Below are 127,785 nucleotides of genomic sequence, written 5' to 3'. Positions count from 1 at the left end.
TCAAAGGCAAACTTGATACTTTCCAGTCTTCCACCTACGAATGTAGAACAATATCACTATATCACAATACTAATGACAAGTTTAATTCATTATCGGATAGTAAGTAAATTGAGCACATCCCAGTGAATACAAGTATTGTCCCATAGTAGTAAGGTGCCAGCAAAACTAGGTTGTCTCTAATTGGTAGGTTCATGAGGCACTAAAGCTAGGAAGATAGAAACTAAACTTAATGGAGTGAGGATCCTCGCCGGATCCTTCAATTACATCCGTTCATCGTACCTTGTGCGGTTAGTTTTTGTCAAGTACTGTTTATATTCAATTTTAAATAATAAAAAAATTACAATAATTTTTAACCGCACGATGTGTGATCGATGGATGTGATTAAAGGATCCTCCTGGAACTTAATGGAACACCTCGTAGTCATGCAACTACATGCAAAAGATAAGCCACCTCCTGCCAATTCCTAATACGATCGGACCAGAAAATAGAATTGGTCTAAAGTGACAACATAAATTCCTAATATAAATTTCAAAATTAAAACAAGTAATTTATAAACTTATTTCTAAAAAGGCTTTTTAGCCAAAATGGTGCGTGAGATTGATATAATTATTCACTTTGGTCTCTAATGTTTGAAACCAATAAAAGTAGTACCTGAGTTTGTCTACCATTAATCATTTTGGTCATTTCGTAAAAAATTAGTTAAATAATGATCAAAATGACAAAAATAACCTCGATTTATTAAGTAATGAGCTAAAATGATTTGACAAAAATAGAGTATTATTTTCATTTATTTTATTTAATAATTTTTTTTTTATTACAGAAAATCCAAAATAATTGATGGTGGATAAACCTGAAACCATTTTGATCAAAAAAATCTTGTAAAAATACGCATTCTCACCAATTCCCTCTTCCTAAATAAAAGAATACAAATCGTCCATGACAACACAACTCACTAAGTCCACTACCATACGAACAAGGATCCAATTGGTCATACGTGACGAGCTTTATATGTACCTTATCGGTACGTTTCATGTCCTTTATTCAATGTACTAATCATATATGGCTAGTGGATCACTACACATAAACATAGTATTGCACACTTTTAGTGCACACCTAAAAGAAATTGCCACAAAGGATTGAAACCCGAGTCTATAATATACATTGTTTTTAAAGTGACTTTGATTCACCTGCTTAACTCTGTTATATTATTTAAGGACATTCTATCGTTAAATTTAACAATGTATGGCATATAAACACCTAATAAGTAACCAGTATTTCATAATAGTGTTCCTCGAGTTTCAATACCAAATATTGACTTGGCAGTAAATTAATCTTTATTTATTTTATTTTTATTTTTTCAATTGAAAGGGTAGATAATTTCATTCCTTAAAAGAACAAGTCAATATATGAAAGCAATGCAACAAAAGGCTGAAAACATCAGCCAAACAAACCAATACACTCTTCAAGAAGAAGATCACTAATGAGGTCTGGTGGTTCCTCAAACCATGAACAAAGTGAAACGCTGAAGAGGGTAGTACAAACTAAGCAGTGAACAATCTTATAGGATTGGCGACACATATGAGTAGGAAAAACTCCAGATCCTAGTCATTAACGCTTTGACGTCCTCCACAACAGGCCCAACATGAGACATATCGCATGAGGGGAAGGGTAAAGTAATATTTGGAGATAGGTATATTTGATATCAATCGGGTTCGAAAGAAGAGGGGATGATGGTCCAGTGATAAAATGATGCTTAAGAAAATGCCCTCAACTCCCCATTGCTTGAAAACGAGGGTTTGAAATGAGGTAGTGCAGGAATCGAACTGCTGACTTGTGGGCCAAGAAAAGGTGAAGAAAGGAGGGGAAAAGAGAGAGTTTGTGATTCCATTCTGTGAGCACAAAAATGATGATGCCTTTTCCTTGTGTTCCATATACAATTGCCCATCAAATCAAACAGGGAAATGCAGCTAAGGAAACATGCATACGTTTTCATTAGCGGATTTGGATCTTCTCCTGAGCAAAACATATGAGCTGTTGGATTTTGATCTAACAGCTACAATTATTATAACTTTTAAAGGACCCCTGTTTGTAACCGTTGGATCAAAATCCAACGCCCCGTGTGCTTTGCTTAGGAGGCTCAGCCTCCTAAGCTCAGAAGGGAGATTTACACTTGAGATGTCTTTTAACATCATGAGGAGGACTAACACTAGACTTATCACATTGAAATATAGAATAAATAACACCAGACCAGTTCTAAAAATAAAATTTGGGTTGTGATTTGAAATGGAAACCTTTTCATGGGACTTGCCCAAGAATAGAATTTACACCCTTAGAGCATTTGTGAAGGTGTTGTCAAATCTTAGGCAGAGATGCCACTATGCATGTTTCAAAAATCTTTCCAACCGAAATGTTATTTTCTGATTGGATTTGAAGTCTTTGTAATTAGAAATTAAATTTGACATCAATGCTAAATTTATTTTGTGTTAGTTTAACGGTGAATCCCTTATTTTACTAAAATTTCATCAAATAAAAATTTTGTTTCAACAATTATTTTTAATAAATACAACCATTTAAAACTCTTCGTTAATAAAAAAATAATATTTGAAAATATGGTTGGAGAAACACAAAATTTGACATAAGACCTTAGATTGCCACATCAATTATTAATTATAATATGACACTCCCCTGTACAATAGAGAACCTTACGAGAATACAATTATTACAGTATCTGATTAACCAATCATAAACTGCTATTCATATTAACTTAATCATATTACAATATGATTAGCTTATAATACTACAACAAGTATATCACGTTACATGAAAGTACATTGCCTAGCATCTCATACAACTAAAATGTAGTCCACAAATAAAATACAAAAATATAGCATTCTACAAGCTAGCCAGCCTCATCAACAGAGATTATCACATCACCTTGTCCACCTGAGGATACATTTCCAGCGTGTCTAGCACCACCGTCACCAACATTTTCGGCCGAATCCGAACTGCCCGCAGCCGGCGGCTCAAGCAACGAATGGCGGCAAGTCGGGCACGACGAATGTGACAAAAACCATGTGTCAATGCACCTGGCATGAAATCCATGGTTGCATTTCGGCAGCAGCCTCACTTTCTGCCCGTCCATAAATTCTCCAAGGCAAATTGGACAATCCGTGGCAGCTATATTTGGTCCAGTCCCATATATCACGATGGGAATCCGACGCAATATGCTTTTTTTAAGCCCGGTGACCGCCAACCGCGCCGCAGTCTCGTCTGGTGTCTCAGAAGAGAACCTTCTGCTGCATCTCAGCGCACACCGGACTATTGAGTTTAGTCCCAATGCAAATATCAGAGCGCACAGCAAGGCTGCCAGGATGATGACCATGTTGCTGTCAAACTTGGCTTCATTGGCGTACGTACCACGTGTCCCGTTCCCATTGGATTCATTGGGGTGATTATCACGTGTCCTGCCTCCATTGGCTGGTGATGGTGGTGTAGTTGATATTGGGTCTAGAAGTAGGCGGCGTGGACGGTGGTGATGAAGAGATGCCATTGATTGATGAACTTTTAAGGGTTGCATCAATTCATCAAAATTAACAGAGCGACTTGTACCTCAGTTGATTAACAAAATTTACTTCGTACTATTGAAGTTTCAAGCTCGATTTTCTCCTCTTCAATATCACTTATGTCAATTAAAACGTACAATTTAATTGATTGAGAGCATTAAACTCAGGCAACACAAAATTATGAGTTCAATTTTCGCTCCTCCCCTAATATCGCTTGTATCAGTTCACCGAAACTAAGAGAACCCAATTTCCTCTACTTGAAGATAAGGCAAAAGATGGTACCTTTTTGGTGAAACTAGGCAAATAAGCTTGGAGTTTGACGTCTCCATGGATTTTTGGCGCCAAATCGAACGACAAAGGAGACTGAGAGGAGGGAATTCATCTTCCCCGTGTACAGGGCAAAGCTTTCTCTTATTTTCTGCTCCACTCTACCTAGCTGAGAGAGAGAGAGAGGCCTTTAGGGTCACTAGTAATTTCTGTAAGGATTCCAATTAGATAAAAGGACTTTCAAGAAAGCATATATAGATGGTGTCTGTGAGACTGATGAGGGAAGAGGCGGTGAATATTAAAAAGGCTGAAACTTAAGGTAAATTATCTCTTTTACTAACAACCCGATAACCCTTTTTTTCCTCAGAATAACCACCCCAAAACTCTAAAAGGACATGGATGAAGATTAAGAAAACTCAGAAGCTCAAAAGTTGAAGCTTGTTCTCCTTTCCCTTTTCATTTCTAGAGAGAGAGAGAGAGTGCGTGTGTGGTGTTTTCTGCAGATTTGTATGAGTTGCAGAGACGTTTTTGTAGTATTTGGATTGTATGAGAGGGAGAGAGAGAGTCTGGTGTTTTCTACAGATTTGTAGGAGTTATAGAGACGTTTTTGTAGTATTTGGATTGTATGTGGCTGAGGGGATTACAGATAGGAGGATGCCAAATGAGATTCAGATGGTTGTCCTTTCAAATTCCAGTGTGTGCATTATTGTGGTTAGAGAAATGACATGCAGTGCTGAGGATTAAAGTGTTGAATAAGGAGGGGGAAAGGGTGGTGCTTTATTTAGCAAAAGTATTCAAAATATAAAGTTAAAATATTTATTACTTCAGAGTCCAAGGGTCAAACGGTTCGAATCATTTAAATTGAATCTGATGATCTTTATTAACTCATTTTGTTGGTTCTTTTCACATAAATCAAGGATTATGATTCTTCTATGACACAAACCACATGCCCAAAATTTCTGATTCTTAGACTACAGATACTAAGGTTCGGAGAAAATCCAAAATGTTCGATCCCACCGAATCTTAATTTAATTGTGGGTTTAAAAAGAAAGAAAAGCTCTTATTCCAAGCACCAAGTCCTTCTCCCACTCCTTCACTCCTCTGCCTTTTATTGAAAAGTCCAATCATTGTTTCTACTCTTAGCCGATGTTAACAAGCAATTGTTGAGATAATGTTAGTGCTAATGTCGACATTTGCTTGCAAGTTGCATATTGTCGGACGATTAATAATCAATTTGTTGTGTAATAATACTCAAAGAAGTTAACCCCCACTTCTAATTAATTAATGTTAAGTTGGTACAATATTATCTCTCTCATTGTTCGTGGATTAGAAACAGATAATTTTTTGGCAATTCTCATATGATTCATTATAGACTAAATTACGTATTCTCTATTAACAATTGTCGTCCATGAAAAATTTAAACTCATCCTCTTCTTCAATAAGTGAAAACCGAATGTCGTTAACTCTTATTTGCATTGAAAAAAATTTGGAACTCAAATTATAACCAGTGACATATGATCACTTCTCATTGTCATCAAATTTGACCAAGTAATTGGCTTCTTTAGCCATCTAGTAAATGTCATCACAGTAATTGGTTAGACAAATGCTAAGGAAACTCTTTCAAAGTGGAACTCTGTTACCTCATAATTTAACGTTAATTATCATGTCAATATTATAAAATATTATGTAAAAAACATGACATGACAGAAAATTCATAGACAATTTTACTTTTAAGATACTCTCCTCAATATTTTTCAATTGGTAAATCATAAAAAATTAAACATTAATCATTCTCTAGTCTCTTCAGTCAAGTCCAAATTTAGGGAAATCTTCTCAAAAAAAATGAAGGGTTGGATTCCCATTCTTCTTTCCATATTTTGACAATGACATGTTTATTTTGCCAAGATTTTTGTGACCAGGAGAAGTGCATGTGAGAGGCACGTGAAAATCATGTGGCTCATGATTCATACTGTCGTACAAAAGACTTGGGAGGATTGAGGATGGGTCCACACATGTCTAGTCCATGTGTCCAAATGGGCCCTCAAAATTCTAGGGCTGTACACCTGTATATATATGCCCGGATTGATTAAACCCATACGACTTCCATCAACTTCCATCATTCCATGCACGCATGTTAAACGACCACACAGACTTTCCCAACCCCCCACCCCCAACCCAATTCTTCACATCTTCATTGATTAGGTGAACATGTGGAGGAGCTTTAACCAAACAAACTATCTAACTTCTCATGCATGAGAAGAAGAATGCCTGACCACGTTATTCGAAGAATATTTTTCACATAAATACGATCTTTTGTATTTTAATTTCATGTAATGTAAGAACTGTCCTAAATAAGCTTTATCAAAGTTTATCTCCTCACACATCAACACTCGTCTGTATCTATTTTCAATTCTAGTGTCGTGTATGACGAGAAAAATAGAGAAACATATGAAAGTGATTGATAAAAAAACCCAAATTGTTGTTTGTTGTTGGGATTGAATCTCACGTTGATAGAATGAAGGACTTTGCATATGAAATGGACTGATAAAAAGAACCCAAATCATTATTTGGTTCTCTTTGCAGGTGTTGTTGTCGACGGTTTGGATAGATTTGGTTTGGTGTTTCAAGATATGGTTTGTGTGTGGTTTGGGATTTGGTGCAAGCATGGTGTGCAAAGCGGGTGCGGCGGGCTGCTATTAAGTGTTGGAAATGATGGTTTTCTTTTGTTGCTTTGTTTCTTTTACTGGCCTTAAGCTTGTCTGAGCCTTCCTAATTGTATTTGGTTGTTGCTTACCATTTGCTTTGGCCCTTTATTTTTGTACTTCCTTTTTTAACTTTTATACTGGTTCCTCTTTGTAATGAATTTTCTCTTTTTCCCAAAAAAAAAAAAAAAAAAAGAAGAAACATTTACATATTGGTTATGTAGGAGGAGGCAACTCATAAGGGCCTCACTGTGTAGTACAAGTAGTAGTAGTATCACTATCGCTTGTCTCGTGCTTTTTCTCAAGCATCTCACACCAAATTTCAAACAATTGAACCTTGTCGATAATCAAACCGTATGATTTTTATTAAAGATGATGCTCTAATTTTTTATATTCACGTTGATATTTATAACTTTACGCTATCTACTATCTTATGCTCATTAATAAAGCAATCATTTTTTTTAAATCAATGCGATTTAGACATGAATTCCATAATGGTATCTTTTCAGACTTAGTTTACGAGAAATATGCAGACATTTAAAAAAAAAAAAAACTACTGAAAAAAACTTGAAAACTTTGAGTTTTAATGATAAAGACAAAACAAAGAGTCCGACATAACAATAGCCGTTGGGTTTGGTGATATTTAAGAGTCCATTGGGCTACAATCATAAATGTCCTATCTTGATCTTCAGTCTTATCCACATGACTACGACGCCGTTTCATTCGTTTCTCAGTTTCGCTCCGAAATGTCCCACCAACTTGATCTCGAGTGAAGAACACTCACTGTCAACACATCTAGTACGGTCCCCAGGAGAGAGAGAGAGAGAGCTCTGAGCGCCGGACTCGACAAAATGCAAGATCCGGCCAATCCGAAACCGGATCCGAGCTCCAGCTCTCAGGACTGTCACCACCCACGCATGGCGCCGCCGTTTCCAGACACGACTCCGAGCGCCCCGTTCCGGGGCTCCTACCACCGTCGAACCCAATCCGAGGTTCATTTCCGAATCCCCGACGACCTGGATCTGCTCCAGGACCCGTTCGACGGCCCGTCCGGCAGCTTTGAGGAACTGGGCGGCTCCGAGGACGACATCTTCGGCACCTACATGGACATGGAGAAGCTCGGATCCAAACTCGATGACGGACCCTCCGACGTGAAACCCGAGAATGCCGGCAGTTCCATGCAGGCGGAGGGAGGCGGCGGGTTTGGTGGAGAGATGAGCGCGAGGCCGAGGCACCGCCATAGCAACTCTGTCGATGCGTCTTTGGATAGCATAGAGGCGAAGAAGGCCATGGCTCCCGATAAGCTCGCTGAGCTCTGGACCGTCGATCCCAAGCGAGCTAAGAGGTATTTCTTGAACCTGTTTCTATCGACATTTCGTTTCTCTTACGTTGTTTGTTCCTAATTTTTGTGTATCTCAAAATTGTTCACGTTTTTAGTTGGATATGATCAGCTTAGAAATAATGATTAGAAATAAAGAACAAATCTTTGGAGGGTTTTTGTTTTCTTAATCATGATTAAGCTCATAAGAAAGAAATAACTAATACAGATGCTGAAACTGCGTAATCTGCGATTTGCGGAAATAATTTCCCTAATTGTAAATGCTAAAGAAGCATTCTTTATCAAAAATGCCGAGGAAGCATTGTGAATTTATCATCTTTCTTAACCGAGACGTTCGACAACCATTTATGAGCTGGTTGTTCAATAGTAATACCGAAATGATCGAAAAAATGGTTCCTAAAGATAGTTGCTTTCATTATTCCCAAGTTTACAACAAATGTCCAAGATGCTTTTCAAACATTTTAGGATGTTTAGTAGGAACATTGTAGTTTTGATGTCTTCTGACTCCTCAAGAAAACCTAGATTTGAAGTACGAGGAGACAAGGGGCCAAGGTCTATCTCAAATACTTTTGGAAAAAGAGAAATCTCAAACAAATGATTAGTGTTATCCTAATAGTTGACAAGGCTTTGAGCATGTAAATCTTAAAATGTTGTGTGTATCCGGGTTGATATACTTCACACTTGGGTCTTCATTATACAACTTAGCATATGCCATATAGCATGTATCTTGTTCAAGTACTCGGCGAGATGGACACGTATCTGTAATATATTGGATAATTATAAAGTTAATTATTTGAGTGAAGTTCGTGGTGGTGTTTTCAAAGAAAGTTCACCATGTACATATTGTTTCAGGATTTTGGCAAATCGGCAGTCTGCTGCTCGGTCAAAAGAGAGGAAGGCCCGGTACATATCAGAACTTGAGAGAAAAGTTCAGACGCTACAAACGGAAGCTACTACTCTATCAGCACAGCTGACTCTGTTCCAGGTTCTTACTGAAATGCTGATATGGCTTGCCGTATCTGATTATACTAATGTAGTTCATACAAATACAGTTGAGTGGCACGCTCTAGCTTCATGCCAGCTCAAAGAGATTATTTTGACGTTTTACAGGACTTGTAGTTAGGAGATGTTTGACGTTTTACTCAGTACCTGCATGTTGCTTGTTCTCAATGACTGCTCTCTGAGAAGTTTTTATTTGTTTTCTTGTGTTATTTTCTAGAGGGATACATCAGGCTTATCTTCTGAGAACACAGAGCTTAAGCTTCGAGTGCAAGCTATGGAACAACAAGCTCAATTACGTGATGGTATGTGTCATCAACCCATTTTTTGCAATTGCTTTCAAATTTTCATTGTAGATCTCAGTTTCAGTCTTTTTTTTTTCTCGTTTTACTTCTTATGCATGTGGACAATGGATCATCATCTGATTGGTCCAGGCTGGTTCAACACTATTTCTGTGGTTAATACCAGTTAAAAGGCACTAAGTCGATTGCTATCAACATTTAGAAAATCTAGTATAACACCCTCCTCTTTGAGTCTCTGAGGTATTGAAAATTCAAAAGTAACTGCTGCCTTTGCGTCTGTTGTACGCTTAATGATGTGGTCTCTCAGAAACATGAGTCCAATCAATTCACTGATTTGCTTTTTAAGTTCTTGGTTATCTCCCTTTGCTTGAGTCTGGTAACTGTACTTTCAAGTGTGGTTTTCTTAACCATGTTCTTAAACTAAGTTTCCCAATTGTACTACCACAATTGCTTACCACCGATACTCTTGTGCTACTTTTCTCATAATACAGCTCTCAATGATGCACTGAAGAAAGAACTTGAGAGGCTCAAGGTTGCAACTGGAGAACAATTAACGCACACTGATTCATACAATCTGGGTATGCACCATTTTCCATATTCCCAGTCTCTGTTCTATCCCAATCAGTCACAGCCCGGGTCACGGGATTCCCAGAACATTCACATGCCACAGTTCCATCAATTCCAGCCTAATATGTCGGCTCCCCATCAGCATATGCTTGCATCATCCCAGTCGCATGCCTGCTCAGACATGTCGCAGCAGGATCCTATTGGCCGATTTCAGGGGCTTGACATCAATAACAGAGGTTCTCATCTAGTGAGGCCTGAAGGGCCCTCAATATCTTCCGGCGAAAGCAACAGGAGATTTTAAAACCTAACCTACCCCAGGTCCACCTTATTTGTTGGATTGTTCATAGACTGACCTCAGCCAAAGGTATGGTTTAAACTTGTTTTATCGGACTTTGATTCTTTGAATTGATTGCTCCCAAAATTTTTGGTAGCTGCTTTAGGTCGTGAGTTATTCATGAATGCTTATCGAGTTCTAAAGTCATTTGTTTGGGTTGCTCATGTGATTTGAAGAGATGCAGCTCTTCGTGCCGGGGGAACCCCCTTCTCCCCATGTGTTGTGTATTCGTTTGTAACCGTAGATAATTTGACGTGCTGTGGAATACATGTCCATCCCTTGTCACTCAAATTAAATTAACTTGCTTTGATGTAACATACAATTGATGCTTCTTGTTCTTCTTCCTTTCCTGGTGATAAATGCAATCTGATTTTTAACTTCCGATATATCGCAACGGTATGAAACATTACCTTGATTCGGAACAATTTTTAATTTTTAATTTTGGATTTTTAACTCCGATGTCGAAATTGTGAAGTGTAGTCCAAGTAATTATCAATGTCAATTGGAAGGATCCATTCCGACCCCTTTTTCGGATGTAAAAGACCAACGCCGGTCTATGCGATCAATGGTCCCACTCCTTTGTGTGGCGTCATATTTGCTGTCGGACGCAAGATTTTCTCTCTGACCTCCCCCTCTCCGGTCTAACAAATGATTTATAGGCCTTATTGGCCTACGATTAGTTATAAAAAACAGCGCAACCCGAAGAGGATAAGGACTTCCAATCTTTTCCCTATGGTGCAGCTATGCAAACGGAGATGAGAAATTTGAACTTGGAACCTTTTTCGGTATTGGAAAAAGAAGCATCATTAGACCAAGACCTAGTCACCTGTCATTGTCATTCTATCAGTTCATTAATCTATATAACAAAAAGAAACAGAGCTTATAATACCAGACACAGGTAACATGTCACCAGGTTTGCAATGGCCTACACTACAAGTTATCCACATAAATGCACATGCCTGGTGTGGAGGAGACTTTTAGTTTGAGCAATCTTAGCACTATATTGGAAGTTGGCAACACATGTGGGACTAGTTGTGGCTGCCATGACAGACCATGTTAGTAACTACCCTAAAAAATTGACCACTCAAATCCTTGTTGCCAATAAGCAAATGGGTCCTTTGTTTTCTTTTGGGATGCTTAGTTTTATGCAATTGGGATAGTTGGGACTAAATTATTAGACATCCCCAAGTGCACTTTTCATGGGTCCTCCACACTCAACATTTGGATAATATCCACATGCCTTTGTGTGAGATCTCAATTCAAGCGCCTTCTACCTTTGTCCAAAAGAGAAAACAAGGATAAAAGGTATATGAATTATTAAAAAACGGGGTTATTGACACTGCAAAAGAGTCATTATTTAGTAATTTGACTATTTGAGTATGAATTTGGATAAAATTATAAATAAGTTGGGCTATTTCCTTGTTGTCGTGGAACCTCAACTTTCTTCATGGTATCAGAGCCAGTTGTCCCATGTGTGAAACCTAACGGCCACATATGCTCCACGTTTGTGTTGTCTACGTTTTAGGCTTGAAAATTCGCTACACGTGAGGAGGCGTATTGAGAATGAATTCTACATTGATGGGAGGAGAGACATTGCATGAATTTGTAAGTAAGTTGGGTTAGTCCCTGTACTACCAATTGGTTTTATAATAGAACTTTCCTCCATATTTTTACAAAAACAAAATGTAAGATAACATTTATGAGTTGTTGGTTATGCAGAACATCGTGGACAATATTTAGTGTGCAGGATGACGTTTTTGAAGTTGCAGAATACAATATACAAATGATCTCTTTTCATTTTGATTGTTAATAAAGAGGAAGAAAGAAACACCTACCTCAATACTATTTAATAGATTGCTCAAATGTTATAGTGGCATGGCAAACACATACAATAAATGAAAGCTTGCAAAATATTCTCCCTTTTCAAAGTCCACAGCTACAAAAACTCCCTTCCTCAAAGTCCATGGCCACACCAAAAGGTCCAAAACCCAAGAACCAAAAACTTGTAAATATATTTAACATTGAGGCCATAAACTTTGACTTTGCACCGAATTCGGTGTAGCGTCACTCTCTTTGGACTATTGCCATTTATTCACTTATTTTTCAAGTATTCCAAAAGGAAAAAACAATGCTCATGAATTATACAATGTATATATTATTGACTTGCATGGTGTAGAGGTTTGATTTAGGTGGTGATCAAGCATCTTTTAACTATTAGAGTTTCGTGTGTCATGGTATTGGGCTGAGTATTCGAGCTTTTAGGGTTTATTCATGTATATACTATATTTTGTGCTTATCTTGGGTGTACCAGACGTGATTTCTCTTGTGTGACGAATTTTGTTGTGTTGTAATTCTATTCCTCATGTATTTGTGGGAGTGGTTTCCACTTGATCAAGTTTACTTTTCTTCATGTTACGATGTCCCGACGGCAACATATAGGTTCCAAATATATTTTAGAGTCGGAATATGATAAGTTTAGCGGTACAATAATATTTTATTTTAAACTACTTTAATTATGAGAAGAGAAACTTAAGTTGAGTTTAAAAAAGGCAGACATAATGGCAGAAAGCAGTTAAGTATTTGCCGATGACTAATCAAATATCTAATCTAATAAAATCTCATTTGCCAAAAAGAATACTTTAAGAAAAAAAAAAAAAAAAGGTAGACACAATACTTTAATGCACAAAAAATAGGAAATGTATATGTGAAAAAAATGTACGTGACATAACAAATCCTAGAGATTTTGATGCGACAAATCTATCCCCATAATATTCCTTTACACAAGAGACAAGTTTGATGATTTTGTTGAGGGGAAAATTCTTGTCGAGCATTAGTAGATGTTATCTCATGTGGCAGATGCACTATTGGTACCAAGTTGGCCCCAAAACTATTCGAAGTTTGGAAATAAGTATGTGAAGGTTTTTGGAAACGCTTTGAATATTTTGCATTATATATTTTTTTTGTGTCCATTAAGTGTTAGGTGTAATGCATGCTAGCATTTTTGGTAGTACTCGTCAGGTTGCGTTCAAAGCACTCGACAAATACTGTTGATAACACTTATCAAATTGTTTCAGCAAATATCGATATTTATTAACATATGCGCGACATGATTTGGTTGAAGACAAGCTTATCAAATGTTCGCGCTATGTTTTTATCTAAAAAAAACTTAGATATTTAACATTGAGATCTCCAACGTTCAAATTTGAATCCGCATGTCCCGTTATTTTATTTTTTTTATAAAGCTCAAAATTATTCTTTCTCTTTTATCTTCCACAAGCCGTAGTCAAATTTTTTTACTTTTAAATTCTCTTAACAGTTTCATCTATGTTTTATTTATTTATCATTATCTTAGAAAACCGAAACGGATCACCAAAATCATCTGAAAATGATGTATGAATTTAATGGACCGCCAAGCCCGGGAATTGCATGTGCTCGTAACATATGGTAGGGCTCATCATCCAAATATAATTCAAATTTTTAATTAAAAAAATTATAATTATTTTTTTTATAATTAGATTCTCAATTATAAAAGGAAGAATATTTGCTTCCACCGTCAACACAAAATAATCAATTGAGTGAGAAAAACATTTTCTTCGGAAAAAAAAGATTTATTAAGAGCCTTTTCATTTACATGCACATGCAGTAACGTTGAAATCACCTACACTTACGAAATAACACAACATTCTTCATAAATTGTTGCACCTGATTATAATTAGAATCTGAAACAAAGTACCAAAAATAGTAAACAAAGCACGCTGCATAGCGGTTTTAAATATGACATGTCGCCCTTGTATGCAAGAAGAAGGAAGTGAAGAAGGAGAACAAACGAAATAAGGCGTTTTTAGCTCTAGTTTTGGATGAGTTTCTCTCAATTATGTCTGGTAATAGAATAATGTATGCCGGCCATACTGAACTTCTCCCACCATTTTCACCATGACATACCAAAAGGCATTTACTTTAAAATGATTATCATCCAGGCACTCTAATCTTGAGATGATTAGATTATATTGTCAACAAGTAACATGCTAATCTTATTTTATTTTCTTAATTTCGTCGCATTGAATGCAACAACGTGTGTGGTTGATGATTTTCTATGTGATGAACCCTAAATCAAATTAGGGTGCGTTATTTGGGTTGACAATTACTCCACCCATACACAGCTGCCATTTTTTTCTTCTTAATTTTATAATATTTTCACTTTTCTTAACAATGCTTTTCTATTTCATAATCTCAACCGACAAATTGTTCAAGAAATCTATATCCTCTTTGGTTTTTCCGAATGATTCGATGAATCACCTCTAATGATTTAAAGTTTTAATGAAAGAAACTAGATTAGTAGATTTTGTTGTTTAATTAACTTGACTAATGTCTAACAAATCAAGCACATTAATACTTGGGCCTCATTTGAAAGTGCTTTTAAAATAACTGAAACCGCTTTTGGTGAGATTTTAAGTTCCAAAAGCCAAACCTCTCTAAAATAAAACCTAAAAAGTAAGAACTTGCAAGACAAGTTGCAAACGAAAAAGAAAATCCAAAAAGATTAGGTAAAAAAGTAAATCACACATCAAGAAGGAGAGACAAACTTGAATGCTGAGATGCCCGAGAAATCTGATTGCAAAAAAGGAAGAATCTTTATAGGAGTGGCATGCCAAACAAGTGAAGATGAGAGAAGCCCTTAACTAGATAATTTATATGCAACTGTATGAGGGCAACAGAATACCATGTGGTGCAATTGGGTCTGGAGCGACCAAGGAGGAGAAAAAGAACCAAAAGAAAAACAAGATATCATGTTAGAAAAGTCACTTTAAATTTGGATTCCAAAAGCACTTTAAATGATTTTTAGAAGAATCGCTAGATATGTGCTTCTTGCAAAAAAACATTTAAAGTGTTTTTCATAATCTACTTCTAAGAATTGTGTTCAAACACATTTTTATTAAAAACACTTTCAGCTGTTTTAAAAATACTTTCAAACTATTTAAGATTCCCAATCACTTCAAATCATCAACACACGTGGGAACTGATGTAGTTCGAGCTTCTCGCAAAGGTGGTAATGATTTTTATGTCGGATTTTCCAGTGGATCCTCTGCATTGGTTCATTGCATTCTCCAAATGATTCTTTTATTTTACCTTTTCGGATTTTTCAGAATGTTATTAAGCAAATCAAAGGAAAAAGGTAGCAATGAGTTGACTTCATTTCTTGAGTATTTTTAGCAGTTAATGGATCAAGGGCAAAACACGTTGAACTTTTCAAAGACTGCATACTGATATTCATATGTCCAACAAGAAAATCTGTTTTACAACTGGTTGTATATTTGATGTGTTTAAGCTGTTTGTTAACCACTTGTTGACGGTGAGTTCGTTCTACGAGCATGAGAGATTATGATGTGTTTAATTTGGCCTCAACAAGAGGTGATAATGAATCTCTTTATCACTCGACTTAACATTCACACAATAAATCACTTTAAGACTCCTATTTAGTTACAGGTCTAAGCTACAAGGCTCGATTGGAGATAAACACAAGAACTTAACTTAGGAAAACTAAGATTCTCCCCAAATTATAGCCACCAAATTGGACTTGTGATCGAACCTAAACATCCCAAATTGAAGGACTTAATTTCCGTAACTCAAGGCAAATTCAGAAGAAAATCAACAAATTACCAGTTTTCACATGGAAGGACTTAATTTCCGTAACTCAAGGCAAATTCAGAAGAAAATCAACAAATTACCAGTTTCCACAAGTAATCGTAGACTAGTAGAAAAAGTATTTCTAAAATAACGAAAACGGTTGAGAAATGCATGTGGAGGTAGGGTCATGGGGAATAGCAGTTGGTGAGTCTAACTGGAACATTTCCATGTGCACATGGATTCTTGTGATATGACCTGAAAATATGAATCTCTGTTTATATGTGGTTACCTCTCTCTCTCTCTCTCTCTCTCTCTCTCTCTCTCTCTCTCTCTAAAAGGTAATCAACATGGTGCCAAAGCCTAAACTTGTCTCTTTCTGTTCACACTGCCTTCAACTCTCCTATATAAGCAAACCCCCAATTCATCACAATGCAACCACTCACCTCTCACTTTGCACTCAGTACTTCCTCCTCCTCCTCCTCCTCCTCCTCTCTCTCTCTCTCTCTCTCTCTCTCTCTCTCTCTCTCTCTCTCTAAACACATAAACAATGGCTTTTACTCTTTCTCACTCCACCATTGCTCTTCTGTTCTTTGTCCTCAATATATGTCTTCAAGGTACTTTTGGTGACTATGGAGGTGGATGGGAAGGTGGCCATGCCACATTTTATGGTGGTGGTGATGCTTCTGGCACAATGGGTAAGTCTAACTCACTACTTTTTCACTTTAGGGTAACTTTATGTGGTAAAGTTGAAGTAACTTGAGTTTGAATGTGTAAAACCCAAACTCGTGGATGCAGTCACACCGGCCAGAGCAGATGCACATTGATCCAACTTTAAATTTGTCTTATTGCAGTTTAGATTAGTTCAAGGTAGAATATCACTTGTAGACAAAAAACCGAAAACCCAAGATGGAGAGAGTAAATATTTTTAACCATGAATATTGATCGGGTTGTGTATTTGGATATTGCAGGAGGTGCTTGTGGATATGGAAACTTGTATAGTCAAGGGTACGGAACCAACACTGCAGCACTGAGCACAGCTCTCTTCAACGATGGCTTGAGCTGCGGGTCTTGTTATGAGATGAAATGTGATGGTGACCCCAAATGGTGCCTCCCCGGCAGCATCACCGTCACCGCCACCAACTTCTGCCCTCCTAACTTTGCTCAGTCCAACGACAATGGTGGCTGGTGCAACCCTCCACTCCAGCACTTCGATTTGGCTGAGCCTGCTTTCGAGAAAATCGCTCAGTACCGAGCTGGAATTGTCCCCGTCTCCTTCAGAAGGTAAAAAACAAACATTTACTTAAACTGCCTCAGTAATTTTTACACGTGACCTGGAAACTTTCTTACAACAGAAATGTTACTATGAAAGTATATGAAGCCAATCACCACACTGTGTAATTGACTTATAGAGGTGTAGATCTCATTCTTTTTATCTCACTCATCTACTGACCAGGTCACGTAGCGAGTGAGACAAGAAAAAATGCGATATACACCCGTTACATAGTGACATTTTTCACTTGATTATATAAAGTGCGACATGAAAAAAAGTCTCACGTGACGGTCACATCCCAAAATTTATTTATTTTTGTCGTTGAAATTATATTTTTGTCGTTGAAAGTTTGTATAATTTGTGAGACAGTGAAATTAACATGCTTTTGTTCGGTAATTTGTAGGGTTTCATGTGTGAAGAAGGGAGGAGTAAGATTCACAATCAACGGCCACTCATACTTCAACTTGGTTTTGATCACAAACGTGGGAGGAGCAGGAGATGTGCACTCAGTGTCGATCAAGGGCTCCAACACAGGGTGGCAAGCCATGTCGAGGAACTGGGGCCAGAACTGGCAGAGCAACTCTTACCTCAACGGCCAGAGCCTCTCCTTCCAAGTCACTACCAGCGACGGCAGAACTCTCACCGCCAACAATGTTGCGCCGGGGAACTGGCAGTTCGGCCAGACATATGAGGGCAGTCAATTCTAAGACTCCTCCGGCAGTAAAACGGTCAAAGTCTGGTGAACGGTGAAGGGTACAACCTTGTATGCGGATGGGAAGAGAAGAGTGGAGGTCTTTTTTTTTTTTTTTTTTTAGGAGGCAACTGATTGCTGAGGTGGCTAATTGGCACCCGCTAGGCCTATCTATAATATAATATTTTATATATATATATATATATACAGTGAGGAGATTGTGTCCGTTTGATTTGATGATGATGCATTTTGTACCGTTGGATGTGGTATGCAGATTTTATTACTCATACCCCGAGTAGGTACAGAACCCAGATGGAGCAAATTTGTACTTTCACCTTCATTATCTATACTTTGGTTTGGTGGATTCTTCATGTGACTTGTAAAATGAATAGAGACAATTTTTAAATTTCTGTGTTCAGAACTAACGGGCCCGAAGATTCAGACTATTTATTTTAAATCATACTGTTCTCATTAGCTTATTTTATTGACCTATCTCACACAAATCAAATTTCAGATCTCCCTCTATTCAACAACCCGAATCTCAAGATTCTTCGCCTTTGAATACAAAAATCTAAGGAAAATCTCGACTCTTATAAAATGACTACTTTCGAGTATTAATGATATTTTTTCAAAGTATATATTTTTGGTCGACTAAAGTATTAGTAGGGAACCTTTCTCTGAGAAGATGAGTTTCTCATGTGACCAGCTACTATTTTCCAGGTAAATTAATGCTATTACAATATTCAAATACAAGAGCTTTGGCCTTGGAATAAATAAAGAGGCATTCAACGTGCTTGAAATCTAAGTGACCGACATGAGAAATAAGATGCCTCGCCCGTGACATCTCTCTACTGCAATCTACCTGTTGAATCCCACATTGGCCACAGGAAAAGAGAAATAATAGTTTAAATATTCACTTTAATTAATACCGAGGTTTTTTTTATGATAACATCTCACACTTGACGGATAGTGCATATGGTAATTACTAAGTTGGGGACAATATCGATGTTGTTGAAGTGAACATTTGACTCGTCTCTTTGATAATTTGACATTACCTATATTGTTGTATGGTAGAATGGCTCTCAAGACGTTTTGCAATAGACTAATATAATTCATTTGTGGCCGGAACTTGAATAGTGTTGGGTGAACGACATTAACACTTGTGTTTGGCTGTTTTGACATCCAATTTTGTAAGGACAGCCCCAAAGAATCAAGGCTCTTCAATTTGTGAGGGTCGGGAGGAACGTCTGTTGTATGCAGTTTTACTGTTGCTTTACAAAAAAACTATTTCTATGACTCAAACTCGTGACCTTCCGATCAAATAGGTGCAACCTTTTCGTTGATCCAATTTTAAACACATTAGGTTTGAATAAAAGTTTGTGTTTTCGTCATTCGATCAGAAAACCTAAAGAGGCATTCACGATTCAGTAAACCAAACAGAAAGTGTTCCCACTCCAGAGTTTGAAAAGTCTGAAAATTGATGTAAATTGGCAGCATTTTAACATTAACGGCACAATATTTTCTTACAAAAACATCTGCACCGGTGGCTGGTAACAGCCATGGGCTACAATTTACCCAAGTTAATCAACCCTTGAAATTAACAAAAAACAAATCTTAGTAGTAAATAATACATTCACTTGAGCCTCTCTCTTCGTAGCCTCTCAAGTTCCTTGACCATCTGCCAGTGTTCCAATGATAGGGAGGTTTCACCAAAACTCATCGACATCAATCGACCCATTGTCAGCAATCTGTAAGCACAAGCAAGAATATAATGAATGACTTAACGAATCTCGAAGAAGAAAGAACAATTCGCAAATCTTTCAGTCTCTAACCTGCTGAAATCTTGGGTTCCCAGTGTCCTATCTTCCTGCCTTGCTGCAACCAAGTCATTTTCTATCACCTGTAAGGTTTCAGACGACGACATCAGCCAGAGGCAGATTGATTAATTTATCAGACATGGAGAACAACACTTCTGAACTAAATTTGTAATCCTAAGTTCCCAACTCTATTGGAGTAGGCAATTTCAGGGTAACAAGCTATCCAAAGCAACTCTTACCTTCTGTAATTCTGAGTCAATAGAATGTGGCAATGATCTAAGAGTAGCCAAGTACCATCTCCACGCCTCTAGTGCTTCTGCGGTGAGTTCAGCGGAAACCACTGAAGAAGGGTGGAAAGGTAACACAACATCAGCTGGCAAAATGTTTGATTTGCCTTCTGAAAGAACAAGCATTTGGATGTCTGCTGGCATGTCCAGTTTATAGAACTTGAAATCATATTCCACCTGAAAAGGACAAATTAAAAGTTATCATGCCTTAGTGTGCATTTCGGTGCTATAAACTCTGACGTAATAATAATCTCATAAGGCACAAATCTACCAATATACACAGGTTGCCAATCTTAGTGCATTAAACAGTAATACATAAAGAAACACATAGAAGTATGTATAGTAGAATAGATAAATCACCTTTTGCAACTCTATTAAAGTTTTAAGCAATCTTGCATTTTCAACCCCGACAGAGTTAAGAATGCCAGCTTCCAGCCGGGTCTCATCAAATATCACGTGTGAACCCTCAGCCAGCTGCAGGGCTCCGGTTATCAGCCTGGAGCAATGTGAAAAGTTAAAAACTACTACAAAATTGACACTATGGTACAGAATCGAAAATCTCGTTACCTGCTTGTCTCATAATCCTTTCTTGGCGCAAGAGAAGCAGTGTTGAGATAATCCACTGTTAGGGATATGCATTGTGTGAAAGGTAAAAGATTCTTGAGAGCAAGGCCAAGCTGGGTGCCAAACACAGGCGCACTTTCTCTGCTTAAACAAGTAAGATTTAGTGAAAGCTTCCCCACAGCAACAGTTCCAACTCTTGAATACACCTGTCAAAAGCAGATCAAATCATATACCTCATATGTAAAGGAGATGAGGAGAGAGGTTTTAAGAGATTGAGATAAGACACGATGCACAAAAATAACGTAAAAGTATCATCATGTGTATCCAACACAGAATATTTAGATATGATAAGGACCGTTTACCATGGATAAGAGATGCAACAGCATGAAATTAGCAGCTATACCATCATTGCCAAGAACAGCTGTAAGATGCCTCAAGAGAGCTTCCCTGATCTCTTTCACCAAGTTCGGCTTTGGCTATAAGATAGACAGTAATAGCATTGTCAGCACAATATCAAAAGTAATTAAGGGAAGAACGTGAAAGGGGGAAATTTAGAGTTCCCAGGATAGCAGAAACACAGACTATACAAGTCCTTTGAGGAAATATGAGATAATAATGAGCACAAAATCACCTCGATTGTAGGGGAACGCGGAAGGAAGTCGTGAACTGCAAGTTTCCTGTGAATAAAACAGTGGAGACGTGGTACCTACAACAAGAGAAAATTGTGAAAAAAGTATAAAATTGAATGTACTTGACAGTCCAACACCGAGTACTAACAAGCGGTACAGAACAACACATGCAAGAATTAGTCTTTTCTTATATATGAAGACCTACAATTTCATATGGAAGACAGAACTAGTACCTTATTTGGGGGCAAGTGAACCAACACATCTTCACTAAAACCATTCGTGAAATCATCTGATTCATCTTTGTCCTCTTTAAACTCTGAATCGAAAGTGAAGACTCCAACAAACTCAAAAACCTCGTTTAGCTTTAAGTCAGATTCTAAACAATCATACATCTGATAGGATACAAGAGTTTCATCAGCTTTCGCTAAAAGGGAGAACAAATCTCGGTTCATAATTTTTCTATTGGTATAATAAATTGTCCAATGTACCTTAATAAGACAAGGAAGCGAATCACTGTTGACATCAAGCGCTGTAATCATACTAGAGCTGGTGCCCTCAGTAATTGACTGCTGAGAAGAATGTCCGTTTTCTTTCTGGAAAAGATGAAGAAAATTAGGAAGGATGAGTTTTTGTTTCATCAGAATCGGAAACTAATGTTTTTATTTAATTAATAAAATTGGTTCTACTTACGAGCTTTTTGGTAGAAGGAGAACCTTCAATCCCATTATCTGAGACCTGTCATTCAATGCACTATGTCAGGTACACAAACAAGATGCCAACTTTCCAATACAAAGCTGAAGGAAACTTCACTTGAGAGATGAGATGTTACAGATGTAAAGAACCAAAAATTGTCAACTCATGAAGTCACAAAATAAACCAAGCACGATAAAAAACCTATCAAGTAAATTATGACAATCCAATCATCCGAAACCTGACCCTTGCAAAGATCTACCTACTCAATTGCTAACAAAAACTTCCTAAATTTATACAACTAAGTTAAGCACAAAGATGGCAATAATAAGGCGGTTTTGCATTGTAATGCAGTTTGCCTTTTCTACTTAAAACACGATTAACCTTTCACTACACAGATTATGAGAATGGAAATTACATCCATGTTATCAGTAGCTTCAACATCCACTCTCGGGCGCTTTTCTCTTTGTTGGGTTGCTGATTCCATACTTGTAAACATCACCGCGTCAGAAGATTCAGCCCATGAATTCTGTCCCGGCACCTAAACACAAATACAAGATAACGACACAAGAAAACTCAGATCACCGAACGAGCCACAATGTTAATTCCACGCATCCAAACTGAAAATTCTAGCAAAATTCAAGGAATGTCATTACCGTAACAAAATAAAAATTCAAACACAGCCACCAACACTAAGCATATAAGTATGTGCTAAGAGTTTGATTATAGTCTCACTCACCGGGGTGCAGTAGAGCATTCGGCGTTCCCATAACCGCATATCCGGCGTGGAATCCACCGGAAATTGAGGAACATCCGTGAACTTGTTGGTCCTCCAAACAGAGCCATCCTTCAATACCAACAACGCATTTTTTCGTGGCAACTAAATAAATTAACAATCCTATGTTGCACAAACAGAAAAAAATGCTCAGAGGGCATAAGATAAAGACAGCTACCTTATAAGCACCGACATAGAATTCATTTCCCAACATGTCTTGTATCATTCCCCGAAATCGAACGAGTGTGTTGGGCTGAACCCATCTTACGCTTGCAGAATTCAAAATTGGTACCTAAATTTTGACAAGCAACAATTTTTCAAATTTTAATTGACATTTCACAGAGAAGCTAAAATCAAGGGATTAAAAGGGGAAAAATGATACACAATTAGGGTTGTCAAGGGCAATTAAATGAGCCCAAATAAAAAAGCATAAAAATTGAGGGTGTAGGGTTTGGGTTCGGACATGAGAGAGGCCGCCGTCATCGTAGAGGAAGTTGCGGAAGAGATCGACGGCTCCCCAGTCCCGGCCGTCGAAGGAGGCCGGATCGGATCCCGACGCAATCGCCTTCTCGAAAGTGGACCGGACCGCTCCGAGAGGGTTCGCCAGACAGTCGTACGCTACTCCCACCATATCTGATTCTCTCTCTCTCTCTCTCTCTCTCTGAGTTCTCTCTCAGTCACTCTCTCGATGTGGCGGTTGGGATCGGCTTCCCGCGCTTTTAAGTGAGGTCGTTGGGTTTTTCCCGCTAAGAAGTGCTTGTTCCCGCCATTTTGGTCCTAGGTTTACTGGCTCCATCTTCTTACAACTTACAAAGAGTATGGTGTAATGAGTTTTAGATCGTCGGATGTCGTAGAGGACTTTTGGATCGTTGGATGCGGGAAAGCTAATTTGTGTTTGGCTTTTGTTCGTCTTAGTTTGGAGATAAGGATCTTGCAGGATCTGGGATCCTTTAATCTTGTCCGTTCATCGTATATCGTGTGGTCAGTTTTTTTTCAAATACTGTTTGAATTCAAATTTAAATAATATATTTTAAAATAATTTATAATTGCATGAGGTACGATAAAAAAACAGAACTAAAGGATCCCCAAGATCCTTACAAAGAGGATCGATGATCTATCTCCTTAGTTCGGGTGAGCTTAGCATATTTTGGTTTTTTTCTTTTTATTTGAGATTTAATATAAGTATGATAAGAGGATTTGGAAGTAGATCAAAGTCTATATATTATTTGAACTTAACTTGGTTACATCAAGGTTAAATTTAATTTTATTGGCTAATTATCCCTTGACGATAAAATCTAGTTTTTATTGCCATTTTGTTGTTGAAATCTTCGAACTTAATTGATGTATAGAAAGAGCAATGTATGATTAATAATTTAATGCGGTACTTAGCAATTCTCAAAAGCCTTGATTAGTTCCAGAACAATAGTTGATTATTTAAGGATAAGTACGAACTCCTACTCAAAACTCTTAATATTTTAATCACAGAGCTTTGTATTTATGATCAAAACCGTTCATACTATGAATCACACTGTAAAAGATCATCTTTGCAAAAAAATAAATTAAAACTAAGGTCGTTTAGTCAATTTATTGTAGCAAATACATAGACGGGTCGTAATGCTTCTACAAATACCGTTCATTTGTTTTTAAACAGTTTGATGAACTAACGATCTTAATTTTAATTGATTTTTTGCAGAGGTGATCTTTATAGGGTGATTTATAATATGAACGGTTCTGATTATAAACATGAAGTTCTATAAATTGACAACAAAAAATTTTGAGTAGGAATTCCTACTCATATTTGAATAGCCAAATATTGTTCTTAGTTCCATCATCATCGGTTCATAAAATTGGATAAACACATAAATCAAACAAAGTGTGTATAAAAAAATTTAAAAAAAAATCTGAGAATGTTGCATTATTTGGAGACTAATCACATTCGAATTATGAAAAAATAAATTAAACAGAACACAATCTGACTGCAGTTTGAGCTGTGTACTTCCCGTTACCAGCTCCATCCTTTGTTCTTCAAATTAATAAGACTAGTATATGCCCACACACGAAGCGTGTGAAATTTTTTACTTTGTTGTTAAAATTGAAGGAAAGAGAAAGAGAGTAAGAGCATAAGAGAGAACGTGGGACGGTGGGAGAGAGGGAGAGAGCTATAAGCATGTCTCTTGTTCGGATAAAACAGACCCCATTGTCGCTCCACTGCTTCACCAGGTTTCATGTTCTCGTTAAACATGGCAAACAAGTAAGTCTCGATGGACTTTTCCGCCCGCCTTGGAGTGCCATGTGACGACAGCACGTGCCTCATTAGGTTAGAGTTGTATTTTTGCGCAATGCTTGGCGTTGTCACGTTCCCATTCCCGTCGGAGGGGCAGCCCCTCTCGGACACCACCACCACTCGAACTTGGGGTGCCCCTGCTTCCTGCAAGGATGTAAAACGATCCACCATGGCATCAAACAGGTTGTCATAACTCAGACCATCATCCGTAACAACAACGCTTTCTGAAGCGAACAATGCATAAGGCAGTGAAACGTCGCTAGGGTTTCTCAATGTAGGTAAAGTAAGGGTACACATTGGCTAGCAATGGTGCCCCAAAGCTGTTCAAGTATTGTGCAATCGGAACCATGTACTCCGCGGTGTCTTGAGAAAACTTTGTAGCCGAGGGAGGGTAAGACTCACCCAGTACTGACGATGCAACTGCCATCGAGACCTTTATTTGCTAAATAGAGTCAAGACCCCCGGAGCTCGATGCATTGTGCAAGTTTGGCATTGCTGGGAGGACGTATTTTGCAACCTCTTCCGGGACGACCTCGTTGCCTACGGCTATGTATCGAAAATTGATTTGCGGTGAATAAGGCCTAATGTACGTTTCTACCCAGTCCTCAGCAGCGGATTCAGTACTTGCAAGTTGTTGAAGTTCCTCATTACCAACTCCGACTAGGACTTCAACGTCAGAATTAAGAAGGGCCTGGAGCGCTTCCTGGTTAGGATCATACGTAGTCTCATTCTTTAGATTTTGTTGGATTTGTACACGGAAATTACTTCCCTTGGTGGTGGCAAGTCATTGCCTAGCATTCCGTAGCATACTCCAATTGGAGAACCGAATGCTGTCGAAAGCGCCACGAAGAAGACGAGACAAAGCAGTGGAAAGTTACCGGCCATTGCAAAGATTGAATGAAAATATGACATCAAACCTTACCAACAATTTGCAAGGACAACTCTAAACTACGCATTATATAATGTCAAACCTTACTAACAAAAACGGGAAAGTTTCGTACTGTAATATTGAGACCGAGTTGACAAAATATTGAGGACTACTAAAAACCGAAAACTTTTCCATTTTTGTTGAGACCGAATTTTTCATTACCCTTTTGGTGACGGTAGTATTGGTGTCGGTTACTCTATCTGACATTGTACGATTTAATGTCGGATTTTTACCAAATATCCGATAGTAACTAGTGTTTCTTGTCGGTTTTAAACCGCCAGTGATATCCCTTTTTGTAGTAGTGGGTAAAAGTTTTCCTTTTTGATTTTTAGTAGTTTAGGTTTTCCAACTCAAACCAGGAAAACCTAAACTACTAAAAGCCATAAACTTCCCTAAATCTTCAAATGTATTTTTGAGGCCCTAAATCATGCACCTCAGAAACCGCGGTTAAATCCAAGAAGGAACGAATGTAAAACGTAGGTAATATATACCTATTTGGGTTTTCTTTGTCGAACGTACATATATAGGTTTGGTTGGTCGTGCTACCCGTATCGTATACGTATCCATTTGGTTCTTAAACTGTTACATAGCTGCATAATTTCATTTATAAATGGCCATAAATCACAGTTAAACAAATTGAAACAGAAGTCCTCAAATCGTCTATGTATCCAGCACTGAAATAATATATTTTCGTATCTGAAAACGACACCACATCGCCAGTTTAGGCGTTCTCTGGCATATCTCTGAGATGTACACAGCAAAGTGCTGAGCCTAATTATCCCTTAACAAATCATCCGGAGAAAAGTCTCGTGAAAAAATTGCCGGATTTTGATTTCTCCAAACAGGCTACATGAACATATCTTCCAAGCTTGTCCACTTGCCTGGCCTCGCCACCCGTGTCTTTCTTGCAAACCTTGCAAGTCTTGTCCACCCAGCCATCCTCCACATATTGCCCATCCACTGGTACCAAGTCAAGAACAATTATCCAAATTAGGAAAATCATTTCAATAATTTTTTTAGATACACATTTTTTTTATTATTGAAAGAATGATAATGAATAGGCAAGTCGAACTACCTAAGGTTCGGTCGTCGGACTACAATAGTAGAAGTCTTACTCTCTAAACCCACACAAGGTGGAAAGAGAGGACCAAGGCCCTAGGATTAGTCATCAACTGCAAGTAGGCTACTTCATTCCCGCTCTAATCTCTACAAGTAGGCTACTTTTCTTTTCTGCTAAGAGCGATTAAAATTGGCTAACTCCCTAATATAATGACTCAGTCCCCTATCTCCAAAATTTATTAAATAAAGAAAAACAAAAATAAAAGAATACAAATGCGAGGACGAAGCCAAAACCCATGAAGAGAAAAACAAAAAAAACATCACCGAAAACAAAAAATATGATGAAACACATATGAACTGGCTACAACCTTTTAATAAAAGTAGAATTTAGACACGCTAAACATACAATAAGTTGTATATAGACTAAGGTTTATAGTAGTTTTATTATCTATTTATTGTCCATCTAGTTCTCGTCTAATCAAAAGCTTGTAATCTGTTTTATTTGTGCGTATATTTCTAAATTTCTTTGCAGAAAATATATGAATGTTTGAAATTGCTAATGCTACATACCCTCAACATAGTCTTTGAAGAAATCCTTGTATGTCCCTCCAATTTTCCTTCTCAAAGCCCCATACTGCATGAAAATAAGAAAAATCTATCAGCAATCTCACATAAGCATTCTGGTTTAATTAATAAATAAAAAATAAAAATCCATCCTAAACTTAATGTGTTATTCGAATTTGCCTGCTGATTTTTCAGTTTGGTAATGAGATTTTTATTTCGCTGAATGTGCCAATTTGCCGTTCAAATGATAGAAACTAATATTAAATGTGATAAATGTGACGGTAGGGGCAAATTGGCAAGTTACAAAAAATTAAAAAGCTCAAAACCAAATTGAAAGTTGAGATGGAAATCGAAGGAGGTCATGAATTCAAAGTGATTAATTTATACCTGTTGTCTGGACATTCTCTCTCCAGATTTAGTGGCATCCCTAGCTTCTTCAATAAGCATAGCATCCTCTGCAGACCTGGTCTGAGAAAAATCAAGTGCTTCTGTCACACTGCTGAAGAAAGACTGTTTGGTTTCCTTCTTTGGTTCTTCCTCCTTCTCCCCCTTCTCTGTTTTGGCCAGCACTCTAAACTGAGAGGAGGAGCTCCTGCTGATGAATCCACCGTTTGGCAATCTCTCTGCAGCTCCAAAATTAGAAGCAAAATTTCTATGCGGAGAGCTCAGAGGAAGTGTTCTTATTAGTACTCCCATGTCTGGATTAATTGGTTGTTCTCCGTTTGGTTGGTGGGTTTTTTGTGAATGATTGAAACATTTTGCCCATTTGGAGGATTAAATACTGGCTAGTTGTGGTGAGCGCATGGCATGAATGCCACTCAAAAGTCCTGGTGGTTTGTATAATACTACGTGGCTATTTGTCATAGCAGTCATTCTATCCAAACATGAAGTATCTTAAACTGATGGCCAATAAAAAACTAAGGTTTTGTTTATGTGCCCCTTGCTTTAAAGAAAGTCTCACTTTCCTTCCAGAACTTACAACGGTTACTGTGTGATTTTACTTTCGGTGCTTTCATTTCGTGTTCTATGTTATCTTATTTTATAAAGTAAAACAAGAAACTCATTAATTTTGCCCACTTAATTTTTCTGTGATAATTTCAATACTATGTACATTGCAGTCAACCCGATGTTTCATGTTCGTAGAAAGCATATTGAATTCGATTATCATTTTGTTCGTGAACGTGTTAAGTTTGGCACTCACAAGTCACAAAGTTCATTTCATTCTGTCCTTGGATCAACTTGCAGATCTCTTGGCAAAGGGTCTATCTAAACAACAGTATCTTCTTCTATAATCCAAACTTGTCGACTCTCAAAAGGCTTTCTTAGATCTCACAAATGAGTCTGTATCAAGTGACTTGGCAATCATGTTATCAGTCTCTTTCATTCGAAAAATGTGTGTTCGGGCCAAACTTCTTGCCTTCTGGAGCGGTTTCAAATATTCTTCACATCCATCTTCAATCTTGTATTACCTGAGCTAGTGATCGAGTCATTCTCGTCCAAGAAAACCTTCTATCCTAAGGTTTATGAATTAATATTGTAATCTAATTTTGATTGTATTCCTGATTTGTAAAGATCCTTACTTGTCCGCCAAGTATACATGATTGTATTTGTGTATATAGGCCTTTGTGCTAAGAATATAATTAAGTTTGTAATTTCTATACTCATGTAGAATGATGTGGAACAAGGGCATCGGTTTTGGGTCAGTTGTACATTCGTTTACAATTTTTTCCAATCAACTTGACGAGGAGGTTACGTAGGTCAAATAAACCACAAGAGCCATAGTCATACAGTTACAAGTTCGGGATAAAAGTAAAATTTCATAAAAAAGGGGCATACAAGCAAATAAGCTTAACGTGTTTCTAATAAAAACGCTTCAGACAAAACACTTTCATGTTGATAAAAATTAGAAATGGCACAAAATCATAACGGGTCAAGCCTCATATCCACTCAAGAAAAGAGTAACCTTTACAATTTTCTGGTAGCCAATTTCATCAATGAGACTATGACATGAGTGAAACAAAGACAAAGCTATTTCGGTAGGTAACATGTCCGTCTGGTCTACACAATATAAACCATGCCAACCTCGAGAAGAGACACCGGCGGGACCTTCAGCGCCACATCTGGCCCCCGGCAATTCCTCCTCAGGCAGTTATAACCGAAGTTAATGGCGAATCTCTTCATAAATGACGAGCCTTGCTTCGCTTTAACGTGTGAGTGCCCCAGTATAAATGCAGTCCCAGCCTCTTGAGCTGCGTAGAGATCCCCAAGCTCTTCGCGTATCAGCGTTGTATTCTCAGGCTGGGTGTCAGGCTGAGACTCCTCGTCGATGGCAAACCTCACTCTTCTTTCAACCAGTTCCATCTCAATAACGTCTGTTATGCTTTCTACAGTTGGGAAACCAACAGATACACTTGCTGGTAGAGTCTCCTCCATCTCATAAGCTGATGCACCAGAAAATGCTACTGTTCCAATGACAGCTAGTCTACACTCGCTTGTGTCAGTAGACCTTGATGCATTATCCTCAGTGCAGGAGCTAGTTCTCTGTGTTCGACACCAGTCATATCGGATGAAATCACCCAGCCTTTCAGCTAGTTCTGTCTCAAAGGAGTCAACATCTTGATGGACATCACGGTATCCATAACGAACAATGCACCTGTAGGACCGATGAGCTGCAGGACCAACGCGACCCACCAAGTATCGCTCAGCAGGTGGCACATAAGGGACAGGGACTGATTTTACACACACGAAAACTAAGACGCGGTGGAAAGCAGGGAGGTTGGTTACAAAGCGGGAGAAGTTAGCAGGAATGCCGGAGGTGAGATCTGTGAACACTAGGCCAATGCCAGGGACCCGAGCGATTCCCAGGCTTGGACCCAAAGCTAGAAGCCAGTCTAATGAAACCTTGTTGTGGAGGTCATATTCATACTTCTTGATGGTTGCATAGTGCCATACAAACATGATAGTCATGAGGAACAGCGCAAGAAGGATGGGAAGCCAGGCACCCTCTCGGAACTTGGTGAGCGAAGCTGAGAAGTAGAGCAATTCAATGGAGCCAAAGAAGATTAGGAAGCAAAGGGCTACAATAGGTGGCTTGTGCCAACAAATGACAATCACCAAGGAGGTGAGGCATGTGGTAACCAACATAACCGTCATCACTGCTAGCCCTGCAATAAAAAATAACAACCGCTTTGTACTTCAAGCAACAAAAGTGATTAATTATCTTCCTCTTGGATGCATTCGTGTCTTGAAATTTAGCAGGCTTTAAGATCAAATTTGTAGTCCTAGCTAGCAAAATATGTAAGGGTAACTTACCAGAAGCATTTCCTAGGTGTTTTGTGTCTCTAAATCCAATGGTCACTGCAATGCAGAGGATCATGAGCATCCAATTGATCTCGGGGATGTATATCTGGCCATGTACCTTGTCAGAAGTGTGGACGACCTTGACTCTCGGAAAACAACTTAATGATTGGCTCTGGTTTATGATAGAAAATGTTCCGCTGATGATTGCTTGGCTTCCCACAACAGAAGCAAGAATGGCTAGTACAAGCACGGGCCATCTCACAGTTTCTGTCCCAAAAAATGAAGAGCTGATACATCTTCCATAACAAATATATAAAGTAGACAATTACAGTATAATAACTATCCTAAAAGATTACGGCATGAATCCTAGAAACCACCGCTGTATGAATCCTAGAACTCCTCGTAGTACAGTGCAAACTAAATCATCCAATTCTCAAGTAGCAGCATATCTGATTCTATTTCTACAGATGCTGGATATATTCCTGCCTTTAGAACAATAATGACACGTACCTGGAACCGAGACATAAAAGCTGATCCGGTGACTGCTGTGGTGATGCTGCGATAAGTAAGCAGCCTGCCCCATATATGCCAATATAAGAGCTGGATAAACCAAAAAGGTAAAAGCAACCTGCACAATGAAGGGGTTTGCAACTTCCATTATCAGTGTGCAAATCAGCATTGGCGAAGCATAGAGAAGACATTACTAGGACGGTATGAATTACCTGAATGGCATTATATGAGAAGTGGCCAAGATCAGCAAACATTGCCTCTGAGCCTGCACACATAGTCACACATATCATTAGCATTTACTTGGTTTCTCTCTTTTCGTCTGCATTCATTTACCGTCAAATTATTTCAGGATGTGAATGTCAGTTCTGTGAAATTTTCAGTTCAGGTTTTCTGGAATTCCATGTTCAATGCCTTCTACCGTATTGGATCTGACACGCACTGGCATACTTATGCTTTATGCAATACATTTTCCACAACTCATCAATATGCAGGACAAGCAACATGACAAGATGTATATAGGGGAATATGATAATTATTTTCCGATGTTACCTGTTATGCACAGCAATATTCCACCCAAAGACATCCAGCCACTTATCCTTGTCTTCCTCAAGAACTTGAACATGTAATACGGAGACAGAGCATGATAGACATACCGGTTCCAGTGGATTATATTATACAAGCCAAGAGCACTGATGCACAGAAGCCATGCCAACACCACTGGTGCAAAAAGGAATCCGATTCGATGGGTGCCATAGTGTTGAAGTGCAAATAAACACAACAATATGAAACAAGTAATTGGAACCACAGCATCTGAAAATTGGCAAGTGAAATTTATGTACATCAGTATAATCAAAGTAAAGTTGACATTTCACAATATACAAACCTTAAGAAAACAATAATTGATTAATCCTACGCTCCTATCGACTGGAAATGGAAAATCGAGTAGGAGTGAGACTGCTTACACTGGTGATGCTCCTTGGACATGGATAATTCCAGGCCAGACACCGCAGAAAAGACTAAAATAAAGCATAGACATGAATTAGTCATCAAACCAGAAGGGATTGCTACATCTTTGATTCTTCAAAACGAAATGCCTTCTACCTGAAATTGCTGGAGTGAGCACTCCATCGCCAATTACCATACAAGTTCCAAGAAGAACAAGAATTAGCAAGGCAGTGTGCAAGGTCTTGCACTTCTCGAGTACAACTTTCACCCTCGAACTTTTTTCCTTCTCTGGGTGGTGCTCCAATTTATAAGTAGAAAGTGCCTCATCAGCAAGCTGGCGGTTGGGGAGAAGGCTTACTTTGGCGTGCCTACATATCAGCGAATACAGTGCAAATGTACCACCTGCAGAAAATCATGCACCAAATGTTACAACCTAAATACAATTATACAAGATATACGCATTGTACACTGCTTGTTTAGTACTTACCCTCTCCATTATCATCAGCTCGAAGGACTATAAAGACATACTTGACCAGCGGAACTAAAGTAAGAGTCCAGAAGACAAAAGAAAGTACACCATAAATCTCTTCATTCGTATCCGAATGTTGAATGTCTTCTGCAAATGCGCTCTTGTAAACATAGAGAGGGGAAATGCTCAGGTCACCATACACTACTCCAAGGCTCTGGTAGGCCAAGAGCATAACATTCTTCCAAGAATCCTTCTGAAAATTCAGTCCACCATACAAACTTCTGAGAATTCAGGTCGATTCTAGGAACATTCAACATACCAAACTGCTAAAGTAAAATCACTCACCGACTTTATAAAACATAAATTGTTTTGCTTATAGACTTATACTATCACAACCAGCCAGAAACATCGAAAGGGTTGATGAACATAAGCACAATGAAGATACAGCACTAACCTTTGAAGCGTCCCAACACTTAATTCTCTCAAGATCCATGGCTCTGGTAAAATTTCAACTTTGAGTGCTAGATTTCTTCAGTTGGAAGCAGTTATTTGCAGATCTGCATTGAAACAGTACAGGTTTCATTGGTTAACTCAAAGTGCAGATTCTGCAAAATCCAAATATTTAAAATCCACAGCTTTATAGATTTCATGGGATGAACAATCACACTTTCAAGAAGATATTCACACACTTTCCAATAAACCCACATGGCATTCATACCTGCAATCACATTCCCACCAAATTTTTGAAAGCTGACAGAGAAATCTTTTGCAAATTTACAGGATAGGATCGAAATCTCAAAAGGGATGAAAACCCAAAAGCCAAAAAATAAAAAAGAATTGGTGATCAGCTGCACTAGAATTCTTCAGATAAAGGTCACATTAATGTAAGGGACCCTCATTCATTCTATATGCAGGTGCTGTCACTGTTGTCTTACCCTTCTCAACCTTCCATGGTTGGTAGGGTTAGGAAAAAAAACAGTGAGACCTTGCTGTCAACATTCTATAGGGCAAAGATGAACTTGAATTTAACTGTGGTGCATGTGACATCAAACTTTGCATTTCCCATTTTTTTTTTTTTTTTGTTTTTTTTTGTTTTTTGATAGAACAAACTTTGCATTTGTCACAAGAAAAACATATGGAAATTGGAGAAAATCAGCAGATGACCAAATAAAAGTAATGGAAACAAAGGCATAGCCACGTGAATCAGTAAAGAAAGATCAGGCAACCGGTGCCCACGCAAATAAAGCTGATTTCAAGGACCATTCATCTCAGATTCATAGCCACTATCTCATCACTTCCCTCTCTCTCTCTCTCTCTCTCTCTCTCTCTCTCTCAACCTTCGATTATTTAAAGAATTTCATTTATAAGTGCTAAAACCCTTCATTTTCTTTTGCTTGTAAACCATGAAAACTTGTGTCTTTACAAATTTTCCCCAAAAATACAGGTAAACTGTCACTCTTTCAATAAATAAACAAAAGGGTTTGCAGCTAACGGAAGAAAACAACAAACAAAACCAAGAGCATACCAAAAGTTAATTTCCAGAGACTTGTAAGATTTGCCCAAATGCCAGAGAAAAAAGAGATCTTTGCAAACAAGGACTATCAAAATTTACAGCCAATTGGCAAACCCATTTGAAATCAAGTACTTCTGAACATGCTAATGCTAGCTCAAAGGAGCTAACTTTTTCCCAACCCTTGAAGAGACATACAACATGAAGGGCTGAAAGGCTGTGTCATTTCAGATTTTCCATCAGCCACTGGGAGTGGCCTTTGTGGACTTTTCCCTTTTCTGACCCACTTTGACCTTTTTCCATTTTAGCTAAACAACATTTTGATTGCATCAGCTATTTTCTGGAAGACTGCCTTCCTAACTATAACCCCCCACCAATACAATCAAAATTTGAGCTTGAAATTCAAGGAATAAGTTAAATAACTTTAAATCTAGCAGTTATGCAGTTAGCAGTCAATGTATCTAACTCAAGTTCGAACTTCTATCTCGTAAATTACAGTAGTTTAGAATATCGAGGACTCAGAGAAAAATAATGGAGTCAATAACAAAACGAAAATGAGATATAGCTCGCATTTACACAAACAGATTACAAACTAAAATTACCTAAGATTTTCACACCAGCAAATCAGCATAGATCTGCAGACATAGAACAAAAAATGAGCTTTTTTTTTTTTTTTCCTTTCTTTTCACACAGCATAACGAGAGAACAGGAATCAAATTCACGACCTCCAGTGCATGGTTGAACGCTCTTAACCAACTAAGCTACAAACCCTTTCGCGAAAACATGAGTTTTATACTTGAGAGCGCTGGAGCCGAGCCTCACACTTTTCCTGAGTGGGGTGACAGCAACTGGCAACTGGGTGTTTAGCAGGCTTTGTCAAGTAAACTGAAGAAGTACACAGATGGATTAAAGATTTGAATGTTTATTCGGTTCGATAGGGGATGCATTTGATGTGTGTTTGAGTGGAATGAAAAGCTTGTGACCGTGAGTCGTGGCAGATTTGGGTGCATTACATATCAAAGATCCGTTTCAAAATATTTTTTAAATAATTGAAAGTGATTTTAAAAATAAAATTATGAGTATTTTTTTTTTTTTAGTACATAGATATGTTTATATTAGGGAGTGGAAGAGTTTGGTTAAGCAAAATAATAGAAAATCTAATTTGATACCTTGCACTTCTAAACGAAAAAAGAATATTATCAGATCGTAGTATGTATAAGTTTAAAAAAAAAAAAAAATTATGAGTTTTAAAAAAATATTTTTTTAAGATTCACTTTCATTCTTGTTAAAGATTAATTTCAAAAGTAGTTTAACAAAAAACGTATTAACTATTTTAAAAGTGTGTCGACCAACTGACCATTTCGAATGTTTTTCTCTCAATATTATTCACTCAACAGTAAAGCGACAATATTATATGATATATGTACATGATTAAAATTAAACAAAGTGGAACGTGGGTAAGATTGACTCCGTTCCAAGAAATTAAGAATTGTTTAAGGAAACTAAAGTATTGGTCGTGTCCTACATGAGACATTAAAAATGGGAATCAACGTCTGGTTTAGTGGGTCTTAAACTTTTTTTAATCTACAAAGTTATGGGTTTTAGAAAATAGATAAGTTTTTCAATGACCAGTTTGACGTAGTTGTTTCTAGAAAATTACATACAGGATTTAAAATATTGGAGCAATCTTCTAAACTCTTTTAAAATCTTTGAAATCTTAATTTGAATATTCGAATTATTTGATAAGTTAAATTAAAAAAACCTTATATGGTATTGCTGCATGATAAAAAACATGCAGAGGATCCTCATTCTTCAATGCAATATGCTCGACACGTAGCATCAATAATTTATTCTTGTTGTAATTTGTGTATATATATATATATCAATTTTATAATTTACATTTTTGAAATATTTGCTTTATTGGCACTCATATTATAATCAATGTTCTAAAAAGTGTTGTTATTTAGTATTATGATATGTATAGATGACTAAAAAACTACGTCAAACTCGTCATTGAAAAACTTATCTCTTTATGTAATTAAAGTATAAGTAAAAAAATTAAAGTATTGGTCGTTGTTTTGCAATTTATGTATCTCAATGCAATTATGTATTTTTTTAAGTATAAGTAGTATTTAGATGTTGTCTGCCCCCTAGTGGTTATTATTATTATTTTTTTAACCAATGTTCTAAATATTCAAATCATATTATTGTTAACCTATTGTGAGGCTAAGCCCACCTCCTCTCCCTTAATAAATGTTTACTTATACTTATAAAAATACATAATTGTATTGAGATACATAAATTGTACAACAAAACGACATATATATTGTAAAGTATTAAAACATATTAAAAACATAGATAACAAGTATATAATGAGTGTTCACTCAAGTATTATAATTAACTGTCCAATCCAACCCGTTTAACAATGGTTTAGTTTACTTTAATATTGTGAGTGCGTTTTTGTACACTGAATCAAACCGGCATGTTCTACTGTAATCGATTTGATCATCGTTGGAATAACAGAACATTCCCATCTCCACTGGTCGATGTGGGATAACAGTTTTTTTGTTTTTTTTTTTTTGGTCGTTAAAACTATGGTGTTCTTCAAGGTAAAATTATGTAACCTCGAAAAAAAAATATGGCGTCAAAGATCCAACAGACACAATTCCAAGATCGTTATTGCAGCTCCAAGGCTATGTAGCCTTAATTTGTTTGGTTATAATCGAATAAGCTAATTAAAGTAAGACAAATTGTTGCTTCAACAAACTCCAAGGCTCCACGAGAAACTCTCTTATTACAAAATAATGTATTTCTTACATATACAACATATTTGGGATATACATCTGTGACATCATGTTCATTATTTGACACCAAGAACTCGCAGACGATATATTACAAAACATATAGAGGGGCAGAAGAAGAAAATCAAGCCTAACTAGAAAAGAATAAGCAATTCGTATATGTATACACGAGACCCTTCTTAAGAGGGATCTCGCTCTCCTGTTTATGGAGCGGGATAAGTAATGTCCTCATATTGAACTCATATACGAGGTCACTATCCTATCACGATAAAAGAGCAAGATCCTTCATGTGGAGCTCCTCCTAGTGGGAAAATATACATGTCACTGTGTACTAAAAAAGGTGGTACATATATATAGGAAAACAAAACCCTTGAAAGAAATTTAAAACGCACATCAGAGCAAACTCACATCACGATCGATCAGTGACCGACACCGGGGCTCGGAACATCGCCGTACCGTCTATAATAGTCGTTATCTCCACCATTTCCATTATAATCATCAGCTTCTGCGGGAAAATCTTCCATAATCAAACGCTTTCGCGACGCTTTTAGAATCGTGGCGCCCGGAGGTTGATATTTGCTATTACTGTGCCTGATCGTTGCAACCATAGGCAGAAGAAGAACAAGAAAAATGAACAGAAGATTGAACAACTTCCTCATCCCCATTTTTCAACGAATCGATGGCAATTGAGAGTCGAAAAGGGAGAAGAACAAGCGAGACATGCACCGCTTTAATAGGTGGTGAGGCCATATGCTCATGATTTTGATTTATTAATTTAGTGCATGAACCATCATGGTGTCAATGTCACGTCATCCAATCTGGACAGAGATAAAGCTTCATAAAAAAGTTGGCCTGCGGACCAACGCATATAAGGTTGATGTAGAGACATGCACTAGTAAAGGTGCAAACGAATCGAGCCGAGCTGAGCCGAGTCGAGCTGAATCGAGTAGCGAAGTGCTCAAGCTCAAGTTAGGTGATATTTTTCGAAAAAGGCTCATAATATTATACTTGAGTTCAGTATTAATGATTTTTTCATGCTCGAACTTGGCTCAGATCAGCTCGTTTGTAAATCGACTCCTTTTAATTTCTTTATTCTTTGGTAAACAGAAAAATGGTTTAAAAGTATGATTTGATAAAATTTGTTATGCCTTTGACCACAGTATGTTAATTATTACTAGGGACCATGAGATAGCTCATGCAGAGAAGATAGATGTTATTTAATTTGCTGGCTTATACAGAAAGGAAAACCTTTGTTAAGATTTTTGTCTGTGCGCCAAACAGTGCTCATTACTCAGCATGATGATATAATTGCACTCTTATAAATTAATTAAATTTCAATTTGCACTGACATAATCATATGTATTAGGGTTTTAGTACATGGGTAAATTGTTATTTAATTCTTTGAACTATTACTTCAGTTGAAATTTATTTCAGTGTAAAGAGTAAGTGCATGACTCCAATAAGCATACGTAACGTGGGATCTTGTGAAAATTATGAAATTGGGAACTGATTTTCATGGTTGCTTCAGGTCGATCTTAATTTGGGTAACGTAAATATTAATCGGTTGTATGTACAACTATTGATTTAAGTATTGCATAATTAGTTTGTGTTGAAAAAGAAATGTATTTTAAGGTAGTGCTGGAATTTTGAATTGAAAATTTACTAAATTGAGCGTATTGACCTATTTTTTCACATACCATCTAGGTTTTTCAAAAAATAAAATAAAAAATATTGACCGATTTTTTTTTTCTTGAACAAACGATATTATCTACACTAAGGAAGAAGGGGTAAGCTTAGCCTCACAATGGGCTGGCAATAATGTGGTTCAAATTCGCCTTTAGCGAGAATCGAACATAAAACCTCTCACTTACAAGTGAAGAGAAATACCACTAGATCATAATACTAAGTGACAATATTGACCAACTTAGTTTGTCGTATATTTGGTAAGCGCTCAATTTCATTCGATTTTGTAACTGAACCAATTTGGTCGAACATATTGAACCAACATCCAATACCTTGAGCCATCAACTCATTCCAATCGACAGAAACTATAGAAAATACGTCAAAACTTAAGAGTATTTCCACCCGTTAGTAGAAGGTTAGGGCAATAAAGTTGCCCTTACTATTTACAGTATTTGCCTTTGTACAATTCTATCTGTTTGGAAGGAGGAAGAGCAAGGGAAGTGATGATTACTATTCCTAAATATAGGAAGTCTTTAAGGAAAGGGATCCCCATTTTTTATTTATAAAAATGGGGATTAGTTATGGGGTCCACACCACATCGAACTTTAATGATCCGAATTGTCTATGTTTCAAGTTGTACCTCATAGATCATCCTTGCAAAATATTAGCCAAATCAGAAATATTTAAGACATCTAATTGAGTTCAAAGAAATAAACGAATACTTTGTTATATAAGAAACAATGAAATTTGATCTTGATAATTAAATTGGCAAATGATTTCGGATTGAATTGAATTTTTGCAAGCAGGATCTATGAATCGAGACTAACAAAATAGACACTTCGGATCGTTGAAATTCGATGTGGAGTGGGTCCCACACCTAATCTCCATTTTTTTTTTTCAAAAAATGAGGATCCCTGTGTATAAAGGGTCTGCCTATATATATATATATATATTAATGTATTATTTGCTTATCATCCACATGTCATTATCGCCGTAGCTTTTTATTTAATTTGCAAGTATGTTGAATTTTGTAAGATTTTTTAAGTGTGAACTTTGTAAGTTTTTTTTTTTTTTTTTTTTTTTTTTTTTACATAATTTTTTTTTGTAATTTTATAATTTTTTGGATTTTTTAAAGTTGGATTAATCCTAGCCGTTAAAATTTTCAATTTTTTTGAATTAGAGGCTTCCCAAAGCCGCAAGTGGCACAATATCAAAATTTTCCATTTTTTTTTTCAACGGTCCTGATCAACAGACGATTAAAAATCCAACGGTTGTACGTGGATTAAATTTGAGCCGTTTAGCTCTGCTGGAATTCACACGGGCGAAAGCCTCGACTTCAGTTGGCAAGACAGCAAGAAGGGCTCCTACCTTCCACCCAATTCCCCCTCCTTTGTTCACCGGCGGAGCCATTTTCTTTGGACAGCAAGGCAGTTCAACCCAATTGCGAGAGCAATAGGTAACTGCTGAAGACGCTCTAAAAAGTAAGAGCCATGAGTATTTGAACGCTCGACCTCTTTTCATGAGCGTTTGACAACAAACCACTAAAGCATCATCAATGTCATGTCATTAGTTTAGCCATGATGGTTTCAATTTAGTCAATATGACAATAGTTGATTCAATTGGAGGCAGATTGTTTGCCCTCCTGTTTGGGTGCCCTTCCCATCCCCTCCTATTTTGTGCGGTCACGGTTAAGCCATGTCAATATTTTATATTAATTTTTTAATAGAGATAATAAGACAAAAAACAATAAGAATATAAAATGTTGACGTGGCTTAAACGTAACCGCACAAATAGGAGGGGATGGGAAGGGCACCCAAACAAGAGAGCAGACAATCTGCCTCCGATTCAATTTTGGTTTGGGCAGGTCGGTTCAAAATCTGAACCGATTTTAACACTAATTCTAGGTATGTAACAAATCTCACAATTTAAGTCTACTATTTTGTCAAACAAAAACTCTATTGATAGAAAAAAATGTTAAAGGAAATAAACATAAAAATAAATTGTAATTAGGCCAAAAGACAAAGAAACCCAAGCAAAACACATAGAGGACCCAATCAGACTTTGTCTGTTGATAGAAATCGTCACCACCACAATCACCAGATACCTTGCCATTCCATTGCTCAGGTCAATGGATTCATTGTTAGCACCAACAAAAAACATAGGCCCCAAGATATATAAAGGGAGAGTTTTGAATTCAAAACGTATGAGTAGAAACCCAACAACACTTTATTTACTAGGAAATTGAACCACATGCAAACCCCAAAAAAAAAAAAAAAAAAAGCACAAATCGTAATTTCATAACATCTAAGATCCACAAACAATACATTTAAATTTCTTCAAAAATACTCAGCCAACGAAAGAAACAACCAAACCCACCAACTATGTCCACCGCCCGATGACCAGCAACGAAATAATTTATATACCAACAAAGCAAAAACAAAACACAATCAGAATTGCAAAAGGAGGAGATACAGAAATCCAAACCACCAAAGTAATTTTGCACACCTTCATCTGAGCACGCAACCAATAAGGTTTTATCTCAAACGACAGTCGCCCATAGTCTGCGTGTATACATAAAGATGTGGATGGGGACAAAGTTAAAGATTGTCAAAAGAATAATATTGATTAGACTAAATTCCTCTCATCCTTTACAATAAATCGATAAGATTAGGAGGGGGTTTAAAGGGGGGAGTGGGGGACTGAGGTTAGTTTAATGTCCCCTCAGGATGACTTTCCAAGTCATTGGGTTGCTCTCCGTTATTCTCCTTCTTCTTCCTTTAGAAATTACTATAGTTTTCAACTTTTTGATTAATAGCTAATCATGCACTCTCGGTTACCAGTCCAACCCTGCCATTGACCGCAACAACGACGGATTTTTAATGTGTTTGAAACACAAATATATATGTCATGTTATTATACAAGTAAATTAATTCTTGAAAAAAATAATTTCTCTACTCATATAATAACATGACGTTCTATCTCGTATTTCGAAAACATTGAAAATTCTTCACACAACAGCAACAACAAAAGTTTCATTGATCTCATTAAGCGTGAAAACTGATCACTTATTGATGAAGACTTAATTTCCTAATCTCCAATTATTAATTAACATAAAATAATATATAGTTTACTTTGAAATGAATGTGCTACGCATTCTTTCCATATTAACGTCCAAAATATAGTGATAACTTCTAACCTTAATTTCCTAACATATCATTTGTACACTAGACATTAAGACCAAGATTGTCGTGAATATGACGCAACAACTGCGTGGGAATGACATGTAGTCAAAATTATGTGTTCAATTCGGGTATGGATGCTAATTATCTGCCAAATGGGTTCAGATAAATTGACACCACTTCCTCCGTGTAGAAGTCGATTCTCTGGAGAAGGTAACTGTTATTAACACCAAAAATTTTAACACCAAAAATTTTATTATAACTCCTCACAAGTGTAATTTTCTTACTAATTATAGAAAGTTTGGAATGCAAAATGAGATTTTTGGAGTGCCAATAACAATTCCTCGGAAGAATTCAGTAACATATCGATGGACATTACCGACAACATCTATTGAGAACATATCAAGACACTATTGACAACATGTTGCGAAAATACGCCTACGCGCATCTATAATGAAACCACATAAATGTAATATCGACATAATACTAATAATATGACTGATGATATATCGAGTATCCATTTTGTGAGCGATTAATTGGGAGGTTTTCATAGTTTTGATATTTTTGTGATGAAATCGTCAAATTGTTTTATTTATTTATAAAAGACGGCATAAATTTCATTCAAATCCAGAAAAAGTCTACTTAGTACAAGGAAAGAGATATTCTCCTCAACAAGATCACAAATTAGAGTAGGAGGTTCATCTAACCAAGTAAAATCACCTCCCAAATGGAGAGCAAAACATGCAAGCCTGCTACAAAGTTTGCTTGGAGGAAGATGTGAGAAGAAGAAGCTTCAGCGACCATATGCAGCAAAACTTAGCATCTTCTAGATAGGTCCAATATGAGGTATATTTGTAGAAAGCTCATGTAAAGATGAAGTGATCTGAAGCTCGTCACTCTCCAAGAAAGCTCGTCACATTATTAGAGCATATTCAGTGGATTTCTTATATAGGGACAACCATCATATTAAATGATTATAAAACAAACATAGGGACAAAATGAATCTCTAATGGATCGGAAAGTAAGTTCCTAAAGTATAGGGACTCGCCGGATACTTGGTGTATATGCATATAGGGACTGAAATGGTGGACCCAATATGAAAATTTAAGTGGAAAAGCAGGCATGGATCCCAGTCACTTGACTTTGTCTTTTTTTTTAATTTTCTTTTCAACCGTTAAAATGGAGGGTCCATATTGATTCATGTTTTTCAAATATTTTTACTATTGAAAGATCAACAGTTCCAATTAAATAACCGTTTCAATTTAGGTTACTTTCTCATGTTGGTTTTCAAATTCTTTTGTTTTCTCTTTTTATAATGCCCCCGTTGAAATATTAATATTTTCAATTTGGGTTACACTTTCATTTTGTTCTCTAATCATCCCTATAAATACCGAACTATCTAACCAAAACTTACCACAACTTCATCTCCTATACTCAGTTCACTCATACTTAATTCCCTCATTTTAGTTACGTTTTTGTGAAGAAAAAACAAATAGTGTCAGAATTTGAATTTTTTTTAGTTAAAATGTTCACAAAAATATTTTACGAGAACGTAATGTTAACATAAACAAACAAAAAAGTGCACCTGATCAAATTATAGCATAAAATTGTAAAACCCTTAAATTTAGGGATTCTACTATAAGGACTCTCCCATTGGAGGCAATATTACTTTAGGGACACAAAGATTTTCTTTAAGTCCTTAAATAAGTACTCAAAGATGGTAGTAGGAGTCCCTAAATAGGGACTCCCATTAGAGATGCTCAATTAGGAAATAAATGAAAGCATCTCGGAGACTAATTTGCACATATATTGGAATTGAGCTTGAACCTTCATAGTGTCTCCACTTTTGAAAAAGTAGTTGGATTCAAATTTCAATATGTTGTTTGTGACATCAACGCGGTCTAATTCCTTCAATCCCTACCTCCAAACTAAAACGTATTGAAATAATTAATGGGTTAGGTAAGGTGAGGGTCATGGAGTCAAGCAAGTCTCTGCTCTAATATTATCTCCAATTGGGTCACACTTATGCTCCATATGAATCCAATCAAGTCGTGACAAGACTCAAATGCCACTTCTAAGCAACACCCATTATTTATAGACTTCTTGTTGATTGGTCAAACCCTTTCCATTGCAATTCAATTTCTTTTTACAATTTCTATGTCATTCGTCTTGAACTCGAATGCACACATAAAATTAGGTCAGCTAGTCAGAAGAATTCGCTCATTTCTTCGCGGACATTTTTGAGATTTTCTCTTGGGTCATGGGAAATAAATTTCAAAGCAGGCCTGGCAACCAGTTTTCCCTACCTACCCTCCGGCCCAAATGTCAAGAAATACGATTTGTGAAGAGAAAAGAAAAGGCTGGTGTGATGTGAGTTCATGACTGTGGGGCTAACGTGGGCGGGAAGAATCGCTTACTTCGGACGCGGACTGTTTGACGGAACCAAAAGCTGGCAAATTCTGACGCGGTCAAAACCTCCCTCCAGCTGACGTTTTGCCGATCGCATCTCATCTGGTCTGTCATCGCGGGAACCTCCTCTCCCACTCCCCGTCCTCTCCACGCGCTTTCGGCCAAACTTTCACATATAAAATCCCCATAAACCTCACATCTTCTTCAACACTGCACCCAAAAGCAAACCAGCAGCTTCATTTGGCTTACATACTCACACCACCCGCTGCTTCTCATTTTTCCAGTCCCATTACTTCCCTCCAAACCAGTTCATATCCTCCAAAACCTTTCACAGAAACCTTAATGGCAAAAATGGTGTTGCTCCTTTTCCTCGTGGTGCTCGCATCGGTGCTAACTTCTTCTGCATCCGCTAGGCTCTTGAACGGCCACCTTACGTTATTGCCAGAAAACCCTCCACGGTCACAGAAACAGCAAGTGCTGCCATGCCACACATACGACAGCAATATTCAAGCTTCTGCTGCTGAAACTCCAAGGTTTGGTGCTGCAGCAGCTGCAAAGTATGGACCGCTGCTTTTGAATCTTCTTCCCAAGGGAACAAAGCCGCCTTCTGGACCCAGCAAAGGAACCAACGACCTCAACAACTAAACACTTCAAGTGATACAGATCGAAGAAGATTTGGTTTCTCTGCGTTTCTTGTTCCTTTCATCTGTTAGCAGATTCTTAATTTCTTTTCTTTTCTTTTCATAGTTTTTTGGCTCTTTCTTAATTTCCAAATAGATATGTAAATACTTGTTACACGAATTATAGATAGCTAGCTAGGGTGATCTGATTGATCTCTTAATTCTTTTGTATCCTTCAGTTTATCCTGGTTTTATAGTTGAGTTATATCTAGAATACAATAAATCATATAATACATTACTCGCTTTTGTTCTTTTAATTCGCTTGAAAAAATGATTTTAAATGATTGAAAGTGATTTTAAAAAAAATATTTCTAAAATTAATTCTTATTAAAAATGTAAGTTAATCTTGAAATCCATAAAACATTTTCTTTAAAAACGTTTTAAATATTTAAAAAGAATTTATCATATCAACGCTTATCAGTTTAAAATTTTGTCTATAAGGTGTTTCGTTGGGTCCGAGCCTCTACATTTAGAGACTATGATGTTTATGCTCACTTTGAGAAGAGATTTTTCAGTGTGATCGGTACACAGAGTGATACATCACGTGTCGCTATACAAATGGTAAGATATGTGTGTTAAAAAATTAATAATTTAAAAAACAAAAGTTTCCATCACTTCCATTAAAACATGTGATGTACCATTTGTGTTCCCGTCACAATTAAAAATTTCTCCCATTTGAGAGGAATTTAATTTTTCTTATCTTTGGTTCTAGTTTAATTTTCTACATTCTTTCGTGAACATTGAAGAACTAATTAAATTTTATTATCGATTATAAAACCGCGTTGTAGGCATGCATAAATAAAAAGGGTTACATGTTGAAACTTCCAAATCAATGGCATGGTGGACAAAGAATAATCAAGTAAAATAATTAGCGGCTTTTTAACCAAAGTGGTTCATGAGACTTGCATAATTTCTTACTTTGGTTCTTGATTTGAAATCGATAGAATTGGTCTCTGAGTTTGTTCACAATCAATCATTTTGGTCATTCCGTGAAATATTTCCATAAAATAAGGATAAAATAATAAAAATACCCTCAATTTTGGTCAAATCATTTTGAGCTATTGTTTGCTAAATTGAGGGTAATTTTTTATCCTCATTTAACATAATTTTTCACCTAATGATCAAAATGATTGATGGTGGACAATCTCAAGAACCACTTCTATTGATTTCAAAATTCAAGGACTAAAGTGAAGAGTTATGCAAATCTGAATAACCATTTTGACTAAAAAACCATAATTAGCAAGTTGGCTATGAGACTAAAATTCTAGTTGTTTAATCTTCCCTCTGAACCTAACCATTATATTTTTCGATCATGAGTACTATGTTGATGGGTTGAAATATTCGTCCTAAAGTCAAGGCGTTAAGCAAGGTTTATCCACTAATTATCATATCATGAGTCAAGCATTAAGCGGGTTGGATATTTTTTTTTTATTTGATATTTTTGAAAGAAAATGGCCTCAATTGAAAACAATTAGACTGATAAAAAATCTTCAAATACAAAGTTCTGAATGAAGTCTAGGACTTCCTCAAATCATAACAATTTATAATAATCGATAAATCAAATTCGTATCGCGTAACACCACGACGCATGCATGAAAATGTTCCTATTGAGTGTGTACATGGTTGAAATATAAAAATCCAATTTATTCATTTGTAAAGTCTACTTCTAGTTTCAAACAATCAATTAACAATCAAGGGTGCCTCACTGGCTGCAGACCATGATCTATAGCTACAGAACTTGATTGAAAATTTTGGTTGTGAATAGAAACACACAATATATAAATGAAAAACTGTAAAGAAGTTGACGTTTCTTGTGAAGATGGAGGTCATTCTTTGCTTTAAAGATTAAGAAATCAATGTTTGCTGTCCAAATTTGACTTTGAAAGGTGTAGCTGCAGTTCACAGAAAGAAGGAACTTCAAGGGAAACAATGAATCTTATATTATTAGTGTTTTCTAATTAGATTAGTGATGCGATTATAAAGTGGGTTAGTTTTCTAATCAAGATTTTGAAAGATGATGGTGAAAGTGCAGCTGCTTGGTTACCTAACCAACAAAACTGTAAAAACCTACCTGCCAGTCAATTAGTCTATTATTCTTTGGATTTAGAAAGCTTCGCAAGTAATCTCTCTTCCATTGCCACCCCTTGGAGAATTAGCAGAGAATTACGTACGTGGAGAACAAGCTTTATCTGTTTACTATCTTATGCTTATCAAGTGTCATATGGTCAATTACTCGATAACATCTCCAAATGCCACGTTTGTAAAGTAATTTTAAACTTAAGAAAAAGTTCATCTTTTATTTAAATGATTCATTATTTTTTATCTACAAAACTGCTAATCGCAATTGACGTATATACATAAATGAATTAGGGCTAATCTGAAGTTGATGTGCTTTCCTTGAAAATTGTTTTTGTTGTGTTGTTAGAAAAAATAATTGTGAAAAAAGCAGGTCCGTATTGGTAAACTATAATGCAAAAAATGTTTTTAGCAAAATAATGGAGGTATGATTGTCAATAATAATTGGTATTGTTCATTGTTTTCACTGAAAAAAAATCACTTTTTTGAGAAGCATGTGCTTCTTTTGCTTTCTGCTGTTTTGGATTTCTGATTTTGAAAAGAAAAAGAACTTTCTTTTTTTTATTTACAAACACAATTAAGACCCCAACATTTTAAAAGAACTGATTTTAAAAAAATTTAAACAACCATAAACCATTCCTTATATGAAGTGATGTGGAATTCCACTCAATGTCCTTGAATTGTAACATGTAACAAGCGCTACAAAAAAAGCAAAACAAAACTTCATCCAAACTACAGAGATCAAAGCCATAATTTTGCTATGAATAAAGAAAAATTAATTGTTATTAGCAATTCAAAAGTCTTATTCCGCATTCTAAATTTTTTATAATTAGAAAGAAAAATACACTTTTAAAGAGTGTAAAATAATTTTTTTAAAATGTTAATATCAGTTCTCAAATAAAAAGATACATAAATAAAAAAAAAAAGAGATGATGACTTATAGCATTGGATAATCCTTGTCTAATGCTTGATTCTTGGAACATAATCCAATAATTTAATTTGTAATTAAAAGACCAAAAATTGGCGAGTGCTGAGCTGTCATATGCATAAATTAAGCGGATAAAGGGGGATTTGATATTCCACGTCGGTATTTTCCTTCTTCGTCGAACATTCTCGGTTCCTCCCAATTCACACTCACAGTTTGAAAAAGCCAAAAGAACACAGAAGAAGGAAAGAACATAGCATTCATTCAACAATGGTGAAGAGGAGGATCACTCCCTCTCTCTACACTCTGATTCTCTCTCTATCGGTAGTTTCCTTGGCAATTGCAGTCAGAGTAACGCCTCTCCTGCAAACCCAGGAGAAACCCAGTTTTCAAAGACCAACATTTAATCGCATTTTTGATACTTCCAAGTATGGCATTTTGCAGCTCAACAACGGCTTGGCTCGAACGCCTCAGATGGGGTTCCTCTCTCGCTCTCTCTCTAACTTGTAGTATTAGAAGTTTGAAGTTTGTTCTTTCTTGGTCTGATTACTCCTACCCAGCTTTTAGATTGTTTGTATTTGATGGAAAATATAAAATCTTTATGTTCATTGGATTTGTTTGTGGGTTTTTTGAGTTGGGTAGCTGGGAATTGCAGTTTTATAATTACCCTTCTGATGGTTTACTGGTTTTTGCATTTATGAAATGAAAGTTCACTTCTTGACATTGTAATTTTTTTTTGTTGATGCACATTGTATTGTATGCGGGCAGGTGGAATAGCTGGAATTTCTTTGCTTGCAATATCAATGAAACCGTGATCAAGGAAACCGGTACTCTTTTCGTTGCGATTGAGTCTGCTCCGATGCCTTTTATAGATTATTGGTTGCATTTCCTTATTGCATCAATGTTTGTCTTTGTGCTGGTGTGTATCCGGCACATGGTAAATATATGCTTATATTAATTGGGAAAAAAAGACCAACATGATTCGATGATTTGATCGGTTCAATGTATTAACATTTCTTCATCCTCAACCGAGTTTTGCGGAAGTACTGACATTTATTTTAATGCTGGACAGCTGATGCGATCATCTCAACTGGCTTAGCAGATTTAGGCTATGTGTATGTCAATATAGGTATCATTTTGGCATATCTTAAGTATTTGGTAAACTTAAACACTTGCTTGTACTTATGATGTAATGCAATGTCAATGAGTGCAGATGATTGCTGGTCTTCTCCAACACGAAATTCCAAGGTCAGTTGAATTGCATTACCTAAACCAAGATGTATTTCTCCCCGTCTCTATAATTTGTATCAGTAATTGTTGATCTTGTTGTCTGTGGGGAATACTGTCTTCGTCGTATATGAAGACACTTCGGCATTGAGTTATTTAAGTGCAACTTGTCAAAATCATATCTCAGTACAGTATCTATAAGTTCTTCTGCCCTGTATGAATATATGTGCACAATAGATTATCATGGAAGGAAGAATATAACTTTTCTTATGTAGGTTCTTTGCGTGGAAAAGCATATACTTGTAAAACTGTGAATTTGATGTATGCTAAAATTTTGAACTCCGTACTGTTCTTGTTTCAGGGTCAATTGGTCCCTGAACCTAAAACATTTCCATCGGGAATTAAAGCTCTTGCTGATTATATACATGGAAAAGGACTCAAGCTTGGAATTTATTCTGATGCTGGGTAGGATGCATGAAACTCTTATGTATTTTTATTCGAATATCAAGTGCTATACTCAGTACAATTTCCTGACTACTCATCACCGATTCTATTTTGTAGGGTTTTTACATGTCAAGTTCGACCAGGATCACTTTATCATGAAAGTGCTGATGCAAAGCTATTTGCTTCTTGGGTCAGTTTCTGTTTCCTCTATTCAATTTTTGTGGAATGTGTATATCTTTGGTTTGGCAGCCATTCAACAACCTTGGACACTGTTTCCGCATTTTATATTGCTTGTGTAAGTGAAAGACTGAAATTCATTTAGAACAGATTGACCTCCATGCAAATACTGTGCTCATTTCTACTAAATTTAAAAGCCTTATACTTTGATTATCCTCAATGTTAATAGACTTTAATCGATGTTTGCAAAAATGTGGTGTTGCTTAAATATTTGACAGTGTCACAATGTATAACCTATTCCCCTTATCTCCACTTCTAAATAAACAATTTGTCTGCAATCTAAACTTGGGAGGCATGGGTTTGTTGAGAATTAGTAAGTTGTATTTTCAGGATGTGGATTATTTGAAGTACGACAACTGTTATAACCTGGGGATCCCACCAAAAGAACGGTATTGGCTCTTCTTAATCTCAATTTGAATGGCAAGGGAATTGGATTTAGCTATAAATTGATTTGATGTGGTTTCATACATTCCAGATACCCACCAATGCGTGAGGCCCTAAATGCATCTGGACGCACAATTTTCTATTCGCTTTGTGAATGGTAATCCAGTTTATTGATCTGTGTTATAGTATTTGGATTAGTTAAGTTTATGGAAATCCTGATTCATAAATTCTTTATTTGACAGGGGTGTTGACGACCCTGCTTTGTGGGCTGGAAAGGTTGGAAATAGTTGGCGTACTACAGACGACATTAATGATACTTGGGCGAGGTTATAACTCTTTACCCATTAACAAGGATAGTAACTTCACAGTGTCGGGGGTTATATCGTAGTTCTACTTGCGTACACTGAAACCATAATTTGTACTAAACCCTCAGAACTGGTTTGTGGTATATGCTTTCACCTTAGTGGACCCTTAAAAGTGCTTCTTAACTTCCAAGTTCATGGTGCTCGTATATGCATTTGTCTCAGTAATTGTACAAGAATGTCTCACATTTGTTGTCCATCATTGTTTTTGGCTGTTATTATTTGGCTGCAAGGTCTTATATACATGATCCTGTAGTTTTACTGTTAAATTGTTAATAAAGGCGTCAGTGGTCATACTGATTAAGTTGGCTGTTCTTCTGTTGTTAAGCATGACAACAATTGCTGATTTGAATGACAAGTGGGCAGCGTATGCAGGACCCGGTGGATGGAATGGTATAACACGAGCTTTTTGAAACAGATTTTTCAAGGCATCAAAGATTCAATTTTCATACTCCATCTTTTTTGGGCAGATCCGGATATGTTGGAAGTTGGCAATGGAGGCATGACTTACAAGGAGTACCGTGCTCATTTTAGCATCTGGGCTTTGATGAAGGTGCTTCAACTTTTGCTCCTTTCTTCCTCGTTTGCATATTGATCCCATAATTCAGATTGAACTTTCATTCATAGTCTTGTAGAGTTGTGTCAAAAAACGAATCTTATATGTGAACGAATTAGTTTAATTGTAGCTTGCACAAGGGGCATCATAAGACATGTTGCATATGAACAGTTTTGTCCTTGGCTCGTTTTCATTTACTTTCTAGTTCTTCACATACTGATAACTGGGCGTTCGGATATCCAGGCCCCTCTTTTGATTGGTTGTGATGTAAGAAACATGACTGCAGAAACATTTGAGATTCTAAGCAATGAGGAGGTTATTGCTGTAAACCAAGGTGAGAATTGGTGCTAATTGGTTGAAAGTATCATTTTTCCATATTCGCCTTTTCAACTATGAAGTTTCGAAATTAGGAGAGGAATGATTTTGTTCTTGCAGATCCACTTGGGGTTCAGGGAAGGAAAGTTGATGTTTCTGGAACAGATGGTTGCTATCAGGTTTTCCCCTTTCTTGTGCTGTACAAAGTCGTAATGATTGCTTAGTTGAAAGATAGATAAAATCAGTATGTCGGCGATCAATTTAGTGTCTATGGTACGCTGGCAGAATATATCTCCCTACGCATATATCTTTTATGAGGCAAGGGAGAAGTTCGTCACATCATTTGGTTTTTTAACATAAGCCTGTTGTATATCAACTGTTTGGTGATGATTATGTTTTCCAGGTTTGGGCAGGTCCTCTATCAGGAGATAGGTTGACCGTTGCTCTCTGGAATCGGTGCTCGAAAGCAGAGACTATAACAGCTACTTGGGAAGTACTTGGACTTGAATCCGGCATCAGTGTCTCAGTGAGAGATTTGTGGCAGGTGAGGAAACTGACCTACAGGACTTCTAATTTTGTATCATTTTCTTTTTCTTTGTATGAACTTATTTGTTTTATGCTTATATGGCATCCAAATATTTTGCAGCACGAAGAGGTAGCGGTAGACGCGGTATCGTCATTTGGTGCTCGGGTCGATGCTCACGACTGCCGGATGTACATTTTTACTCCTCGGACCGCCTCGCTCAGATATGTAGCTTAGCCGTAAAATTGTTCAAAAAAAGTCTGTTGTCCACCTATTAAGGCATCACAACCGTTGTCTGCAAGAGTTCACGGCTGTAATCTTCGGGTTTTGCAGAACTTGGCGACGATCTAAGCGCCATTCTGTAATGTATATTGCTCACGTAGAAGTATCATATTTCAGTGTGTATATGACTACGTTCTCATTCGGAACCATCAGCTGTTGCAACAATGAGAAGGATTTTATAAACCCTAACTGCGAAAATATATATTGACCCCAAATGGAAAACTCCAACATTCATACACAAGTTCAAAGAGTGAAATCGGAAATTCAACTGGAAATGCGTAAAACGAAATTGATGTCTCAATGCTTTTGTTTTTAAATTGAAATGCAATATTCTAAATTACTCTAATTAACGCCAATAGGATTTGAGATTGGATGCAAAGGGGCAGGCGCATTGGTTGCAAGGGGACGGATACATTGCATTGGCCAACCGACCTAATCCACGTATGCCGTCTCGGTGCCTCCGTCAAGCCAAGGGGGGAAAGTCGTTATCATTGTCTAGCTTGAACATGTTCAAGCAAATCCTGCAGAGTTAAACCATTTTACAAGGGCATATCAGGTGCTATCTTAAATATGGCAAGAAACTCTCAAGGGATGAAAATGGCCTTACGTCGCTCCGTTGACCTGTGACAGTTCTTGTTGCTTCTGCATTCCCATCGCAGGGACCCCAGGTATAAAGTTCTGAGCATATGAAGCACTAGGATTTGCCTGTGGGCTTGCTACAGGTGAAGGCATTTCCGGTAGTGACAGTGAATGCTCAGAACTCCCCAACTTAGACTTCCCGGAAGTGTGAGAGGATTCTTTGGCTGGAGGAGACGCCAATTTGGGCTGAGCAGATTGATGTACTTCTGACAATGAGGGTATTTGAGTGCCGGGAAGCTGTGGGAATTCTTCAGGTGAAAAATTGAACCGGGGAGCATTTTCACTTGGGCCTGCTTCTGTGGAAACCTCAACTTGGTTCGTCTTTCGAGGTGATTTCATCCTCAGTTCTTTGGCCAGAGGAGACGCCAATTCAGGCTGAGCAGATTGATGTACTTCTGACGATGAGGGTATTTGAATGCCGGGAAGCTGTGGGAATTCTTCAGGTGAAAAATTAAACCGGTGAGCATTTTCGCTCGGGCCTGCTTCTGTGGAAACCTCAACTTGGTTTGTCTTTCGAGGTGATTTCATCCTCAGACCGTGATTGCTAGACTCCGGAATCCTTCTCCTCACTCTTGGAGGCACATTTGTGGAATCATTTTGATTTTGCAGTGCCTGAAGCATTTGGGATGAGAAAGCCAGTCAATCAGTCATCTTTCACAGTCCATAGTTGAATCCAAAGAGGAAGAAGAAATCAGCAGTATCAAAAACTTAATTTTGAATAAAGAAGAGTTGAATTCGATATACCAGGTTAGGTATATATGTGCCTGTTCCGTGTGATTTCTTTATCACCCCAACACCAAAAGTGGCCGCAGATTGGTATGCATTTTCTGCCATTTGAAAAATGACATTCCCATATAGTTGAGCCGTATAAACCAGGGAATTCCATTTGCTCATATCATCATCTACAAAAGGTGGAGCACCGTTGTGTGTATTAAAAAACTGATACGCATTTGCAAACAACAGGCTATCACAATGTTTGTCGTAGTCCCCAGTAAGGTCAGATTCTTCAGATGTTCCAGTACCAAATGCAGGGACAGGAGTGGTCACATCTGCCCTTTCTCCACGCCCATTCCTATCTAGAGTGGTCACAAAGAAGTTCTCAAGTGCCATGCCTATGCGTTCACCCGGTAGCATTAATACCTCTCTAAGTGTTTGAGCCCCAAGGGAAAAAGCAGATCTTATACGATAGAAGTTTCCTGGAGAAGATAGGTAGTTCAGCATTCAGCTAATTGGAATACAGAACCGGTCAGAACAAGATATACGCTAGAATGGAAAGTAGGCAATTTGAATAAGAGATTCTTAATAAAGCGCAATCTATATGAATTAAAGATTATTGAAAAGATACCAAATTTATGCGTTTATAAAACATATCTTGTTAAGAAAACATCTTAAATACAAGATTGTCACGTTTATTATGACGGAGGGATGTTACAGTATATGGCAAATATAGTCATCTCAAAAAGAGTGAACAAAAAACTGATCTAGCAGTTAAAGTGGTCAAGTACCTTTACTAACACTACGGCCTAGATTGTTGTTGTCCTTTAGAGGATCCACTATGTTAAGGAACTTAATTTGGAATTCATCAACACTATCTACCTCTGCCTCTGCCGCTGCTGGATCTGGAAACGCCAGCCTGCACTCTCTTACAAACTCCTCACTCAGGAGAAATTCTTCCTCCTCGTTTTGGGGTGTCACTGTAGCAAATAATACAGTTAAAAGATTCTAGTCAAGTGAGTAAGCAGATCAGTTACACATTCACATATGTGAGCATAAATTACCTATGATTTCAGGAAGGAAAGATAAGGCAACTGGACCATTTATACTGATAGCATAATTTTCCCAATCAAATGTGCTATAGTATTCCAAAAATATAAGCAGGACCTATTCACACAATTTCAAAGTCGTATTTGAGCACTTACACATGCAAATGTGACTGCTGAACTGAAGAAACAAAACAAAAGAAATACCTCTAAAGGACCACGGAGCGATGAATGAAAGCGATTGATGATAAACAACACCAACGTTTCCAGTCCATATGTTGCAATCAGGCCATAATGGGCCCCAAGAATTCGACTCTCATAGTAGCACCAAGCTTTGATTAAGATAATACTCTTTTTGAAAAGATGGTCTTTTCCGATCAGTCGGTCAACCTGAATAAAGCACCAGGCATGTCAGTTGAAGAGGAAAGTTACAAGCATTAGAATTTTGAAATGAGCGAGTGTGTGTGTGTGTGCTTATGTGTTAATAAGTTTTGTTGATGTTAAGTATTGCTGAGTGTAGATTTAAAGGTTTCGTTGGTTTACAACTACAAAAATCTTAATCTGGAAGGATTCGAACTCAAGATCTTTGACTAATGTTAAATTGTTTGTTGGTTGGTTTACCACTGTCCCAAAAAGATTAAGATGTTTGAATGAGGAAGAATAATTATTATGTGAATGAGGAAGAATAATTACAACTACAAAAATCTTAATCTGGAAGGATTCGAACTCAAGATCTTTGACTAATGTTAAATTGTTTGTTGGTTGGTTTACCACTGTCCCAAAAAGATTAAGATGTTTGAATGAGGAAGAATAATTATTATGTGAATGAGGAAGAATAATTACAACTACAAAAATCTTAATCTGGAAGGATTCGAACTCAAGATCTTTGACTAATGTTAAATTGTTTGTTGGTTGGTTTACCACTGTCCCAAAAAGATTAAGATGTTTGAATGAGGAAGAATAATTATTATGTGAATGACGAACTCGAAACAACAAAAATAAAAAATCAGATGGAGCTGACTACATTTACTGAACCATCAAAACATTTTCTATTTATGTGAACGAAGAGCTAAGCAAAGATGGCAACAAAAAATGGTATAAGCCAATTTCAGACCTGCCAACAGATCAGAATAGAAAGTTGAAGTGAAGCATGTAACATACACAGAAGAAATTCAATTGTAATTAAGTGCAAAAATTATAAGTGCAGCTAAGTTTATATTCGCAATTATTGGTACGAAATTAACAAAGCTTTCAACAAAGAATTCAAGCAAGCTGAAGGAAAGCTTTTAAGAGTGCTGGTTACTACTCTTAGCTACTTTTCGTTAAACAGGAAAAACTATATCTCCATATTATGTAAGGGTTAAGATTTTAACCTGCTCCAGAAAGCACAGTGTGCTGAGACCTGCCGTCTGGTTGAAGGAGATGTCGATTGCCACGTCATTCACAATGCATTTTACAACCTTAACCTACCACCCAAAATTCGAACAAGAACAATATGAAAAAAGTACAGTGGATCCCCCCTTTTAAAGTTAAGAAACGATAATACTTCCTTTTGCAACATGATCGATTTATTAAAAAAAAAAAAAGAAAAAAAAAGCAACTGAGGCAGTGAAAATGCTTCCCTTAAATTACGAAAAAAGCATTAAAATAATTTGTCTACCAAACCAATAAAAATTTCACACAAAACAGCAGCCACCGAAAACAAAATTTCAGATAAAAAATAAATTCAAACTGTTTAGGATTAGCAGTAGTTTGAGGACAGAAGAAATAAGTCCAAGAGAAGGTGACATTGAGCAAAATCGGAAAGTAGGATAGAGGATATCAAGGAGAAGAAGAGGAACAAGAGGTGGAGCAATGGACTTTTGATCTCAATTCTTAGGTCTGAATCTTGAGGTTGCGATGTATACCATCTTTGCTGATTTCTGGTTTTCCTTGTGCACATCCCCTGATCATCCCCCATCTTTCTATTTGAGTGATCTATTTTCCTGGAATGTACTAAATCAACCGGTTCACACAATTTTCTTATAAATGGAAAATAATTATATCACAATTAGCATGCACAGTCCATACATTTCCAAACTTATTCACCCTTTCCATATCAGAACTGAAGCATTAATGGTTCAGGTTCCTCTGCACGAAATTGACTTATTGTTGAAGTTCTCACAACCTAATAAGAATTTCAACATGGAGATTACATCGTGATCTGGAAATAACACGCAATCTGTAACATATAATACCGTCGTAATCGGTCAAGTGGGTTTACATGTAACTATGAAAACGACCTTAGTTAAAAATGGATAATTTTTTTGAGTCATCAGGAAGGACTATCAGACAGTGGGAGCAGACCAATCATGAGAACAAGGCACAAGTCCGTATACTCTGAAAATAAATTAATAAGCTGTCTTTTAAGTGCCAAACAGGTGTTAGGCATGCACACATATGAGTGCCTTTACAGGTGTAGCCTTGGTTGATGCGGTACCAGGGTGTGAGGATTGATTGAGTAGATATTTCTTCATTTTATCGAACACTTTTGGCAATCACTACTTGTCAAGGTGGAGAAAAATCCTACATAACAAAGGCCAGGAGTCACTCTGAGAGTACCGAGAGCAATGGGGGTCTAGGGTACTAATGTTGGTCTAATTTCGAGATAAAGGGGATAGAATGATGCCCTCATGCTTGGCACTATAATGGGAAGAAAAGAAAGAACTGACAAACTAATAGTTTTTGGATATTTTCATTTGAGAAAGTAAAAGGGTAACTAGTCCTTAACGTGAATAACTGAAATAACAGACAAACAAGAATGAGGGAGGAAAATACTAAAAAGGATACATGTAATATGTAAACAAAAATATAGTAACCATTCAGATCAATTATTGGAAAGGGTAAAAGGAACTAAGAAATCTCAACCTGTGCACGAACGTAGCAGACGTCTTTAATTTGGAACTTGGAGTCCTGTGGTTGGTGATCCTCGAGGATCACACAGATTTTTAGAGCAAGCACATCTACCAAGTTTGGAAGGCAGAGAGCAGTCAAATCAATATCTCCATCAGGAAGATAGGCCTTCAATGGGACTGAGCCAAAGGAGAAGACCTGTAATGCAAGCTGCTCGACAAGCTCGCATAAATTTAGGGATATTAAAATAGCAGCATACAATAATTGTAACGAATCAATCATAGACTCCCCCCAGCAGAGTTTTCTTATTGCAAATAGCAGTTAGAAGTTACAAATAGGAATGCCGTATCTCTCAATTATATTAATTTTAGGTACACAAAATGAAACACGTGGAATTCAAATGAGTGACAAACAGATTCCAATATGAATGGCCACGTACATTATATATTGATCAAAAACGAAAGCAGAGTAAAACCCTAAAAGCATATCCAACACTTCCATGCCAAACCCTAAAAGCATATCCAGCACAAACAATTAACGTACTGGACACCTAATGTTACGGAAGCTGCATAAATAAGTTCTCTGAAGATAGGTCAGATATTCACAGAACTAGGACCTAAGAAGACAACTTGTAATAAAACAGAAACACAAAACCCTCCAAGATGACGTTGAAAGCGGAACATAAAAAGCTCTATGACGGTAGGTCATGTGGCAGTGGCATCGGAAGACAACAGCAAAATCTAAGGAATGACTCTGTACTCTTATTGTAACAGATAAGAAATACCAATTTCTTCATCCAGACATGCTACAATGTCAAATAGTTACTTCATGTTGATGCTTAGAGTTTAGTTGGCTTCGTTTGGCTGTAACGACAAACCACACTTCCATATGTGTAGTGCAGCACTTTCCGTGCAAATTGGAAATCTAATAAATTATCTAGGTATGCTGACTATACTTACATAACCCAACTGATAAAGGTAACAATGGGAATGTTTCGAAATGCTAGGGGGGGTACACGCAAATAAATCCACGCCCTTTTACAGATTTTAATTTTACAAACATTCTTCCATCTTAAAACATTGAGAATTACCAATTGAGACAACATACAGAGGTAATCATAGTAAACTGAATTATGAAGCACAGACTTATAGCAATGTGATGAAGTACAATTTTAATTCCATACGAACAGACTTCAAAGAAGCATGGATTGCAGTTATAAAAAATAAAATAAAATAAACGAAATAAAATAAAAAATCTACCATTGTTGATCCCTCTTCGCGCCAAGAAGCAAAAATAGAGAGAAGAAAAATAGGGAACTGGGGAACTTCTCACCTCAGTTGCAAGACGACCTACAAGAAGCCTCTGAACATAATCAGCAAACATCTTCCGTCTCAACTCAGATTCAACATTTGGTTGAATAGTCCACAAAATCTCTTGGGTCCTTTCTTCCAGTAAGGACCATACCTCTGCATCCATCGACCTCGACAAGGTCTTAGGAGAGGAGGAAGAAGATTGAAAATAGGGGGAATATGATAACCTTACTTGACAATCTTCCATAAATATAAGGCTAAATATAAAAGTTGAGAATTTCAACTCTTCAAAAGGTGAGACTTTCAACTCTTCAAAAATGTAACCCAGGAAACCCACACAAACACTTCCCCAGTGATGATTTCAACAAGTGAATGTCTACATGATTTTAGAAACCTGCAAAACTAAGAATTTTAAAGTAAAAAAAAAAAAAAATAAAATTGGTGGAGGGAGGGTTAGGAATGAGATGGGTTCGCAAACAAAATCCTGAGAATAGAGAGAGAAGGATAGACCGGGGCACCTTGAGCAGATGAGTGGCAATGGAAATAGCACACAGATCAGTAGAGCTTATCCAGGATGTGTATTCAGCAGAAGGTGAGAAAAAACAGCTAATTAGATGCTTGAAACTTTATGCAGAGTTTGTCCATATCTGTTACACCCTTGGACTCCATATTTAAAGTCCTTGTAAATGCTGAAGATTATGTATTTTGGGGATATTTTGACATGTGTGCTATGAGGATAGGAGAAAAGAAATCTTGAAATAACTGATGAAAAACAGAAAAGATTCCGAAGTCCTTCAGGGAAATTATCTGAAGAAACTCTACAAGCATGAAAAGATTTAAAAGAAAAGGACAGAACTCAGAAGTGATATAAACAGTCAAAGAATGGAAAACACTCCTTTATGAGGAAGCTCCAAGCTCCAAGGCCAACTTAGAAGCAAAAGAGCAGAAGAGAAGCAAAATGATGAAAGGCAAAGAACTCTTGCTGCCAAGGGACTCAAATACAATCCAATGGAACAGTCTTAATCAAGGATTACTACCATATAAAAGTTTAGTCTCACTTTTCTCAAATTTTCAGTTTTTCTGAAGACTGGATTCTTCGCCATTAATGAGGTAACAAACAAAGATAACTGTAATTGGGTTAAGAATGTAAATTTCTGTGGCTTGCATATATGGTACTCAGCTGTCTCACTGTTACCTCTCCAAGTTTTCTACTTAAATCCCCAAGTGCATGACCCTCATTAATATCAAATCCTATTTTTCTCCTTCCTGAGTAAAATATTAATTGCACTGGATGCAAAGAGATTTAGAATTTGTTGTCATACCAAATACTTGTCTTCCTACCAAAAATGTCAGTTTAACCTAGGGGCACTCATTAGGCCCACAATCGCCTATGCTACATTGACCACACCCAGTTGCTCCAGCTCAAGTGTGTGCAGGCATCTCTACATTTCTCCTTCAATTTGGGCTCATGACCAGAAAAAATTAGTGAACGTCTCCTCCCCCCCCCAACGGGCCCTACAACAAAGTTGGTGGGCCTTCCACATTGTTATTTGATCCCGCTGCAACGTATCTAAATTAACCCATGACTAGGCAAGTCAAGTTGGCCTAAAAATCATCTTAGATCAACTTCAGAGAGCACAGGTGTGAGAAAACAATACAGGTGTGTCAGTTATGTATGAAAAACTACGATTGTTGGACGTGTACCTGCCAAAAGAAGATGAACAAATAAACTTTCTAGACACCCTAATGTACTACAAAACTGTAAAGCACAACTAGGGTAGTGATATCCAACAAAATAAATTCCTTGTTGGCTGATGAGCTCTATAACGTACTTAACAATCATGTCTTAGCCGTAAAGAACAGAAACAGCTCAATTTGGACTTCAGTTGTCTTTTCAAACATCCTTTGACCCAAGCTAAAAAAGATTGCACTGAAAATGATTAAAGGCTCCGAAAGGACTTAAAATCACCTGGATATTATGCTTTTAGACAACTCATGCTAAGATCACTCCCATTTTCTCTTATTTACTGATAAGTTGGTTTTCAGAGTCGTTGGGATGGAATAGATTTTCTTATAATTTTTGTCTTTTCATAGGTTACGAAACAATAAATCATTTCCAAAATCAGGTGTGACTTAAGGCTAATAGAGAATTCCACTTATCATATAGATCTCTCCTGTAACGTATCCATGAAGCTTAACCAGGTCCTATGGTCTAACGTTTGCCAACAAATCTCTTAATCTATAGGCCACTCCCCCTCTTGCACTTCATGGTTTCCAGACTTAAAAGGTGGCCTTTACATTATAGGTTAATATGCAGAGTGGGAGTTAATACTTCATGCGCCTCACACCCACGTGGCATTCCGCCAACATGTTTCCATTTTCAGCTGACTATTATTTAGGAATAATATGCAATGATGCAAACTGAGAGTGAAAAACTTAATACACTAGGTCTCCCATTAGGTCAGTGATTAAAAAAACAAACTTTTGAGATTTGATTTAAGATTTTGAACTTAGGATTTAACTGAAGCTTAGCCACTTCCTTTTGTTGTCCCCTCTCATTTCTATTTCTCGTTCTCTTTTGTCGGTTCTCCATCATAAACTTTTATCTTGGAAAGAAAAAACCACATTCAAAATCCAATTTAAGGGTTCGGTGTAATTCTCTCAAATTAGCAACATGTCCGTGATTTCCCTATTTGGGAAGACGAGAAACATTACGATGTTTCAAGTAACAACTAAACTGGGAAAGCCGCCTACCGAAAAACAAAGGAAACCAACACAACTAAACCATCATTAACTTGCTTATTGCAAACAGTCACCAGCTAGAAGCACTTTTCCAAACAGAACAGTCGCAATATTTCGAAGAAACAATCTAATCTTTCACAATATTAAAAAACTACAAGTGAAATTCTCCAAAACCCAGCTAAATATTTCAACAAACAACCGAATGGGGAAAGCATTCACTGCGAACGAAAACAGCATTAAAGTTCGGAGCTTTTTACCTTTCATGGCGGTTTATTCCTTCTCCTACGCTTCATCTTCCTCTTTTGTCCAAAGCCCACTTCTCCGTGGGACCCACCCAACTCAAGCAAGCTTACCCACACCATCTTCTTCGCTGGTCAAAACCCTAATTTGCAGACCCCAAAAGCAAAAACTCGGCAAAGAGAAGAAAATGCTCGCAAGAGTGAAGGTGCTCCTCCAATGGCAGTATAATTTCAACGGTGCGGTGGGGCCCACTAACCCAATCACACGGGACTCACCAGCTGACGTGGCACAACCCTAAGATCAACCATCGAATCTGAGCCGTCGATTGTAACAGGTGTGCAGTGAATAAACCCACATTATTAAAACCCGCCAAAATTAGAGCCAAATCCAACCCGACGACTTCCCGCCATGATAACTCTTAACTCCTAAAACCCTATCCCCTTTCTCATCTCTACAGCCCCATCCCAAAACCCTAAATTCGCCGTTGCAACCCAATATTCAAACTCCAATTCAAAGACAACTCTCGATTCCGTTTGCGAATCGGAGTTCCAGACTGAGAGGGGTCTTAAGTTCGACGTCGGCGGGACCTTCTTCCGCCACGAAGGTGCCACCGGCCGCGACCTCGGCGTGCTCGCTGCCGCGCTGTACAAGAAGTCCAAGGGCAAATTGCGAGTTCTCAATGCACTGTGCGGCTGCGGCATTCGGTCCGTCCCGTACCTCGTCGAGGCGGAGGCCGATTTTGTTTTGGCAAATGACGCGAATGATGAGAACAGGAAAGTTATCACGGAGAATTTGTCGCAGGTGGAGAGTGGTTCCGGGGACGAAGCAAGATGGGCGGTGTCGCTTACGGATGCAAATCGGATCATGACGGAGTGTTATCTGAATAGGGATTTCTTTGATTTGATTGATATTGATTCGTTTTGGAGTGATTCGTCGTTTTTGAGGTCGGTGTTTAATGCTTTGAAATTGAATGTTTGCTGTATGTTACTTCAACTGATGGGTTCTCGTCCGGCGGTCACCGGCCTCAACAGTGAGTGTCAAATCTGATATCAAGCAAAATGGTTGTTTCAATTCTCTATGATTCCTTTAAAGTTTGATGCTTTATACAGTAATTTGTTCATTTCTTACCAATTGATATTGCAACACTACTTGCATTTCACATTGATGGGTTCGAATTTGATATCGTAATCAAATGTAGTTCTCCAGTTGAATGAAAAGTTTAAAACTTTACGCATTGAAGGATTTATTGGTTTGTTGCAGACAATTCTGATATGTTTTGCTCTTGTTTACAGAACTTTAGCTGCATATGGAGCTTATGTTCAGCCGATGCCATACTCGAATGAGCTTGGTTTACGAATGCTTATCGGAGGAGCCGTACGGGAAGCTTCTGTGCTGGGACATCGAGTGACTCCATTGTTTACATACTATTCATATCATGGACCTATTTTCAGAGTAATGCTCCAAGTCAATCGTGGAAAGCTTCCGGATAACAAGTAAAGGGGTTGTATGATTTTGTATGTTCCTGAAAGCTGTGTGATTTTGTAGGCCTCTTGTGTTGGTGCTGACCGATTGTTGTACTTTGTCCGACAGATATTATGGTTTCATCAGTTACTGCAATAGCTGTAGAAGTTCTAAAGAGTACTCATGGGCTGAACTTGGTCGGATCAGTTGCCCCTGCAGTGACTCAAAGGTATTAGGAGATGTTTGGTCGTATGATTTCATTTTTCTTGACTTCCCAAGTTTTTGTTCTTTCTTTTCACTAAGAAAGATTAATCTTGAACATTTGTTTTGGTCTGAAATATGATTCAATTGTAGCTTTAGTTGAACTACGGTCACGAAAAGGATTCCGGCCAAAATTAAGCTTGTGAATCCCTTTTAAGGAGTAAGTTGAGGAATAGGGCGTGTGCCTCTTTACATACATGTCTGTCACGTGCTTAAGTTTGGAGGAAATAATTCATGGACTGGCGTCAAGAACTAATACTTCACATTTTATCAAATTTCGATACCAATTTCAATTATTTTTTTTTGTTTAACGACTAAAGTTATAATTCGGTCATAGATTAAGGATCAATGTTCCAAATTTACTCTAAATCTTAAACGAAGGCTTGTTTCGGTGTTTTCTTGGTTTCCAAGGCACTAGTTGTTTCTGGCCCTCTCTGGACAGGGCCCTTGCATGACACTGCTTACATTACAGAAATGTTAAGTTTGGCGGATTAGTGGGGATGGGCAGGCAGTGAAACAGGAACTGATTTGGACAAACTTTTGAACCAAATGGTGGCAGAGAGTGACCCAAAATTACCCTTTGGCTACATTAAGTTGGACGAGGTTCTCCCTCAGTCAAAAACTTTTTACCACTCTTATTTTGTTCCAAGAAGTTATTAATCTGGTGAAAAATTATGGGTTTTCTGTTTTTACTGTACCAGGTGGCAAGCTGCGCAAAAGTAAATTCTCCGTCGCTGAGAGCCGTGGTGTTCGCCCTTCAAGAGGTAATTTTCACTACTCACTTTGGCATATGAGTGCATGTTTTCCACTTGGAGTTTTAGGAGCTGTTGAGTATCAGTGCATGATGGACACTTCTTAGGTATGGCTTTGCATGTTTGCCAATTGCAGGGAGAGAAACTTGAGTAAGACTGTCTGGTCAGTTACAAATGCATGTTGGACACTCGTTAAGTTTGATTTGTAGTGCATGGTGGGTGGACACTTGGTGGTTATGGTTTTGCATGTTTGCCAATTGGACGGAGAGAAACTTGAGTAAGACAGCCTAGCCTAGTCAGTTACAAATGCATGTTGGACACTTGTTGGGTATGATTTTGCATGTTTGGCACTTGGAAAGAGAAAAACTTAGATAGGGCAGTTATAAGTGCAAGTGCACGCTCGACACTTGTTGGGTATTAGTTACATGTTTGACAGCATCCATGAAGGGCGAGATCGTGTGCATCAAGAGTTGTGTAAATATTTAGAGTCGAATAAAAACATTTTGTCCCAGAATTATGCGAGGCCCAATTGAGCAAAGTTTCAATGGCATTGAGTTTAGCAGGCTGTTGGTGTGAGTTGTTATTGGACTGCAGGGAAGGCTCCTGAGCAAAGTTTCAAGTCCTGACGTTTTTTTTTGTTCGACCCGAGAGACTAATATCTCTTACGCTGGGTTTCCTGCAGGAGGGATATGCTGTGAGTCGGTCACATTGAATCCAATGCAATCAAGACGAATTGTCCAATGGAAGACTGCGTTAGAATTGCCAAGCAACTTCATCAGCGCTGAATGAGAAGACGAGTTTCCAGACGCATTGCACTTCCACTAGGGTCTAATTTTGTTGTGTGCGAGCAACTATGCGCGAGGTGGTGTTGCTCAACGAGAGAAGAAAGCTTTAAACTACGCGCGCGCAACTACCAGTGTAACATATTAAGAGTCTGAAAGCTTTAAACTTCGTTTCTCTGAGCATGAAACAAATGGTTTCGACACTTTTCAGTAGTCGATAACTCATGACAACATTGCAAGGTTCCAATAGAGCAATGGTCTAACAAACACTGATCGTAAATGAACAAATTGTTACATGTGAGAATCGGTTTGTTGGGGAGAACGACTACTCCAAAGTCACATCCATGTAGTCGAAAACTTGTAAGCAACGATTTTGCATTGCCGTATAAACCTGCGATTGTAGAACTGACCATAAACAAAAATGGTATATAACCTTACTTAAGACGCGCAACAGGATTCAAAATTGGACATTACGTCATCCAGGATTTCATTATCATAAGAAAAAACATCCATAAACATTGTAGTTTAATCCTCAAAACGTCTGAACAATAACGCGAGAACAACAAAAAAGTCCTACACAACTCAGTCCAGAAGATTGTGTAGCGACTGGTAAACATCCATCACATAATGGAAGGATTGATATGCTCAAATCAAGTACGAGCAGGAACACCAGCTCCAGCAGGTCGGGGAGCTTGACCAGGCTGGCCGGGCCTTGGGGCATCATCCTGAAAATCCAAATATAAGAATATCAGGTAAACTAGAATAACGTATCAATACTGTAAGCATCGGCCATTAGCCTCCATAGACATTGAGCTAACGTGTACATGCCAAGTGCGAACCAAAAGCATGCAAGGAACTTGAAATGTCCAGCAACACACAATATGAGTGAAAAAGGCAGCCACGTAAAACAAATATATGACAAAACCCATGCTGCTAAGAAAGCCTTAAAAATCGGCTGCGGAAAAGCATATTGAAGTATACTAACAGTACAGATATGAACATACAGTTCCAAACCAGCCAACCGAGATAGAAGGGTGTTCCAAAAAAACCTTGATGAGATAAACCTAAATTCTACATGATTAAATTATTTCTAGTAACACCACAAATCTAACAGGGGTTGAAGTTCTGGCCTTAACGAAACTAAAATAATTTCCAATCATTCGTTACACTGTCATCAATGAATGAATAAGCAAACAAACGATCAATTAGCAAACTTTTGTCGGGTCCTATTTCCATGTAGGAAAAGGAGCTGCTTGAAGCGCGTTTCATGGGTTATTTGGGATGTTTATGTTTGAAATTGGTTTTGGGAATAACTGAACAAGACGCAGTACAAGCAATGAATCAATAAGCAGTGTCACATAGAATAACAAACATCCAAAATCTAGAAATCGAAAATGAGAACTCACCCTGCGTCGGATGAATCGCTGTGGCGGCTCGCGGTTCCTCCTGTTGGTGCGGGATCGCACCCTCACAACGTGAGAGTGAATTGCACAGGAAACACAGTACTGCATCTTGGCATACAGCTTAGGCAGAGTGTATTCTACACACCACAAACAAAAACAAATCCAAGCATTTACACATTTAACCGATCACCGCAACACTCGAACAAAAAAAAAAAAAAACCAATAAATCAACACCAAATTAAGAAAAAACAGAGAAATGCGAGGGTAAATTGGGACTTACGCTCATAGACACAGGCTTCCTGAACATCTCTCACCGCGGCCTGCTCGACGATGTTCCTCACCAAGAATCTCTTGATGGCCTTGTCCTAGTTCATCGCCAACGCAAAATTAAACGCAATCAATCACGTATTCATACGATTCGAATACGTATAGATATACAGACACGTATAAATGTACACATTTGTGTGTGTATGCATACCTTAGGGCAGCACTTGCCGCAGTTGGAGCAGCGGATGAACTTGACGTGTCCACGGCCGTGCTTGTTGCGACCTCCATTTCTGCGCTTGAAAGTCTGCAGAGAAAAAAAAAAGGAAATTAAGCGAAAGGAAACGGTGGACGGCGAGATGGATAAAACGCGGCGTTTAGGGCGGAGATCTGACCATGGTGTTCCGGGAGAGGGAGGAGATCTGAAAGCTCAGCGGCCGTTGGCAATGGAGTATGTAGGGTTTTACTCGCTGCTGCAGAAGAAGCCAGAAAGTGAGTGGCGTCGGCAAGGCTTCTGTTTTATATGAGCGCGCCCTGGCGCCCTAGCCCAACAAACCGCCCCTTCATTTATTGCACATTTGTAATCGCGCCCCCAATTTTTTGTTTAGTTACGTTTTGATCCCTATAACTTCTAATTAGAAACAGGATTTGATATTAAGTTGGGAAGAAGAAAAAAAAGAACTTACGAAAATCTGAGCTGCTATCATCCAATGGATCGGACACGAATATTACGGTACAATAATATTCTTAATCCCTTGAAACTTGGAAGTGAAAAGTTTCGAGTTTTATGTACTTGGATGTCAATATCTTTGGTTGAGATGAGTCGAAATTTGAAGCTCTTTATTTTTGGTTATTTTCCTATAATTTTAATATAACTTTAGGTTTTACGCCTGTTTTCTTCTTATGCACTCTTCCTCTTGTGCGCGGCAAGAAAAAGAAAATGCGAAAATCACTTTCCGTTCATTATAAACCAACTGGAAACCCCTCAATCATAACAAGAAGCAAATTTCAGCCAGAAAATATAGACAAAAGCTCCAACGACATAGCTTATTGTATCAAACCACCAAATACTTAAACTTCAAAAAACAGAGATTAAACAAGTACGCAAGCCCATACGCTAATCTGGTTTTCATACATCCGTGATTAAATAAGCGTCCTCATTTGTCACGTTGGTCGTTTTATTTTTCATCTACTCAACCAGATGCAAATGCGGCCACCTTGTTCGGCTCAAGTGCTTTCTTTCTCGTACACTTCACTGGCATACTTCCAGTTGATGACTTTCCATATGTTCTTCAGATAATCCGGTCTCACATTCTTGTACTGCAACATGAATAACAGATGCATCTTAATTCATAATTTCATATCAAATGATACGCAAAGAGGATTGCAAGAATGTAATAATACAGACAGCTAACAAGAGCAAATACATCTGACATGTATTCTGGAAAAATTCATCGTTGGACATGGTAAAAAGTGATGACGGTTTTAAATTGAATAAACGATAAGCTTGTTTGAGGTTTCTGTGGCACTTCAGATGCTAATTCAAGTGCTGACAGAAAAGGATGGAGGCTGTGTACAGACACCAGACATTATAGGAAAACAAGAACGGTGTCACTTCCTTTGTGTCTGAAAGAGAACCTAACTATAAACTTCACCACACGGAAAGACCTATCCCCCATAAACAATTCAACTCCAAGGAGCAAAAACTGACTTGTCGTTCACGAATACAGTTTTAACAACCCTCCTACCTAATCCACTTGTACTCCCGAAGATAAACAATATCTTAGACTTCCAAGGATCAACAATTGGGCAATTAAGAGAGTGTATCAATCTGTATTGACTCTTATATACTACACTTACAAACTGATAAGTGAAAATAATTGAAGGATATACATGTTATGAAAATATAGATGATGCAAATCGACTTTGCTTAAATTTACCTGTAAGTAGTATGCATGCTCCCAAACGTCAATACCAAGCAATGGAACCAAAGATGCTCCTTTAGTAACCAATGGGTCCTGTAACAAGTTACTCAAATTAAAGAATATTCAGATGAAACAAAAACCATAATTGCATGCTGCATATCAGTTAAGTACTACCGAGTTATTTGGACAAAGAGATGCAGAACAGAAACCTTTGTAAATCCTATCGCTACAAGTAATGTTAAGTATTGAAGTAATATTTTGGGGTTTACCTGATTTGCAGTGGTTTCAACGACAAGTTTCTTCAACTCTTTGTCTAGAGCAAGCCACTACCAAGAAAGATCAAACATGCATGTGAACAGGTTGAATATCGATTGAAGCATCTAGTTTAATGACATGGAACAAATACAGTAAAATCAACAAGATGCAAAACTTACCACCCATCCAGAACCCTGCAAAGCAGCGCCTTCTGCGTTGATCTTTTGCACCAATGCTTCAAAAGAACCAAAACTCATGTCAATGGCCCAGCCCAGGTTACTATGAGGGGACTCACCGCCACCTTGCTGCCATAAATAAAGCATTACAGTATTAGGCAGACGAACGCTTAATAACAGGCTTGTAAGATAGAGAGATACAGAACTATGAACTTACACTGATAGGAGTCAGATTCTTCCAGAAAATCGAATGGTTGACATGACCTGCGAGAAAAAAGAAATCCCTTTTACATAGAATTGTTCCTTGATTTTTGTTTAAATTACATTATCTTCCTTCCGGGTTGCAGGATGAAAGCAAAAATTATAAAATCACGAGATTAACAAGACATCCAAAAACGTGAAAACAAAGAATTAATCAGCGCTTCCCATCATGGTAATTAGTAAAAAGTAGCAGCCTAATTATGGGAAAAACTAACACAATGCTACCTAATTGAATTCCTACTTCTAATATCAATTTACTTCAACAAACAATTATAATTCAGCAAATATTTGAACATTTTAATTAATTTAAGCTTTTTTCTTAACAAATTTATACAAAAGTTCCTAATCTGAAAATGCAACAAACGAAAACAAATAAATAATTACAAAAAAAAATGGCACAGAGATACAGAGAGAGATGTTTGACCTCCGCCATTGAACTTGATGGCGCTCTGCAACTTAACAACGGCAGCAGCGTCGCCCTTGCCGATGGCGTCGTGGAGCTGCTCGAGAGCTTTGTTGTAGTTCGTGACGTAAGCCTGGTGGTGCTTTTTGTGGTGGAGCTCCATGATCTCGCCGCTGATTGCAGGCTCCAGAGCGCCATAGTCGTAGGGAAGGTCGGGGAGCGAGAAGGTCTGCAGGCCGCGAGAATGGGCAAGGATTCTGGGCTTGCTCTGGAACCCTGATCGGAGGGCTTTCCTGGCCACGAGAGCTCGGAGAGCCATGGAAATGCTGCTTGCGATGAACTGAGAGGAGAGAGAGAGTGAGAGAGAAGGTGAGAGAAATGTGACGAGCGAGAGTGAGACTTGTTGGAGTTGGTAGGGGCAAATCTGTGGTATGGGCCAGATATCTTGGGCCTATTTGAGATCCACCATCAAATGAAACGGATTGGGCTTCTCATTATTTTGTGGGCTTAATCCAACAACTCCTGCCTTAAGTGTTTAATTTTTATTTTTAATGGAGGCGATATCGGGGTTGTGGAATGATTGAATTTGTACATCAGAATCAATGTTCATAACTAACTAATCTACAAATTATTTACTTTGGCACCCTTTATGTTTGATTCAAAGATGAATTTCTTTTGCATTCAAACCCTATCTCATTAGTAACACGACTAAGTAGTTTTACGTTCGACTGTTGGTCTCAAAATCGATCTCGGCTACTAAGTCAAGGATTTTGGGATCTCTTGGTTCTTTTCGCTTGTGTTGCAGGCAAACCAACTTGTGGCCTAAGGTCGAGCGAGTAAAGAGAAGTTGGTGATTTTGGTTGCGCTTGATTTGTCTTCTTTCAATGCGATTAAAGACCAAGGAAAGAACGCGTGCTAGTTGAGGGTTCCCGGTGCCACGAGTGCAAGGAAATTAGCATGGCATTGTTTGTGAAAGTGCAGCGGAATAGATTTAGGGGTTAATGTGATGAGATGTATGGGAAGGTGAATCGCATCAACGCAAACGAACTGATACTCCTATTGCAAGAAAGTAAAATGCGAGAGAGTAAATTGCAAGAAAATAGATCTGCGAACAGCGTGGAGTGTATCTGTTGGAAGACCTAATCATCTAAAAATTCCTTAAAAACACAAACGCGTACAAAATTGAACCATTTTCTCTTGGCACCTTAGGATTAGTAACAATATTCCATTATATTATATGCATCCCTCACTTGATCTAATTTTTGATGTATCAACTTAATGTAATTCGTAATCAACACGAACACGAACACGAACGAAGAAAGGGCGGGACCGACACCCGTTTGAACCGGAGACAGAAGGGTGAAGAATTTTTACACCAATAATATTGTCATTGCTCTCTAACAGCTCTATATGCTGCTATTAGTTCTATCAGGTGTGCAAATGGACGACTGAGTGGTTACCATCACGCATGCAAATCTTTGTTCGACTTCCATACAGGGCCAATTTGGGGAGCGGAATCAGTTCCTACCCCGCTTCCAGTTTCCACGGCCACTAGAGGATCCGACTCACCTTCCCCTGCCTGAAACCATTTCAAACGAAAAGAGAGGATTTCACAGATAACTTCGTTGTTCAACGATTAAAAAGAACGATTCAATATCTAGAAAGTACGTCGTGCAATTACAGAGATTATGGAAACTGGGTTAGAACCTGTGATGGCTGCGTTGCTTCTTCAGCAACCTTTTTCTGACCCTCACGAGTGCAAAAGTATGAATATAAAACCATCCCAGCAAGTGCGACGAAAATTCCGAGGATGTTCCTCCAGTCAAATGGATCATGAAGCAAAATATAACCAAATGCCAGCACAAGGCATGTCTTTAGATGTCCAAGAACTTGATAGGTGACAGGAGATGTCTTTCCAATTACAAGAAATGTGCTAAAATTTACCGAGACGGAGATCAGGCAGGACATAATTATGAAAACCTGCAAAATCAGAGAGAGAACACAATCAGTAATTCTTCGAAAGAAAAGCGGGAAAAAGACAAACTGTTCAAATTCTCACCAGCACTTGATTTGTATACTTGAAAGCAAATACATTTTGATTCGTCAAGAACCAATCCAGAAACGGGCCAGTGATTAATAAAGTTCCTGACTGATATGGACATGATTGATACAGGAGTTGCGTTGAAGAAACCTTAAACTTCTTCTGGATGGTATTGGTCATCTGAAAGAAACTAGTCAAGGAAACAAAATCAGACAGGTGAAACTACAATATAGCCTCCTACTAAGACCTCTCAAAAAGACCTTAACAAGGGCGTTCCCGTCAGCTCCCTCTAATGGAAAGTATTCAGCAATATGAACTGCGAGACCTGAATAGCTTCTATCGCGTACGTTAAATATGTTTTACTAGACGGAAACAACATATACAGGAAGTACTGGTGAATTCTTTTACTGATAAGGAACATACATGCAACTTTTTGCCTAATGCAGTCAAATTCAGAAGTGGTTCAGAGACCATGCATCGATGACATTAGACAATATTATTCAAGAATTCTTAAGTCCAAGTATTTTCTTTCTTTAATTTCGCAGTGGCGCATGTATCAATGGTTTATATTATAGCACAAACTAGACACAGATACCAGTCAAAAAAGAAAACTCTATTGAGGATACAATTTGAGCAACGCATGTTGTAATAACTGCAAGAAGAGACAAGATACTTCCAAGAGCATTAAGTTGAACATCAGTGACTGTTGCAATCCCAACACCAATGAGGAGAACAAGGAGGGCAACCTGAATGCTCCTACTGCAATAAGAATTAAAGTAAAAATTATATGAGAACGAGTATAGTCTATAGGTAAGGAAATCAGAATATAAGATTATGGATTAATCAATGTTTCAGACTAAAAGAGCTAAGAATAAAAACACATAATATATCAAATAACATGATTATATATAGGTAACATTGGAAAACAATTCGCTCTGTAACTAGTTTAAAATTTTGGATATGCTTGAACGGATCAGTAAATCAGCATCTTAGTCAAAAGGAGGCTAAACCTGAATTTCTTCGCGAGGAAAAGGGTCTCCAATAGTACAGTGCAAGGGATGATTGCCAGCTTAGTCATCTAGAATGCAAGAACAATAGAGGATTTCAGAATTCTAATATTTAGAAAAATGCTGAAACGCCAACGTTTTAGAGAAGCTACATAGTCAAAATCCAATTGAAGGAAATAAATATACCTGATAAAAGCCAACCGAATTGAAGCCCAGGCTCAGATTTAACAGTCCAATTGAGATTCCATTCAGAATGCCAAACCCCGTAACAGTCGTTTGATCGAGGGGTTTGTGTTCAAAGAATTTCATCTTTAAAGCCACGTGAAGGGAACAAAAGGTGACTAAAAGATGCCAGCTTGTCAAAGTTGTGGCTGCACAAATATGTATAAGAATCTAATCAGTAATCACTTCCAATTCTGATAGACCAAGTAAACATTAACACAATGGCAACTATCTATCACATGTTAACAATAGTGCATTCCCATAATTTCTCTTCAAAAGAGAACATGAAGTGGTGGGACCGTTTTGAATTGCTAAGAACCCAAATTATATCTCCTTACTGTACAGTATACTGGTTGAATTATATTTTGATGCTCATCAAAGTCAAACTACAAATCGAAAGCTATAAAATGTGGAATCACGGACAATAACCCCAACCATACCCTTTAAAAACAGAACATACACTTGCAATTGTTTCAAAAGCTCTAATTTTTTGTTTCTACTTAAGTTCATTGTTCAAGAGCAACAACTTCATCAATTTCATTTGTTTTGCACATGAAACCTTCAAAACTCATCATTCTTACCAAACTTAAATCCCAAAAAATGAAGGCAACCAAAGTAAATCACCATTGAATGAAATACAACACATGGTCCAAAATTTGAAATACCAACAAAAAATAAGGCAACAATGGAGACTATCCAAAAGTGAAAAGCTTACCAAAAGTGAAACCCAAAGAACTGATGAGGGCCTTGTTGCAAATGACAATGGAGACCGATGAGACAACAGAGAGGGTTAACGCTCCCACTGTCCCCAGCTGAAACCTCTCGCCTTCCCCCATCTTATTTGCCTCCGATCGAACTTCAACCTGTCCACAAACAACCCCAAAAACTCGAAATCATTTCTTCTCGAATAAATGAGAAGAAAAAAACTGCAGAATATCAGTGAGCTCACTGGGAGTAGAAAAAACTGCGAAATGGGCAATCATAGAAACAGAGATTAATGGGTTTAGAGGGGATCGCAGTCTCAATCAACCCCGTAATCATAACAATTAAATCTTTTTTCTATGAAATGACACATAAAATGTTATGCAGAATATGAAGTGAACCCGCAAAGAGTGGCAAAATTTGAGAAATGGGCAATCGCAGAACTAGAGATTAATGGGTTTTGAGGGGATCACAGAATTAAACAACCCCAAAATCTCAAAAATTCAATCTTTTTACCATAAAATGAGAAACAAAATGCGGAAAATGAAATGAACTCACTGAGAGTGGCAAAAAATGATAGATGGGCAATCAAACAAACATATATTGATGGATCTTAAGTCACAAAAACCCCCAGAATCTTAAAAATTCATCATTTTTGTCCATAAATCAGAAGAAAGATAATACAGAACAGCAAGTGAACTCACTGAGAGTGACAGAAACCGATAAATGGGCAATCAGAGAACCAGAAGGTGAGTTGTTTGGAAGGGATCAGAGTCTCAGATCTGATGGATGGCTGAGATCAATTGGACGTTAAAGCCCAGTTAATTGTGCTGTCTGTCTCTGTGATTTGCTTGTGGAATTGGACTGTTGGGGTCGGCTGATTAGAGAGAGATGCACCTAACAATATGCGTCGAACATCAGAAATACGAAATTGATATTTGTACGAGTAAGAGAGATGAAGAGATGGAGAGATGGAGAGAGAGGTCTGACAGCTGACAGAAGTGAGTGAGGTCGGTGGCTTTCGCGTCTCTGTCCTTCTCTTTTCTTGCTGGAGAATGAGAGAGGACGCGGACGATTAAAAAAGCTTTGGCCTTAGGTCGGAGTTACGTACGAAAGATTCTACGGATTCTCTTTCCTCGTAATTTTCATCTTGGCATATTTGCTTATTTGCTCTACAAACGTATATAGACCTGTCAATTTTTTTTTTTGAATTTTAATTCTTCTTGAACTTTTATAATCAGTCTTTTTTTTTTTTTTTTTTGAATTTTAATTTTAGCCGGTTACACTTTAAATTTTTATATATAGTCAATTTCCTCCTGATGTTAGATTTTAAAATTTTCATCCAATTTTCCATCTATTTTGATCATCCGGCCAGCACATGATAATTGTAGGGGCCATAAGAATGGAAGATTAGATAGATGAAAATTGGATGAATAATTTTAAAATCTAAACACTATGGGGGAAATTGGCTATTTATAAAATTTTAGGGGTAATCGGTTAAAATTAAAATTCAGGAGGAAATTGGCTAGTTATAAAAGGTCATGGGTAATTAGCTAAAATTAAAGTTCAGGGGGAAATTGGCTAGTTATAAAAATTCATGAGAATAATTGGCTAAAATTAAAGTTCATGGAGAAATTAGCAGCTCTATGCAAGTTCGGAGGGCAAACTGGCAAATACCTCTTTTTTCTTTTTTGGTCCTTATTTGAATAATCACGATTAAATCATTCTAATATTTCATGTTGTCTTATTAGGCGAAAAAGAATCTTACTCCCTACTAGAGATGGTGGTTAATTCTCATGTCTCCTATTTTTTCTCCTTTTTATCTTCTTATTTGAACGGTTATGATTAAAGAATCTCAACATTTTTTTGCATTTTTTGAGAGAAAGACAAAAAGAAAAGTGAGAGAAAAGGGAAGGGAAATGAATTTAGAGGAAAAATGATCTTACTCAAAGATGATGGTTAAGCGACTTAAAAAAAAAATTATTTGAATATTATATAGAAATCTTGAACCAAAAATAAAAAACAAAAAATGAGACTGAATATGCTAGGGCTGGGTTCGGTTCAAAACAGTTTGGTTTTTTGCCAAAACCGAAACCAAATCAAAATTTCGGTTTGGTTCTTTTTTTTTTTGGGTTCGGTTTTGTTTTGGTTTAGTTTTGTTCGGTTCGGTTTCGGTTTTTTTTCAAAAAAATAAAATAAATTGAAATATAAAATTTTAACATCTCCAACACAATCACACTTCAAGTCTTCCACATCTAAAATAAACATAACAAAATCCGAACTTTAAATTTACATTGCACGGAATTATTCTTGTCTCATAAATTTATATTGCAGTAGCACAGGTGCTTATACATTCATGCACAGGTTAGTTGTAATGGTGTTGAAGCCTTAAGTTAAACAAATAAGATTGATGCTTTCTGAAATAACGTATTTATCTGTATAATTTTTGGATTCTTTCATGTATTCTTGAATATATATTCTAATTATTCCTTGCTTTGTTCATAAAATTTAACTTTCTTCAGACTGCTGCAGCGAAAGGAGAAGCACCTCCTTGTCAGGATTCATCAGATGCACAGCCAATGGTTACAAACCCTTAAATCAAAACCTCCCATTTTTCTAATTGACAACCGTTTTAGTAATAAAAATATTAATTTATAATTATTTATAAAACTTCGGTTCGGTTCGGTTTCCGAATCCTAGAAACCAAACCATATTTGGTTGGGTTCGGTTTAACAGTTTCGGTTTGGTTTTTTTTCGGTTCGTTTTTTTTTTTTTTTTACTTTGGTTCGGTTTGGTTTTTGATTTTTTTTGATTGTCAATTTTTTGAACCCACCCCTAAAATCAGCGACCTCTAAATTATATGTGCGACCATATCACAAACATAGAAAACTCGGCCAATGTCATTTTCCCTGTTGGGAGTCTCGCTCTCTTTGCAAAGAATTTCATGGTGAAGGGTGGATTAGAATATAAATTGTTTTGTTAATAGTTGTTACATGTTCATTTGTATTGAAAAATAAATATTTTATGTCTAATTGTCTACTACGGTACGGCCAAATATCCAAACTTTATGGCATTTAGAATTTTGTAGATTTGAAAAACGTAGTGCCTAAAAAGTTACAAATTCAGATTCTCTTTCGGATTTGGCGTCACGAGTCAGCAGATTGAACAATTCGGCTTTTAGTTTGTGTTAGGTGACTAAAAATATGATTAATAAAGACCATAAAATTTAAAATAAATTTTTTGAATTTTTGAATTTGTTAACACTGTTCAGTGAGGTACCGTTTGGTATGCAAACGGGACAGAACGAGACAGAACGAAACGGAAAGAAGGTTCCATGTTACGTTTGGTGTACACACATGCCATAATGGAACAAAGGATTAAATGACAATTGTATCCATCCACTCTGACGAGTTCAACCTTACATGAGCACCGTCGATTAGTCCAACGTCATCCCTCACATCTTCCGCCTAATCCTCGTTGTCCCATTCCTTGAGCGACAGCGTCGGCCACGTCCTGCGAATGGGTGGTCTTGAGGTTTTGGCGATGAAGGGCGACGGTCTCGTCGTGGGATAAGCAGGGAGGAGCAATGCGGCGAGAGGAAAGTGGGGTTGGGTTCGGATGGGTTTATTGGGATTGGGTTAGCCTAGGTTGCAAGGTTTGTGGTAGAGGAGGAAGATGAGGCTACATGAGAAAGGGTAAATAGTGAAATTAATGAAAAATACGAGGGGTATTGTTGTCCAAAAGTTATAATTTTGTGTTCCATTGGTTGGAACAAGTAGTTCTAGAGGGAGGGTGGTACAAAAGTTGACTAAAATCTGTTCCACGAAACAGTGCGTGACAGATAAATTGGCATACCAAATGTAAGACGAGTGCATCTGTCTCGCTACTTTTGTCTCATCCACGTACCAAGTACTTGAGTTTTGAGACCTCAATTAAAAATTTACAGATATATTTTTCCAAATTTCTTTTGGTACCCTGTTTTTGTCGTTACTCAATTGGACAGGTGTCCCAGCAAAGAATCCTGAGCAGACCAAAGTAGGGGTGGGCAAACGGGTATAGGAACCGCGGGTCGGGACAGGTAATCAAGGTTCGAGGCAGATAAGGGCCAGTTCCAATTTTATCAAAAGAGAAACGGGGTGGGGCTTTGAAATTTAAGGGGTGGGCCGGGTCTAAATGTATAGAAAAATGGGCCCCAAACCGACCCATTTGTGATTGCAATGGACGGACGAGATTGAAGAGTAAGCTACCATCCAATTTGAATCGTTAATACCTAGGTCTCATCCTCTAGCAGTCGAGCTCGACTCTGTCATAGACTCACAATGTCGCTGGACTGTCTTCGAACTCGATTCTCTCTCGGCGTCAGTCATCTCCTCCAACACCCCGACATCATCGCCATCGCGAGTCTTTGCCCTGGAAACCACCACGACGGCCCAGCAACCTCGATTGTCCTCCTCGAGTCCTCAACGACATCCCAGACTTAGAGAACCCAGGCACCCTCACCACCCATCTTCTCGATTCTCCTTCTCTCATCCTCGATGACGTCACCGCCGTCGCGACCACTAACACTCCATCGCCGTTGCCAATTCAGATGAATTCTTTAACATCTGATGTTAATTGATGCTTAAACTTGCCAAATATAAACCTAGTCCTTCCCATATTTTACATAATTTCTTGTGTGTTTGTAGTTCTTCCCTTCAATTACATAATTTCTGAATTTCAATTGCATAATTTTATAATTTCTGGATTACATAATTTATGGATTTCAATGTGGGTTTTCGATTTGAATTAGACTTTAGTTCTTCCCTTCAATTGCATAATTTATGGATTCCAACTTTTTTCGATTCCAAACTTCAATCTATAGTCACACGCGCACTCGCACTCTCGCAGTCGGAAGAAGAGAAAGATGTTGGACATCAATCTGTTCAGAGTGGAAAAGGGCCACAACCCGAAAATAATCCGAGAATCTCAACGACAACTTTACAAAGGTATCGAGATCATTGACGAGGTCATCCAGCTCGACAAAGAATGGCGCCAACGTAATCCCCGTCTTCTTTAATGCATTTCTTTATTTAAAGCCTTGAGTTTTTCATGAGCCTTGAGATTTATTTTGAATGAATTAATTAGGATTAAGGTCTTGATTTTCGTGGTGAAATGATTAATTTTTAGGTCAATTCGAGCTCGAGAGCCTTCGGAAATAATTCAACAAGATCAACAAGCAAGTAGCTCAGCTGAGGATTGTGAGTATTTTTTTTTTTTTTTTAATTTTTCCTATTTGAATGTTATCATGATGATCGGTTGTTTTCCAAAAATACATCCTTAAGGTTATTAAATCCTGAACTTTTGGATTTTACATGTGTTTAGAAACTCATAACAACTTGTGAAACTTGTATTTGCTAAACAATTATCGAATGATAATAATTATCTTGGCACCATAAGTTAGGTTAGAATTTGTTCTCAGATCATTGACTTTGAAAAATAAGTTCAATTGGTTTTGTAATAGATGAGTAAATTGGTTAAAGAGGGTCGATGTGGTTGCATGGAATTGCGGTGGTGATTTTGATGCTTACTTGAGTGTTTAGGGTGCGTTTGTTGCACCGTATTATTTTGAACTGGATTAACTTAAAGGATTAAAGTAGATTGGTTTGGCATGGCTAAGTAGTATAGGAAGATAATGTGTTTAATGCAGTGTTGCACTAAGTCACATATTTTTGTTTTTTTTTTTTTTTTTTTTTTGAAATCCAATTTTTTTTCAAAATTTTAATTCATATTTACTAATATTTTACTATTATTAATCTACATTTTTTTTTTCTCACTCACTATCTCTACGCTTTGTGTATCTTTCATTTCATTTCTCACTTATTACATCGTTTCCGTCGAACTGAACTCTGCTGAGCATCTCTATCTCTCTCTCCCTTTCCTTTTTCTTCGCCCAATTTCAAGCTCAGTCAAACCTTTCTCTTTCCCTTTCCACCTCTTGCCATTCTCTTTGGGTGTTTTGCAATTCCTAGATTTGGGGTTTTTGCAATTCTCAGAGGCCCCGCATGGTAACCGGTGGGGAGTCGGGGTTTGTCAAGTTGGGGGAGTGAGAGACGGTGGTGGCTTGGGGTTGGAACACTTGGATTTCTTGTGGGGCTGCAAGACCCTATTCGAAGCCTCTGTCATGGCCGCTCCGACTCCGAGCATGTAGAAACGATGGCAATTTTTAGTGAAGAAATTCGAGACGGACTTGGATTTCTTGGATTTGTTTTCGTCAAACCCAGTTGAAGGTGAACGCAAGAGACGGTCTTAGTAGTCTGAAACATTTTGGAGGGTCTCGCTTAGACCTCCCAGCGAGGTTGTTAGTCCCTGGAGTCGCATCTAATTTTATTAAAACTAGTCCCTACCAGTACCAAACACGAGATTGAACTAAGTGTTAGTCCAGTCCAAGTGATAATTAACGAGGACAAACAAACGCACCCTTATATTATTGTGTCTACTACTGAACTTGTAAGTATATGGTTCTAAAGCAGGCCCTTTTGCATATACAGATATTTATAATATGTGTGGAAATTTGATCGAGAATCTTGATTCTAGAAACCTAGGTCATTAAAACATTGAATAAGATTTTTATTCCCTCTTTTCTCTTAAAAATAAGAGCAGATTCTTATAGGGCCATCAAGTGCATTTTGACTGAATTTGTTTTCTTTACGTATGTTTGTTCCTATTGAAGATTAAAAAAATATAAATATCATCTCGAGCATATAGCTTTGATTAGTTTCACCAAATTATACAATTATGCAATTACGGTCCTTGCCCTGTTGTCTTGCGCACTTGCTCAAAGTTCTTCAGGAAAACTCCTTTAAGTTCTGATTCTTCTCAATTCTTGAATTCTGGATTCTGTTTTGTGTTGCTCAATTGTAATAGCTATATATTTTGTGTTACTTTATTATGTATTTTGAGTTGCTTTCTTATATATTTTGATGTCGTTGCGGAAGTCAATGTGGATGTTATTTCGGTTTTAATGTTTATGTTTTTTTTTTTTGGATTTGAAATGCAGAAGCTTGAAGCAACTCTTGTAATTTTTGAAAACGTATGTCTTTTTGTGCAGTGCAGTTTTATAAAAATATATTTAAAAAAAATAAAAAAATAGAGTTGGACCTGTGGATCCGTTCTAGACTGATCCGTTTCAAACGGACCAGGTTAGGTTTGATTCCAAAACTCAAAATCTATCTACCTAACCAAGCTCCCGTCACAATTTATAACGGATGAGTCAGGTTCCTCCAAATTTGAACCCGGCCCGGTCCATGCCCACTGCTAGACCAAAGTCTTCAAACGTCAGATGATTTAGATCATAACAGAGGAACCTATTCTCTCCGTTTCAGTTCTTCGAGAAACACCGATAACTGCTTACTCTTCGTTGCTTTGCTTGATGGAGAATTCACAAGAATTATGCAGCACAGAGGGAGATGGGGATGGACGGAAGGCGGTGCCTTCCACTTCTTACACCGCCGCATCCTGCGGCGCTGCGTATCGGTTGTTTGGCCGTCAAGATTCGGTGCACAATTGCTTGGGCGGCGGTCGAGGTGAGCAAAGATTGAAACTTTTTGTTTTATTTTGACTTGAATTATTGAAAGATTGAAACTTCTACAACATTTCTACCATTTGGGTTTGTGGGGTATCTCTATAATTTCCTTTCCATCTTTTAAATTTTTGAGGTTTTGTCACTTGATTATCTGCGAAAAACGAAAATGTTGTGCTTTTTGGGTTCTTGATTATCTTGTAGTGTCTATGTTGCCGGTTGATTAGAAATTTTAGACTGGCGTTAGATGGCGGGAGTCAACGGATGAGTAAAGGCGTAATGTAGAAGGTTGCGGTAAGGAGGGCAGTTGATTATTATGCTCTTTAGTTGAAAATAATATGTGGTTAGTTGTAACTGCCTGGGAAAAAAGGATGCCTGAAAGTTAAAGAGGGGAAGAAGGAGGGTTTAAGCAATCAATGGCATTCGTGGAGCCGAATCTCTTGCATTTTTTGGGAAACGGAAGAGCAAGCTAACTTTTTGGGTTTCGTTGAGTTAATTTGCATCGTATTGACTCTACCAGCACATTCCTTACAAGAGTCGACGTATCGTGAATCTGTGATAGAGGAGCAAATGCCATCGTTCCATAATGCAAGGTTTAAGCACTGCATATTTGTGTTATGATCTGATGCATGCGGACAAGTTCGAATCCGGTAGATATATCCTAGGCTTCTAGTAGTGCTCACCCAGTATGCCCCATTATCGAGTTGTTCGGAAATATCACATTTACCTATCACTATCAGTATGTGTGTACAAGTTGCCTGATTCTTTTCCTGTCACATTTGCTCTTCCTGAAGAGTCTTTTGTCAATAGCTAGGCTTGTTGTTCCCTCGTTATTCGTTCATGCATACGTGAACAACTTGAATGTAGGAGTTGGATTTTAAGTATCTGAATATTGTAGTGACTGACCTGAGAATGGTTTTCACTTGTTAAAATAGAAAGTATCAAGTTAGTTTACATGAAATTGGCTGCCAATATCACTGTCTTACATAATTTCTTTACTGCAGCGTGTATTTGCATATATGCCTGTCTTGATTTGTCAACATTGTATTTTTTCTTTTCCTCACTGTATCTCCTTTTCTTTTTAGCTGCTGATATTTTGTTATGGAAGCGGGGGCGTGTTTCCTTTGTCACTATCATTGTTGCTACAGTTGCCTGGCTTGTGTTCGAGCGGTCTGGACTATCATTCTTATCAATTTGTGCAGACGTCTTGTTGATTTTGGTTGTACTCTTATTCCTTCGTGCCAACTATGCTGATTTCAGAAATAAGTAAGAATTTCTACCCTGTTCCCCGGTATTTTATTACCCTAGAATTGGAACTGTTTTCAATTAGGATAACTATCTTATTCCCTAGAATTGGGACTGTTTTCAATTAGGATAACTATCATATTCTTTGTGTAGACAACTGCAAACATTACCGGAGCTAGTTGTATCAGAGGAAATGGTTCATAATGTTGCAGCGTCGTTCCGTGTTAAAATCAACAATGTGCTGCTTATGGCTCATGACATCACTCTTGGCAAAGACTTTAGACTATTCTTCAAGGTCAGTATCAATGTTACGATAATAATACAGGAATCGCCGGGTTTGAATTATATGTGCAGGATATATTTTTATTTCTGAAACTACAAGGTGTTCACATATTACTTTGCATCTGTAGCATTTACTGTCTTACCAAGCTACTATACTTTTGACAGGTGGTGGTTTGTTTGTGGCTCTTGTCCGTCATTGGCAGCTTTTTCTCCTTCTTTACGCTTGCCTATATCGGTGTGTTCTTCATCCTCCTGGGACTGTCAAATGAATGATCCGTGATGTCTTGTATGGGGTTTTATTGCTATTATTTGGTATATCATGCAACTATATGCAATGTTTGTACGACAGTTCTCCCTTCCCGATTTTGCTACTATTCGTTCAGGTCTGTATACATTTATGTGTCTTGTGACGTTTTATGCTAAAGAAAGTTCTGTCGTGGTGGCAGGTTCAATCTTGTCGATAACACTTCCAGCCTTATACAGCAAATATGAAGAGACCGTGGATAGGTGTTGCGGAAGGATCCACCGGCAGTTTTCAAAGCATTACAAAATAGTGGATGATGGTGTTTTCAACAGACTTCCCAGAAATGTACCCAAGGACAAAGATTCGTAAGCCGGATAATTTAGATTCAGACGCTTAGTCATCAATATCGTACTGTTAGGTTTGGTATTTCGTTATAAAGTCATCGATATGTTGCATACTTTGCCGCTGCTTCCTCATACAAGGCCTGGCATAATTTTCCATTCTTTTCGTTCATGTTCCGTCATCTGTACGCTGCTCTGTAGTTGTGTTGGTCAGGATGTGAAACTTGAGGTCTTCTTCAACGAGTGAACATTTCGGATATCGAATGAAAATGCAAGTGACCTTGTTCACTGAAACACTGTAAACATCATCCGCGAACCGAACAAAGTGCACCTGCAACGAATATCGAATGAAAATGCCGGTGAGTTTTCAAGAACATTCAATTGATCAAGGGATTGATCGTATTAGTGAGGTCTTCCACAAATTCATCCATGAAAATGCAGGATACACGCATGCATACCTCCTCTAGGTCATTCACAAACTCCTTAATTGCAGATAAATGTACTGTGGCTGCTTCATTGTACGGATATCTGGAAGAATATGATGGTTAAGAAGAGATTAATCTAACAAGTCAACGTGATCAGATTTTACTGCGGTTCTTATCCTTCAATGTAAAGCCTATGTACTCGGACATCAATGGTGTTCCGTTGTCAACTTACACAAAAACGTCTTAGAGCATCTTCAAAGGAGATGTCAAATTGTCCAAATCAGTAACAACGGTAACAAAAGACAGCAGTAATGTTTTCCAACCGAGAAGCCAAATCTGATGTGGCATGACATGGATTGACATCTCTTCCCCCTTGCTACCAAATTTGACAACACCTTCAGATTTTTTTTAATTAATTATTAAAAGCTTTTTCTTAATTTTTTATTAATTTAAAGCATTATCTTTTTGTTTCTTTTCATTCCCAATGCAAAGAAAGTACATGAATTATTATTTTATGTTTAAAATTTGACGTATCGGTTGGAGAACAAAAATTTAAAAGATGTCAAAGTGGCATATAAGCCTTCAAATTTAAATTTTAGATTTAAAATTTGATATCACATTTGGTCTTACTGTTTAAAGTAAATAATAAGGACAATTCCATTGCTCTGTGGACTTGCTTTTAGTTTCGTCAATTTTTTAAATTGGCGATACTGTTGTTAACATTTAAAAAAAAAATTCATGGATCAATTTGAGACAAAAACAATAGGTTGAGGGCCAAAGTAAAACAACAGAAGATTTCAGGGACGAAATTTTAATTAACTTTTCATTGTTCTTCTTCTTCGTTCTCTCAGACACCACTAATCGAAAAAATCCAGTCCTCCGTTTACACAGGAGTCATGAGCAGTTCCCGATTGGATACAATCCTCTCCACATTCGTCGTGGTGCACCCTCACGAGACCTCAGCTCTCCTCCACTCCTCATCCTGCTTCTTCTTCGTAAGCTCTCCTAATTCTCCAATCCCTTTTGCTAAGTTTCGAAAACTGGGTTCTTTTTCTTTCAGCTAAATTTTGATTTCCCAATGCAGATTTTGTGCGCTTACTTTGTAGTGCTCCCGCTGCGCGATGAGGGTGCAATTTCCTTAGGCCTGTCGAACCTGCCGAGCCTGTTTGTGGGGTCATTGGTCCTCACATCGATTGCCGCACCAGTTGCAACTCTCATCTTCTCTTTGCCCAACGTTTCCAAAGGCAAGGTATGTGTGTATTTCCGCCATTTTTTTCGATATGGGGAGTTCGAAATTGTGGTAAAGATTTGATTATTTTCATGTGGGGTGTCTCTGTAACTTTATAGTTTTGGTTGAAAAGCAAAAGGGTGTAGCTAGTTATGCGTGTTTCCGCGATTTTTCGATATGCGGAGTTCGAAATTGTTGTTTTTGTGATAAAAATTGATTCTTTTGATATGGGGTGCTTCTGTAACTTGATAACTTTTGGTTCAAGAGTAAAAGGGTATAGCTGGTTCATGCCAGATTTTCGATATGTGTTTGTTTGCGTATCGCTCTGTAATAGTTGCTTCTTGAAATTCCAGGCTTTGGTTTTGATGCTCAGGTTTTTTAGTGTATCACTTGTTGCATTCTTCTTTCTATGGCGTGCTTCGTCAGCTGGATCACAAGCTGAGGTGAAGGTGAGATGAAATCTCATTAGGGTACAATTTGTTTCTGATTTGTTTGCTTTTTACACTCTTGAAATATGTTTGTATTGTACTGAATGGTTCCCTTGTGTATGGCTAGGGCTTGGTCAGTATAGACACCGTGTCAGTAAATGACGAAAAGGTAGTTGTTAATCATGCTGGTACAGCATATTCTGTAGCGTGGGAGAACCTTGGCCGGTTCTATGTCTCGGTCAGAATTGCATTGTTCCTCTGGGTATGATGAATATATCTAATTGCTTTTTTTATTTATTTATTTTTTTTTAATTCTATTTCGGATATGTAAAGTAATTTGTTTATCTAAATTTATGCTTTTTTTTTAAGATTGCCCTACTTAATCTAATTACAATTTCCTCGACTTGGGCTAGAATAATCGATGTCATGGACAGTGAGGTATGTATCCTATCCTTGTCACACGAATGTGATTGCAACACGAATTTTTGTTACACTTGTAACTAGATGTGTATTCAGTCAGGTTCAAGATTATTTGGTTTTATTGGCGCCGGTGCCACACTAGGCCAGCTTTTTGGGTCATTGTTTGCGACGGGAATGGCTAGGTTGGGGCCATGTATGTTTTCTTATTCAGTCTTTTGGAATTTGATAGTATCTCTGTGTGATATATCTTAAACCATGGATTGATTTGTTGCAGTTCTACTGCTATTTTCTGCTTTATTAATGGAGTTCGCTGCCCAGTCATCAAAAGGGATAACCCTGGATTTATCTCATTTCCCTGAGGAATTATCACCCATCAGGTTAATTATATTATCAATTTCATTTGGCACTGGATTCTGCGATATTGTTATATGAAAAAACTAAACATTTTATAAAGCACAGATTAGAGTCAAGACACTGAACTCTCTGTTTCAATTTGTAATAATATCTGTTGTTTCTCCATATTAAGTAAATTATGAGCTATTAGAATGTCGTAAGTGATCTTTTCTTGGAATATTATTTCATGGGTTCAGACGTGCGGTGAATTTTTGCGTGCCAATTAAGTTTGAAATTTATTGGGATTCAAATTGTTTAGTGAATTTTCGTTCAAACTATTTCCAGCCCAACTGCAGTTGAACAATCCTGAAAAACTATAAGCTTGCATTCTTTGATGTAACGTGTACAATATATAAGTTGTTATGTAACTTTATTTCTTGACGTGGTTTCTTTTTTTCGTTGTTAGAGAATCTGACCCTGATCGGAAGAATGAGTCTGATGGGCAAACCATGCACAACAAAGGAAATTCTCCCAAGTCACCTACTCCGGTGGTGAAGCCTCAGATGTGGGCCATTTTAGATGGATTTTGGCTTATATTGTCATCATCTTACTTGTTGTATGTGTCCTTGTTCCTGTGGTTGAGTGCAGTTATCTCTTCATTCTTCTATTTTCAGGTAAGACCATCCATTGTCACAAGGTCTAACTTAATTCTAAATTAGCGTCTCTATCTGATACTATATTACCTGACTTGACTCAAAATGGAGTCTTGTCTGCGGATATGTTGCTCTCCCCATATGTTTTTATTTTCCATTTCTTCTGTTTTCTGTGTTCCTTCTCTCATTCTTTCTTTCAGCTGATTTTTATCTCTGATTTTTTGTAACTGCAGAAAGTGAGTGTAATTGCCATGACTGTTACTACCTCTCTTGGAAGAAGAAAATTGCTGGCTCAGATAAACAGCTTTATTGCTGTTTTTATCCTTGTCGGACAACTTACCATAACGGTAGGCTGTTCTTCGGAGATTTTGTTTTATAGTTGATATTTTGGCTAGTTTCTATGGTAACTAACGTGAGATATCCTTTGTAGAATATTTTCTTAGCTCATTGCTTGCTAAAAGGGGGTCCTTAGTTAGTTTCATGTATGCAGCTGCTTTTAACATTATCGCTTTTCTGCTTTCCTGCTGAAGGCAATTTAGTGTCCTATCCTGTTATGTTTCTGAAGGAAAGAAAGCTTGTCTCAGGCCTGGAGGAGGATGACTTATGATCAACACGTTCCTATTTCTAGGCGTAACAAGAAAAATTAAAGATTCTTAAAGCAAATTAGGGAGTGGTTATAGTGCTGACTTTTTGGTTTTGGCAGTGGTTATAGAATGAATTTTGCTTTGAAAGTGCAATGCAACTGATCTATGATGTTGTTAAACTGTTTATTTACTGTCATGAAATTCCAACAAATGTTTCCACAGATGTGTATGCTTTGTATCATACATCAATATAGGTATTTGGGTATAATCACTTCGTGTGTTTTATTCACAGGGGCGTTTTCTAACTATAGTGGGGGTTACTACAGCTATATGCGCAGCTCCATTTGTTGCCTTCTTAAATTTGGTTGCTATTGCTGTCTGGCCAACTTGGGTAGCCGTCGCAGTTTCTGAGACCTTGCGGAAGGTTTGTATTTTCTAATTTCTGAGTGGCGATTTCCCTTTCACAGTTTATCTTATAGCTTAATCCAACCGTGACGCCTGCATGTAAATTACTAAAAACATGTTAATTTTATGTAATATGCATAGGTGAATTTTCTTTGATTTGGATAAAAACGATGGTCAAAATCTCATATGAGAGGAGTGCGAAGTTGGATCTTACAGCTTTCTTTTTGTGTTTCTGTGCAGTTTGTTACTTATGTTCTGACCAGACCAGGTAGAGAACTCCTGTTTACTGTCGTCTCGCAGGATGAAAAATACAAAGCCAAGGCACGAGTTTCCGAATTCTTTTTGACATTTAAAATAATTTCGATTTGGTTTCTTTATCAAGAGTGTTCATCTACCGCGGATTTCTTATTGGTGCCCTATATTGCATTAATCATGTACCGTGAAATTTTAAGCAAATCACCCAACAATTTGAAACATTATTTAACCGAGTCCGTGATATTGCAGGTTTGCATCGATGTGTTTGTTCAAAGACTAGGAGATGCTACAGCAGCAGGAATGTACACGCTACTTTTCAGCGCTCTTAACGGAAGAGCGCCAACTGTCTCTCTCTACGGCCTGCCTGTATGTTTGAATTTGGAAGCATTTGCATTTTTTTTGTTCCGGGTTATTTATCTCGAACAATGATGAACTAATGCTGATCCTCCTTGTTCTTCTCCAGGTCTGTTTGCTATGGATGGTTATTGCGTTTCATTTAGGTCGCCGTCAAGCTGAACTCGCAAAACTCCGGACACATTCCACTTCCTAATGTTTCTTGAACACATTTTTTTGCTGTTTATCTACTGTAAGAAAAACCGAAAATAACATAGAGCATGTTGCCTCGGAGATAGATATATGATGATGTACGAAATGCAAGTTCTTTCAGCTCATGTGTGAGTAAATTTAGCAATCGAATAGTCACCGTTGGATCACTAGTTCTAAACTGAAACGAAACTGTACTGGGAACATAACTGCAGTTAAAATCTTGAAAGGTGTCCGGCGGGTCGAGCATTGCCCAGAAATTAACCTGCTGCCTATCCCCTGTACCAACTCGATGCTGCATTGCGTTGACCAACAATGTTTTTAGCTTCTAATGGCATGGGAACCTGTCAAGCATAGGCATACCATAACAATATTAACAAGCAGGAGATCGTAAAAGGTGAAATGGCAATTGTTCGTTTTGTGCATAGAGAACGCCGGAAATCATACAACGCGAAAAAGTATGTTTCAGGGCAATTTCCGGCACCAGTGTCTTCGGACATGGCCCAAATGTTCCAGAGCACACTGTCTACGGTTATAAATTGAAGTTTAAGACGAGAAGTGCTTACCGAAGTGATCAAGTTCCGTGGAGAGAACACACGCGGTCTCTAATCAAGTTCCTTTCCCAATCTGCTATGTCCTCAAATGCATACTCAGGAAGATTCTCATGGGGCTCTTTCCATGGATCTTTTTTGGTCAGATCGTAGGTAGCTCCGCGTATCGCCCTCTTACTTGGCCCGCAAGGTCTCTTGGAAGTAAGAGCATCATATGCCGCATTCAGCTGCACAGTCACAGTAGCTATCAATTTCGAACAATTCGTTAACTGAAGAAACGGAAAATCTCAATGCCAGAAACGGAAAATCTCGATGCCATTTAGACTTCATCGAGGCCTCAATACTTCACTGGAAGTCTGGAACACTAAAATGGCCGTAAAAGGGTCTAGCATTGTGCGATTTCTTGACGGAAAGAATCAGAAATATATAGAGAAACAAGGACTCACATTCATTCCAAGGAACCAGTATATGTAAGCAACTGCAACAGCCGGAGCCCTTCCCAAACCAGCAGTGCAATGCGCACACACTTTTCCTTTTCCCTTGGAGATGGCCCATGCGAGCGATGAAACTGCTTTAGGTAGACCATTCCGCAAGGAATCTGGATCGAAATCCTTTGCCTGCAGTAGTCGATAAACAAAGTAAGGCAATTGCACAAAGGGTCCCAAGACTTATTTTGTTGCTGGTCCGCAATGTTTCCAGAATAAAGCACGATGCTTCTTCAACCCAAAATATGATGTCGGTAGAAAGAAAGATTATGTTATGCCGATCATTTTAGTATAACCAGCATAACATAATCTGTTAAACATGCGTCTCCTCATGTGCCGGATTCCAAGTCATCAGTCATCAGTGTGTAGTTCATGCCTGAAAATTGAACACGAGCAATCACGTTAGTTGAAGCAACTGGAATCGATTGCATGGTGGTACGGTACTAATTTCTCTACTCTTACATGGTACCGTATTTGTTCGTTTTCTTCAACGTTTATCCCAAATGCAAAACCCAAAATTCCGGTCACGTAAACTTCACTTATCACCGTTGTCCCTAGTCATTCCAAATTCGTAAAAAGACGTCCTGAATCACTAGTCAATTACAAAAAGAAACGTCCTAATCCTCGATAATTTCAGCAACAAGTCATTGCTGCTGCTCAAAATCGTGGTAATCTACACAGACTGATATCTGATGTGATCGTAAGTAGCTAAATTATTCGAAGTTACTGCAAAGTACTGAACTTTTCGCATCGCCTATCAGATACAAAAACAGTTTTCTGGACCAAAAAGAAGGAAAAGAAAAGGAAAAAAAGTTTCTGAAATGCAGTGCATACTTTCTTCTTGTGACACCCGCTCCTCCATTAGGGGAATAAAAGTTGAACTGGTGCCAGAATTTAGGTGCAATGAAAAGTTAATAGTTACTATCTTAAAGCACTAATCCTACATTTAAGTAGAGATCAAAAGTGTGCAACTGAGTTATAATATATAATCTAAAGTTTGTACACATAAATTAAAGACCTACAAATGCTCCAGTTAGAAGATGTGACTATGAGACGGAGGGTCAGAGCAAAAGGGCGAGAGGAAGACCTAAGAAAACTTTGAAAGAGACTAAAAGACATGGAGTATTTAGAGATAACGGAAGACTTGATGCAAAACTGAACGCAGTGACGTTCTAGAATTCATTCAAACGACCCCACTTTGTAGAATAAGACTTGATTTTTGTTGTAACATAATAAATTTGGTTTGTAAAAAAATTGCATTTAGCGCTTTCAAGTTTCAATCTTTAGATCAAACTACACAACTAATCAGAAAATAGAGAAAAGCCCACAAAAGATAACAAACTACAGAATCATTAATCCATCAAAAGTGAAAAGCAAGCCGAAACTACAGAAATGTAAACGCGGGGAAATTACGAGACTGACCCATATCATGGTGGTACTCGTAGGGGTTCCTCATCATCTTCTTCATGGCAGTGTTGTACTCCTCCACCGTGTTCTTGGAACTGGAGGGTCTGCTGCTCGTAGGGTTTTCCGGCAATCCACGATAAATTTTGTTGGGTTTCTAGGAATTATTGAACCCATTAAATAATAGAAAACTAATGAAAATGGTTTGAAAACTTTAAGTTTTAATGAAAAGAATAAAATAAAGGACAAAATGAATAGTATCAGAATTAATTTTTTAATGTAAAAATATGGTTTTTTTTGTTAAAATGAACAGTACCGGTAGCTTTTCGTTAAAATTTTCTAAATAATTGCATGGATATTTCTTAATGGTTTTTAAAGACGCATCGTTTTCAAGTGGAGCTAAGAAGACTGAGCCAAAGTAACTGTTGCCTACACTTGCCGTTTGTCTCCACTTCTTTCTTCTTCTCCTCCCTCTGTGGGAACCAGAGATTTATACCAGTCATGCAGATAATTTGTCCAAAATGCCCTTACAATTCTATCAAAATTCCTAATGTGAGGCCAGTGGATCTTCCAAGTTCCAAGATGATATTTTCTAACAGAACAGATTGGTTTGGGATAATAAAATCAGGTTGATCATGGACCATATTATTGGTTCGCTAAAAACCAAAACCTTTCATCAAGCTATTTGAGCATGTGGCTTTTAAGTCTTCACCTTTTGTCTACGGCCATGAAATGGTTGACATCTAATACTATAACTTTTCTAAATCGTTGATAAAGCACGGATTTTTCCTGCGATGTTTTTCTCGTATGTACAACATTATGTGAGTATGACATGATTGTATACGTAAATGAGATGTTTGATGCAAGTTTCCTCGACTTGCATGGCAAATATTAAGCTTCACCTGCACACGAAGGACTTTTTTATATATCCCAAGGTGCATGCTTCATGGTTAGATATCGCACATATGTGCCCCAAGATACAAATGAATTTCTAATTAGCTTTTCTATCTCTATCTTTTTATATATTATATTCATTTTGGGAAAAATCATACCTTAACATATCTAACAAAACTGGTGTCATTTCACATGAAACTTCCTGCACACCTCTGCACTACTGTGGCTACAAATCAACAAATCACAATCTAATTTGTCTCTTGATTTGTCTTGGAAAAAACCTCCAAAACATGACTTTTTTAGAATTAGAGGGAACACATCCAACATGTTTTGATGTTTCGTGTCATATCAATACAAGAATATGTTCTCGAAACCCTACTTTGCAATCCTCTCTAACCTTTTTTCCTTCTATAATTTTCAATTCACAAAAACAATTAGGGTTATCAACTTATCAAGCAGTAGAACAACAATAAAGAATTATCCTATTAAATAGAATCAGTTGAAATTTATTGCAATTCGTTTATGATTCATTATCATAAGGATTTATCGTGACAATGGAAGTGTACCTTATTGTTCTTATTAATATTTTATATGATTTTTAACACCCCCCCTCCTTTTTTTTTGGAGTCTAATTTAGAGAAAAAATAGATAGAGAATAGTAAAGAGAAATTCTTTTTCTGATAATTGAACACCGATATAGGTGCATTTAACATGCTATTTCAATCATTTAAGTCCTCATACTATTCCGGAAATTGAAATAAAAGTATATGGACGATATTTTTAGGAGTACAAGCTGTTGACTACCTGACGTCCTCCTCTCTTCTTTTATCCAAACTTGAGACTGACAATATAAGATAAACTTATGCGAACGAAGTTTAACTTATCATGCAGTAGCAAAAAGAATAATATTATCATCTGTCAATTGTCTGCTAAACTAGCCAATGATCTATCCAAAGTCTCCTGTCAATGTACGTTTGTACATATCTGAGTCTCAATTATTTGTACACAGTAAAAAATGGAAGAAAATAAGGGAGGATTAATTCTCTGGTTGTGAGTTTGGAGCATACTTTTCGATCAATCAGTTAAATCCCCACTAGAACAACACAGTACAGGTGTCTGGTCAGTGGAGTGGTATCAAAATCCCCCACGACAAACACTGACTGCTTGATTTAGATGGTCCCCTTAAAAGAACATTTTAAGTTGTGGTTTATAGAGTCCATTTAGCATAAGCAAAAGTTACTAAGTTCAAGGTTCTAAAAGACGTTAGGCACTAATCGGGTGGCGGATTAAAACTTAGCGTCTAGGCGCCTAGGCAGGGCCTAAGCGGACTAGGCGAATTTAAGTAATTTTATGATATATTATATAAAAAGTGCCCATTTATACTTAAAAAGCACATAATTGTATTGAGATACATAAATTGATAAATAAAATGATATATAGATCATAAAATACAAGACCACACTGAAAATATAAGGAACACACATATAATCAGTGTTCATTCAAGTATTCAATAAGTCTTCTTACATTTATTGACAAAATAAAATGCAATATGAAAGTCATCGATTTTTTGCCTAAATGAGAGTCGGAACCTAGGCAAGTGCCTAGGCGGGCTAGGTGTACACCTAAGCGGTTCTAGGCGCACTTTTTTCATTTTCAAACGGTTAGGAACAAATCGGAACTGTTGCCAGCCTTCTAGCGCCTAGGGCATCCTCGGCGACGCTAGGCGGGGATTTTTAGAGCAGTGACTAGGCTAGATAAAAATATCGATACACAAATCAGACTTTGATCTAGTGGTAGAAATTGTTTAGAATATCGGTATCAGTAAAAATGTCGATATACAAATTTGTGAAATATTGATATTGATATCAGTTGCATTTGATAAAAATAGTGAAAATTTGCTAAAAAAATGTAGACATTTAAAATAAAACTTTAGAGAATGTATATGTAATTTCTTGATATTTAACATGTCGAAAATATTGACGAAATCTATTGATTTTGGCCGAAATTTAAGAGTTTCTCCGATATCTTGTGAAGTTTAGGCTTCACCCCTTTTCTTATCTTTATCTGATTTTTTTTTTTTCGATATTTCCATGAAAATTTCGACTGTATCGAAGAAATTTCATACAACGATTGTCTTCGCTTGGTTAGAAGAAGTCTCATGTGTGATTCATAAGGATGTCTGATCGATATAAACGGTCATCCTAAATATTTCATATCTTTATCTGATTTTCACTACTAGAAATTTGGCTATAAGCCACCCCTTTCATTGGTGGCTATTGTCAAGTGTTGCCACTCACATTGGTGGCAAACCTCTATGGCCACCAAGCACCCACTAAACTAGAGAGTGTGGCCTATGTAGAGGACTCTATTGTAACAATGGCTACCAATATTGCATTGGTGCATTTCCTGCAGTGCCACCCTAATTCACATCGGTGGCAAAGTTGTAAAATAATATTAAAAAAAAAAAGGATGCCCTATGTGGGCACCCAAATTGGAGTATCATATTTCTTTTTCTATTTTTGGTGAGAAAACAAATATAAGAATACAACTATAAATTTGCATAACTGATATTTTATAGAATTTTGTACAAATGTTGGAACCAAACTTTAAAAAGTATTCGAACCCTTTGTTTCCAAGAGCTTAATCATCTCAATAACCTGAATCTGATCATCAGCTGCAGCCTGCATCCAAAATCAAACCCACAAATTTCGTAAGAATAACGTTAACTCAAGTCCAACTGAAAGTGATTATAGTTGAGGACAACATTGAGATATTATCATATAAATACCAAGGAAAAGTAGATTTTCAAGGGGTTTGCAGTCATTTACCATACAAAAAACTCCACAAATTCACTGTAACTGTCACAACCCGTCCCGAAATTTTAATTCCGAGGACGTGAAGTTATGAAAATGCCCTTAAACGGGACTAAGGGGCGTAAAATATGTTATAACTTGATGATTTGGGGATTGGGTAGGAACCCCACATCCCTCAAATCTCTCCCTCATTCCCGTATCTTGTCTCTCTCTCTCTCCTCCCTCACAAACCTCTCATTCTCTCTGTCAGTTCTCTCTCTCTCCTTCGAACTCACACGGACCACCCACAAAACCACCCTAAAACTATACCAACGAAGGATCTAAGACCACCATCGTACTCCTGAAGACCACACGAACACGATGGTACCAATTTCAGGTGAGTTTCACTTCGGAAAACATGGATTTCAATTTCACTGTGCGTGTGCACTGTTCATGTACACGTAAAGCTTGATGTTTTTTGGGATTTTGAAGCTTGTAGGAAGCTTGGTGAGGTCCTAAGGAAGCTCGGAGTGCTTCGTTTGAAGGATTTGGACGTCGGGATCACGAACTGTAAGTTCGGCCGAATTTTCGTATTTTTGGAAAAGTTTGATTCCGTTGTTTTTAGGCCCTAAAACTAGTCCAACGTGGTAGATTATGGTTAGGGCTTCATTTTGGTATAAATTACGTGAAAAATGGACGTAGGAACACGGAGAACGACAAGTTCAAAGTTTGGCCGGAGCTTTCGGGGCTTTTTCCGGCGAATCCACGGCGAGTTAGGGGTCAAGGCAGGTATGGGTGTGTTCGTCTCGTCAATACATTCATTTTGATATATAGTACGTCGAAAATGGTTAAGAAATGAAGAAGTTATGACACTTTGAAATTTACCCAGAAATTCCGGCAAAACACCACCGCCGGCGAAACCAGTCTGGCGACGCGAGGAAGAAGAAGCGCGCGAGGGCAGCGCGTGAACAGGGCGCGTGGGGGCGCGTGAGAGCTCCAAATTGAGTTCTGAAAATTGTCACGTGTTCGTGACGTCGTGTAGATCACCGTGGTATATTCATACACCCAAATTGAGCAACGTATGAGAAAGTTATGGACGAATGTTTGGTGTATGTGCATTAAATAACATCAAGTTGGTTACTGTTTGTATAGGTGAAAATTATACAGAAGAAGAATGTAACCAATCTAGGGGAGGCTCAGGGACCTACGAGACGTCGATGTGATATGTGAGTGGGCAGTTATTTTTCAGTATATATATATATACGTATGCTTGACGTATTTCCCAGAAAACGTATTTTAAAAGAAATACGAATTATATATCCTGTCATATATGCATCATATTTTAATATGTGCATTACCATAATTATGCATACTATTGCATGGTGCTGAGGAGGCCCAGGTAAGTGCCAGGTAAGTGGTATTCATGTTTGTATTTAGTAGTAGCGTGAGATGATTAGAGAGCTCATAATCTGCACCCCCGGTGTTAGTGCTCCCACCCGAGGCCAGGGCCCAGCCTTCACGTGTATGTTCACCAGCACCGCATGCTCGCCTTGGATCCAAGTTAGGTGCAAGCCTGTCGTACAGACCACATTAGGTGGTTCCGACTTGTAGGTGACCCGCGATTTATCGCACAGCTTCACGTGATCGTAGCACTAGAGCATATATATATTACACCCAGCCTGTCGTACAGACCACGTTAGGTGGTTCCGACTTGTGTGCAGATTCAGTTATTGAGTTGAGAGTGGAGCTCTAGATGCAGCCGTACAGGTCACGTTAGGTGACTCCCGGCTGCTAGATTATATGTTATTGATGTGAATTACGCTTGAGCATTTATATTTGATTATGAGATTCTGTTGTGGCATATTCTCGAGCATAAATGGCATATTGTGGAGCATGAATGGCATACTATAAGAGCATGATTGGCATATTTATACATACGTATATATGTTTATTTTCTGGGAAATTATACTTGTTTTACGGCGAGGGGTTAGTATATTCAAAGAGAAAAGAAGATTCTGAATAAGTTCGTTTTGCTGACCCACTCAACTTTGTTTTGCGCCCCTCCAGGTTCAAGAATTGAAAAGGTGTGGTGACTACGAGGAAATTCAACGGTGTTCTGACAGAATGGACCAAATGAGGACTCACCTTCGGGTGTTTCATTTTAGAAGTTGTATATTTTAAAGCTTCCGAACTGTGTAAATGGTTACGTCACTCTCACGTGACGGCCAGCATGCCCTCCTTCGGGACGGGGTGTGTCAGTAACCCTTCTGCAACTTCAACTAAGAACATATTAAATTGACAAGTTCATGAATATGCAGACCACCTTCAACCTTGAAACAACAAATGATCTCTTAATCAGCGTGGGTATTCAAGAATAAGATAAAGAAAGCATAGATACTATATTTATGACCAATGGGCAAAGGACAAGATACAACAAAACATTTACATATGAATGAAGGAGAACAGAAATGAGAATGGAATATCAGTGAAGAGTGCGTGCATACTCACACATAAAAATGCATTAACATTTTCTTTTTTTTTCAGAAACTCAAAAAACCCGGGAATTCCAATACAAGAGATCACCAACTAATGATCAAGGCAGCTACAAAATAGATGACAAAAAAGTGAGTTCTAATTGAATTCATTTACATATACCTAACACCATTAAGACTAAGTAATAAACTAACACTGATGCCTGCGCGATGTTGCGGGTCATCAACAGTGACATTATTTTTCAGTAAGATATGACATTTTAATTACATAATAGAAAATGATAGAAGACAGAAATTGTAAAAGGGAAGTTGATCATAGTAACTCTTGACAAAAACCTACTTGGCAAGGATGAAAAATTGGTAAAAATATAAACAATCAACAAAGAAATGCATAAACAAATTAGTAACCTAATTTATATAGCTCTAGGATGAATTATGTTAATTTGTTTATATAAGAGTATAACAGAAGGATGGAACAAAATAGGTTCATTCTTGAGAACAGATGTAATTTTGCACACTGCATATATGTAGACTAAGGAGAGTGGTAACATACCTTGTAATTTGTACAAATTAGGATTTTCATTCAAAGAACTATAATAAACACAATTAAAAAAAAAAAAAGTGATTCAAACTTTACCCACAGTAGAAATTCTGAATGGATGAAGTTTTGGCTTCCCTTTTCGGCTATACTTGATTAACTGGGAACCTTTTTTTTAATGCAATGAATGCCTTCATGAGAGAAAGAGAGGAATATTAGGTGAAAAGTATTGCCAAATCACATAGAGATCAAAATCTTGAATATATATGTTTAACCATATAAAAGTGAGTGTGTGAAAGGATGTAGTCTGCACAATGGGCAACATTTTCACTATTAGAAAGTTGGAAACTAAACTTCTACACAAATATTGGGTTTTTATTAATTCCCTTTGGGAATCGAAAAGCACATTATTCGAGTAATGCAGGTAAATTTGATATTCATATGCGTTGATTTATGTAAAACGATTATAAGTTATAATTGTATCGTCTTAACACAAAAATGATCATAAATGTAAGTGTCTGTATTACGGAAGTAAGGGACTTACAGCAATTGCTATGAGCTCTACCAGCAGTCACTCCAAGCACCGTATTACGGAAGTAAGGATCTTACATCAATTGTTATGAGATCGACCAACAGTCCCTCCAAGTGGCGCAAGGGCTAAAATTATAAATAAGAAGTAATTTAAACAGTTTAGCTTAATAAAATATTGTAATTTAAACAATGCCTGTATATTCAAACATCCCAAAACAGGAATGAACTTCCAGAAAACATACGCATGAAAATAAACGGCATTACTCACCCATTGAGTTGGACCATCAAACTGGAGCGTTAGAAGGATCATCATGTACCTATGAAACCCAAAGGAAAATCTTAGCAACCCCAAAGTCTGTATGCAAACGTGAATAAGTATGCATGTATGAATCTATTCATAGTGAAGAAGACTACCTTAAGAAATATTTGCATCTATAGCTTCATATGGCCATACAACTAAAAGCACCGCATACGATAACAAACTCTAGCTGCACCACAAAAGGAATATGATCTTTCTCTCAACTTGTATTTGCAGTTGTTACTGTAACATCTGCAGATAGCATACATAAGCACTGATTGGATAATTCTAAAGAAAAAAAAAAGCTCTTATTTGATAATGCACCAAATCCTATCCAAAAACCAAAGGGGTGCCATATCCCTAGATTAACAGAGCATCTTTCGTTGTTCCAAAACAAACTGCAATTTGGCCTTGGTAAAGTATAAAGATTACCAGATACCTCGGGCATAATCTCGACTCTGTTTCATTATTCGAGCATTTTACTGTCCTTTTAGTTCTATCTTTCAACATGGGAAATACAATAAGACAGTAAAAACAAAAGTTAGTGATAGCTATTACATAGTGAAAGAAAATAAGACATTCACATAGTGATAGCTATTTACTGTCATTTCTCACCATAATCTCGACTCTATTCCATTATTCAAACATTCTACCGTCCTTTTAGTTCTACCATATGTGAAGGTCTTCATATACATGTTAGCATATATATATACAAACTGAATTCTGAAAGCAATGAGAGAAATATACCTTTGGGGCGTTGATGCCAGAAGGTTGAGTGAGGGATCTAAGATGTTTGAGAGCAAGAATTTTTGAGCAATCTATGTGAAAAAGTTGAAGATCTTCGAACAGAGTGGAGTGAGTCGGTCTGGGCTAAAATAAAGAGGATGAACTCTAGAAAGTAGAAAATGTTGTTGTTCAACCAATCTCAAAAGTAAAGAAACCATACTATTAACATATAAATAAGTTTTATATATCAATGTTTACCCAGATTGACTTGAATCGACTGCCGAGGGGTCTTCATTGCTGCGACCCTGTCCATGAACTTGCTGCAGTTGTTTTTCGTCTTCTCCTCCTTCCCTCCATCCTTCCCTCCTCTCTGCAAGCCGCATGCCTTCCATTCACCAAATCCCTCCCTCCCTCTCTCTCTCTCTCTCTCTCTCTCTCTCTCTCTCTCTCTCTCTCTCTCTCTCTCCCCTCCTCCTCCTCCTCCTCCTCCTCCTCTCTATAAGCCGCATGCCTTCCCCTCACCAAATTCCACACCGAGTTGTCGATCCCATCGAAAGGGTTAGGCAGGAGGCGAGGAGGCGAGGAGTTGAGCTAGGGAGGAGAGAGAAAGAGAGAGAACGGCTGGGTTAAAATTAGGGTTGTCTAACTTCGTATTTATTTGGGGGTGAAACTACTGTAGAAAGGATTATTAAATGAAAAAACAATTATTTTTGACAGATAAAAAGGAGAAGACTGAAAAAGAAATAAAAAAACAGGTCCCAAACTTGAAAAAACATGTAAAAAGTCTTTGGTGTAATTTTAAGAAATAAAGTTAGTTAAAAGACACCAATCATTGGTGGCTGATTTCTTAAGGCCACTGATATAAGTGGCATCCCACTGTAAAGCCATCAAAATATAGTAAGAGTAGCAGCTTTATATCTATGGCCACCAATTGCAAAGGGTGTGCAAAAAATGGTGGGCAATGAGCGTAATTCTAGTAGTGTTTTTTTTTTATATTTCTATGAAAATTCGACTGTATTCAAGAAATTTCAAACAACGATTGTCTTCCCTTGGTTAGAAAAAAATCTCATGTGTGATTCATAAAGATGTCTGATTGATATAAACGATCATCCTAAATACGGTTTTCTTTTGTTGTTATGTCGAGCTCTGTTATGGATGTTCATATGGTTAGAGGAAATCTCAGATCCAATTCACACGAAAGTAAGATTGATACATAGTTTAACCTAAATATAGTTGGCTCGTCAGCGATGGTCAAACTCTGATGTGGATGTGTTGTCGAGAAACCTTGAGATGAGAATCAATTGTTACACAGAATATGAACATGATTTCACGTGTCCTGGTTGGCCTTGGTCCGAAAGAAGTGGCTAGTGCCATTATTTGCTTGATTTAAGTAAATACTTTATGTCATTAATCTTATCTTCTAGCAATTAAAAAAGTATACTTTATGGATTATGCGAAACTTCTTTTTCTATTTTTAATATTATATGATATAGTTAATTACTAGAAAAAGGAGAACCCATAAATAGTACTGGATAAAAGAAAAGGAAAAAAATACATATATAGAAATATATATATATTTTATACATTATTATATTCTCCTTGGAAATATAGTAATTATGCCTGACAAATGGGTCATGTTTACCATGATCAGGTTGTTTTTATGTTACAGTTATCTTAACAGATTCGTAACAAGTGACCCAAGAACGATCCCATTCGTTAACAGATCGTGTTATGTCAATTTCTACTTATGTATAAATCTGTCAAACAATATCTTATCGGGTTCTTAACAGATGACCCGATAATAACTAGACACGTTAATGCGTTTTGAATATGTTACCCGATAACGACCCAAATCATTAATAGGTATACTTGAAATTTGTTATTTTCTTCTCGGATTAACAAATCGTGTACGAAATTGCCAAACCTCAATAACCATGGGAGAGACTCAAAACCAATTTTCATGAGGATTTTACAACTTATTTTGATGATCAAACGATAAATATCTTAATCCGGTTTGTTATTAGTTTTGGGAAAATAAGCACGCATGATTTAAATAGAAACCAAATAGATAAAAAGATCCAAGTCATCTAACATAATTAAGGGCTTCTTCGCGATTGTATTTTTTTTTTTTTATGAAATAGTTAAAAGTATTTTAGAGAACCAAATCGCTTTTAGCTATATTTGGCAGATAAAATCTAAAGCGCGTTTAGATCGTAAAACCACTTCTAGAGATTCCAAACGCATTTCTAAGAAGCACTTGAAAATAAATTTTTTACATATTTATAATGAAAACTTCTAACTGAGCGCTTATGAACACACTCATTACTATAAAAGTAACGCAAACAACCCAAATACAAAATGAAAAGAAAAATAAAACTAACAACTCAAGTGGGTAACATTACCGTGCATCAGCTAAACATTGTTTGTATACAAAACAAAATAGCTATCAATTCCGAAAAATAAAATTCACATAAATCCAAAAGTCTAGCAAGACATTTGAAACATACGTAAAATATGTACATTTTTCTTTGAACCACCCCAAATTTGTTACATTTGGTGAAATAAAAAATCTCAAACTCCAATTTCTAGCACTTTTGCATCTTTTTCTCTAGTTTGATCATGTGCCCCATTGACCACAACACCTCCTCCTCCCCACTTTAAAAACCCTAATTTGACCAAAAGTTCATGGCCCCAATCCCCTACGTGCAACACTACAAATGTTCCGATCCCACCTATCAGCCCATACGCTATGGAGTAAGTCAACGGCATCAAAATCAACGTCACAAATGCCGGGATCGCCTGCCTCATGTCGTCCCACTCAATCTCCACCACTGATTTCATCATCAGCACCCCAACCAAGATCAGGGGCGGCCCCACCGCCCAAGCCGGTATCGAAGCCAATAGCGGCGTGAAGAAAAATGCCAAAAAGAAATACCCCGCCACCGTCAACGCCGTTAGCCCCGTACGTCCACCCTCCCGTATCCCCGTAGAGGACTCGATAAATGCTGTCACGGGTGACGTGCCCAACAAGGAACCCACCACAATAGACGAAGCATCCGACATGAAAGCAAAATATTGACCTTCGAAATTGCCATTTTCGTCTGAGAATCCGGCGAACCGGGCCATGGAGTAGAGAGTACCGGTCGTGTCTAGTATGTCTACGTATAAAAATGTAATTAGTGCTTCCCAAAAATACCCCTTCCCGATACTCTTGAAGCTTAGTGCCCCGGCCGTACTCTCAATCGTATGTATATCAACCACCTTCTTGAAGTATTCATAGGCCGAGTCTCCCGCATCCGTATTAGGAAACGCCGTTACTTTGGTGTTACGGAACCACGAAACGGCCGTTACGAAAACAATCCCGTAAATCATCGCCCCCTTCACATTTTTAACCAAACAATACGCAATAATTACGAAGCCGACCAAGCCGAGCCAAAGCGTGGCGCTTTCCATTCGGTCCCGGAGGCACATAATATCCCCCGACACGGCACCACCCTGGACCAAACTAACGGTGCCGTTAACTGCCGTTATGACGGGAGCCAAAGATGCCCGCGAGGAAGCGGGGCAGCCTCCGAGCGTCACTAACGTTGATGAACTGTACCCGACTAACCCGATTCCCTGATTGTTCTGCAACCCGATAAACGCCAGAAAGAGTCCGATACCCGCGGAGGAGCTGATCCGAACCGGTTTTGGAACTAATTTCGCGAGCTTGGCGCGCAACCCGATTGCGGAGATGAAGAGGAAAATCAAGCCTTCGATAAACACGGCGGCCAATGCGCTCTGGTACGAGACATTACCCGACCCATGAAACCCGACAACGGTGTATGCGAAATAGGCGTTGGTGCCCATACCCGGAGCTAAAGCGAGCGGGAGATTCGCGAAGGCACCCATGATTAAGCAGCCGATGAGGGAGGACGCGACGGTGGCAACGATGAGGTCTTTTCGGACTTTTTCTAAGCAGGCGGAGTAGCCAGGGTTGACCGGGTCGAATTTGCACGTGGAGTCCGGTTGGATGACAGACCCGGTGCAGTTTTGGAGGGACTGGGTCGGGTCTGAGCAGAGGGGGATGCAGTCGGAGACGGAGCAGGTGCCACCGGAGTCGGAAAGAATGGAGGCGTTGACTGCGAGGATGTAGGCCATGGTGAGGAACGTGGCGGTGCCGGCGCGGAGCTCGGTGGTGAAAGTGGAGTTGCGCTCGGCGAGTTTGAAGTGCTTGCCGGCTCGGGTTTTGGCGACGTAGTTGTTGAGCCGAGTTAGGGATGAAGGCGGTGGCGGCGACTCGTGAGCCTCCATGTCCATCGAAGTTTCTGTTGTTTTGTTCCGTTCGGAGAGATTGATAGCTCGGAAGCCTCTGCTAGTGCTAGGGAGTATATGTTGTTTGTTTAGGTAGGTTTATACATGGAGATGTCGATGTGGGGTTGTTTTGTATTGTAATTTGCATGTGTGGGGTTTTATATAAATGGGTGATGCTAAAGACACCTTTAAATGTGTGGGGTTTTAGATAAATGGGTGGAGAGATTTTGTGGAAATATGATGGGGTATGTCAAATGTCATAATATAAATTGTTGAATATTTGGAATTTTTTTTTTTTACAACCACATGTATTATGATAGTTTGTGTACCGAGCCGTGTTCTCGACACACTAAAATATTTTCTCAAATTGGTGATGTTAAAGAGATTATCTAATCTGAGTTACAGTTTGCTGAATACATGATGTGACACATTGAAAAAAATTCAACTATTACCTGTTATATCATATAATTTACAAAGGATGATTTAAAAACATAGTAGTCAAAGCATTTCTTATATAAAGAGGGAGATAAGTGGAGGATTAGTAAGGCCAAAAGTGTATTTGCCTGAGGGAAAGAATTCGGGAGGGAGAGGGGATCTTTCATGCAGTGAAAAGTTTCTCCGAGTTCAAATGGTATTTCTGTTGGATAGCGTTGATTTTGCGTTTAGGGTTTGTGCTTGCAACGTTCAATCATGCATGCAAATAGACTTTTTGCAGTAATGCATAGATAAGATAACGGAGAATTCGTGGAGAGTCTTCTTAGCATTTATCTTAGAAGTAATGCATAGATAGTCACTTCAATAAAAAACGTAACCGTAACATAATTTTCTTCATGTGTGAATGTGGTGTGAACAATATTAGCAGTTTTTTTGAAAATTTGGAACATCATCATAACTTATTTCCCAATCGAACTTTTAAAAGATCTATGAAATTAGTGACCAAACCCACCTAGAACCTCTGACCAATCGCTGCTCGTTTATATAACGGCAAAGGTTGTAAAATGTTGAAAGTCAAAGTATGACTTCAATCCATCCTTCCTACATTGATAAGGATTTTGCGACTTTTTAGTTTTTTTCTTAAGGCATTTTTCTCAATTTTTACTTGGACCGCGGTAACGTAACAAAATAATTTTGTTGTTTTTTTCATTATAACACGTAATGTAATATACCACATGACTCAAGAATAGAATCAGCTAGTAATTGTTTTAGGCTCCAGCACATCCTAAATTTTAAAAGATGAACATTTTTTACGTTAAAATAAGCATGCCGTGAAAAACTCAAGCCTAATATTTCACGAATCAAAAATTGAACATACTCCCAACACTTAAATCTCACTCCATACTAGGAAAAAAAAAAATAGTGAATTGTGTTTCATGTTCTCATTTTCCCATGATAGTAGGATTCAACCACTACTTTTCGTGTTGACCATCAAAAGAAGAAACCACGTACTAGTTTTGGTTCATAGAATGTGGGAGCACATAGCAAAGTGGCTGCCGCTGTCCAGTTCCGAATTTTGTCCCCAAATTTTTAAAAAGTGGTCGCAGTTAGGGACAAACAAAACACAGCAGTGCCTTGAGGTGGAAGTTGACCTCCCCCACCACCCCCCAAAAAAAAATTTGTACCAGAATTTCCTTATGATATTCAGTACATATACATGTATATATACACACACATGTATATATGTATATATTACTCACCATAAAAAAACCACTTGTGGACGAAAATATTCGTCCGCTAAAGTATAGTGGTTTGTTGTGTAACATGTAAGGCGATGGTCATTTATTGGGCAAAAATTGTTGCACAAATTCAGAGTTTAAAATTTTTAATTGAGGAATTTCAGACTCCATCGAGCAAGTAGACATTTCCAGAGGACAATGCCAACCAAAACTTGTTACTAATTTAACATTTTTTTTCTTTTCCAAAAATCGTTAAGAAAACTACGGCATGTTTGTTGTTTATGCTGTTTTTATACACAACTTGGATAACACTCTCCCTAATAGTATTATTTTCCTTTTCACATTATAAAATCAAACGGGATTGGGAATGGGGGATATTCAATTCTTGACAGCTGATAGTCTTGATTATTATTAGTATTTTGTTTATTTTTTAAATGAACACTAGCAATTAATTTAAGCCTAATTACCAATCGGAATCAAACCTTAATTATCCGCTTAAGAATCTTAGCTGCTTGCTTAAAGAAAATGATGCATCTTACAAACGCATGCAACAGTGCACAGATGGAGGCTGGAGGCTGGAGCTATATATAATAAAGTGGTCCAATTAAGCAAAGAGAGAAAGCTAGGGGTCAATGTGCAATGATTTCCACCTTTCAAGGATCTAGTAGTGGATTCCACGTAGTTGTTAACTCTTAATCCAAGCTGTTAATTAACCATTACAACGCGTTCTATGAACTGATCATGATAGCATGATGAAAGGGGTGGCAATGGAGAGAATTCATCTTGACATCAATATATTATCTTAGGGTAGTGTTCTCCACACACCTATTTTGACTTCTCACACAACTCTCTTAATTTTCGGCTATCAGATCGAATGAAGTGAAGAAGATCGATGATAAAAAATTAACAAGGGTGTATGAGATGTAAAGATGGATGTGTGAATACACTTTGCATTATCTTATTGGCACAAGTGATGAAATAGATTATTATCATGTATTCAAATAGTACATTATATTTCGTTAGATATGTAATTGTCACGTGATGGGACTAGTTGCAAGAAAAAAATCTCTCGTGACAATGGGCCGTATTCCAGTTTACTTATTTATATATTGTATTAATTAAACAATGTTAATATTATTAACCATGCAATAAGTCATGTATATATTAGTGCATGTTTCAAGTTGTATTAAGGTGTCATATCGTGTCCGAAACATGCATATGCCACAGTGTCAGTTGTCTATACAAATAATCTTGGGAATTAACATTGACATTCCGTACTTTCTATATTTTTCGAAAGACAAAAAAAAAAAAAAAAAAAAAAAAAAAAAAAAAAAACTTTTATAAGTAATGCACAGTCAGATTTCTAATGTGCTAATAATAGTTACCATAATTTTGTTGAATTTAATCAGTTTGCAACCAAATTTATTTCTAACTAGAGGGCTAAATGTCATTAGCCATGCACTCTTCCAAAGCTTTATGGAAAGACAAAATGGGAGTGAAACTTCCGTATGCGTAATTCATGCAAAGTTACTAGGTAACATGATTCATGAGAGCCAATACTAACCAATGGCCCTTAAACCCTAATTATTTGAACTGGTGAAAACAGATATTCATCATCACCAAGTGTAAAGATAAGCTTGATCTTCAATTATTGGGTGACAACTTCACAAGAGCAGTAGTGTCCTTGTTGGTCAGGGCAAAGTGGCTTTCAGTATTGAATGCTGCATCTACTTCCATGGGAAATTCGACAGGATATGGCAAGAAAAGAAGACTCTCTGTCTCTCATCGGATCAAATTGCATTATATGGTTTTATGTCCTACCTACCCAGCAGCTCAGAAACATGTACGTACATATTAGTATACGACCAAAAGAGTAGTAAATGGATTGGGCTCAAAGTTGTTCGAGTTAGGTGTATTCTGAGCAGTTTTTTGATGTATCGAAGCATGGCCACGTGGCATTAATGGCAAACCAATCTTTTTTTCGTGTAGTCCCGATAAACCATGAGATGGTAGAGTACTTTTGGCCTATGGTGGCCATAAGGAATGCACTCATGAGAGGTCGAACTTGAGTTTAGAGTTTCAAACCTTTGGTTGTTTTGCACTAAACCAACCCCTTGTGACTAGCGTTATTACTTTATATAACACGTGAACTTGTTTTTTGTTAATATACAATAAAAATATGAGGCATCAACCATATCATCCACTTTTGTTATAACAGATAAAAAATAATACACCGTGTGACTTGTATTTCCAGTAATAAAAAATTTTCATATGTTAAAGAAACCATAAGAAGCTGCCAGCTGGTGATGTTGAAAAAACACCATTCAGAAAAGAAGGAGCCCCTTAATTTCCATGCATGCCAAACCGACCTACCTGTTCCGCGACTTTCGACGGGCAAATCATTTTTACCTGCTTCCATCGTAATTAATTATAATAAGATGGTTTATGCAAATCAAGGCATGATTAGTTATGCTTCTTAAGCTGGATAGCATTATTTTGCTACTTTCTGTGGGGTTCTATATAAATTATATGGAGGTAATGTAAAATTTCCTTTAGGTGATATGAAATTTTCTTTAGATGATCATGACAAGCACATAGGGTTAGATTTCGGATTAAGCAGTAATTTCTTGCTTGATATGAAAGGTTGGGTGCCATGCACCCATTTGAGGAACTTTTCAAGGTTTTCAAAGCCCCAGAAAATAAGAGAAATACATCGTATCATTTAAGACAAAGTTACCTGTTAAATGTCTAAAGGACAATGATGGAGCACAATTAAAAAATACATGAAGTTTAATTAGTTTGTGAAAAATGACATCTCATACTATCATTAGTTTGCTGGACCCCCGTTTTTTGCCCACTTGTATAATCATGGCATCTAGGTACTTTAGCGCATTAATTTGTGCTTTATTTTGATGATATAATTGTTAAACTTAAATGAACTATTGGTTGCACTTTCATCGACTACGCTTTGATGTATAATTATTGAACATTTGCATACATCAATGGTTGGTGATAAGTTTACGCATTTGCACACTCTATATATGTGTAAGTACACTATCACATTGTATAAGGCAAAGTTCGTTCATACTACATAATTAAGTGAGATGTGCTTAATTTAAGAAACATTTCTTATTCCCTAATCAGAGGAGTTTCAATGAATTTCCCGACCAATTTAGACAAAAAGAAAAAGAAATTCACTTATACACTTGGTATTGGACCCACAATTTCCATACTGTGGCACTTTTCTCTGATTCATCCATGGTGTGGGACTTTGAATGGCCAAGAAAAAGTAAGAGTTTTCTTTATCTTTTTTTTTTTTTTTTTTTGTGGCACTCCACAGTCCACACTCTACATCTTATATACACATATCTTTGAAAGCATGACAAAGCTCTTTCGGCCTTCCTTTGTTTAGTGAAAGGTGATTTGATGTTGAAGTACAAGTTGCTTCAAATATCACAATCTTTCTATCTCTCAAGGACTCGATCCCATTTGTTGCGTCCAGCCACGACCATCCAAATTAAAGATCCAAACTTTTCTTTTTAAACAATATTGGAACGGATCTACAATCCATTATAATCCTAACCATTTTTCACTTTATCAAAGTTTAGCCGGCAGATCGTTACCTAGTTTAATCCTAACTCATTTTCCGGTTCTCTCTAATCTGCTCCACTAACTCTGATCCTAAGGTTAGGGCTTGATGCTTAGAACTAAGATGTCTGATAATAATGAAGAGGCGTAGGCTTCTTCCTTCAATGTGTGACGGTCGTTTGCTTGGCAACTACGTTTTTTGTGGTTTATATAATAGCTAAAATGGTCATAACTTATAGTAGCCTGATGGTTACACATGTGACATGACAATCAAGAGAATAAACATCATGGAATTCATTGATTTTTGAGTTCCAGAATTAAGGAAGCAAATTAACCCTACAAAACCAATTACTCAAACTTTCAATCTTTTAAGAGAGAAGTGGTAGAGCTCATTCACATCAAGCAGGTCAAGTTTCATGCATCCATTGATTCTATACATTTTCAAATGCCCAATTTTTAATAATTTTTTGGCTTTTTGGCTAAAGTGGTCAATGAGATTTGCATAACACATCATTTTGGTCTCTGAAATTGAAAATCAATAGAAATGGCCCCTAAGATTGTCCACCGTCCATTATTTTGGTCCTTAGGTTAAAAACTCCGTTGAGTGTCCCGACGCTCTTGGCCGAAAGTTTGGGCAATTTTCAAAGCTTCGTAACTCAATCGTTTCTTAACCAAATTCGACCCATAATATATCAAAATGAAGATATGAAAGTGTAGAACAAGATTATACCTATTTGGAATCCAATGGTTGCTGGAAATGGTCGAAAAATATCCTGAAAGGTGACTGGTCCTTGGGAAAATTGGAAAACTCGCAGGAAACTGGGTAAATTTTAAATGCTCATAACTTCTTCAATACTCAACGAAATCGAGTGATTTAAAAACAAATCATACTTCTCAATGATACAAAGAGAATGGTACATTTATATATGGCTAAATAGCCGTGGTTTGGCCGAAAACGGCTCGAAAGTGGTTATCTTGATCTCGAGTTAGCCACTTTTGAGCCATTTTTCGGAAAACTACGATGAATTAGCCATTGAGAAAGGTAGAATTCTCTTCATCTGATTGAGAAGTATATTTTTTATTTTTGAATCACTCGATTTCATTGAGTATTGAAGAAGTTATGAACGTTTAAAGTTTACCCAGTTTCCGACGAGTTTTCCAGTTTTCCTCTGGACCAATCACCTTTCAGGCTATTTTCTTGCTATCTCCGGCAACCATGCTTCCAAATAGGTATAATCTTGTTCTACACTTTCCTATATTCATTTTGATATATTATGGGTCGAATTTGGTTAAGAAATGATTGAGTTACGAAGCTTTGAAAATTGCTCAAACTTCCGGTCAAGAGCTCCAGGACACCTAACGGAGTTTTTAACGGAAGTACCAAAATAATGGATGGTGAACTATCTCAGGAACCATTTCTATTGATTTTCAATCTCAAAGACCAAAGTGATGTGTTATGCAAATCTCATAGACCATTTTGGCTAAAAAGCCTAATTTTTTTGGGTCACTCCCTCTATTTCAATATTAATTATCTTTAAATTAAAGTAAATTATGTTCATGGACCAAATTAAAAACAAAAAAAAAAAAAAATGAAAAAAGAGAGTATAATGCATGTGATATGTGTCTTAATGCATGTCATATCAAAAGATTAGAACTCAAGAGAGGAGAGACTAAATGATGCTATAGCTTTACCAAGTGGAGAACCCCTCATGGCTTATGGGTTGGAGACAATTTAGGATGATTATGATATATTTATACCATCTCTTTCTCCTGTCTTCTTTGTCCATCTCCAATGGGACAGTGGAGAACCAAGTTTTGTTTTTTATTCTATGGTTTTTCTAAAGCATTTTGTATGATGGAAATCATGTGGGCTCGCTCATCATTACCCTCTAATCTAATTGTAATTAGTCCCATTGATGGAACCGGAAAATTTCTCTTAACAAATCTATAGAGAAGATGATTTGAATTTAAATAAACACGATGTCTTGATCAACTAGTTTAATTTTATATTTGTTAAAACGAAAAAACTTAAGAACATGAACGAAATAATAATGATACTGTTAAATGTTCATAATCATTCCAGAAACGGGAAATTTTATTTTAGCAAAGCGATTTACAAAGTACTTTGATTTAGATGGAAGGTGAGTCGAACTTAACATAACCAACTAATTTAACCTACATTTAGTAAAACGGAAATCTTAAGAATATGGTAAACATAGTAATAATGATACTGCTAACTGTTGATAATCTTTTTCCCTGTAATCTCCAAAAGGAAAAACCCTAACCTTTTTGATTAATTTGAATACTAAACTAAACAATTCCGAATCGGAATTTGAATCATGAGTCAAATCCCTGTGGGTTGCAGCAAAATACCTGCCGCGATTCCACCAAGGGTCACGTGGCCGAAGCATGTGATCCCATGTCGATTCAGGTAGACCAGATTGTGATTAATGAAAAACGTTTGGCCTCTAACTTCCTGGAATTTTAAGAGGTGGCAAAACAAAAACAGAAAATATGTTTTATCCCTTGCTTCCTCACAATTTAATTAAAAGAAAATTAATGAAAAGAGTTTGAAAACTTTAAGTTTTAATCAGAAAGACAAAAAAGTATTGTAAGTAAATAGTATCAAAAGTGACTTTTTAAAGTAAAAATATCCTTAACACTAAACGTGAACACTATCAACCTATACTAATTTGTGCATTTCTTTTTCTATGCGTCTCGCTCCATTTCGGTGCCATGCAGCAATCAAATATTGGAATATGCTAACATAGGGTCATGCCTGCCAGCTGCTCCAAATGATAATGATGATGATGATAGAAGTTAGGCACCTTTATGATGACAAGTCACCGGTGTTTAAAATATCCATGAAATTATTGTCTGAGTATCCAAAAAATTAAGAATTAACATGGAAAGTGGAGGTGAAATGCAAATTTTATCCTATATCGGTGAGATATAGGAAAATCAATAAACATTGACAATATTTACCGATTCACTATAGCAAAATTGCCAGAGTCCATTGCAAATTTTGAACTTTTGAAATTTTTTTTTTTTTTTTTTAAGCTAGTTTTCTCTACTTTTGACTAAATCTGAATGAGTTGATATATCTACATATTACAAATTTTCATAATTTCCGTTGAAGACAACCAATATCGATATTAATATATCTATCGGCAATGGCGAAGCTACGTGAAGGCGATGAGTGACGACCGCCCCTCCCCTCACCGGAAAACCAGCATAGGAGCGCTGGTTCAGCCCCTCCGCTCTCGTCGGAATTCATGGCACCTATAAAAATTAGTTTTGGCCGATACACTGTCTTGGTCGAATTTGCACAGGAAGGGCGATAGTTTGGTTGGATTTGCAAAGGAATGATGAAGACAGAGGAGAGAGATTGGAGGGATGAGGACCCCCCCCCCCCGGGGCGATTATCTAGGCAGGTTCTGCTGGCTGAGTTTAGATGCACAGTCAACGGCGAGTGGCTACAGCTCGCAAAGAAGAAGAAGAGTTTTGCTTTTTCTTTTCCTCTTTTAAAGCTTAACACGTTGGTTTAAAAGGCTTGTCTTTAATAAAACGCTGCGTTTGTTCTTTTTTTTTTTTTTTTTTTTTAAATCTTTTGGGGAAGGGCTGCATGGTTGTCTTTTTCACTTCTACACCCACATGTCTATTATATATAAAACTAGTACCCTGATAATTTTATTTTATCCTAAAACCAAGGAAACTCGTATTAATTATAAACGTAGCTATTATTATATTAAAAACAAAAAATTGTTTGACAACTATTTTGTTTTCATTTTTTTTTTTGTGTGTTATTTTTTTGGAAACTAAATTTGTTGTACTTTCTGCTTACATTGTCTTTGATATTATTGCTTACAACCGCTTTAGTGGAGAGACTATTTTCTATTATGAATATTGACTCAAAACGTTGCACTCTCAAATGTGAAAGCAACCGCTTCGATTGAACCTTGCATTCTTTTGAATTTCGCCCCTCCCCTTGGCAAATCCTAGCGTCGCCACTGTCTATCAGTATTTCCATAAATTTGCATATCGAATTTTCACCTATATCGATATGTTAAACACTGCAAGTGACGCAATCGATTGAACCTTGCACTCTTTTGAATTTCACCCCTCCCCTTGGCAAATTCTAGCATCGCCACTGTCTATCGGTATTTCCATAAATTTGCATATCAAATTTTCACTTATATTGATATTTTAAACACTGCAAATGACGCATTGGAGTGAAATTTATCTTATCAGACCCTAACAGTGCGCATTAGATGTACTGTCTTAATTGGTGCATGTGCGAAGGCCATCCAACTCGTATCTATACCTAATGCTTGCTATTAGGGTTTGCGTAATAAACTGGCTTCTCATTGAAATGCATGCATGCACTAATACAGGAAGGATGCGTAAAATGTAGTGGTGTGTATCATGGATGGTGTGTTTAAGTATACTTCACCTTGATATAAAATAAAAATGAATAACATAACGGGTATGGTTCGATTTCGATTCGGTTTGACAAGCTCTATTTACTTTGAACAAATTTATTTGTTGGGCTTGCCTCATCATCTCTTATGAATCCTGAACATTCAACTCCTCTACGTAAATCTATTATCTATCAACGAACTCAAGGAGAAACAACAAAACGATGATAAATGATGTGGCGAGATGGTCGTAGACATGGAGGAGACTGATTCAGATGAGGGAAGTGAGGGAGTTAGACTGAGGTGAAGGAGGCAAGGGTTTTGGTATTAGATATGGAAGAACAATTAGGTCTGGTTTGGTTTTTACATGGTAAAACTAAGAACCGAGCTGAGATTGTGTGAAATCAATTTTTTAGATTTTTTTTCTGGCTCGGTTCGGCCGTGTTTCATCTTTTTCCGGTTCAAAGATCTACCCTTACTAAAATGGCTACTTATAAACAGTGTGTAAAATGTTTTTGATACAGTCGATATTTTCATAAAAATATCCAAAAAATCAAAGAAAAATATGGAAATGGGTTTTTTTTTTTTTGGGGGGGGGGGGGGGGGAAGGTGAAGTCTAAACATTATCTCATATCGGAGAAACTCTTAAGTTTAGGCTAAAATCGATAGATATCGTCGATATTTTTGACATATCTGTTAAATATCAGAGAAACTCTTATATTTCGTCCAAACCAATATTCGAAAATCCCTACAGTTTCATTTTAAATTTTCATCATTTCTATCAAAAGCAACTTATATCGATATTGATTTTCGATATATCCATCTATATTTCCATAAATTTGAATATCAATATTTTCATCTATACTTGATATTTTAAACATTGCTTATAACAACATCATGAGTCCGATAATCCGGTTTATGGTATGAGCCCATAAAGGCTAAGCCCAACGAAACGTGGGCATTGATGTAAGGGAACAAAAGATTGGAAAACCACACTCATAACAATATGCAGATCACATTTAACTTCAAGCTTACAAAACCAATTGAGCCTAGATATAACAATAAATAATTACAAGAATAAATTCAAGGCTGTTTCTGAGAGTTCGAAGGCCTTATGCCAAATTTTTAAAGAGGCCCTCCTTAAGACCATCTTTTGAAATAAAGTTAGCACAAGGTATTGATACTAGAAAGTAATAATTTTGATTCGAAACAAATTTTAAAACTCACATTTATTATAAGTTTATAGTGAGATTAAGAAATACCTAAAGGAAAACTAATGAAAATGGCTTGAAAACTTTGAGTTTTAATGATAAGGATAAAATAAAGGGTAAAGTGAATAGTACCAGGATTGACTTTTTAGTATTAAAATGTGGTTTTTCGTTAAAGTGAACAGTACTGTGAGCTTTTCGTTAAATCTCCCAATACCTAAACCTACCAATTCCATCTTAAATTAATATAAGTTAACTAGTAAATATATTGCCTTAATCGAAGTTTGCATCATTCTAACCACTTGAATTGTACTAGTGATTTGGGATTTTCTCTTCAGTTAACATGAAATTATGAATTAGGGTTAATGGTGAGTGTATGTGATACGCTCTTAACCACTCGAGCTACAAGTTTTTTGTTCGAAGCCAGTTAGGTTATGAATTATTTGTTTGATCAATTTATTTATTTCCTAAATAATATTTTACAAGGCTGACACATTAAGCTAATCAACAATTGAATAGCTTTAATCATCATTATAAAACGTATTATTACACACGATTTTTTGGATTATAAGGAGTCGTAGAATGCTGGTTAGGGGCCATGGTATAAAAATCTTTGACAATTTTGATATGCTAGTTTCAGTAGCTTACTTATTTGAAAGTGTTTTTAAAATGACTGAAAGCGTTTTTGATAAAGAAAACACAAGTTAAGTGGGTGCTAACAGAGCATCAGCACTAATCAGCAACTTAAAGCCATAATTTAAGACCAAATCAATGCTAACAGAGCCTCAACTCATAAAAAGATTAATATCGAGATTGGATTTCTCTCTTTGCCTGTCAAGGGCTCAACAAATTACAAAGATCGGTATAAATTAAGCAACGAATTAACACGAACTAAAATCGGAACAAAGAATTACAAAGGAAAGAGCTCAACCAAGAGAAAATTCATTCAAGCTAAACGTATTTTCAGTATCTCATATCTTTAGCGACCTCAAAGAAATGAGCAACGTTCTCCTCGGGTGTACCTACTACAATGCCGTGGCCAAGATTCAATATATGTTTCCCTCTACCGGCTTTCCTCACCGTATCGTTTATTCTGCTGGTGATGAATTCTTTTGAACCGAAGAGAACACCAGGATCCACATTACCTTGAACTGCTATATTTGGTCCCAGTCGCCTTCTACCTTCCGCCATATCAACAGTCCAGTCCAAGCTAACTACATCAACACCTGTCAAAGCCAGCCTCTCGAGCAAGCCCCCAGATCCGCTTGCGTAAAGGATTAAGGGGAGATCTGGATGGGTCTCTTTCACAGCATCCACAATTTGCTTCAAGTATGGCAGACTGAATTCCTCAAAATCCACAGGGCTGAGTTCTGTGGCCCATGAGTCAAAGATCTGAACGGCTTGAGCTCCACTATCAGCTTGGTATCGAATATATTTTGTCATCGAAGTTGTGAATTTTTGAAGTAATGCATGGAGGACCTGATGAAAGAACTAAACGTCAACAAAGTTGGAATAAGAAAGATAAGAAGGATATTCACTCCTTTGTTAACAATGTAACAGGCCACCAAAACATCAAATTTTTTAATGATACGTTGCAAGAGGGGTTTCAAATGAAGGTGGGAATACCCTGGGAGCTACTAACCAATTGCCAAGGTGAAACCATACGTAGAACTATCGTAAAAATGAATGGAAAGATGGATGCTAAAGGACCATGATATTAACAAGTTAGAAAACAAGATTAAAAAATAAAAAGGGGAACAACTTTCATCTAATTTCAGACCTCCAGTCACACAAAAAAAAAAACAATCCAAACAGAAAATGCTGCAACCATTGACAACCCTCGATACTATTAGCCCCAGTAAGTAGTCAATGTTGTATCACCATAGTAGACCACTGAAACACATTTTTAATGTTGCATTATGATTATACACCCCATAAAGTTGTGTACACCAAATATAGCAAGCACAAGAGTTACCTTCGGTTGAGAGAAGGCTAGTCTCTTTATCTTTGAGAAATGCTTTGATGAACCACCTTCCACGACATATGATGCTAGGGTGAAAGGAGCCCCGACAAAACCTAGCACTGCTGCCTTATTATCTACCTGGAAAAGTGAAGATATCAGTGAGAATACCAAAGGTTATGATGCTGACTGAAGCAGAGAAACCATTTCAAATCACATCCGATATCAAACCCTACTAAGCTTCAAAATTAAATTACACCATTATAGCATTTTAAGATTCATAACAATGGTGTGCAGTGTTATATATTCAAGGTCCCTGCAGTCTAACATAATATCGTAAGGACTCAAATGGATCCCTTGACACTTTTGTAAAAGATTCAGGCCTTAGCTTCCAAATTCCATGTGATATATTTTCCTCTTTTTGCTTCCTTTTTTTATAGCAATATTATTGACACCATTGTGGCAACTGGCAAGGTACTACTTTTAGTGAATTATACATGTAACTATTCCAAGGTTACGATGAAAGGAAGATATTCAAAGTTGAAACAGAAATAAGTAGGGAAAATGTTAGACCTCTTTTCGCAAGATTGTCAACGCTTCCCCAACATATGGAACTGATTCTTGTGGAACAAATTCTCTTACTTGACCAACATCATCGGCAGTCTGCAGAGGATCAAATATTACAGGACCCTTACCTTTTACAATGTCAAATGGTATATTCATCCCAGAAAGAGGAGTTAAAATATCCGAGAACAAAATGACCTGTCACAACACATGGGAGACTTGTGAGAAAAAATAAACAAGCAACGCAACGGAAGGGGTAACAAGATTATAACAGGTAAGTGGCTAAACTGAAAAACCACCAACACTGTATCCCAGAGTGGCATCTTACTCCATCAGGCTTGAAGACCTTCCAGGGCTGTAGCGAAATTTCAACAACAAGGTCAACATTTTCGGATCTTTCTCTAAACGAAGGGTACCTCTCGCAGAGAGTTTGATAACTCTGTCATGTCAAAATGCTGAAATAAGTTAGTAGGTGCATTTACACTAAAGTTAGAACTAATTAACAGAGAATTAGATAGTAATCTGATATATGCATAAACCTGCCTTCATGTACCTCCCTGCTTGCCTCATGAGCCAAACTGGGGGTCTCTCAACATCGTCCCCACGAACTGCATTGAGCAAAAGGGGCTCAGCAATGGACGCAACTTGGGCTTCTGCCACACTCCCTGAAATGAACCACACAGTGCGACAACTGAGCATTATCAAACATAACAAATCATTAAGCAATAAGCAAACAATCTATGTGGTAAGTAAAGAACCCAAATTGGAACACACCCAACATCACTTACACCATATCCCACAAAACCCAGCTGGAGTAGCTCCAAATTAAGGACGTGGGCATTACAAACTTGATTAGCAAGCATTCAGTACACTATTAAGCATTAAACAAAGAACCCAAATTGGAGCAAACCCAACATCAATCAGACCAAATCCCAAAGAACCCACTTAGGGTAAGCTTCAAAATTCAAATTAAGCATCGAAACGGCACCGTATCCTACATAAAGACCCCAAATTGAAAAACACCCAACACCAATCACTCAGACCATATCCCACAGAACCCAATTGTCGAAAGCTCCAAATTAAGCATTCAAACGACATCATTTAGCTGAAATACCTCCGACGGCGCAGCGGAAGCGAGGCTTGGGGGCGCATCTGGATCTTGGAGTGAAGGAAGTGGAGGTGGGAAGAGAGATGGAAGCTATGGAGCCGTAGCTGTGAATGCAGGACATGATTGGATGCGTAAGAGGAATTGGATTGGAAGTCTCTCTAATCCGAATCTCTTCGCATCTCTCTCTGAAACTCTGGAAGCTTTTTCTGGTGTTTCTCTCTGTCAGCGAAGGCGGAGACGAAGGGGGAGTGAGCCTGTTTTAGTCAGAGGTGGATGACAATAATGATAAGAGGATATTTCCCATCGGTGTTGGTTTTTGCCATGTCACCAACGGTCAACGGTAACGAAAGTGAAAACGTTCCGACCATTGTCGTTTAAAGGTATTGCGACATGCCGTTTTTCTAGGCTCCCAATTAAAGAACAGGGGTTATTGACCTGGAATATGTCACCGTGCCAGTTACATGATTCATGTAAGGAGCAAATTAAACTTCAAACATTTTATACCGTGAAGAAAATCGAACTTGAAATCACTTCTGACAGTGAGAAAAGAGGGACAATTAGTCAGTCACAAATCAAAAGCCGCAGCCCTGCAAGCACACTGCTCTGGCCAATTAGTCTAATAGTCATCCACTTGAAGAATTGGACGTTGATAATAATTTCTTTCAAGGCCTTTGACCGCATAAGAAATGAATGTTTTTCACTATAACAAGTTCGTATATCAACAACAACAACAAAATCTTTTACCAATAAGCAGGGTCGGCTATTTGAATCCTAGAACGCGTTCGTATATCAAGAACACAAAAACAAATTTATGAGATCAATTACAAACCAAGGAACAAAAAAGCGAAGAGAAGATGATCAGCTGCTAGACTGTAAGATTGGGGATGGAGAGAGGTAGAGAGGATGAATTAGAAAGGGAAAAAATGAATTCAGAAAATAGTATCTATCGTAAGTTTCCGCTTCGGTGGAGATTTCTCTATAATCTGCTTCTGCAAGTCCATGAATGTGGAACCCTTGTTTGCAAATAGTCTTCTAAGATTGATCACGGAAAGTTCATTAAAGCTAGCAACTGCAAGATCGGCCTGCATCAGGTCATACCTGCATGTGCCACCGTCGATCTCAATCAATGTCACAGTATACATGATAGCACGGTACAGTTCAGAGCTGCGCTTTTGAACATTCATAAAGGAGCAGTATACGTATGCATATTTGGACATGAGTAAATGCGTTTCCAATGTCTATTCTGTAAGTATTAATAATAAATAAAACTTCTGTATCAGACAGACAAACAGCGCTATCAAGGGTGAAGCGGATGAAAATACATACGCAGGGTGCGCGCCAATCAATGCCACAGCCATCATTGTACAGTTGTGAGCAGCGGTTATACCCCTAGGCTCATCCTCGAACACAACACACTTGGATGGCTTCCGATCCAGCTGCAAGTAGAATGACTTTCGTCAGAGAATGATACCACGAATAATTGGGTAAGCTATAACACGTGAACATATATATACTGACAGACTGACTCCAGACATGCGGAGCCTGCCTTAAGTGAAGATCCAACCTTCCAATTCAAGTGTGACACTCGTAATCCATATTTGTAAATTAATAATAGCAAGTTGCACAATACCTTCACAGCTGCTGAAAGAAACCTATGAGCTATTGAATCCATTCCATCTTCCTCTGTCACAATTGCCTGTATCCGCACAAAGATGAAATCGTTCATATAAGTCGAATCAACAAAAACACATGAATGATTCTTGGTTTACAGTTTACGTCTCAATAAGAAATCAAAAGTGGAAGTTGTGACGGTTCGTGATTATGAAAGCATTCAACTCAGTGATAACTTCCATGGGAAAACTTTCAGCAATTCAGGACATGAACCTGAAAGTACTTCTTCAGTCCCATTCGTTCTAGGGCTTCTGTCATGTTTCTCCGATCAAGACTTGAAACTACAGCGCAAGGGATACGAGCTGTCGATACAGCATCTAGCCACTCTTTGATCCCCTCCACAGGTTCACTAAGCTGAAAAACAAGAAAAGGCCAGTAAGATCGTTGCATCAAACAGACAAATAGAATTCCCTCAAAAAGATCACAAGTGGCTTAGCACTCACCCTGAGAAGATTATCATAGTATAATTGCGAAAACTTTAATGCCAATCTATCCAGTTCTCCATCTTCTTTATCCCACAGTAAAAGCTGAAAGTTTTGGAAACTTGTGAGCTATATTCAATAAAAGTATCAAAAATTGATGGTTCATACTATAGAAAATGATCACAAATTTTATTAGAGTAGAAATAGAAAACACAATTCCTGAAATGAACACTAATCCCAAACCTTATGCAACACATGATCAGCACCTGCATAAAGCATCCGTCTTTGCAAAACTGCATCTTCCGGAAGTTCCTTTCCTGACCAAGAATCAAAATTTTAGGCAATGAAAGAAAGGTTCTACACGCACACAAATTAGCATATACCAGTTCAACATATGATCCGATCTTGAGAATGAACGGAAAGCCATGCAATGGGCTATTAAAGAGAATAAATGGATATGTAGTATGTACCCTCTTCAGAAGCAAGCTGCTTCCAAGCATTTAATTTCGTAGTTCGAGTATCAGCCTGAAACACATATTTCACGCAATCCGATCTCTTTTTAGTAATTGCACATTTAAATAGTTTCTTGATAAGTAAGCCATCATAAATACGATTTTCCACACTTCATTACATCTTTATTTCTAACCATCAGAACCTGAAACACATAACTAATGGGTCTTATAGAAACTTACCACGACATTGTCAAAAGAGAATATAAGACCATAAGCTTCATCTGGTTTCATGGCATATCGTATTCGTTTAAGGAAACCTTCTTGCAGTTTGTCGTTCAAAAAATCCTACTCGGAGTATAAATTAACAGTAGTAAGGTCATAGCAACAGAAAGTATAACCGGTAGATTAAATTCGACAGAATATAAATAACAATTTGTCCACTATACATATAGCTCCATAAATTCCTTACCACATCAACCTTGAGAGATCCATCAGGTCTAAAAGTTTCAAAACCTTCTCCATATTCAGCTCCAATCGCCTGAAAACACCGAAAAAGCGAAGGAAAAATACATCAAAATTACCACCCAAAAATTAGTTAAAATGGAAAATAATCAAAACCCAGAAGCTCTAGTTTCCAAATACCATAAAAGTTGCAAACTAAGGCAAAACTGCAAATTGAAAATCGAAAATTTTCAAGCTTTATAAACCATATAAAACACAAAAACCCAACAAATAAAGAAAACATGTAAAGGGGCATGAGAAATCACTACCTCCTGCATGAAAAGCTTGTTGGGTGTGACCGGAAACCCATTTACGGAGCCATTTTCGTTGAACCCGCAACAGCTCCTGACCACCCCTTGATGCTTCGCCACGCCCAAACGCTTCAGTCTCTGTGAAATCGAAGCAATCAGCAACAAATTAAAGCGAGAATTGCGAAAGAAAGAGAGAGGCTTACCAACAATTTGAACTTGGAAGGGAAAGAGGAGTGCGGGTGAGGAAACGGGAATCGCCATGGAAGGGGCAAAGACGAGCTTCTGAAACTGCTGCAGGCACGGTCCATCAGAGACGAATATAGAGAGCCTAGAAAGCCCTTCGAACAAGCTTTTGCTGTACTTACAATTTTTATTGTTTATTTGGTATTTTTTTGAAAATGTTATTAATACTTTAAAAATCTCATTCCATAATCTTTCCAATTATAGAAATTTTGAAATGTAAAATGAGATTTTTTTAATGTTAATAACTATTTCGGTATTTTTTTCGTATTTTTAATTTTGTGTAGTTATCTTGTTTTTCTCAGGGCCGACTTCAACATTTTTTCAATGAAATATTTGTCATTTGATTCGCACAAAAAAGAGAATATCTCTAATTTTCTCTCTTTTGTTTTCTTCCCTTTTAATTTCATCCTCATTTCCCCAAACCTTTTTTCTTCTCACAGAGGAAGTTTTGCTATGCCTTATATACGTAAAATGTTATCTCTGCGCTAATCAATCACCATAGTGTCTATTAAACAAGTAACGCTACTAAAATTATGTTTTGATTGTAATTATAAGAAAAGTCTCTCATTTACATATAAAATCAGTAACTGAGGCTGCTAGCGTGTTCAAAAATTTGATGAAATGTCCCAAAACCCTAGCGCCCTTGCTTTCGCATCTTCATTTCATAGATTAAGAGGTCATTTAAAAGTGTTTTTAAAATAATTGAAAATGTTTTTATTGAAAATATTTTTGAAATCAATTATTAGTAAAAATCCAAGTGAATCATAAAAAAACAGCTAAAAATTGCTAGAAGCACTATTCTTCTAAATAACACCTTTTGAACCCAAAAACATTTTTCTCTAAACTCGTTTTCAGTCGTTTTAAAAGCAATTCTAAACAAATTTTAGAATAGTTTAACTTTGTCACATATAAACATTTGAATTAAAATGGAATTTTACATGCATTATTTAAAGTGAGAGGTTAAATTTACCACGTTGCCCTTTTTCAAAAGATTAATAAAAACATTACAAAATAAAATTACCATATTGCCTTGAAGAAAATAGCACAAGGCTTGTTGGGAATGGGGAGTAGGTTGAATCTTGGTCAATCATGCCTCTAACATATCAATCTTTCTATATTTCTCATAGACGCCAAAAGAAAAAGAGAGAAAGTACAACATATTAGATGAAAAATCCGTATCAGGAACAACGTAAATAAGATCACAAATTTATAGCCAAATGCGGTAAAATTTGAAACTTCTTGTTACATAAGTGCAAGGCAAAACATTCTCGAGACCATATTATGAACACAAAACGTCTGGGTCTCAAGTATTTCACATCAAAAAGTGAAACCTTCAACTCTACATAGGAAAACCACCCTTTTGTTACTTACTGTACAATAGCCAAATGACTTGCCTTTGAAGAAACAGGTAATGGGAAAAAGTAATCTCAGAAATGACGAGTCGAACTCGCTCTCTTGCCCCGCCTTTCGCTCACTCGCTTGAGTCGGACTGAATCACTTTTGTTGTTTGATCGATTGGAGGGGCTTCCATTACCCCCAAAGACGATCAGCTAAAAAAGGCGATTTCTTAGCTTCCGAATCCTCAAAAACCATGCACCATTTTCCAGTTCCATGAGGTGAACTCATGCACCACTGGCCTGTTTCAGGAGGTAACAAAGTTCAGAGAATTAGCAGGACAATGTTGAATAAGAAACAAGAGCGATGCAATCGAAAGTGATTTTCGCACTCCTATGTTCTCCTCCGGCACTCGTCCCTTTTTTACTAACATCAGGGTTAAAGAGAACTATAGGACAAGAACAAGCAGAGAGAGAGAGAGAGAGAGAGAGAGAGAGAGAGAGAGAGAGAGAGAGAGAGAGAGAGACCGATGGTAGGTGTGCCAAGATCCAGTTGTAGCAGAGTGATCCCAAAATACATCAGAGCCATCAGAATTCTCATAGTCTTCGGAAAACTGTGGCTAAACCATATTATGAACAATTAAAACTAGATATATGATGATTAAAGTTGAAACCAATAACGTAATATCATTATTTTCATTTCCTCGCTGAAAAATACATTATTGGCATGAGATAAAACTACAGTGGCAACCCCGTTATAGGTAAGTTTCTCCCCAAGTGATCATGCTAAGAGCCAATGCTACATAAATAGTTTATAATTTCATGTCAGTGAATTTACCTTAAACTTATCATTTGCTTCTTCAAGCAAAGCTTTCTGGTAAGCCAGTAAGCCTTGTCGTTCTTCCATGCCTCAAATCCTTCTCGATTAATGGCAACCCAATTTCCAGCCTTGCTTGTCTTGGTAAACTCTTTCCTGATAAACCCACAAAATAAGCGTTTAATAAAAACATACGTGATTCCTAAAAAGACACTTGAAAGTCCTATCATGTACTTCTTGAAAAGAAACTTACAAGTACATATGCAACTCATGCGTTTTTTAAACTTTTCTCCTAAACGAGTTGTAAGAAGTCTTTTTGGTTTAACTATAGTTAAAATCACTTCCAAACAAGTCCGGCTTTGTTTGAGATTGTTTACAGAAGGATTACAAGTGCTCTTGATTGCGTTCAACAAAAATACTTAAAAGTGCTTCTGACTCGTATAAAAGTGATTTCTTTTAAGCAAGTGCCAAATATTTTTGCACGAAACACTTTCAAGAAGCACTAGGAATTTCAATACTTCTAACAAAACCACTTCTACTGAAAGCAATTATGAGCGTGACTAAATAAGCAATTACAAATAACTAAATCAATTGAAAAAAATAAAAAATAAAAAAATAGAACTTACAAGAAGAAATGGAAGGGGGCCATGATTACAAGCTGGTCCCAAATGCTCTGTTTCTTAACATCCACGCTAACGCCTCTGAACCTCTTCACGTTCTCGTTGAATTCGCACTCGTGCATCCCAGCCAAAGCAATGGGGACCGAAGACCCACAGGAATTGCTGCAAACAAATGATCAAAATCCCAAAATATTATCCAAATTAAATTACAAAAGAAAATCAAACGTAATTAAACCCAAATAAAATTAAAGAAAAATAATGCATTTTATGCCGCACCATTTAATTTTCCAAAAGGCACTTCCATCGGGAGCTCGATGGATTGCACGAACCCTCTTCCGGATCCTTCTCGGATTCCCCATTGAAGGACCACCCTGCAACTCTGCATTTTATAGGACTCGCGTGAATTAGTGGAAGACCAGAAGACGGCGCAATATAAGATACGCTGGTGGTTAATGGCGCACGTAAATAAGTATGCATTTTGTGGGCCAACCCACTTGCAGTTTTTCCCCCACTATGCCCCACGTGGTGTGGTCCCTAGGGTGGAAGCGGAGTGTACGTTAGTGTAGTTCTACGTGCATTGCTAACTTGCGCGCGGGTTTTGGGCGGGCGGGCTTGCTGTAAAATTGAAAAGTTACCTGAAAAGAGAGGCAAAATACAAAAAAGCCGGGAGAATTCTCTTCGAATTCTTTTTGTGGGTATGAGATTCTTCAATCGCATTCGTTAATCATACATTGTACGATATGAAATTATTGTAAATTTTTTTATTTAAAATTGAATATAAACAATATATAATAAAAACTAACCGCAAGATGTACGATAAACGAATGTAAATGAAGGATTCTTGAAATTCTCACTAAGAGGATCCGGTGAGGATCTCACTCTACTAAAAGTACGTTTCCCTTGGTAACCTTAGAATGCGCGCAAGGTGGAAATGGGCGGCATTGAGCACTATGATTTCTAACGACAACTAGTGACTAGTGTGAAAGCACAATGCCACGATGCCTTTTAAAATTTTATTATTATTATTGAAGAGATAAGACGAGTTCGAAACTATTACAATAACTTAGGAAATATGAGTGTTTCGAATTCAGCATGCATGAGCAGTGGCAGCTCAAATAATGGGATCATGATTTGGACCCAAAAAACACTCCATTGGACCATTTCGTCGAGCATTTGATAGGAGCATGTCGATTCTTGCCAATATATGCTGAAGACTTATTATGTAGATGTTTGTCAAGGGTGGCTACATGGAAAGATAAAGTAATGTTGAAGATTGCCAAGACTTGTCCACTAAAGCACATTAAGCATTTGGGGCGCACAGTAGAGTCGCACGCATGAAAAGAGAAAAGAAAGACATGGGTGATAAAAAAGATAGAAGAAGAAGTAGGAGAATGAGGAGGTTGTAATTTAATTTACCCTAACCGTTTATAGGGTCAAATACAATATACATAGGGTTTTTGGAGTTATTGGGGTCATGAACAACCAATGATTCTATGCTGGCTTCGCCCCTGCGCATAAGTGGAAACCAAACACTTTATCTACTAGAATATTAGACCACATACATCACAATGCCTTATATAAATCTAAGAATTTACAAACTTTTTTGAATATATGTTATTGACGTGCTGAAAATTTTGGACTTAGATCAAGTTCAAAGTGATAATAACACCTCATTTTTCACTAATAAATGAGAAACTTGTCAAGAATGAGTCATCATATTGTATCTTTTTATAGTGAATGTGTCGTCTTTGACTATCAATGCATGTACAATAAGCATAGCACTCGAATAGACAAAATTACTTCTTGGCATGTTTACTTAGAATTAGATACACTACGAAAAAGATGATTCAAATTCCCAACTTCTTCCGCATTTACTAAACACTTAAAGAATCAACATGTGAGGCTCGCTTTAAAATTAGTAATCAAACACTCTGAATTTTAAGAAGTGGAATCAAGTAGTGGGAGTAGTTAATTTGATTCGCATTTGTTACTTTCTTTGTCTACAAGCTTTATGATTCCCTACCGTCCTCAATACTTGTAAGTAAACATATCATCTATATAAATACACAACAACAACAACCAAGTTTTATCTCACTAAATAAGGTCAGTTGTATGAATTCTAAAGCACTAAGTCTTCTGTATCTATATAAACCCATGTGAATTTAAGTACAACCTAAGAAATATAATTACCTGTACAAGGTGAAGGCATTTTAGCAAAAAACTTCACTCCAATCCATCAAACAAAGTAAAATAAATGTCCAGACTCACTGCATAATACATATTAATAAAATCACCTATACAGACTGCCAAACAATGAAACAACACCTTCAAGACAGACATAAGCAAAACCATAACTCAAAAGAGCAAAAGAACTGAATAGAAACTGTTAATCAATCTAATGGTGTCACATTGCATTCGAAGTTTGCATCTTTTTCTTACTCGGCCTCGACAAGGGAAGCGAAATCTGGATGAACCCGAATTTCTTCCTATGTGCTAAAACCGGCTTCTTATCATTTCCTTCCTTCTCGACTTTCGAAGGAAATGTTAAATCCTCCCTCAGAGCATGAAGCATTTCACTCAAAGCTACTCTGTGAGTGTCAGTCTGGCTGCGATCCACTTCCTTTGTTGCCACAAAATCTTCGGGGAGAACTTGCTTCCTGCTAAGTACATCTCGCATCGAGCATGTTGACCTTAAAACTGGCTTCGGGCCATCATTTACTATGACTGACTTGTTCATCTCATTCATCGGAGAGTTCAGGTTATAATCTGGTGATCGGAAATTGTTTAGGTTGTGAATGTTGTAGGCTGCTGCTTGTCCCTTCTGATGGTGCTCGGGTCCCCAACTCTCAAGAGCTTCTTCGGCAGCAAGTTGCTTTCGATTCGCAATTTCTACTTTGTTCAGAGCCTCCTCCAAGAATTGTTTGCTGTGTTTGACTTCTTCCGTTGCTTCTTTCAGCTTCCTCAATATAGCCAGTTTAGAAGTATGAGCTTCATCGATTTGGCGCATGGCATCCACTAGCTTCTTCTTGAACCAGCCCTCAGCTTCTTGAGCTTTCGAGTTTAGAGGAGATTTCATCTGAGAACTAAAACTCATTTGCTCGGGCTCTGGAAGGACGTACCCTGACGAGCTCCCACCACTTGTTAAAGCCTTGATTTCAGCAAGAGCAACGGCCTCTGCTGCCTTTGCCGCTTCTTCCATCTTTTTAGCTGCAATCCACCTCATTTCAGCAGTCTCCATAATGTTCTTGGAATGCTCATTCCTTGACATTGCCCCAGATGCTTCAAAGTTCGCAGCTTCCACTATTTTACTAAACTGCATATGCTCCCTTGAAACAAATGCTGAATTGCCAAAGCCACTCTTAGTATTTGTTTCTGCATCATCGCCTATTTGTGCCTTCACTTTAATGTTCTTCATCTCCTCCTCTAGTGACGAAAC

General features: G+C 37.5%; 19 protein-coding genes, 1 long non-coding RNA gene and 2 pseudogenes across 27 annotated transcripts in view; 8 read left to right on the top strand and 14 right to left on the bottom strand.

Moving 5' to 3' along the window:
* Nucleotides 1-2,732: 2,732 nt before the first annotated feature.
* LOC137734890 (RING-H2 finger protein ATL74-like) lies at nt 2,733-4,506 on the bottom strand. Its single transcript, XM_068474206.1, has one exon. It carries the CDS (start codon nt 3,575-3,577, stop codon nt 2,900-2,902), a length of 678 nt encoding a protein of 225 aa, XP_068330307.1. The 5' UTR covers nt 3,578-4,506; the 3' UTR covers nt 2,733-2,899.
* Nucleotides 4,507-7,304: 2,798 nt separating this feature from the next.
* On the top strand, nt 7,305-10,470 carry LOC137735113 (transcription factor RF2b). Its single transcript, XM_068474489.1, has 4 exons — nt 7,305-7,877; nt 8,724-8,856; nt 9,091-9,175; nt 9,664-10,470. The coding sequence occupies exons 1-4, from the start codon at nt 7,384-7,386 to the stop codon at nt 10,038-10,040; spliced, it is 1,089 nt and encodes a 362-aa protein (XP_068330590.1). The 5' UTR covers nt 7,305-7,383; the 3' UTR covers nt 10,041-10,470.
* Nucleotides 10,471-16,173: 5,703 nt separating this feature from the next.
* LOC137734595 (expansin-A8-like) lies at nt 16,174-18,030 on the top strand. The gene is made up of 3 exons (XM_068473832.1): nt 16,174-16,393; nt 16,667-16,979; nt 17,372-18,030. Exons 1-3 carry the CDS (start codon nt 16,246-16,248, stop codon nt 17,673-17,675), a joined length of 765 nt encoding a protein of 254 aa, XP_068329933.1. The 5' UTR covers nt 16,174-16,245; the 3' UTR covers nt 17,676-18,030.
* A 1,110-nt stretch (nt 18,031-19,140) lies between these two features.
* LOC137735202 (mini-chromosome maintenance complex-binding protein) lies at nt 19,141-23,182 on the bottom strand. Its single transcript, XM_068474605.1, has 14 exons — nt 22,885-23,182; nt 22,600-22,713; nt 22,386-22,493; nt 22,065-22,187; nt 21,647-21,691; nt 21,445-21,549; nt 21,190-21,348; nt 20,959-21,033; nt 20,690-20,803; nt 20,331-20,533; nt 20,124-20,259; nt 19,716-19,940; nt 19,492-19,559; nt 19,141-19,407 (listed from the first exon to the last, which is right to left on the bottom strand). The coding sequence occupies exons 1-14, from the start codon at nt 23,050-23,052 to the stop codon at nt 19,293-19,295; spliced, it is 1,758 nt and encodes a 585-aa protein (XP_068330706.1). The 5' UTR covers nt 23,053-23,182; the 3' UTR covers nt 19,141-19,292.
* A 1,195-nt stretch (nt 23,183-24,377) lies between these two features.
* Nucleotides 24,378-25,590, bottom strand: LOC137734478 (glucan endo-1,3-beta-glucosidase-like; annotated as a pseudogene).
* Nucleotides 25,591-26,199: 609 nt separating this feature from the next.
* Nucleotides 26,200-28,059, bottom strand: LOC137733439 (uncharacterized). Its single transcript, XM_068472589.1, has 3 exons — nt 27,644-28,059; nt 27,263-27,326; nt 26,200-26,593 (listed from the first exon to the last, which is right to left on the bottom strand). The coding sequence occupies exons 1-3, from the start codon at nt 27,950-27,952 to the stop codon at nt 26,424-26,426; spliced, it is 543 nt and encodes a 180-aa protein (XP_068328690.1). The 5' UTR covers nt 27,953-28,059; the 3' UTR covers nt 26,200-26,423.
* A 1,120-nt stretch (nt 28,060-29,179) lies between these two features.
* Nucleotides 29,180-34,183, bottom strand: LOC137733438 (potassium transporter 2-like). 2 transcript variants are annotated; one of them, XM_068472588.1, is made up of 10 exons: nt 34,006-34,183; nt 32,935-33,037; nt 32,499-32,733; nt 32,168-32,413; nt 32,029-32,082; nt 31,616-31,876; nt 31,279-31,331; nt 31,067-31,184; nt 30,569-30,823; nt 29,180-30,420 (listed from the first exon to the last, which is right to left on the bottom strand). In XM_068472588.1, exons 2-10 carry the CDS (start codon nt 32,971-32,973, stop codon nt 29,315-29,317), a joined length of 2,367 nt encoding a protein of 788 aa, XP_068328689.1. In that variant the 5' UTR covers nt 32,974-33,037; nt 34,006-34,183; the 3' UTR covers nt 29,180-29,314. The 2 variants fall into 2 exon arrangements, with proteins under 2 accessions (XP_068328689.1, XP_068328688.1); XM_068472587.1 differs by lacking the exon at nt 34,006-34,183 and adding an exon at nt 33,199-33,478.
* A 10,230-nt stretch (nt 34,184-44,413) lies between these two features.
* On the top strand, nt 44,414-44,707 carry LOC137734477 (uncharacterized). Its single transcript, XM_068473739.1, has one exon. The coding sequence runs from the start codon at nt 44,414-44,416 to the stop codon at nt 44,705-44,707; it is 294 nt and encodes a 97-aa protein (XP_068329840.1).
* A 3,221-nt stretch (nt 44,708-47,928) lies between these two features.
* LOC137733497 (alpha-galactosidase 3-like) lies at nt 47,929-52,222 on the top strand. Of its 2 annotated transcripts, none has more exons than XM_068472644.1 (15): nt 47,929-48,171; nt 48,512-48,570; nt 48,816-48,872; nt 48,957-48,991; nt 49,332-49,435; nt 49,532-49,604; nt 49,982-50,040; nt 50,127-50,192; nt 50,278-50,361; nt 50,726-50,790; nt 50,868-50,950; nt 51,197-51,287; nt 51,389-51,447; nt 51,672-51,812; nt 51,915-52,222. In XM_068472644.1, exons 1-15 carry the CDS (start codon nt 48,014-48,016, stop codon nt 52,026-52,028), a joined length of 1,248 nt encoding a protein of 415 aa, XP_068328745.1. In that variant the 5' UTR covers nt 47,929-48,013; the 3' UTR covers nt 52,029-52,222. The 2 variants fall into 2 exon arrangements, with proteins under 2 accessions (XP_068328745.1, XP_068328744.1); XM_068472643.1 differs by having other exon boundaries at nt 47,929-48,222.
* Nucleotides 52,223-52,452: 230 nt separating this feature from the next.
* On the bottom strand, nt 52,453-58,840 carry LOC137734476 (uncharacterized). Its single transcript, XM_068473738.1, has 9 exons — nt 58,697-58,840; nt 57,380-57,574; nt 55,846-55,938; nt 54,680-54,862; nt 54,491-54,593; nt 54,218-54,406; nt 53,457-53,908; nt 52,681-53,324; nt 52,453-52,594 (listed from the first exon to the last, which is right to left on the bottom strand). Exons 1-9 carry the CDS (start codon nt 58,838-58,840, stop codon nt 52,537-52,539), a joined length of 2,061 nt encoding a protein of 686 aa, XP_068329839.1. The 3' UTR covers nt 52,453-52,536.
* Nucleotides 58,841-62,109: 3,269 nt separating this feature from the next.
* On the top strand, nt 62,110-65,232 carry LOC137735571 (tRNA (guanine(26)-N(2))-dimethyltransferase-like; annotated as a pseudogene).
* Nucleotides 65,233-65,368: 136 nt separating this feature from the next.
* On the bottom strand, nt 65,369-67,132 carry LOC137735572 (small ribosomal subunit protein eS26y-like). The gene is made up of 5 exons (XM_068475001.1): nt 66,975-67,132; nt 66,794-66,886; nt 66,596-66,680; nt 66,319-66,452; nt 65,369-65,637 (listed from the first exon to the last, which is right to left on the bottom strand). The coding sequence occupies exons 1-5, from the start codon at nt 66,975-66,977 to the stop codon at nt 65,563-65,565; spliced, it is 390 nt and encodes a 129-aa protein (XP_068331102.1). The 5' UTR covers nt 66,978-67,132; the 3' UTR covers nt 65,369-65,562.
* A 390-nt stretch (nt 67,133-67,522) lies between these two features.
* On the bottom strand, nt 67,523-69,992 carry LOC137735716 (superoxide dismutase [Mn], mitochondrial-like). The gene is made up of 6 exons (XM_068475160.1): nt 69,621-69,992; nt 69,153-69,199; nt 68,939-69,064; nt 68,774-68,830; nt 68,520-68,597; nt 67,523-67,899 (listed from the first exon to the last, which is right to left on the bottom strand). The coding sequence occupies exons 1-6, from the start codon at nt 69,916-69,918 to the stop codon at nt 67,807-67,809; spliced, it is 699 nt and encodes a 232-aa protein (XP_068331261.1). The 5' UTR covers nt 69,919-69,992; the 3' UTR covers nt 67,523-67,806.
* A 761-nt stretch (nt 69,993-70,753) lies between these two features.
* On the bottom strand, nt 70,754-74,671 carry LOC137733475 (UDP-xylose transporter 3-like). 2 transcript variants are annotated; one of them, XM_068472624.1, is made up of 9 exons: nt 74,562-74,671; nt 74,276-74,468; nt 73,585-73,732; nt 72,834-73,018; nt 72,651-72,718; nt 72,267-72,399; nt 71,659-71,820; nt 71,307-71,579; nt 70,754-71,178 (listed from the first exon to the last, which is right to left on the bottom strand). In XM_068472624.1, the coding sequence occupies exons 3-9, from the start codon at nt 73,703-73,705 to the stop codon at nt 71,062-71,064; spliced, it is 1,059 nt and encodes a 352-aa protein (XP_068328725.1). In that variant the 5' UTR covers nt 73,706-73,732; nt 74,276-74,468; nt 74,562-74,671; the 3' UTR covers nt 70,754-71,061. The 2 variants fall into 2 exon arrangements, with proteins under 2 accessions (XP_068328725.1, XP_068328726.1); XM_068472625.1 differs by lacking the exons at nt 74,276-74,468; nt 74,562-74,671 and adding an exon at nt 74,130-74,257.
* Nucleotides 74,672-80,832: 6,161 nt separating this feature from the next.
* Nucleotides 80,833-83,529, top strand: LOC137735316 (reticulon-like protein B16). Its single transcript, XM_068474733.1, has 5 exons — nt 80,833-81,133; nt 82,215-82,395; nt 82,528-82,669; nt 82,822-82,891; nt 83,103-83,529. Exons 1-5 carry the CDS (start codon nt 80,980-80,982, stop codon nt 83,267-83,269), a joined length of 714 nt encoding a protein of 237 aa, XP_068330834.1. The 5' UTR covers nt 80,833-80,979; the 3' UTR covers nt 83,270-83,529.
* A 1,002-nt stretch (nt 83,530-84,531) lies between these two features.
* LOC137735315 (uncharacterized) lies at nt 84,532-88,641 on the top strand. Of its 2 annotated transcripts, none has more exons than XM_068474732.1 (13): nt 84,532-84,661; nt 84,751-84,915; nt 85,248-85,343; nt 85,450-85,584; nt 85,692-85,760; nt 85,839-85,935; nt 86,017-86,119; nt 86,542-86,749; nt 86,962-87,075; nt 87,605-87,736; nt 87,958-88,038; nt 88,222-88,338; nt 88,436-88,641. In XM_068474732.1, the coding sequence occupies exons 1-13, from the start codon at nt 84,563-84,565 to the stop codon at nt 88,520-88,522; spliced, it is 1,503 nt and encodes a 500-aa protein (XP_068330833.1). In that variant the 5' UTR covers nt 84,532-84,562; the 3' UTR covers nt 88,523-88,641. The 2 variants fall into 2 exon arrangements, with proteins under 2 accessions (XP_068330833.1, XP_068330832.1); XM_068474731.1 differs by having other exon boundaries at nt 85,827-85,935.
* Nucleotides 88,642-95,571: 6,930 nt separating this feature from the next.
* On the top strand, nt 95,572-96,896 carry LOC137733335 (uncharacterized). Its single transcript, XR_011068457.1, has 3 exons — nt 95,572-95,692; nt 95,794-95,867; nt 96,709-96,896. It is a non-coding gene; the product is annotated as an uncharacterized lncRNA (long non-coding RNA).
* A 4,839-nt stretch (nt 96,897-101,735) lies between these two features.
* LOC137735541 (adenine/guanine permease AZG1-like) lies at nt 101,736-103,630 on the bottom strand. The gene has a single exon (XM_068474968.1). It carries the CDS (start codon nt 103,523-103,525, stop codon nt 101,798-101,800), a length of 1,728 nt encoding a protein of 575 aa, XP_068331069.1. The 5' UTR covers nt 103,526-103,630; the 3' UTR covers nt 101,736-101,797.
* Nucleotides 103,631-115,202: 11,572 nt separating this feature from the next.
* LOC137734940 (uroporphyrinogen decarboxylase) lies at nt 115,203-118,328 on the bottom strand. 2 transcript variants are annotated; one of them, XM_068474275.1, is made up of 6 exons: nt 118,045-118,328; nt 117,474-117,595; nt 117,259-117,369; nt 116,940-117,128; nt 116,382-116,507; nt 115,203-115,885 (listed from the first exon to the last, which is right to left on the bottom strand). In XM_068474275.1, exons 1-6 carry the CDS (start codon nt 118,157-118,159, stop codon nt 115,370-115,372), a joined length of 1,179 nt encoding a protein of 392 aa, XP_068330376.1. In that variant the 5' UTR covers nt 118,160-118,328; the 3' UTR covers nt 115,203-115,369. The 2 variants fall into 2 exon arrangements, with proteins under 2 accessions (XP_068330376.1, XP_068330377.1); XM_068474276.1 differs by lacking the exon at nt 118,045-118,328 and adding an exon at nt 117,719-117,965 and having other exon boundaries at nt 117,474-117,621.
* Nucleotides 118,329-118,718: 390 nt separating this feature from the next.
* On the bottom strand, nt 118,719-121,710 carry LOC137734941 (5-amino-6-(5-phospho-D-ribitylamino)uracil phosphatase, chloroplastic-like). Of its 2 annotated transcripts, none has more exons than XM_068474278.1 (11): nt 121,543-121,710; nt 121,354-121,473; nt 121,053-121,121; nt 120,824-120,928; nt 120,602-120,656; nt 120,375-120,448; nt 120,153-120,236; nt 119,923-120,063; nt 119,669-119,734; nt 119,365-119,474; nt 118,719-119,136 (listed from the first exon to the last, which is right to left on the bottom strand). In XM_068474278.1, exons 1-11 carry the CDS (start codon nt 121,594-121,596, stop codon nt 118,968-118,970), a joined length of 1,047 nt encoding a protein of 348 aa, XP_068330379.1. In that variant the 5' UTR covers nt 121,597-121,710; the 3' UTR covers nt 118,719-118,967. The 2 variants fall into 2 exon arrangements, with proteins under 2 accessions (XP_068330379.1, XP_068330378.1); XM_068474277.1 differs by having other exon boundaries at nt 121,539-121,709.
* Nucleotides 121,711-122,784: 1,074 nt separating this feature from the next.
* On the bottom strand, nt 122,785-124,478 carry LOC137733382 (uncharacterized). 2 transcript variants are annotated; one of them, XM_068472534.1, is made up of 3 exons: nt 124,356-124,478; nt 123,751-123,885; nt 122,785-123,215 (listed from the first exon to the last, which is right to left on the bottom strand). In XM_068472534.1, exons 1-3 carry the CDS (start codon nt 124,469-124,471, stop codon nt 123,161-123,163), a joined length of 306 nt encoding a protein of 101 aa, XP_068328635.1. In that variant the 5' UTR covers nt 124,472-124,478; the 3' UTR covers nt 122,785-123,160. The 2 variants fall into 2 exon arrangements, 1 of the variants encoding a protein (XP_068328635.1); XR_011068466.1 differs by lacking the exons at nt 123,751-123,885; nt 124,356-124,478 and adding an exon at nt 123,441-123,671.
* Nucleotides 124,479-126,564: 2,086 nt separating this feature from the next.
* The window catches only part of LOC137735215 (WEB family protein At2g40480-like), a 2,446-nt gene continuing 1,225 nt past the window's right edge, over nt 126,565-127,785 (bottom strand). The window contains exon 2 of the mRNA XM_068474620.1: nt 126,565-127,785. This exon is cut by the window's right edge and continues 483 nt beyond it. Coding sequence (XP_068330721.1) covers nt 126,754-127,785 — 1,032 coding nt within the window. The 3' untranslated portion in view covers nt 126,565-126,753.

This window comes from Pyrus communis, chromosome 5, assembly GCF_963583255.1.
Source record: "Pyrus communis chromosome 5, drPyrComm1.1, whole genome shotgun sequence".
Taxonomy (NCBI): domain Eukaryota; kingdom Viridiplantae; phylum Streptophyta; class Magnoliopsida; order Rosales; family Rosaceae; genus Pyrus; species Pyrus communis.
The sequence above is the reverse complement of the archived record's forward strand: the minus strand, read 5'-3'. Positions and strand labels throughout refer to the sequence as shown.

Coding starts and splice junctions, on each gene's coding strand:
- LOC137734940 (XM_068474275.1), bottom strand. CDS start 118,159: ATGTCCTGCATTCACAGCTACGGCTCCATAGCTTCCATCTCTCTTCCC. Junction 117,596..118,044: donor CTTCCGCTGCGCCGTCGGAG/GTATTTCAGCTA, acceptor GGTTCATTTCAG/GGAGTGTGGCAGAAGCCCAA. Junction 116,508..116,939: donor TGACAATCTTGCGAAAAGAG/GTCTAACATTTT, acceptor TCACTTTTCCAG/GTAGATAATAAGGCAGCAGT.
- LOC137734595 (XM_068473832.1), top strand. CDS start 16,246: ATGGCTTTTACTCTTTCTCACTCCACCATTGCTCTTCTGTTCTTTGTC. Junction 16,394..16,666: donor TGATGCTTCTGGCACAATGG/GTAAGTCTAACT, acceptor TGGATATTGCAG/GAGGTGCTTGTGGATATGGA. Junction 16,980..17,371: donor GTCCCCGTCTCCTTCAGAAG/GTAAAAAACAAA, acceptor GGTAATTTGTAG/GGTTTCATGTGTGAAGAAGG.
- LOC137735541 (XM_068474968.1), bottom strand. CDS start 103,525: ATGGACATGGAGGCTCACGAGTCGCCGCCACCGCCTTCATCCCTAACT.
- LOC137734890 (XM_068474206.1), bottom strand. CDS start 3,577: ATGCAACCCTTAAAAGTTCATCAATCAATGGCATCTCTTCATCACCAC.
- LOC137735315 (XM_068474731.1), top strand. CDS start 84,563: ATGAGCAGTTCCCGATTGGATACAATCCTCTCCACATTCGTCGTGGTG. Junction 84,916..85,247: donor CCAACGTTTCCAAAGGCAAG/GTATGTGTGTAT, acceptor TTGAAATTCCAG/GCTTTGGTTTTGATGCTCAG. Junction 87,076..87,604: donor TCGGACAACTTACCATAACG/GTAGGCTGTTCT, acceptor TTTTATTCACAG/GGGCGTTTTCTAACTATAGT.
- LOC137735572 (XM_068475001.1), bottom strand. Junction 66,681..66,793: donor GCGGCAAGTGCTGCCCTAAG/GTATGCATACAC, acceptor GCGATGAACTAG/GACAAGGCCATCAAGAGATT. Junction 65,638..66,318: donor AGCGATTCATCCGACGCAGG/GTGAGTTCTCAT, acceptor TTGGATTTTCAG/GATGATGCCCCAAGGCCCGG.
- LOC137735202 (XM_068474605.1), bottom strand. CDS start 23,052: ATGGTGGGAGTAGCGTACGACTGTCTGGCGAACCCTCTCGGAGCGGTC. Junction 19,560..19,715: donor TTGACTCAGAATTACAGAAG/GTAAGAGTTGCT, acceptor GAAACCTTACAG/GTGATAGAAAATGACTTGGT. Junction 19,408..19,491: donor GGAACCCAAGATTTCAGCAG/GTTAGAGACTGA, acceptor TTGTGCTTACAG/ATTGCTGACAATGGGTCGAT.
- LOC137735316 (XM_068474733.1), top strand. CDS start 80,980: ATGGAGAATTCACAAGAATTATGCAGCACAGAGGGAGATGGGGATGGA. Junction 81,134..82,214: donor TTGCTTGGGCGGCGGTCGAG/GTGAGCAAAGAT, acceptor TTTTCTTTTTAG/CTGCTGATATTTTGTTATGG. Junction 82,892..83,102: donor CTTTACGCTTGCCTATATCG/GTGTGTTCTTCA, acceptor TCGTGGTGGCAG/GTTCAATCTTGTCGATAACA.
- LOC137733497 (XM_068472643.1), top strand. CDS start 48,014: ATGGTGAAGAGGAGGATCACTCCCTCTCTCTACACTCTGATTCTCTCT. Junction 48,571..48,815: donor AACCGTGATCAAGGAAACCG/GTACTCTTTTCG, acceptor AATGCTGGACAG/CTGATGCGATCATCTCAACT. Junction 49,436..49,531: donor GGAATTTATTCTGATGCTGG/GTAGGATGCATG, acceptor TCTATTTTGTAG/GGTTTTTACATGTCAAGTTC.
- LOC137734476 (XM_068473738.1), bottom strand. CDS start 58,840: ATGGATGCAGAGGTATGGTCCTTACTGGAAGAAAGGACCCAAGAGATT. Junction 53,909..54,217: donor AGGCCGTAGTGTTAGTAAAG/GTACTTGACCAC, acceptor TATCTTCTCCAG/GAAACTTCTATCGTATAAGA. Junction 53,325..53,456: donor GCACATATATACCTAACCTG/GTATATCGAATT, acceptor CAAATGCTTCAG/GCACTGCAAAATCAAAATGA.
- LOC137735716 (XM_068475160.1), bottom strand. CDS start 69,918: ATGGCTCTCCGAGCTCTCGTGGCCAGGAAAGCCCTCCGATCAGGGTTC. Junction 68,831..68,938: donor TGCAGGGTTCTGGATGGGTG/GTAAGTTTTGCA, acceptor CTTTCTTGGTAG/TGGCTTGCTCTAGACAAAGA. Junction 67,900..68,519: donor AGCATGCATACTACTTACAG/GTAAATTTAAGC, acceptor TTCATGTTGCAG/TACAAGAATGTGAGACCGGA.
- LOC137733438 (XM_068472588.1), bottom strand. CDS start 32,973: ATGGATCTTGAGAGAATTAAGTGTTGGGACGCTTCAAAG. Junction 32,734..32,934: donor AGTGTTGGGACGCTTCAAAG/GTTAGTGCTGTA, acceptor CTGAATTTTCAG/AAGGATTCTTGGAAGAATGT. Junction 30,421..30,568: donor ACACCTAGGAAATGCTTCTG/GTAAGTTACCCT, acceptor TTTTTATTGCAG/GGCTAGCAGTGATGACGGTT.
- LOC137733382 (XM_068472534.1), bottom strand. CDS start 124,471: ATGCACGAGTGCGAATTCAACGAGAACGTGAAGAGGTTCAGAGGCGTT. Junction 123,886..124,355: donor GCCCCCTTCCATTTCTTCTT/GTAAGTTCTATT, acceptor TGGGTTTATCAG/GAAAGAGTTTACCAAGACAA. Junction 123,216..123,750: donor AAGCAAATGATAAGTTTAAG/GTAAATTCACTG, acceptor CTCCTGAAACAG/GCCAGTGGTGCATGAGTTCA.
- LOC137733439 (XM_068472589.1), bottom strand. CDS start 27,952: ATGGGAGTACTAATAAGAACACTTCCTCTGAGCTCTCCGCATAGAAAT. Junction 27,327..27,643: donor AGAGAATGTCCAGACAACAG/GTATAAATTAAT, acceptor ATTTTCATGCAG/TATGGGGCTTTGAGAAGGAA. Junction 26,594..27,262: donor CTTCAAAGACTATGTTGAGG/GTATGTAGCATT, acceptor ACTTGGTACCAG/TGGATGGGCAATATGTGGAG.
- LOC137734941 (XM_068474277.1), bottom strand. CDS start 121,643: ATGGACCGTGCCTGCAGCAGTTTCAGAAGCTCGTCTTTGCCCCTTCCA. Junction 121,122..121,353: donor ACAAGCTTTTCATGCAGGAG/GTAGTGATTTCT, acceptor CGGTGTTTTCAG/GCGATTGGAGCTGAATATGG. Junction 119,735..119,922: donor GACTGAAGAAGTACTTTCAG/GTTCATGTCCTG, acceptor GTGCGGATACAG/GCAATTGTGACAGAGGAAGA.
- LOC137735113 (XM_068474489.1), top strand. CDS start 7,384: ATGCAAGATCCGGCCAATCCGAAACCGGATCCGAGCTCCAGCTCTCAG. Junction 8,857..9,090: donor CACAGCTGACTCTGTTCCAG/GTTCTTACTGAA, acceptor GTTATTTTCTAG/AGGGATACATCAGGCTTATC. Junction 9,176..9,663: donor ACAAGCTCAATTACGTGATG/GTATGTGTCATC, acceptor CTCATAATACAG/CTCTCAATGATGCACTGAAG.
- LOC137734477 (XM_068473739.1), top strand. CDS start 44,414: ATGGTGTTGCTCCTTTTCCTCGTGGTGCTCGCATCGGTGCTAACTTCT.
- LOC137733475 (XM_068472624.1), bottom strand. CDS start 73,705: ATGGGGGAAGGCGAGAGGTTTCAGCTGGGGACAGTGGGAGCGTTAACC. Junction 72,400..72,650: donor TTCCTCGCGAAGAAATTCAG/GTTTAGCCTCCT, acceptor TTCTTATTGCAG/TAGGAGCATTCAGGTTGCCC. Junction 71,179..71,306: donor AAGCAACGCAGCCATCACAG/GTTCTAACCCAG, acceptor AAATGGTTTCAG/GCAGGGGAAGGTGAGTCGGA.